This window comes from Electrona antarctica, assembly GCF_951216825.1.
Source record: "Electrona antarctica genome assembly, chromosome: 9".
Lineage (NCBI taxonomy): Eukaryota > Metazoa > Chordata > Actinopteri > Myctophiformes > Myctophidae > Electrona > Electrona antarctica.
The window spans coordinates 42,744,082-42,888,260 of NC_136790.1; the positions used below are offsets into that span (position 1 = coordinate 42,744,082).

Genomic DNA, 144,179 nt, shown 5'->3' on the forward strand with positions numbered 1-144,179 from the left:
ATAAACGAAAGATTTTTCGTATTGCTTGGCCCCCACCTTATCGCTGCTTGCAGCTATATTTATTTATTTGTTTTGTTTGTTTATTCCACGCATTTTTATAAGCTCTATTCATTAAATGTTCACATAAACATTTAATCAATTGTGAACTTCAAGCCTATGTAATATTTCTTCCTCCCAATTATTGTTAAATTAATTTATTTTGTATAATAAGATTATAATTACATTATAATCTTGGGGGTCCTTGACATGAAAATGTTTGAGAACGACTGACATAGAAACATAGGGTTTGGTAACCCTTCATTTTACGGTACGGTAATTACCAGGTAACTACCAGGTAATTACCTGGTAATAATAGGTAAGTACCTGGTATTACCTGGTAACAACCAGGTAGTAGTTATAAGTATTTGCCCATTAATTACCTGGTAATTACGTGGTAACTTCCAGATACATTACTCAGTAATTACTATGTAATTACCAAGTATTACCCAGTATGTATAACTATTTACTGTATAATCTCCTGGTAATTATATGGAACTTACCATGGTAAATGACACATTGGTTGCCAGGTAATTACCAAGTATGTTCCTGACAATTACCAGGTATTTATACGTTTTTAGTATGTAATTACCAGCTAACTACCCGGTATTTACTCTGCAACCAGGCACGATACCCTGGTTGCAGGTACTATAGGTATGTAGGTACTATAGGTATACCAAGTATTTTCAACAACTACCAGGTATTTACTCTGCTACCAGGCAAGTTACCCAGTAGGTACTAGGTCATTACCAAGTATTTTCCTGACAACTACCAGGTAATAACATGGTAACTGTATTCACTGTGTTTACATGGGTACTACCCATGAAACACGTGGGTAGTAGCCTACCAGGAAATTACCAGTTGTACTAGGTAATTTCCTGACAACTACCATGTAATTACCTGATAGGTACCCAGTAAGGAAGGCGGGAACTCTACTGTAAAAGGAAGCGTGCTCTATTTCCATGATATTACCATGTACCTACCTGGCAATTGTAGATTATAATCCTCCCCATTACCCATCAGGGTGTATTTTGAACTTTGAACTTTGAATTTTGAACTGGCAATAACTGTTAATTACCAGGTATTTACTGTGTAAATTAACAGGTAAAACCAAGCAAGTTACCGTGTAAGAAAGGTGTAATTGTACTGTGAAAGGAAGCGTGGTTTGTTACAGTGAAAGTACAGGGTAATATTATGGAAACAAACCACGCTTCCTTTCACAGTACAGTTCCACCTTTCTTACACGGTAACTTGCAAGGTTTTACCTGTTAATTTACACAGTAAATACCTGGTAATTAACAGTTATTGCCATGGGTAGTACCCATGTAAACGTATTTTTTGTATTTTGAACTTTGAACTTTGAATTTTGAACTGGCAATAACTGTTAATTACCAAGTATTTACTGTGTAAATGAACAGGTAAAACCAAGCAAGTTAACGTGTAAGAAAGGTGGAACTGTACTGTGAAAGGAAGCGTGGTTTGTTTCCATAATATTACCCTGTACTTTCACTGTAACAAACCACGCTTCCTTTCACAGTACAGTTCCACCTTTCTTACACGGTAACTTGCAAGGTTTTACCTGTTAATTTACACAGTAAATACCTGGTAATTAACAGTTATTGCCATGGGTAGTACCCATGTAAACGTATTTTTTGTATTTTGAACTTTGAACTTTGAACTTTGAATTTTGAACTGGCAATAACTGTTAATTACCAAGTATTTACTGTGTAAATGAACAGGTAAAACCAAGCAAGTTAACGTGTAAGAAAGGTGGAACTGTACTGTGAAAGGAAGCGTGGTTTGTTTCCATAATATTACCCTGTACTTTCACTGTAACAAACCACGCTTCCTTTCACAGTACAGTTCCACCTTTCTTACACTGTAACTTGCAAGGTTTTACCTGTTAATTTACACAGTAAATACCTGGTAATTAACAGTTATTGCCAGTTCAAAATTCAAAGTTCAAAGTTCAAAATTCAAAATACACCCTCATGGGTAATGGGGAGGATTATAATCTACAATTACCAGGTAGGTACATGGTAATATCATGGCAATAGAGCACACTTCCTTTCACAGTACAGTTCCTCCTTTCTTACTGGATACGTATCAGGTAATTACATGGTAGTTGTCAGGAAATTACCTAGTAACAACTGGTAATTTTCCTGACAACTACCAGGTAATTACATGGTAACTGTAATCACTGTGTTTACATGGGCGCGTGGGTAGCCTACCAGGAAATTACCAGTTGTTACTAGGTAATTTCCTGACAACTACCATGTAATTACCTGATAGGTATCCAGTAAGAAAGGAGGAACTGTACTGTGAAAGGAAGTGTGCTCTATTGCCATGATATTTACCATGTACCTACCTGGTAATTGTAGATTATAATCCTCCCCATTACCCATCAGGGTGTATTTTGAATTTTGAACTTTAAACTTTGAATTTTGAACTGGCAATAACTGTTAATTACCAGGTATTTACTGTGTAAATTAACAGGTAAAACCAAGCAAGTTACTGTGTAAGAAAGGTGTAATTGTACTGTGAAAGGAAGCGTGGTTTGTTACAGTGAAAGTACAGGGTAATATTATGGAAACAAACCACGCTTCCTTTCACAGTACAGTTCCACCTTTCTTATATGTTAACTTGCTTGGTTTTACCTGTTAATTTACACAGTAAATACTTGGTAATTAACAGTTATTGCCAGTTCAAAATTCAAAGTTCAAAGTTCAAAGTTCAAAATACAAAGAATACGTTTACATGGGTACTACCCATGGCAATAACTGTTAATTACCAGGTATTTACTGTGTAAATTAACAGGTAAAACCTTGCAAGTTACCGTGTAAGAAAGGTGGAACTGTACTGTGAAAGGAAGCATGGTTTGTTTCCATAATATTACCCTGTACTTTCACTGTAACAAACCACGCTTCCTTTCACAGTACAATTCCACCTTTCTTACACGGTAACTTGCTTGGTTTTACCTGTTAATTTTCACAGTAAATACCTGGTAATTAACAGTTATTGCCAGTTCAAAATTCAAAGTTCAAAGTTCAAAATACACCCTGATGGGTAATGGGGAGGATTATAATCTACAATTGCCAGGTAGGTACATGGTAATATCATGGAAATAGAGCACGCTTCCTTTTACAGTACAGTTCCTCCTTCCTTACTGGTTACCTATCAGGTAATTACATGGTAGTTGTCAGGAAATGACCTAGTAACAACTGGTCATTTCCTGGTAGGCTACTACCCACGTGTTTCATGGGTAGTACCCATGTAAACACAGTGAATACAGTTACCATGTTATTACCTGGTAGTTGTCAGGAAAATACTTGGTAATGACCTAGTACCTACTGGGTAACTTGCCTGGTAGCAGAGTAAATACCTGGTAGTTGTTGAAAATACTTGGTATACCTATAGTACCTACATACCTATAGTACCTGCAACCAGGGTATCGTGCCTGGTTGCAGAGTAAATACTTATAAATACCGGGTAGTTAGCTGGTAATTACATACTAAAAACGTATAAATACCTGGTAATTGTCAGGAACATACTTGGTAATTACCTGGCAACCAGTGTGTCATTTACCATGGTAAGTTCCATATAATTACCAGGAGATTATACAGTAAATAGTTATACATACTGGGTAATACTTGGTAATTACTGAGTAATTACTGAGTAATGTATCTGGAAGTTACCATGTAATTACCAGGTAATTAATGGGTAAATACTTATAACTACTACCTGGTTGTTACCAGGTAATACCAGGTACTTACCTATTATTACCAGGTAATTACCTGGTAGTTACCTGGTAATTACCGTACCGTAAAATGAAGGGTTACCTAGGGTTTTTCAGAAACCTGTCAGGATTTAGAAGACATTTTACATTTTTAGAAGACATTTGTAGAATCGTTCCCAGGTCTAAATGGGTTAAGGTAAGTGTGCCGCATCATTGACTACATCATGCACTATGTACTTTTAAATGTGAGATTATGGATTGGAAACCTTTAAACAATGATACCGTAGCCTTTTCTCTCCATTACCAACCCTGTGTTGTGAATATTTGTCCTTTAAATGACAGGTTAATTTCCACTGACATTATGAATTGTCAATGAAAAAGCTATTATAATGCAATATGACCCTTGACCTGCTTGACAACATTTCAGATGCATAATGACAAGGGTGCCCACTGTGTGTGTGTGTGTGTGTGTGTGTGTGTGTGTGTGTGTGTGTGTGTGTGTGTGTGTGTGTGTGTGTGTGTGTGCTATAACATTTATTGTATGAGAGGTCAGCTCATTACTTGAATAGAATGATCTAATCATTATGGATCGGACCATTCTAACATAATGTGAGGATGCGCACGCACGCACGCACGCACGCACGCACGCACGCACGCACGCACGCACGCACGCACGCACGCACGCACGCACGCACGCACGCACGCACGCACGCACGCACGCACGCACGCACGCACGCACGCACGCACGCACGCACGCACGCACGCACGCACGCACGCACGCACGCACGCACGCACGCACGCACGCACGCACGCACACACACGCACACACGCACACACACACAGTTATTATCAATGATACTATCATTGAGTTACATGTAAGTTAAGGTTAGAATAGAACAAGAAGAATGGCTACTGACTAGTCCTATAACCTACTGACTAGTCCTATAACCTACTGACTAGTCCTATAACCTAATGACTAGTCCTACAACATACTGACTAGTCCTATAACCTACTGACTAGTCCTATAACCTACCAACTAGTCCTATAACCTAATGACTAGTCCTATAACCAGGCTAATGACTATAGGCCTATAACTGAAGCGTGCGTGCGTGCGTGCGTGCGTACGTGCGTGCGTGCGTGCGTGCGTGCGTGCGTGCGTGCGTGCGTGCGTGCGTGCGTGCGTGCGTGCGTGCGTGCGTGCGTGCGTGCGTGCGTCCCATTGGGCTAGGCCTGTATTCTACGGTGGTACAGTAATAGGTTTTGGCAGCTGTGTAATCTGTGTTGATTTATCCCTGACCTTGGAAGACTCCTCCTCTGAAGAGCAGGTGTTACTGGATGCTTTACAACACACACACGCACGCACGCAAGCACACACGCACGCACGCACGCAAGCACACACGTTCATTTTGCTACCACATAACAAACACGCTTTTACTGTCACAAGACTGGGAGCCAGGCTCTCTGTTTACATTGTATCCATGATGAATACAATTTAAATCTTTATTCTTTTATTTTCATTATAATCTTTTACATTCTTATACGAAAATCACACCCGTGTGAAGTGAGGGGCGCTCTTATCATACATCATCACGTGCCGGCTAATCGCAATTCGCGTCCTCACTTTTCTGTCCGCACTTTGAGGGGCGCTAGCTCCTCCTATATTCTATACACAGTCTGAATTTTCATTTCGTTTCACTTCATTATTATTGCCAGGACATAATTATATGTTTTAACCCATTTAGACCTGAGGACGATTCTACGAATGCCTTCTAAATCCTGACAGTTTTCTGAAAATCCCTGTGTTTCAACCTTTTTCATGTCAAGGACAACCCAGAATTATCTGTATTTGGTTGTGGACCCCCATCTGAAAATATGTGTTCCAGGGACCCCCCCAAGAAGCAAAGATTTGAGTTAAAAACGTTCGCTGTGAAAGCATTATATTCATTATTCATCAAGATTTGCGCCACATTTTCACCATTTTTCAAAAGTAGCAGACCTACAAGCTCGTAGCTTGTGTTGTGTTGTGTTTTGCCAACGTCGGCCTCATGGTGGTGCTATAACAGGCCGTTGTGGATTTTTCTTTCTTTTCTTTAAATGTGTTTTGTGGCTTTCGCCTTTTTAAAATATTTTATAGAGGGACAGACAGTAGGCTGACCGGAAATGGGGAGAGAGATGGGGGGGAAGACATGCAGTAAAGGCCGTCGGGATCGGAAGTCAAACCAGCGGCACACTGCCAGACTGGATTACCAGCCAAGGTGCCTGGACCACTGAGCCATGGCCCAGGCCCGTTGCGTAACATTTGGGGCAGAGGTTCGTCTTTGGCATCCAGTTAGTGTGTGTGCACAGTTTGGCATCGTCCGGGCCATTGGTGGCGGCATGCACGCACGCACACGCACACACACACACACACACACACACACACACACACACACACACACACACACACACACACACACACAGAAGGACGGACGGACGGACAGAGTGCAAAACATACTCTCTCTCCATGCCTTCGGCCTGGTGGAGACAATAATATTCTGACTGGTTTTGTTTACACAATAATTCACGTCTGTCAATGTATATGGAGTGGCATTTAATCTGCATTGAATGAGCACCTGCAAAATCCACCTTCAATCCTATGGAGAAGCCATGGAGCCTTTGGTAGAAACAGCTCAGCATCAAGTATGTTTCTTGGCCTCCAACGCAGCATCTCCGGGCCGATTCCTCGCCATCTCCGACGGCGTCAGTGAGATCAAGGCAACGACACTTGCAATTTTCCCGGAATTTCACCTTTCTACTGTTGCATGTTGCTAGTCATGGCTGCCAGTTCCAACCTGATGTGGGAGTTCTGACTGTTCCAGACCGTACTGAATGATCGCTATAGCTTGCATAACGTCTTGAGGCTGGGACTCAAGTCTAAGACATACAGGTCATCAAGTGCATTGTCTGCTCCAAAGAGGATGACACGATCTCCCACCACAAAAACAGCACATGTCAGAGTAAGACATCCCTGAACACATGGGCGCTTCCCCTTGGGCTCAACCTTCTTCCAAGAGAAAGTCTCTGGATGGAATTTCCACATATTATTGACATCCTGGTACCATTTCCTGCCACCAAATATGTACAGCTCTCCATTGTAGGTAATGAAGAATATTTGATGAACCACACTGACCATGTTTTCTGCTATTTCACATTGATGGGACAGTCTAAATTAAGTGCAAGCTTCATGCTCTTTCTATAGTTAGTCAGTTGCAGATCATCTGCTTAAACATTATGTCATGACATGCACCTAGGCTAGCAGGGTCTCAGCAGGGTTTCCAGGCCAATGTTGATCTATCATAAAGATAGCATAGGGGCTATTTCCAACAAAAGCTGCAGATTAAGGTGTCAATCATGTGGGTGTCCCTTCAAGGAGGTTCCCTAAATAACTGCCTGTCCCTCAGCATTGTGCATGTACCTATATATTCTGACTCAATGTAAGGATGGTGTTCGTTCAGTTGGGCTGGCCACCACGGTGGTCAGCCATCCAGGCTCCTGCTTGTCGATCTTCTGCTGTATTCTGTACTCTGCAAAAAAAAAACGAACTCCGAAACATTTCTCTGCCTGCCTGTGCCTCTTCATCCATCTGTCTACACAAGAACTTCTCCGTTTTGCTTAAAGGGACACTTCACCCTTTTTGCAAAAAAATATATGTTAATGACGTTTAGAAGCTTTAGAACACTTTCCTGGGGGTCTTTATGTGTGTAATATGTGGTTTTAGATATTTTAGATTGTAGCAGTGAGCCCAGTGTCTCTGATGTCATGGACACTGGGCTCACTTCCTTCCTGGACTATAATTCCCATAATACTTTGGTGCACTGCTCCTCCTTGTGGATAGGGGGAGGGCTGTCTTACTGAGACAACATGTAGTCCAGGAAGTAAGTGAGCCCAGTGTCCATGACATCAGAGACACTGGGCTCACTGCTACAATCTAAAATATCTAAAACCACATATTACACACATAAAGACCCCCAGGAAAGTGTTCTAAAGCTCCTAAACATCATTAACATATATTGTTTTGCAAAAAGGGTGAAGTGTCCCTTTAAGTAATTTTGAGTCTGTATGCGGTGGAGAGAATGTACTCTCCTTAGATAATATACAACAGTAAAGGCTGGATGAGCCCTGCGTCCGTCTGGAAGAAGTTGTACAGTAGGTGTGTTCAGCCAAAAGCTGGCCTACAGTTGGGTGCCACCGATATTGTCCCTTATCATTTGACCCATTTAGGCCTGACTTCAAAATTTTAAAAAATCCTTCTAAATCCTCCAGTTTTCTGAAATAAATATTTTCACGATTTTTCAAAAATAGCAGACCTACAAGCTCGTAGCGCGCCACTCGGTGGCGCGCTATGAGCTTGTAGATCTGCTATTTTTCAATAGCTAAATTATAACATAATGTTTAAAACACCAAAAGGGGTTTTGCACAGATCACGCAAACCTCAGCAAAAACAAAAGGACAATATCGAAGGCCTCCAACTGTATGTGTCAAACACTCTGATGGTGTTGTAGTGGTGCCGTCCACGCCCACGCCATCCCCCGAATACAAACATCTTTGTCTCAATGATGGTGGCTGAATGATCTGATGAATTAGGGGGTGTAGTTCCTCTGGATTTAATTAAAGACCAGATCATTGTGGTGGTGTCCAACTTGTAAATGTCATGGTATGGCATAGTATTGTTCCATCCTCCAATAGTGTGTCTATAGTCTGGTTCCATCCTCCATGAATATACATGACCTGTGGCAAATCGAGTGGCAAAGTGACTTGGGCAAAGTGAGTTTAATGTCGTTTAACGTTGTTTAATGTAATCAGATAGGACTTTTCTGTTTGGATGTATGGGCTGTCAAGGCCAGAAAAGTATCGTTTTTTTCCACTCAGTAGGGCGTTCCCGCATAACTTCCGGGTATGATGATGATGATGATGATGTCACACGCATACCCTCTTTACAAGAGTGGTTAGGCTAGCCTGGCAGACCGAAGCAGCCACAGTGTTGTGTGATATTAGTCTGGCTTATTAGCCAGGCTATGGTTAGGCTGCCTTTGGCTAATACAATAGGCTCAGAAAACACAGTTTTGTTCTTTGACAAGAGAAGATATGTCCCGATTGGCAACATAAGACAAACTAGGAATTCAGCCAACCATGCATTGTCTCAGAGAAGCAGCAGTGCCTCAGGCCATCTGTAAACATGGCACACACAGCAGTCCAGGGATTGATCTGTGTGTCATTCAAGCACTGCCTTTGTGTCAGGTGGCCCCGTGGTGAAGGGAACCATGGGAGTCAGGGAGACCAGACTGACAAGGGGAGAGAGAGAGAGAGAGAGAGAGAGAGATTTTATCTGATCAAAAACACCTCTGGCTACTCTGAAAATGAAACTCCTCAGCGTGGCTTTGACCTTTTGCTCCCTTTGTAAAAAAAAAACTGGGTAATTGAGGTTAAAAACCTAATTTGACCTTTGGAGTTTCCACTGCTCCCCACTATGAAAATTACCACCAAAAAAAAAGGCTGTCCTTTCAATATTCTTATCTAGGACTCCAGCAAGGTTGTAAATGTGTATTAAATTCATGCCGTGCAACGTCAGAAGATGAATTTTTGAGTCACTATGTATGTGTGTGTGTGTGTGTGTGTGTGTGTGTGTGTGTGTGTGTGTGTGTGTGTGTGTGTGTGTGTGTGTGTGTGTGTGTGTGTGTGTGTGTGTGTGTGTGTGTGTGTGTGTGTGTGTGTGCACAGATGAGCACGAAAGTACCACACCGATACCACTGGATGGCACTGTTTGAGATTCTAGCAGGCGTCCTACAGGGTTACACTCTTGCCCCCTTCATGTTCGTTGTAGTGATGGATCATAAACTGAGACTTGCAATCAATGGCCGAGAGGAGGCACTGGGGTTCACTCTGGTCCCGAGGAATTCAAGGCGAGTAGACCCCATCATGGTCACTGACCTTGATATGGGAGAAGACCTTAAGAGGTGGCTGTTCATAGCTACTGTGGAGTCAGTACTGCTGTATAGGGCCGAGACATGGACCCTTACAACAGGAAAAAGCCCTGGATGGAGTCTACACAAGAATGCTACGAATGGCACTAGGTGTCACATGGACGGACCGCATCAGAAATGTGGACCTCTATGGGGACCTACCACGGGTCACGGACAAAGTCAGAGAGAGAAGGATGAGGCTGGCAGGGCACTGCGTCAGGCACCCAGAACTTGAGGCAAGTAAATTGACAATATGGGAGCAAACCCAAGGCAAAGCCAGGAGGGGAAAGAAGTGTATACCACCTATGTAGACGTGCTGCGGCACGACAGCTTGGCTGACAACACTGCAGAGCACAAGAACCTGATGTTGGACAGGAAATTGTGGAGGGCAGCAATCCAGGAATCCCGAGTTGGTGTTGGCTAGACCTCACTCTCGCAGCAACTAACTAACTAGCAACAAATGTGTTAAATACTAGAAAATACTGTTCCTGAAGAAACAGTGTGGGCTCGAGTAGCTTCCTACTCGACGATGATGTATTGAGTTGACCCACATGGCGTCACGGCCCCCTCCCTCTCTCTAATTATTTTTGCGCGCACGCACACACACCAGACTCGTTTTGAATACTGTATAGATATGGGGGAAAGGGAGCTTTGTAGCCTAGGTAACCGCAGCCTGAGACCTATAGGGCTAAATAAATGTTTCCAATTAAAACGACGGGGTACGTGCAACACTGCCCATAATGGCTGCCATATTCTGGAGGGTTCATAATGACCACTTGAACCTATAGTTAACCGGAGTCCCCCAAGGGTCTGTACTTGGTCCCAGTGTTGTTTTTGCATGGCAGCAACATTTTGAATTCAGTTTTAGTCATAGTCTCTTCAATAGTTTTCATTTAGTTTCAGTCACATTTTAGTCACCTGGCAGGTTTTAGTCGGCTAAATATCATAAGATTTTAGTCGACTAAATCTACAGTTGATTTAGTTGACTAAAATGTATTTTGGCGGGCCTTGATGCCGTCGTAATGACTGATTTTACACTTGCTGAAAATAGCCAATCTACAAGCTCACAACGCGTCGTAGCGTGACGTGTAGTGAGCTTGTAGATCTGCTATATTTTAAGCATGGAACCAAGTGTAAAATGACTTATACTGGATATCTTGTCCACTATAGTCCCTTCTTAACATTTTAGTCTATAGTTTTTATTTGTTGACAACATTATCAGTATATTTAGTCTTAGTTTTAATTTAGTTTCCATTTAGTCTTCATCAGTGAAAAAAGGTAGTCGACGAACATTTTTCGTCTTAGTTTTAGTCGAGGAAATCAACACTGCTTGGTCGGTCCACTGCTTTTTCTCCTCTATCTCTTCAATGTTCAACGACAACTATTAGGGTTCATGTGGTTAAATAAAAAAAACGGGTTTGTGCAAGTGATGAAAATAACACAACACACTAAATGTGTGCGTATACAACAGTTAACCCCGGACGCCCAGGGTTATTTAATCCATTAAATCATAGCGCCCAGCGATTTATAGCAGCGGAGCACTTTTACCGACGGGCCGGATGTTATCCCGGATGTGGCTGAAGCAGCTAAATGTAGCCAAAACACTCTAGAGGCGATCGACAACGACGGGAGGTATGATTTCTACCACGACTAGCGACGGGACCGCGGTGGACAGTCTAACACATAATCTTTGCTTAGAATTGGACGGAATGATTTAGATCAAAGAGTTATTAAGGTTTTAAGATTTCTGTCTCGTTGGCTAAAAAGGGGGGGGGACATTTTCGATGACATCCCACTGTTGCGCAACATCGAATCGAACAGGCGCTCCCAGGCTGTGGGGCGATGCGATCGGTTTTGATATCGGTAACGATAATAGTAATACGAAATAAAATAATGAAATAAAGGAATAAACATGGTGATATAATGGCATATTTACCGAAAGCAAGAACATACAACTTTGAAGTAAGAAGACAGTGCACTTTTGAAAACTGGGAATGTTTAGATGGATCTAATATTATTTGGTAAAGTATTCCAGTCTGTAGGGGATGACACATCCCTACTGCAGTGGTTCCCAAAGTAGGGTCCAGGGACCCCCAGGGGTCCTTGAGGGAGTTCCAGGGGGTCCCCAGCTAAATGATAGTTAGGAACCAAATGGACCCTTATGGGTCTGTTACTCAGAGAGTGTACAAATGGAACCATTTGTACACTCTCAGAGTTAAATTGACTTGATTTTACAATATACATTGGGGGTCCCAGAGATAGAAATGCTATTAAATTGGGGAAGTGTAGCCTAATTCAGGTCAAACCATGGAGTCCTTGAAATTAAACTGGTCAAGAATCACTGCTAGAGGCCCAGGCGGTGGCGTAACCGTCTGGGCACCCGACTGGTGATCCAGTCACAGTGTGCCGCGGGTTCGACTCCCGAGCCCGACACGGCCTTTACTGCATGTCTTCCCCCATCTCTCTCCTGTTTCCTGTCAGCCTACTGTCTGTCCCTTCAAAAACCAATAAAAGGCGTAAGCCGCAAAAAAAATATCTTTAAAAAAAAAAAGAATCACTGCTAGAGCCGTGAAACAAATCTTCTCTGATGGTCGTCCTTGGTGTATATTTTTCTAACGGGGGTCCGCAGGCTCAATTTGTCCTTGACATGAACAAGTTAGGGAACCACTGCCCTACAGTACTGTGGCTCCTCTCCTACATCAGCATATACGCGCAACACATTCTCACCCCCAAGGCGTCAGTACATGACACCCTGTCATGTCCTCCACTGCGTCCATTTCGGACGCCATGGCATTCCTAACGCGTCCGAAATGGACGCATTAAGTTCAACGCTTGCTCCCTCTATTTTCAGGTATAGAATTCACCCTTTGTCAGCCTTCTGATTGGTCCCTGACTGACCAACCAGCAGGCTCTTTCTGCCTTGTTCCGCCCTGGTTCCGACCTTGTTTATGTTGAATTTGCTAAAACATAATTATTTTGGAATAAACTAAAAACAAACATGATATGCCCAGTCTCCATGCTGCACCTGCGATGTTCCTTTTTACTGACACCAAGTTTAAAATAAGAATTGAACGCACAGAATATCAATATGAAGCAACTGAAAAACTTATTTCAATGGTAGTGGATGGAGAGAAAGGATTTTTGTCCAACCACGAGACGGTAACCAATGGGTGCGAAGAGGGGGCACAACCACGGGCGGGACTTGACGAAGGGTGAATTGCCAGATTATATCGTTACCTAAACTGTAGAACATTGGGTTTGTGTTTGCATTCAATTTAAAATACAGAGAATGTGTTGACACACGAGTCACCGAAGTAACAAACACCAAGACCAAGGGGAGGGGGGGGGGGGGGGGGGGGGGGGGGACGGACACAATCTGCACCTGGAAACAGTCAATTCCCCTGATTTATGGCATGCTTCAGGGTGGTGTTTTTTGTTCTCTTTATTAATCTGTATCTCTCTTGTCCATTTTCTCTCTCTCTCATTCCATGTCTCTCCTTTGCTCTCTCTCTCTCTCGCCAGTGGACTCGAGTGGAGCTCACAAACTCTGCATCCATTTTTAACATTCTCAGGGGAGTTTTGTTAACACGGGAGCCTGAAGCACTATACACAAACACGCACACACACACACACACACACACACACACACACACACACACACACACACACACACACACACACACACACACACACACACACACACACACACACACACACACACACACACAGAGAGAGAGAGAGAGCTCGGGGAGCTGAAAACATGCATGTTGATGAGATATATGCTGCAGGCGGCCAGGGACACCTGCAGCCCCCCCCCCCCCCCCCCCCCCCCCATATCACTGCCCCCCACACCTCCCTGAGAGACCCCACCACCCTCCTGACTATATATATGTCCGTCCCCCGCACTCCACCTGCAGCAAGAAAAGGTCACCATTAAAAGGCGAGTGCAAAGAATAAATAAATGGGGTTGTACCTTTGGGGTCCCGTTTGTCCGGTGGGTCTGAGACATGAGAGAGAGACTGTGTGTGTGTGTGTGTGTGTGTGTGTGTGTGTGTGTGTGTGTGTGTGTGTGTGTGTGTGTGTGTGCATGTGTGCGCGTGCGTGCGTGCGTGTGCTATCTTATAAGAGATATTATGAAGAAATGTAATTTCAAGGACATGCAGATTTACGTAATACTGTATATAATGTGGGAATGATTAACTCCCACACAATGTTGCCCTTTCCACATAGACTCTCCTCCTCCTCCTCCTCTCTTTTCTCCCCCGCCCCCCATCATTTGAGTCTTTGAATCTCTCTCTCTCTCTCTCTCTCTCTCTCTCTCTCTCTCTCTCTCTCTCGCGCATGCGTGAGGTGTTGGTGAGTGGTGAGTGTTTGGAGCGTGAATGTGCGTTCTCCTGAGGGTTCTGGCTTTTTGTTTCCTTTGCACTGGTGAGTTATATTGTTACCAACCGTTCACAAAACGTTTCCCTAAACACTGTTACATTCACGGGTGTTTTGATCGCCGCGCCGAACGGCAGCAGCCAGCGGGTGGCTGTTTGTCATGGCAGGCGACGGCAATGACGCCGAGGCGGCGAGTAATGTTCCACTCTCCCGCAGACATGGTATCAAAGTTCCCGTAGGCACAGAATACTCTGTAGAGGAGTGTTGTTTGGCCGTGGGAGAGGTGGTTGGATGTGGAAGTGTGAAGGCAGCGTCCAGAATGAACAAAGCTGTTGTAATTTTTCTGAACTTGATTGACAAAGTAAACGCTGTTGTTGAGAATGGACTCGTTCTGAGGAACACCCATGTGACAGTGTTTCCTTTGGCCAGTCCAGCCAAGAAAATAATTGTGTCTAACGTGCCGCCGTTCATTAGCAATCTTCTATTGGAGAGAGAATTGGCACGGCATGGAAAGATGGTTTCAGCAATGAAAGCGATCCCGTCGGGATGCAAATCAGCTGCGTTGAAACATGTCATGTCTTTTAGGAGGCAAATGTACATGATTCTACACGAAGGAAAGGAAGAACTGAATGTTGTAATGAAATTCAAAGTAGAGGGTTTTGATTATAATGTCTTTGCAACAACAGTAAACATGAAATGTTATGGGTGCGGGTCTGTGGGGCACCTGGTGCGCAGCTGCCCAGAAAGAGCGCAGCAAGAGGCAGAGCCTGAGCGCGCAGAGGAACAGACTGCAGAAACAGGCACAGAGGGAGAAGCGCAGCCTGACAGTGAAAGAGAGGAGGGGGAGGAGGGGCTTTCAGTCCCTATCCCCCCAGGCCAACCTGACACAAACGCACAGCAGGACACTGAGCGTGCCTCTACCTCTGGTGTGACAGAGGATGTGAGTCAGAGCAGTGTAGAGAGAGAGAAGCAAACAAATGAGCTGGACTCTGAGGTGGATAACAGTCAGAGTCAGAGCACAGTAGGGGAAGTGGAGACAATTTTCAAGGTGCCAGCTAGCACAAAAAGGAAAAAAACAAAAAGTCAGTCAAATGGAGGAAAGACTAAGAAAATGCTCACAAAAGAGGCAGAGCCAGAAAAAGTGCCCACGAATGAACCAGAACTAGAAAGCGAGCCACAGTGGTCTGAAACTGACAGTGAAAGAGAGTTTTCTGACTCATCATCACTGCCTGATGGTCAAATGGCAAATGGCTACACTCTGGAGAAAATACGCAGCTTTTTGGAAAGTACTAAAGGGCAAAGAGGTGTAAAGGTGGAAGATCATTTTCCAAACAGAGCTCTTTTTGTTTACTCTGTAAGGTGGCTAATGAGAAAAGGTGGAGAGGAAGGGTTTCTAGGTCCAGAGGTGTTTCGCCTCAGAAAAATGATAAAAAGGGTAAAAGACACAATGACATAATGGATAGGAAAAACAGTAATGAGTGGCTGAAGAAAGGTCTTTTTTTCTTAATTGTACTAAACATCTTTTGTATGGCCATGAGCAGTTTTAATATATCTTCTTTAAATCTTAATGGAGCAAGAGATGTCAAAAAAAGAACTATGTATTATGAACTTTTAAAAACAAAATGTATAGATATTGCTTTTGCACAAGAGACCCATAGCAACGCTGGTAATGAAGTGGATTGGAAGAAGGAGTGGGATGGGAACATTGTTATGAGTCACAAGAGCACGAGTAGTGCAGGAGTAGCGATTCTATTTTCAAAGAACTTTTTGCCAGTCTCATATGAGGTAGAGGAGATTGTACAAGGGAGGCTACTCAAAGTTATTGTCAAATATGAAAAGACTACTTTGACTTTGATAAATGTATATGCTCCTGTGAATCCAGGGGAACGCTGTATTTTCTTAGAAAAATTAGCAAGTGTATTATTAGGGTGTGCTTCAACAGAGCTGGTGTACATTGGGGGGGACTACAATTGTACAGCTGAGGACATGGACCGTAATCACTTAGAACCCAATGCACAGTCTAGGAAAATATTGAATCGCATTATTGAGACATTTGAACTGGCAGATGTGTGGCGCTCAAAACATGGAAACACTAGACAGTATTCATGGGCTCATACTAGAGAAAATTACATCTCACTAGCCAGGCTGGATAGATTTTATGTTTTTGAGCATCAGTTACAAAGTTTTAAATCTTGTTTGTTGTGTCCGGTAGGGTTTTCAGATCACTGTTTACTAATAGGGAATGTGTTTATAAGTGGGGTGAAACCCAAGAGCGCATATTGGCATTTCAACACTGTTTTGCTAGACGATGGTCACTTTAGGAATTGTATTGATTTTTTTTGGAAACAATGGAAGTTGAAGAAGTGTGAGTTCAGCTCTGTACAGCAGTGGTGGAATGTGGGAAAAATACAAATCCAACAATTTTGTAACCAATACAATTTCAATGTCACTAGAGAGGTCACGCAATCAATGAAAGATCTAGAGACTGATATAGTGGAACTTGAACTTCTAAGCAGTTCCACAGGAAATCAAGGCCATATTCAGGCACTTAAAGCTAAAAAAAAGGCGTTGGATGATCTGCTGGGGATTAGAGCACAGGGGGCGCTGGTTCGCTCACGCTTCCAAAACATCAAAGAGATGGATGCTCCATCCAAATTCTTTTTTAACCTAGAAAAAAAGAATGGTCAAAATCGGCTTATCCATTGCATTCGCTCAGCTGATGGAAACGAGCTCACAGAGTCAACTGATATAAGGAGAAGGGCGGTGGAGTTCTACTCAGAGCTATACACAAGCGAATATAGAGAGGATCCACAGACGTTAGAGCAGTTCTTAAGCAACTTGCCACAAGTTTCAGCACAAGACAACACAGAGCTAGAGCGCCCACTGACACTGCAGGAACTGCAGGAGGCGCTGATGAGCATGGAAAATGGAAAATCACCAGGAATAGATGGCCTCCCTGTGGACTTTTACAAATCCTTGTGGTCCACGATAGGGGAGGACCTACTTGAAGTCCTGAGTGACAGCTTGATGGGAGAGAAATTACCTCTCAGCTGCCGGAGAGCGGTTATCACTCTGCTGCCCAAAAAGGGAGATCTATGTGAGATCAAAAACTGGAGACCAGTGAGTCTGTTGTGTGCTGACTATAAAATCCTCTCAAAAGTATTGGCAAACAGGTTGAGAAAAGTGATGGAGCATGTCATACATGTTGATCAATCGTATTGTATCCCTGGCAGATCAATTGGCGATAACATTTCCCTTGTTCGGGACTATTTGGAAGTCTCTAGTTCATTAGACCTAAGATTTGGTCTGATTTCACTGGACCAACAAAAAGCCTTCGACCGCGTGGAACAACAATACCTATGGAAGACGTTTGAGGCTTTTGGTTTTTCCCCTGCGTTTGTAAGCATGATTAGAACTCTCTATGTTGAAATTGAAAGTGTATTGAAGGTTAATGGTGGTTTGAGTGCTCCTTTCAAAATCAAGAGGGGTATTCGGCAAGGTTGCGCGATGTCAGGGATGCTGTATTCGTTAGCCTGTGAACCTCTGCTATGTCAGATTAGGAAGGAATTAAGAGGGGTAAAAGGAAAGGAAAATATGGCACCTCTACATCTCTCTGCATACGCGGATGACATCATGGTAGCGGTTGCAGATGATAGTGATGTCCAGAAGCTAATGCATTTAACAGAGTGCTATGGAAAAATTTCGTCCTCAAAGATAAATTGGGAAAAGAGTACTGCCTTGCTAGTGGGAAAGTGGCATGGGAACGAACCTAAACTACCAGATAGACTGACATGGGGGAAGAAAGGAATTAAGTATTTAGGAATTCATTTGGGAGATCAATCTGAAGTAATGAAGAACTGGGTTGGGGTGGTGGAAAAGATGGAGGGAAGATTAAAGAAGTGGAAATGGCTCTTACCAAGGATGTCCTATAGGGGGCGTACACTGGTCATCAACAACTTAGTGGCCTCTGCGCTGTGGCACCGCCTGAATGTGCTAGAGCCTCCACCAGGACTACTAGCACGATTACAGTGTTTAATTGTTGATTTCTTCTGGGATAGACTACACTGGGTACCTCAGAGTGTTGTATTTTTGCCAAAAGAAGAAGGGGGACAAGGGTTGGTTCACTTAGAGAGTAGGAAGACAGCATTCAGATTACAATTTTTGCAGAAATACATGTATGGAGCACAAAACGTTCCATGGAGGAAAATGGCAGAGTGTTTTTTTTGTAAGGTTGGAAACTTAGGTTTTGGGAAAAACTTGTTCTTCTTTGACTACTCAGGCCTTAAGATAAATAATTTGACACCCTTCTATAATAGTGTGTTGAAAGTGTGGCTTTTGATGGAAAAACGCACCAGGAGTTCTAACCCATCCTTGTACTGGCTGCTGAGGGAGCCGGTAATCAAGGGGGCTCGGCTGGGCCCCACAGTGGAGGAAGTGCCGACGGGGACTCTAATAAACAAAGGCCTTACTACAGTCCAACACCTGCTAGAAACTGCTGGAGCACATATGGACAATGCAGTGGAGGTGGCGAGAAGACTGGAGGTCCGATCTGTTCGTGTAGCAGGGAGGATGCTGGAAAAGATCAGGATGGCCGTCACACACGAGGATAGAACATTGCTGGAGGAGTGGTCCAATGGACGAGAAGCACCGAATGAAACGGATGTTTTTCCCGGGCTGTTCATCAGGCCACAACTTGGCGACTGTCAAGGACAATTGCTGGGAATGGACAGTCGGTCATGGATGCAGATGGAATCGGTTAGCGGGAAAACGCTCTACCAGGGGTGTGTCAAAGTCTTAAACAAGGAAAAACTCAAAAATAGAGTAGACACACCCTGGAGGAAACATCTCAATGTACACTCTGATGTAAAACCTGCCTGGAGCACATTATACAAACCACCATTAACAAAAAATACGAGTGATCTGCAATGGCGTGTGTTGCATGGTATTATAGCAGTGAATGCCTTTGTGTCCGTTCTGAACCCTGAGACTTCAGATAACTGTATGTTTTGCACACAAAGAGAAACCATTTTTCACTGTTTTACATTATGTGCAAGATTGGAAGCCATGTTTAAGTCACTTAGTACTTTGTTGACGGCCTTTGGAGAGGTTTTTACGACACAAATGTATATTTTTGGTTATAGGTATGGAAAGAAAAACAAGAAGAAAGGCAGATTGCTAAATTACCTATTTGGACAGGCGAAATTGGCGACCTATTTAAGTAGGAAAGAAAGAATGGATGGAGGACAGAGGTGTGATTGTCTAGCAATTTTAAAAAATCTAGTTAAAGCAAGAGTTTTGTTTGAATACAAATTTTATGAAAAAATGGATGAATTGGAGGTTTTTAAGGGTGTTTGGGACTATGAAAGTGTGCTTTTTTCTGTAAATGATGAGGGAGTCACTTTTGTAAATGAATTGCTCTAAAAATCAAAAAAAAAGAAAAAAAGAAAAAGGGGTAATGTCCTATTGTAATTTGTAACTGTTTCTTAAAATGTAAACAATTTCAAGAATAAAGAGGTTGTTAAAAGTCAAAGTCTCTCTCTCTCTCTCTCTCTCTCTCTCTCTCTCTCTCTCTCTCTCTCTCTCTCTCTCTCTCTCTCTCTCTCTCTCTCTCTCTCTCTCTCTCTCTCTCTCTCTCTCTCTCTCTCTCTCTCTCTCTCTCTCTCTCTCTCTCTCTCTCTCTCTCTCTCTCTCTAAACCTAATCATGTTCTGATAATAAGTTCATGGGTTGAGAATTGCTGCCCTGCATTCCTAAACAAACTGTTATTTTGGAAAGATGTCGTATACGTGCTGCCATGGTCTATTATTATGAGTCGCTGAAAATGTCTTGCCCTTTTAACTCATTTCATCATGTGATAAAAAAATATAAAGATCACACTCGTGTGAAGTGAGGGGCGCCCACTGTATTTATATCGGCCTCATGACGTCTTATACGTCGTCAAACATTAAAGATGGAGGGCCGTGATTTTTGCACTTTTTCTCTTTTGCATGTGTCTATAGTTAACGTTACTCTAATAGACCCCCAGGTGTGGTTATAATATTCAAATATGTCTTCCCTGTGTATTGTTGGTTCCTTCCTGAAAGCTGAAAGCCTTTGGGTCAAAAGGCCCAATCGAAATAACACCATTTTAATGACATCATAACCCTAACCCCTCCCACATTATTCAACAACACATTACATATATTTATGGGGGTCCTTGACATGAAAATGTTTGAGAACGACTGACATAGAAACATAGGGTTTTTCAGAAAACTGTCAGGATTTAGAAGACATTTTGTAGAATCGTCCAAATGGGTTAATCATGCCTCGTGGGGGATGAAACAGAGTAAAGCGGATGAACCAGAAAGACACTCTTTCAGTCAACCCACAGTCTGTGCTTAATACGGTGAGTAGAGAGAGATGGATGGATCCTCTTACAGTCCATACAGTACAGTACAGTACTAGGTGTACAGGGTAGTGCATGCATCAGCATCCATCCATCTTCAACCGCTTATCCGTAGTCGGGTCGCGGGGGCAAGTGCTCCAGACTTCCCTCTCCACAGCAACATATGTGGCGCAAATCTTTGAATATATATTATTTTAGAGCGAATGTTTTTAACTCAAATCTTTGCTTCTGGGGAGGTCCCTAGGAACAACATATTTTCAGATGGGGGTCGGCGGCCAATTACAATAATTTCTGGGGTCCTTGACATGAAATATTGAGCACCACTGATAGGTATTTCCGAAAATTGTCAGGATTTAGAAGACATTTTCAGCTACTGCAAGTGCACACACTTCTGCAGTGGCTGCTGTTCCCCTCTTCACGTTGTTCTCATTGACCCATGTTTGTAGGAGAACAACTGCCGTTTAAGGACGTTCTTTCAGTCTGCCCTGAGGGACTGCTAAAAACTAGACCAGGGGTGGGCAACTTTGACCATGGAGAGGTCCACTATAGTTTCACCCTCACTCCAGAGGACCACTATAGTTCCACCCTCACTACAGAGGGCCACTATAGTTCCACCCTCACTCCAGAGGGCCAGTATATTTCCACCCTCACTCCAGAGGGCCACTATAGTTACACCCTCACTACATACTATCTGGGAACTCTCAGGCAGACTTGATGCCCGGCCACAAAAAGGCCTGGCCAATCAGCGGCAGCTAGAGGCGGAATCAAGGCAGCACTGTGTATGCCTTGATCCCGCCGTAAAGGTCAACGCTTCCTCATGGGGTCATTTTAGGGCCTATGACCTCCAGTAAAGGGTAAAATATTCTTCTTGGTTGTGGGAACAACATATCCAACGATGAGGACCCCAGGCCCAAAGATGTCCCCCTGGCAACTGTTTCAACTTTGGGTCAGCCTACATGTAAAAGTGCCCAAGCAGAGCTTCAACTTCAGCTACCCAGTACCCAAGGTTGAAGCCCTTCAACTTTGGGCAGATCTACAAGCTCGTAGTGCGGCACCGAGTGCCACGCTACAGGCTTGTAGATCTGCTATTTGTCAGTGGGGTACATTGAATCACTGGTCCTGGGTCAATCCAAGGGCCTACCACTCCACTCTCTTGATATGTTGTTCCCCAAATCTTGGAGAGTATTTAGGCCTTTTACTGGAGGTCCCAGCCCCTAAAATGACCCCAGGAGGAAGTGTTGACCTTTACTGAATTGCTTCAGTTTGATCCCAAGTGGTTGAAGTGGTCCTTTAACTCATTCTCTCTCTCTCCCTCTCCCTCTCCCTCTCCCTCTCCCTCTCCCTCTCCCTCTCCCTCTCTCTCTCTCTCTCTATCTATCTCTCTCTAAACTCCACATGTATACGTCTCATTGTATCAACCGGCCCTTTTCTTCAAGCCATATTATGTGATCCACAGATAAAGCCTCCATGTCTGGCTTCTGTGTGCATTATTACGATTATGATCATTGTTTTGTATTGTTTTGTATCGGTGTAGAGAGCCCATAATGGGACTCACCTATTGCCATCAAATCACAATAATGAAGAGAATTATTTTCTCCATCCCATTTCCCCACTGGCTTTATAACGGTTCGCCCCATAAAACACGATCAGGTCTATGACTCTGCAAAAAGGTTGCTACAGCACATTACCCAAATTCCCTATGCTTAATGGTGTGTCAGCATGGCTAGTCTATTAGCATATAATATAATGATGTGCTTTGCGATAACGAGTGGATTGTTTGGCTTACTACGGCATGAGTGGAAATGGCAAGAGAGGGAAGAGAGAAGAGGAGAACACGCACAATAATTTGGCCCTATAACACAGTTGCCCGAGGCAATTTTAAGCCCGATTTATATTTTGTTGGTCGATGGTGTCGTCATATGCTGAAAAAAGTTTAGCTGATCTACCAGATCACCGTATATGTCCTGCTGTGTCGCGCTATGAGCTTGTAGATTGGCTCTTTTGTGCACGCAACACAGTTGTAAGACGGAGTATACATCAAGCATTATCTGTTGTATTATTCTTGTTTGTATTAAAGTGCAGCTCTCCCACGGGCGCAGCATGGTAAAAAGTCCATTATAAAGGGAAAGGCCATTCAGTCATATCACATCTTCTATGTGCAAATCAGAATTAAGTAGCATAGGCTACTGTTTTTATTTCTCCGGCGTCCATCCACCCCCCCCCCCCCCCCCCTCCTTTGCACATATATTCTATAGTTCTATAGTCATAGAATCCTATAATGGACTCATACCATGTGAAGGCATTTCTCTGCCTTCAATGTAAACCATTATCAACCATGACCGAAACACTGAACTGTTATATTGGATTTTCAATCTACAACCATCTGAAACCATCTTAGGCCTCGATCCCCTTCTTGACCTCTCTTTTTGATCGATCCAACGACTGACCAAAGATATGCCTATATAGAGTCACAAACGAATGTTCTGTGACCATCCTCTGGCAAGGATGTGTTGACGATTGATTTGACCTCTATGGACCCTTTATAAAAGATTTAGCCCCCACGCAAAATTTGTTGCTAGAGGGCCAAATTCAAAATGGCGCACGGCGCCATAGCCAAAAATGAACTTTTGATCCAGATAACCTAGAATCATGTATGAAGACACTTTTCCATACAAGTCAACCATGAGGATTCCAAATCTGACACCATTTTAAACATAAGACCTAGTTTTGGCCTTGAAATTAAAGATGGCCACCATCTAGTAGAGTGAAAACATTACTTTTGAATAGGAAAGTAATCTATTTGGGGGTTTTATAAAGGGTCCATAGAGGTCCATAGAGGGTCCATAGAGGTCAAATCAATCATCAAAACAACAACATTGCCAGAGGATGGTCACAGAAACTTAAGTATGTGAGTCTACTAATATGCACATACTGTATCTCACTTGTTCTTGTGTCGTTGGTTTCTTAGATTTCAATGTTATAATTTCACAGATGCTATATAGGGTCAGTTTGCCGGCTATCCTATAGTTCCCAAACAGTGGGTCGCAGTGTTGATTTGATCGACTTAAAACTAAAACGAAAAATGTTCGTCGACTACCTTTTTTCACTGACGAAAACTAAATGGAAATGAAATTAAAACTAAGCTATGATGACTAAAACTAAGACTAAATATACTGACAATTTTGTCAACAAAGAAAAACTAGACTAAAATGTTAGGAAGGGACTAGTGGACAAGAGATCCAGTATAAGTCATTTTACACATGGTTGCTGAGAATAGCAGATCTACAAGCTCACAATGCGTTGCGTTGCGACGCGTTGTGAGCTTGTAGATCGGCTATTTTCAGCAAGTGTAAAATCAGTCATTACAACGGCATCAAGGCCCACCAAAATACATTTTAGTCGACTAAATCAACTGTAGATTTAGTCGACTAAAATCTTATGATATTTAGTCGACTAAGACACCACCAACATTCCAGGTGACTGAAATGAAAACTATTCAAGAGACTATGACTAAAACTAAAATAGAAATTTGCTGCCAAAAACAACACTGGTGGGTTGTTATGGGTCACCTTATTTTTTTCCGTTTCCTACATTTGTTTTTTAAATTATTATTATTTAAAAAAAAGTTTTCCTGAATTAAACCAAAATTCAATGATTATTTTCAGTATTAAACTTCATGAAGTAATACAAATTAAAGAAATTAAGAAATTCCATAAATTCGAAGAAAGGAAGTAGTGAAAATATCAGATCTACAAGCTCACAACGCGGCGCGAAGAGACACATTGTGAGCTTGTAGATTTGCTATTTTCACTACTTTGGGTCTCGGGAGAATGTCTAATTTCTGTTTTGGGTCACGAGCTAAAACGTTTGGAAAGCACTGATTTAGATAGCATGTTGTTTTTCTCTGCATTATGTGAGCATGACAGACAGAGGGGCAGGAGGAAAGTGTGCATGGGAAATATAGTGCAGGGGCCAACACTGATATTTATATACACATTACATATAGCCTACTTAATCATCATGCTAAAATATGTATATAGGTTGTGTATAGGTTAGAAATAATGTGCTGGCTTTTCCCCACGTCTCTCTGTCACTTTGTTTACAAATGACACTGCACGTGAGAGACTTACTCTCCCATAGCCTGGAGGGATGTGACGCTCTGATTGGTTCAGAAACTTCAGAGCCAGCGTTTCAAGCTGAAACTTAAAAATAAAATGCCCACCATTTCCGTTTCACTATACACCTCTAACTCCATTATTGCTCGCTAGGTGGTAGCATAAGTGCACCTAACCTGTGCCACCCGTCCGCTCTCAGTGTACAATCCTTGTTTCATTTCCGGGTTATCAGTGAGGTGGGGGCCCCTATTGTGAGCACAGTGATCGTTAGCCGTACCCCTTAGCTCTCGTCATAAGCAGTTACATGACCGCAGCGTTGCGAGACAAAGTCAGAAATGATTTACGATTGTCGGGATGTGTGACGGCTCGCCATGGACAGCGCTCGAAGCTTTAGAGATACAAGTCTTTGAAAATCCTGTTATAATTGAGGCTCAATGGAGCTGGATTTAAAAATCCCATAGCTGGTGAGGACGGAGGCTCTCCATAGCAACCGGAGCAATACTAAAAGGTAAATTGACGGTCGCTGCTTTTATATATGGAGTAGGCTATAGGCCTACGGTTGTCTAAGAACATGTACGTAGATGGCAGATGCCGTACCCTAGCCTAGGGGGTACGATTATAATCGTAGAAAGCAGATAAAAAGTTAAGGTGACCGTAACATTTTTATATTTTTGTATTCCTACATGTCTCTAGTTTATATTTTGGTATGATAATTCTTCCAATTCAGTAGCTTAATTATTTCTGTGCGATCTACAATTACACTCGTACCCTCTAGGCTAGCAGCCATCTACGGACATGTTCTTACACCCCCCCCCCATGTTCTTGCCCTAAGACTAATCTTCACAGTGACACCATTATACGGCGAAATATAAAATATAAGGTTTAAGTCGTTAAACTCACACCGGTGCCGCCCCATTCCAAACAGTGTCAAATGGAGCCTTCCCATATGGTTCTGTGTGGCGAGCCATATGGCTGTGTCAGAATAATGGAGGGGAAGAGGATCAACAAAAGCTGTGCCTCTTGTAAAGAGTGCCCACTGCTGCTATCAAACTCTCCAGGGATATAATGCTCACAGATGCATATCGCCACATGGCACATGCTTGGACTTTCATGCAAGTTCTTGCGGACACTTTCAACAATGCAGGTGGCCTGTCAGTGTCAACTGTCATTTTCAACGCTAAACTCAAAGCAGAATGAGGAGAAGCCTTTATAGATAAATGACCACTGAAAAGGACATCCTTGTGGCTTTGAGTTGCAGGGTCATGTGTGCCCAGTTAAGACTCATAGGTGGCCAGTTAAGACTCATGCGTGGCCAGTTAAGACTCATGCGTGGCCAGTGAAGACTCATGCGTGGCCGGTTAAGACTCATGTGTGGCCGGTGAAGACTCATGCGTGGTCGGTTAAGACTCATGCGTGGCCAGTGAAGACTCATGCGTGGCCGGTTAAGACTCATGCGTGGCCAGTGAAGACTCATGCATGGTCGGTTAAGACTCATGCGTGGCTGGTTAAGACTCATGCCTGGCCGGTTAAGACTCATGTGTGGCCAGTGAAGACTCATGTGTGGTCGGTTAAGACTCATGCGTGGCCGGTTAAGACTCATGCGTGGCCAGTGAAGACTGGGGTTAGGTATTAGGGTTTGGGATAGTGTTACTAATGGTCTGACTAACGGGAGGTCGGACCAATGACATGCTACCGTGCATTTCCCGGCACTGGCGTCAGCCGCGGCGTCGCCGCCAACTGCCGACAGCGGCCGCGGCTGTGTTTCCACATTAGTCCGACAAGAAACCTATAACCTCACAAGGAGGGAAGCCACGGGTTATTTGATTTTTAACCGGCAACGCATGTCGGCTTTTGCCGTGTCAGGACCGGTGGCCGCCACACGGACCGACACTGCCAGGCACGGAGCAGCAGTGTCCTGGCAGTCTGCGCCGCGTCTGATCGCCGCTGCCGGAGAATGCACTCGCTCCTTCTGGGGGTCAACAATCTGGGAAACCCATCGTCAACAACCAAAAACCAAAATCCTGGTTATTATTGGCATTAATAAGTATAAACATACCAAATAGATACATTATAGATAAAACATTTTCGCAATAATAATGTATTTAAACATGCAGCCAAGCCAAAAAGTATATCTTTGTACTTTAATCTGAAGAAAAAAATCCAATGGGGTTCATTTCATGAAGACATGCTGGCTACAGGGAGGAATTCCTTTAACATTAACCTAAGATAGATAGATTCAGTGTTCTATTTTTCACTATTCTGTTTCAAATATTACAGCACATAGATCACATGTCATATGCAGGCATATCAATTGATTTGTGATTATTCTATAATGAAAGTTTATTGACAATGACAGAGAGAAATATCGACTCCCAATATCAGTCTCCAGCAGAAATGCAATTGTCAGTCACTTAGCGGAAATTAACGATGAGAAATTGATTTGATGAGGGAATGTGAATTGATCATGGTATTGTATGGTGTTGCACAAAACCAGGATTTAAATAAGTAATTAAAGGTAACAGTAGTTTTCATGTCTCTCCAGCTTTTTAGTAAACAGAAAATGCATTTCCAGGTCGGGATAACACTTTTATCCAATCAGGATAGAGAACGCATGGGTGCGGCCACCGCATGCCGACGGGGGCCAAGGAAAATCATCCGGACCCCCGCAAGTGTGTCCAGGGGACGTCTGATTCTGTGGCCAGGAGTGGTGGTCCATAGGCCGGGTAGATTCTTTGGAGGGACCCCCTGGAGGTCTGGTGGGCAGAGTACAGAGTAATTTCACCCAGGGCCAATGCCTCATTTGTGGTGTCAGTGATTGTAGTGAGCTTGGAGCTATACTAGCCAAATATTACCCAGTTATTGTTCTGGGGTGAGTGAGTAACACAAGCAAACACATTTGCGGTTCAACTTTTTCTTTATTAATTGAATTAATTGTATTAATTTTATTATCACTTGCACAAGCAGAGCACGCAAGTACTGCGATCGGCTGGGTATGTATGTGTGTATGTATGCCGGTGTCCTCTCTTGTTTAAAAACCCCAGGGTGGTCCAGGAGGGAAAATATTGGAGTTGGAACCTAAGACCTTGACCAGCCCCATTTACCCGCTGAGAGCTGTTCATGAGGTGGGCAGCCTCTGCCCCCGCCGGCGGGGGATTGGGGCTCAAGAGGCTGTGGTTCAACAGCCAATAAGGGACCACCATTCTTGGTGACGTAACTAAGGTACGTTTCAAGGTCAATAATAGGTCTAAAGGATTTAGAACAGCAGTGGTATTAGACATTAGTTAGTACTTAGCACACAAAGTAGAGAGGATTTAGACCAGCACTTTTACCAGGCAGTGGACTGTGGACACTATACCGGACACTGTACTTCAAAGTAGCTTATATAGGGACTCAGAGCAGCAGTCGTACCCAGACAGCAGAGAGATCTATAGGACTCAGAGCAGCAGTCGTACCCAGACAGCAGAGAGATCTATAGGACTCATGCCCGGACAGAGAGCTCTATATATTAGGGACTCAGAGCATTATATCATAATATATCAGGGGTTTTTTTGGAAGCGGTGATGCCAGTCAGTGGTGAGCACACCTCATGGCGTGCTCTGCTTGTGCACAAGTAGGCCATACATGGCCTACTTGTGTGCAAGACGCAAGTTGGCATCTCAAGAGTTTATTTCTAGTTAATTTCATTAATTTATTTTATGCCGGGTTGGGAAGCCTCAGGCTTCGGAGGACCCCCCCTGGATGATGTCTGGGTCTTTGGCCAGGGTTGGGGTACCTTAGGCTGGGTAGGTCATTAGGAGGGACCCCCTGGTTATGTTGAGTTGGCAGCATCTGTAGCGCGTATAGAGAAGAAAGAGTTAGAAAGAAAATGAGCAAAGTGAAATTAATTTGAACACGGAGCCCGCCAGAAACGAGGAACACGGAGGGTTAAAATTAGTACCCTAGCCCGCCAAACACGAGACTCTCGTTTTCCAGGGCTTGTATTCTTTAATCCATGTTTTAATCCGATCAATGGCCGCGGCCATTTTGAAGATGCGCGCGCATCCACTTCCATTCTAAGCCCTGCATTCAAAGCCCTGTATCTCAGAAACGACATTGAGGGGGCCGTTTCTGGTGAAAACAAGGGTTTTCAACGGGCTGTAGCAGGCGCAGTGATACTCGCGGTCGGGTTTTTCCACCACCGACCGAGACAACAACAATCGGTCAAGACACCACACACAGCAGTTTGTCACTGTAACATGCGATTACAGATATTTGACTCTTCAAAGTAAGTGTTACGCGCGATAAAACCCTGGCAGTACGCTATTAATTAATGGCGGCGGTTGTGTCGTTGGGGGGGAAATGGCTTACCTGGTAGGCGCTCCAGTGTCACTCGAAGCCTGTCTGCTCTGGCTTCCAGTTCCATCGTGCTGTACCTCCTCGGGGCAGCATCTGTAGCGGCGTAGAGAAAAGTTAGTACTCAAGTAGAATGTTGAGGTATTTGTACTTTACTTGAGTATTTCCAATTTCCAGTACTTTTACTTCTACTCCACTACATCTCAGAGCCAACATTTGTACTTTTACTTCACTGCAATTATTTGAAAACTTTAGTTACTAGTTACTTTGGCGATTTTAATTTTGATTAGAAAACATACATTAACCACTTCAACCCTATACATTTTGGCCATTTGAAAAGGTCGGCTATTTTCGATAGACTTTGTACACATTTTGAACTTGTGAAGTGGGACATTCTGCAATATGAGTACTTTTAGTACTTTAAGTACATTTTGATGCCGATACTTTTACTCAAGTACATTTTCAATTCCGTACTTTTACTTGTAACGAAGTAGTTCTAAATTGCACCAGTAGTTCTAATTGCATCGGTACTTTTACTTAAGTAAAACAATTGAGTTATTTTTCCACCACTGGTTATTATAGCACTGATTTCTTTGATCACTTCTAATCCCTGGGTTGCATTCTGACTGAGGCACCAATTGGAAAATGGCTTACCTGGTAGATGCTCCAGTGTCACTCGTAGCATGTCTGCTCTGGCTTCCAGTTCCATTGTGCGGTAACTCCTCTGGGTCGCGTTCGCCCTGAGCAAAGGTGGGGTCCCGTGGCTCCCCTGGACAGGGGCCCGCCGCCTTATGGATCTGCTGTCTTCTCCCATTATAAAATACTAGGCTTAGTAGGGCTGGTTGTCTGGGTTATAGGACCCGCCGCAGTGGTGTCCGATTAGAACTTAACTTAGAACCGGGATGCCGAAACGAGGAAGTTGCGTGGAAGCGTGGAAGTTGCTGCTAACCTCTCTCCTCCTCTCAAGGGCCACAACCACTCTTCATATAGGGTTGCTGAATGCTTGTCAGGATGACGATGCCAACCACCTGGACGCGTGTCACAGTGATGATGCCACCCATCCGTATACCCACATATGGGGTGTCTACAGCGACCTGATGTCAGCACTAGAAATCTCTGTTGTCTCCATAAATGGAGCTCTAGGTGAAAGCCTTCGTTACAGCCAAGCCCCCAGTAAAGCTATTCAACGTAGAAGCTGCCACTACCTACTAGGGCATTGAGCAACTAGCAACCTTTTACTTCTATTGAACTTCTATTGAAATTAATAGCAGGGGGGGGCGGGGCTAACGCTCCGGTTCGGTCTCTATCCTTTTATTACTCTATGGTTACAGCCACCCCCAGATTTTCCTGTGGAAATATGTACCAAGAAGGCTTGAACAGTATACACCGGCCCTTCGAGCAACTCCATTAGAAGCGTACCCAAAGGGCTTGACAGCCGAAAGGGCAGCCGAAAGGAAGTGGCGCAAGACAAAGCTACCTGATGACCTATCCCACTTTCACTCACTCCTCTCTGCCTTCTCCCTCTCACTAACCACTGCTAAAACCTCTTTCTACCACACCAAAATCCAATCCTGTACTTCTAACCCAAGGAAGCTCTTCTCCACTTTCTCCTCCCTCCTTAAGCCCCCTCCCCCCACTCAACCTTCATCCCTCACTGCTGATGTTTTTGTCAACTACTTCGAGAAGAAGGTTGACGACATCAGCAGCTCCTTCCCCCCCCTCCCCCATAAAGTGGCATCTGACTCAACCAACACTAACCCCAACATACTATGCATGTCCTCCTTCTCTCCTCTTTCCCCAGACGAGGTCCTACAACTAGTGACTTCCACTAGACCTACCACCTGTCCTCTCGACCCTGTCCCGTCTCCAATCTTCCAGACCATCGCACCTGATCTGCTCCCCTTCATCACCTCCATCATCAACACCTCAGTAACCTCAGGCTGCGTCCCATCTGCCCTCAAGTCAGCCAGAGTAACACCACTCCTCAAGAAACCAACCCTTGACCCCTCAGATGTCAAGAACTACAGACCGGTATCACTCCTTTCATTTCTATCAAAAAGCATTGAACGTGTTGTCTCCAACCAGCTCTCTCTCCATCTCTCACATAACAACCTGCTGGATCCCAACCAGTCCGGATTCAAAAAGGCCCACTCCACAGAAACTGCCCTGCTGGCAGTCACAGAAGCACTACATGCTGCCCAGGCTGCTTCCCACTCTGCAGTCCTGATTCTCCTAGACCTATCAGCAGCATTTGACACAGTGAACCACCAGCTGCTCCTAGACACCCTAGCGGATCTAGGCATCGGCGGGACGGCACTAAAGTGGTTCTCCTCTTACCTCACCGACCGGACCTACCAGGTCTCCTGGAAAGGTCTGTTATCATCCCCCCGAACCCTCCAAACTGGGGTCCCACAGGGATCTGTACTTGGTCCCCTCCTTTTCTCACTGTACACTAAATCCCTTGGCACTATCATCTCTGCTCACAATATATCCTATCACTGTTATGCCGATGACACACAACTGTTTCTATCCTTCCCCCCCTCTGCCACCCAGGTGGAAGAGCGCATCACTGCCTGCCTGGCTGACATCTCACAGTGGATGTCCTCCAACCACCTCAAGCTGAACCCAGACAAGACTGAGCTTCTCTTCTTCCCAGCTAAGTCCTGCCCGATGCGGGAGCTAACTATTTCCGTAGACAACGCCCTGGTAACGTCTGTCCCAACAGCCAGGAACCTTGGTGTTGTCCTGGACAGTCAGCTCTCGTTCAAAACTCACATCACAGCTGTCACTCGATCCTGTAGGTTCACACTCTATAACATACGACGAATTAGACCGTTCCTCACCCAGGAATCATCCCAGCTCCTAATCCAGACAACAGTCCTGTCAAAACTTGACTATTGTAACTCTCTCCTTACTGGCCTACCGGCATGTGCACTGAAGCCTCTCCAACTGATCCAAAATGCCGCAGCTCTTCAACCAGCCAAAATTCTCACATGTCTCCCCCCTGCTCCGCTCCCTGCACTGGCTCCCGGTCGCTGCCCGCACAGAATACAAAACTCTGATGTTGGCATTTAAAGCAACCAAAGGTATGGCTCCCCCATATCTTGCCAGCATGATTGAACCCTACAAACCCTCCCGCGCACTCAGATCAGCCAACGCAGGGAAGCTGGAAGTACCCTCACTAAAAACGCCGGGACAACGCTCCACACGTCCCAAACTCTTCTCCCTTCTGGCCCCAAAACTGTGGAATGCACTTCCCGTTGCAATCAGAACTGCAGCATCACTCCCGATCTTCCGCCGTAGTCTGAAAACCCACCTTTTCAGACTCCATCATGGCCCATAGCACTTACCCTACCCCCCTTAGACAGCACTTCTTAGACTTATATAGCATTTGAAACAGACTTATAGCATGTCATGTAGACAGCACAATAAGTATGTATGTAGTCATAGCACTTCATAGTATATATGTACAGCATAGTATAGCATATATGTATAGTTTATATGTATAGTGTCATTATATAGATATGTTCTAGTTATAGTTTATATGTATAGTGTCATTATATAGATATGTTCTAGTCACGTTCTTAGCTTACGCATGTTTCGCGATAAATGCATTTTACATATGTGATGTATTCCCATGCTTTTTGTTCTTGCTTAATGTAAAACGCTCTGGATTAAGAGCGTCTGCTAAATGCCTAAATTGTAAATTGTAAATTGTATACATCAGCCCTTCCGGCCACCCCATTGAATCGGGGCCACCTCATTGAAAGCGTACCGCCACCCCCATGGAAATCTGTGTACAATATGAGAAATACCGCTTTCTTCCTTCGATGTTCTGATCATGTTCTGGTCATAAAGAACTGAAGATCAAATCCCATGCCACCCCGTTGAGGTGGGTATCTATGGTTCTCCTGCACCTGTACCTGACAGATTTTAATCTGACAGCCTGGAACCGCAGAGACCATCAGGCCCTGGTAGAGATCGTTGTCCTTGTACCTTGGGAAGGGGCTGTACTAACACCCGATAGCCGGAACCGCCAAGGGAGATCATTTTCCGGTCGGCCAGCATCACAACAGCACTCCGAATAGCGGTCATTGTAACCATAGACATATATAAAGGCTAGATGGCTCAAGGCGGGTCTCTGACGTAGTTCACCCGGCGGCCATCTTGCTGAGGGGCTACAGTACAGTATGTTCAATGGTAGCTCAAACAAAAATAGTCATAACTCCCTCAAATCTTGACAGATTTACAAACGGGTTGGTTTATTACAATTCAGGATGATTCAGGAGGCTTATCTGCTTAATTTAGTTTTTTTATATGAACGTCGTATAAAAGCATATAAGTATGCGGATGTCTCTGATGTTTATAACAAACCAAACCGTTTGAAAATCGATTGAAAATTGAGCAAGTTATGGTTAATTAAAAAGTACATGCCCATAGACACAATGTTATGCTGCCCCACGGTAAAATGGCCGCCACGTAGCAACGTCGCTCTCCATTGGCCAGAGTGCGGGTGAGCCATCTAGCTTTCTTATATATATATCTATGATTGTAAGGTCGCTGCGGTTCATCAGATGGAGATATGCTGGTTTGACATGGGACCCCACACATACATCGGTTTTTCTACCGGATGTGAAGGCTTTCACCTAAGAGCGAAATTTGGTATATAGGACCATATCCAGGAAGCAATTTACGCTTTAGAGAAAGCCAACAATATTGTGTGACATTATTGTCTGGCTTTCTAAGCAGGCCTCCAATTGTGTTGGTCTTTATCTCAACGAGACGAAAACTGAATACGTAAATATATGCAAATCCAACAATAACCACATTATAAAAACACTTAACAACACTCCTCTGAAACAGGTTGATGACTACAAGTATTTGTGTTCATATATATCTTCTTCCCAAAAGGACTTTCAAACTAGGAAGGGTATGGCCTGGTCAGCCTGCAATGACATGCATAAGATCTGCATCATCCCAGCTTAGTAAGTACAAATAGTAAAGTAAGTAAAAATATTTAGGACGGCCGTTGAGCCGATTCTACTCTATGGCTCCGAGACATGGACACTTCCAAAGATACTGAGCAGACCAGAGGTAGAAAACTGTCGTTCCCTGATGTCATCGCTAGGGACACAGGCATCAGTAAGCAGGGGACTGGGGATGGCAATGAAGGACCGGGAAGTCTGGCGTAATATTGTGAAATCCACGATCTCGACCGCGGTCGAAAAATGATGAATAAACACCTTTCCAATATTGTCCGCCATTTTGTTTCAGGAAAACTGACCCTTGTGTTATTCTGTGGCTTGTTTATTTACTTTCAAAGGGAAAAACTACCCAACATCACTTAAACCATTCAGGGCGGGAACCCCTTTTGGTGTTTTAAGCATTATGTTGTACTTTAGCTATTGAAAAATAGCAGATCTACAAGCTCATAGCGCTGCACTAGATCTGCTATTTTTTTTTAATCGTTAAAATGTGGCGCAAATCTTTGAAAGGGACCGGTTCTGACGACGTTGGTCTGACCTCATCAGACCCTGTACACTCAAGACACGCTCCATATATGGTCAGTAGGCCGAGAACCATTAAAAACGAATTTCTTCCATGCCAATGAATGACCTGATTTTAACATACCATGATGAGAGCTGGGTTTCCCAAATGCCAATTGACATCAACACTATAATAAAGACACTGCCTGACGGGTATCCAACATCCAACAGAACATGCCTAGGACCGCGCATCGAAAAATCTCCCTCTGTTTTTTAGATATTATAATGGCCGGTGGATGACGTCAATATGACAATTAGCCGTTCACTAAGTCCCTCCCCAACCCACCAACCGTTGCTAAACCATTTGGATTGGCATTGGACAATCGCTTTTTGGGGTGGGATTTAGTGAAGGGCTAATTGAGCAGTTGAGACGAATAACCAATTTATTCAGACACCTCCCCAAAAAGGCTTTTTTGTCCTAACCACTTATCCATGATTTATACATTATGGATCATATGGACTTGTGGTATGGTTGGACTACTCAATTCTTGCCACTGTCTCTGATTGTCTTTAATGCTTTGAAAAGTTCAAAGCAATCACTTCAATATAGAAAGTGAAGAAGTTGAAGTAGAAAGTAGACAAAAGTACAGAGATGGCCATGCAAATAGTAACAATAATACGCTTGACTATTAAAGTAATTCTGTGGGTTACAAATTACGCCTTCCCTCTCAGCTTTGTACAAAGGGTTGAGGAAACCACGACATGCTTCTTTCAAAACCACTTCACAAGTTCACGTTGCTTGAAAAAAAGTGTGGCGGTCAAACCATTATTTTCGTCTACTGGACTAGTATGCGTGTAGTATTTATGGAAATATTATTGACAACTCATTTTGTATGTCTGTGGCAAACATTTTTTGAGGAAAATGTCACAAGCCTGCATGTTGATGACCCCTAGTCCGGATAAGTGACTTTTGTTTGTGAATGGGAAATGTACTTGTCCGAAGGACAAGTGCCTCAAAAAGTTAATGTCAAGCCCTGAAGATTTAAGTGTGACACAAAGAAATATATAGACACGAGCAGAAATGAGGGATTAGAAGTGAAATCAGTGCTATAATACCAGTGGTGGAAAAATAACTCAATTGTTTTACTTAAAGTACCAATACTGCAATTTAGAACTACTTCGTTACAAGTAAAAGTACGGAATTGAAAATGTACTTGAGTAAAAGTACAAGTATCGGCATCACAATGTACTTAAAGTACTAAAAGTAAAAGTATTCATTGTGCAGAATGTGCCATTTCACAAGTTCAAAATGTGTACAAAATCCATTGAAAATAGCAGATCGACAAGCTCACAATGCATTGCGTTGTGACGCATTGTGAGCTTGTAGATCGGCTATTTTCAAATTGCCAAAATGTATAGCGTTGAAGTGGTATGTTATATATATTGTATGTTTTCTAATCAAAATTAAAATCTCCAAAGTAACTAGTAACTAAAATTTTCAAATAATTGTAGTGAAGTAAATGTACAAATTTTGGCTCTGAGATGTAGTGGAGTAGAAGTAAAAGTACTGGAAATTGGAAATACTCAAGTAAAGTACAAATACCTCAAAATTGTACTTAAGTACTGTACTTAAGTAAAAGTACTTAGTTACTTTCCACCACTGGAAATCAGTGCTATAAGGCTGAGCTCACACCTTTCATGCAATTCTCGTGCTCGTTGGATGCTTGTTGTGTTGTGTCATGGCCGCCCAATGTATTTCCAATGGAGGTCACATGGTTTGACACAACATTGTGTTGTGTGAGGGGGAGGGGTGTGAGCTCAGCCTACGGCTGAGCTCACACCTTTCATGCAATTCTCTGTGCTTGTTGGGTGTTGTGTCATGGCCGCCCAGCGGCCCAATGCATTTCCAATGGAGGTCACATGGTTTGACCCAACATTGTGTTGTGTGAGGGGGAGGGGCGGACGACTGCGCCCCTCCCCCTCACACAACACAATGTTGGGTCAAACCATGTGACCTCCATTGGAAATACATTGGGCGGCCATGACACAACACAACATGCATCCAACGAGCACAGAGCATTGCATTAACCGTGTGAGTGCACCCTACGGCTGAGCTCACACCTTTCATGCAATTCTCTGTGCTCGTTGGGTGTTGTGTCATGGCCGCCCAGCGGCCCAATGCATTTCCAATGGAGGTCACATGGTTTGACCCAACATTGTGTTGTGTGAGGGGGAGGGGCGCAGTCGTGCGCACCTTTAATGCAATTCTCGTGCGATGCTTGTTGTGTTGTGTCATGGCCGCCCAATGTATTTCCAATGGGAGTCACATGGTTTGACACAACATTTGTGTTGTATGAGGGGGAGGGGCGCAGTCGAAACACAGCCGAAAGCCATACAACAGCTTGTACTGTAGACCCAAAATGTTGTATCAAACCATGTGACTTCCATTGGAAATGCATTGGGGCGGCCATGGCACTCACAACATTCACATTCTGACACCAGATTACTATGCCAAACAAATTCTTTCAAAATGTCAGATTTAGTTGTCAATTTTGTTTTCAGATTTTTAAGTAAGAAAAATATAGATTCATTTCACATTTAAAACAGCTAGTGTTATTGTCAATTTTGTATATGTGAAAATTGCATAGCAACCTCCTTGCTTGTGCAGGCAGTTAGGGGATATACTTTCTTGTATAAATTATTATTTTATCTGCATCCTGGAGCCATTATCAAAAGTCCCAGTTGAGGAGACGTTTGTAGGTGAGAAATTGGAAGCCCCCATAGAGACACAGGGGGAGTACAAATGTCACGCCCCCAAATGAGACAGCGTCCCCACTTCTGGTCCGTTGGCACGGTGTACTGCAGGCCAGCCCATAGAAGTCCATTGAAATTCAACTGTAGTTAGCCTACTTTTAAAATAATATGAAATTAACTGAAGACTATATTGATTTGAATAAAACATGTTTCCAAATGTATGAAGTGTCTTTGTCAACATATATTGTTGTTTTCTCAATAGAGGATGTATTTCACATTTAATTTACCACTTGAATGAGTTACCCATAATGTTAACGGAGCAGAGAGGAGCCGGCAGACAGAGAACCTGTCGCTTTTAAGGGATGGCACTGCCTTTACGAGGCTACGAGCGCCGACTTTGAAGAGTAGAATTCTCCCGATCCCGACTGACTTTGTTATTCATGTCTATATTTTGAACATGTCACAGGCTTACTATATATGTTCTACCTACCGCGGAGCTCCGACGGTGTGTTTTACCGCTGTCAACTTGTTGTATAATTAACTTTGCTGAATAGTTGCATGGGAAAATAACCCAGCTAAATGGAGGAGTGACATCCTGACATTTTCAACTAGTGAATTCTCCAGATGAGTATTAATAATAGTCTTGCAAGATGCTGTTTAGATCATTTTCAACAAATACAAGCATATAAAACGAAATACAACAAATATATCTGAGTAATGGGTATTGAAAACCTCAAGGAATGCAACCGTGACGTATATACCGTGCAACCTGCACTTTGACTTGAGATTTACAAGGCTAGCACTTTTCACAAACTGATGGAGTATATTATAGTACATTGTAGGATGTATATTGAGATGGCAGGTATGTGACATTGAAAAGGACAAATTATGTCCATCTGTGTTAAAAGGTGAAGTAAAATAATTTGCAAACTTTTGTCATTATAACAAAATGTGTGACACGAGTTTTAAATCTGCATTATAAGCGACACAATACAGTCATACGTTACAATATCCACAATCCCTCAGCACTCTGCTCAGCTGTTCAGATTTCTCATGTGTTAATGGGGGCTGCTGATTTCAGCTGTTACAATTCCAAACATGCAAACATAACCCGCTTTAATTACTTCAGTCTAAATTAGTAGTATTAAGATGTTATTGCCTTTTTTTGTTCAATGAATTTGTATTTAGTTCATAAAGTTAACTAAAGGCATTTGAAAGGGAATTGAAAAAAATATAATATATTTTCAGGATTCCAATTCCAAAATAGCATAGCTGATACAAGCTCAAAACGCGTCGCAGTGAGCTATTTTTGCTACGACAGTAATATGCAACGTGGTCCTCTGGAGTGAGTTTGAAAATATAGTGGCCCTCTCCATCATCAAAGTTGCCCAGCCCTGCTGTAAACCACAGTGTGTGTTGGAGTGTATTGGTTTTATGTAATGTGCAGTTCATTTGAAGAAACGGTCAAACGATTAGCTGCCAACTACTGTCCCCTGTCTTCTTTAACCGTCTCAGTCAGTACTTCTCAATCACTTCCAATGCTAACATGCTATAATAACAATCACTTTCAGTGTTTTTATGGTTAGAGGTGTCAGTCCTGGCCCACAATAGTCTGTAAATGTCAAAGTATGCCCTTTAGAAAACAAAAACCTATGTGTAATACAGTGTTGTTGTGGTCTAGTCGTGTGTGAGGGCTGTTCCTCTAGGACTAATGATTCAGCAGCATGCGAGCATCTCCGCTCATTCATTTCTAGGGTCGCGCGGCTAATGACTCTCCTCTTATAACCCTAATAATCGACCTCTACTCATTTGCCTCGTACTCCCCTCGCTCCTCCCCGCTGGTCAGTGTCCCTCTTTCCCTGCATGTGTCCATCCACCTCTCCTCTCCTCTCCTCTCGCCTTGCATGTCCTCCATCTTGCATTCCTAACCTGTCTGTCTCCCTCTGCGCTTTCCATTCCTTTCCCTCGTCTCCTTTCTTTCACCTCCAATTCTTCTTCATCCTCCTTTTATTCTCCTCTCCCCTGTGCCGTGTGAGTAAAGCATGCCAGTCAGAGGCTAATAGGCAGAGCTGTCAGTATCGGTCATTGGTAACCTTTCAGTGACGGTTTTGACATGCAACATTTTGAGCTAGTAGTGGCGCCTGGCTGCCGTCAACTGGCCATTCCCCCTCTCTCCCTCTGCCTTCATTTCTGTCTGTCTGTCTGTCTGTCTGTCTGTCTGTCTGTCTGTCTGTCTTTCTGTCTGTCTGTCACGTGATCGGAAATCGGGGGCCGTTCACGTAATTTTCAAATGATCTGAATTGGATCGGGAGCAATAAAACGTGTCGGGACATTGCTATTATTATTATTATTATTATTATTATTATTTCCATATCATGATTATATTATATTATATCATTAGACTGGATATTGTCTGTGATTTTTGGATATTGTACTATTGTGATATGGCATGTGTTCTATAAAAATATAAATATCGGATCGGGAAAAATCGGTATTGGCAGATACTCAAAATCAAATGATCACGCAAGAAAACGTGATCGGGACATCGATAATCCAGAGTGTTCATTCTAAGAGAAATACTCAGATTTTGCTGAGTATTCCTGTCCATTTTTACCTCCCTATTGATCCTTCTCCAGAACCTCTGGAGTTATCACCTGCCACTCCAACACCGTATCCACCTGATCCTCCTACAGTATGCATCCTAAAATCTAAAATGACACAAATGCTTTCCCAGATTGAATGGGTTAAAATAGCATCAAAATTTGTTTGACACAAATGTTCAGTCAGGAACACTCGCGTCAAAGTAGATTCAACCATTTATTTCAGCAAATGGAACGCAGTTAAACTTGTTGTTAATGCCTCCGCTCTTGGGGATGTTCCCTACATTTTGCCCAAGCAGCATGCTAAGCAAAAATCAGGGAACGTTAAGCATACCCCCCCACACACACCCCATAGGGATGCAGTAGCGGGGCCGAGGCAATACATATTAGCTTGAATCAGCAGACACAAGATCACAAAGTATTTGAGCCTATATGCCAGACTCTGATGGAGTCAGAGGAGGAGGAGGAGGCAGCTAAGCAGCAGCGGATGTGCAGCAGGCAGCAAGAAGACAAGCAGAGATATCTAGTGAATGCAAAGCCGTATTTAAAGGAGCCACTCTCTCCCTCTCTCTGGGGGCACGGTGGCACGACACTGTCGATCGCTTCACAGCTAGAAGTTCCTGCATTGGGTTCGATTCCCACTGGGGACGCTGTGGGTGCCGGGGGTGCATATTCTCTCCTCCGCGTCATCAGTGTTCATACCATGGGTTGGGTTAATGTTTGTGTTAGGACAACATTTGGGTTACACACAAGCCAAAAGCTGGACATAAAAATTTGAAAAATGTGCAATATTTTGTGAAACATTTTAACAACACAAATCGTGTGGGGTCCCTGGCAAAAATAAATATATTCAGATGGAGGCCAGCGGGGCAAAATACATGTATATTAACTTGGACGGTCCTTAATTGATATGAAAAGATACACTGCCTTAAACAAAGCAGGAGGAGACGTCTAAAGGAAATGGAATGGAAAGAGCTGCGAGAAAACGTTGCCGAGCGGCTGCAGGGTCATTAAAGGCCCATTACTGACGAGGATCAGAGTAGATAGCGTAGCGCAGCTAGCGTGTCATGTGTGTGTGATGTCGCTAATGAAGCGACGCGCAGGAACAGGACCTATGCTAATCGTGTGTAGCTCCGTCACATACACTTAATACTGTGTGACTTATAGCTCCGTCACATACACTTATTGCGAACTCCAGTGAGCCATTACTATGTAACCTGGGCAGAACTGTCTGTCTGTCTGTCTGTCTGTCTGACACCACCCACCCACCACCAGAGGGCGCAGCTGTATCACACACAAAAAAATACACACAAGCACGCACACACACGCACAAACACACACACACACACATGCAGTAGAAAACTTAAAAACTTAAAAGAAAACAATTAAAAAAAAAAAAAACTTTAAAATGTTTTTTACCTGTGATGATATTGATTTTTGTTAATTATTCTGTTAATTATTTTGTTATTCTTCATGGCCATGTCTATGAATTGATTGCACATATAATAGGGCCTAAATGGAAACAACACCGCAAGGACTTTTTGTTGGTGCTATACCTTTTGGACTGATTGTTTGACTGTACCCTGTTGCTGTTTTTACATTTACTATTCTATTCTATTCAATCAATGTCTCCCTGAGCAACAGTCATGATTACAACCAATGCATTTGAAAACATCTTAATGTTTGCAGTCGCGCTGGGTTGGGGGAACAAAGTTTGAACTATAGCCTATACAGTATGTCCCCATAATTAATTCCACTCAATTTATATATATATATATATATATATATATATATATATATATATATATATATATATATATATAGCTTCAGGTATCAGGTATTTATTGTGTGATCAATATGCATGCACGTATCTCCAAATCCTGTGTGTGTGCGTGCGTGCGTGTGTGCGTGCGTGATTCTTATTCTGATTCTACTCCAAAGCTCAGCCGGTGAAGAAAGCCATCTTTACGAGTCGAGGAGGTATATGCACCACTTACTGTGTGTGTGTGTGTGTGTGTGTGTGTGTGTGTGTGTGTGTGTGTGAGAGTTGAGGAGGTATATGCACACCACTTACAGTGTGTGTCAGATAAAGAGCTTATAGGAACAAACCCCACTATTGGCATGCATGCCAATAGTGGGGAGGTGATGATGACCACGGGAGAATATCTTGTAAAGGAGGGGAGGGGAGGCCACTCAACTCGTAGTCAGTCACGATGCAAATGCTTATTATACGTTTCGGCAGATTCATATTTCATACCCTGAAGAAAGCAGTGTTGTTTTTGGGCAGCACATTTTGATTTTAGTTTTAGTCATAGTCTCTTCAATAGTTTTCATTTAGTATCAGTCACATTTTAGTCACCTGGAATGTTTTAGTCAACTAAATATCATAAGATTTTAGTCGACTAAATCTATACAGTTGATTTAGTCGACTAAAATGTATTTTGCCAGGCCTTGATGCCGTCGTAATGACTGTTTTTACACTTATAATAGAAATGAATTGCATTCTCCAGCTAAATAATGTTCAGATGTATCTGTACGTGTTGTCAAAGTGTTCTTGATGCTGAAAAATAACCGATCTAAAAAGCCCACAACGCGTCACACTGCGACGCGTTGCAACGCGTTGTGAGCTTTTAGATCAGTTATTTTCAGCATGCAAATAATTGTAAAATGACTTATACTGGATCTCTTGTCCACTAGTCCCTTCCTAACATTTTAGTCTAATTTGTATTTGCTGACGAAATTGTCAGTATATTTAGTCTCAGTTTTAGTCATCATAGCTTAGTTTTCATTTAGTTTGTCAGTGAAAAAAGGTAGTCGACGAACATTTTTCGTCTTGGTTTTAGTCGACGAAAACAACACTGGAAGAAAGCATCCTCTGCCGAAATGTTGGTAATTTTAAAATTAAGCATTTTGCATCGCGACTATACAAGTTGTGCGACCTCTATTTTTATTCTAAAGAAAGAGCTTATAACATGCATGATTGGACATTCTGAACAGCGTAGAATGTCCAATCTATCTACTCACAAGGGAATTCACCATCTGTCAAGTCCCGCCCGTGGTTGTGCCCCTCTTCGCACCCATTGGTTGCCGTTTCGTGGTTGGACAAAAATCCTCTCTCTCCATCCACTACCATTTTCAGTTGCTTCATATTGATATTCTGTGCACTCAATTCTTATTTTAAACTTGGTGTCAGTAAAAAGGAACATCACAGGTGCAGCATGGTGAGTGGGCATATGTTTGTTTTTAGTTTTTTACAAAAATGATGTTTTAGCAAATTCAACATAAACTAGGCGGAACCAGGGCGGAACAAGGCAGAAGAGCCTGCTGGTTAGTCAGTCATGCAGGGACCAATCAGAAGGCTAACAAAGGGTGAATTGTCCTTGGCCACTCAGCGTCGTCTCAACCGCCCTTCCCGTCTGCCCCGTCAATTTGATGAGTATTCCTGCCCACCTTCACCTCCCCAAATTGTTTTCTATACCTCCTTATTGATCCTTTCCAGAACCTCTGGAATCATCACATGCCACTCCTATATGGGCCCCCTCCCCAACACTGTATCCACTTTATCCTCTGGAATCATCACATGCCACTCCTAGTGGGCCCCCTCCTCAACACTGTATCCACTTTATCCTCTGTTCTCACAACCCAATTTATTCTGCCGTTTCTCTCCCACAGCTCTCCAATCGTTTCAATCAACCTCAGTAAGAAAGGGCCAGCAGGGCGGGTGATACGCCCTGGGTTCCCCACACAGAGTGGGGGACATTTAATTAACTACTAGAGCCATAGTTCACTGTTTTAGATCAAACAGTTAGAAACATTTTAACACATTTTGCCAAACTTTGAAAAGGTGCCCAAAATAGGGCAGAGTTAAAGTTAATGTTGGTTAACATACTTTTTTTCTTCATCAGACAGTCCACACAGCACATTTTCCAAAAAGGAAATCATGCATTGAATTAATTCTGACCAGAAGCAGATATAAACATTAAAATACTTTCAGCGCCATTGCCGACTATTAAAGTCAATTGAAGCCTAATTTTGATACTGACGCTTAACGCCATTGCCGACGGCCTTCGGCAATTGCGCTTTTATGGCGCGTTCGATTGCTCGAGCCATAATGCTACTCACGTTAGCCGGTTAGCTAGCTGTGTTGTTAGCACAGCACTGGATCGCCCATCTTAGATCGTCGTCGCCATAATAATCCATTCTATCCATTTCTTTCAATCGCCTGTATCTCCTATTCCTTGTCCCAGATGGCATTTTGGTCAAAACAGCGTTTCTTTGACGGCACAGATATGACGATCTGGAGCTCTGCAGAGCTCCGGTCTGGCTTCAGATGGTAAACAAGGCCTGTCCGCTCCGTGTAGTTTCCTAGGTTAAGACTACTGCTCATGGACCGGAAATGGCGGCTTTTCAAAATAAGAGCTCAAATTAAAAAAATGCTGGCGTGAATTAGATCCTAATTTTTCAATAAATGATAGCGGCCTAAGTGTTAATGACCATGCAGTGAGGGAATATCAAAAGCAGATGTATGGAACACAAGCAAATCGAACCTGGGACGATCAAGTGCAGCATGACGGGCTAACTATACAGCAACAATATGTATGATGTACATTTCACCTAAAACGGTTGTTAACCCATTTTGGGCGGGAACTTCTTTTGGTGTTTGTTTTTTAACCCATTTTTCACCCCTGTGTCAATTATCTAATGTGATCCTGGGTTCTACACACCCTCCGCCAACCTGGGGAGAGCAATGGACTTGAACTCATGCTTCCTTCATGCATGAGTGTCCAAGTCGCTCCTTTACACCTGACAGGGGGGAGTTTCCCTTTTTTTGGTGTTTTAAGCATTATGTTATACTTTAGCTATTGAAAAATAGCAGATCTACAAGCTCGTAGCGCGGCACTCGGTGCCACGCTACGAGCTTGTAGATCTGCTATTTTTTTAAATCGTGAAAATGTGGCGCAAATCTTTGAATATATATTATTTCGGAGCGAACGATTTGAACTCAAATATTAGCTTCTGGGGAGGTCCCTGGAACAACATATTTTCAGATGGGGGTCGGCGGCTGATTACATATGATTTTTGGAGTCCTTGACATGAAATATTGATTACCACCGATATATAGAAACATGACATTTTTCAGAAAATTGTCATGATTTAGAAGAACATTTTTTAATTCCGACGTCAGGCCAGTAACAAGATAAAGATTATTCACTGGAAATACATTATTTTCACCGGAAATAATCTTTTCTCTTTCTCGCGTTTCTGGTGTCTCTGCACGACATTAAATCATTTAATTTTCAATTGCCTTTCTTTTCCATTTCAGAGTGTGTCCCTCCCTGGCACCTTTTTCCGATTTTCTTTCCCATAATTCATTCCACTCAATTTGACTCTTCACAAAAGGCAAAATAATGACTCTCTATATTCAACTCCAAAGCTCAGTGGAGGAGAAAGACATCTTTCCGAGGAGGTATGCACACCTACAGGTATGTGTCATGGAAAGATGGGTATTTAACACGCACCATTAGACATACTGTACAGTGTAGCTCTTACGTTCAACTTTAGAAGAGCCATTCAGCTGACATACCACAGTCTCAGTTTGATTGCTCCATTGATGGGATATTTCTCTCCTGCTCCCATAACTGATTCCTAGGGGTGTAACGATATATTAACTGCATAAAGCGATTTTAATTTCAATAATCGAGGTATATCGAAATGAAAACAGCAACATTGACTATGTATCGAATCGTATCATTTTGCAATGCAAATAATCGATTGTATAAATACTACATTTTGGTATTTAACAATTTTTTTGAAGAAAAAAGAAAAAGAGGGGTTTAATTACTTAGCTTAAAATAATGTCAATGCATTTTAAATAGTTACTGTATCGATTTCAAATCATTGAATCGTATCGTATCGCCATAATGAACCAATATGGTCCATGTATCGTATCGTCAACCATGTATCGTGATACGTATCGTATCGCTGTTACAATGTATCGTTACACCCCTACTGATTTCATATTGCCACCTGCAGTGTCCTGCTTTGTTTTCAAATAAATCACTTTGTCCCTTACTGTATCTCAGCCCGATACTGTACCACTGGATCCCATTTATTTATTTATTTTTTATTTGATTTTTCTTATCCCACGTTTTTGTAACCCCATTTTTTCGCCAACCTGGGGAGAGCAACAGACTGGCCTCATACTTCCTTCACTGCATGAGGAGTCCAAGCCGCTTCTATTAACTAACCTGACATCCCATTTAAAGGCCCACAACATTCATGCAAAACACATTGCATTCATGCAAAGTAAAGGTATAGGCCTACATTATAGACACATTTTCATAATCTGAGTTGCATTTAATTTATGTAACATTTAAACTTACTTAATCATGTAAACTCCATTTCAACAACCTTTTATATGAATACTCTTTTTTTTAATAACACTATCAACACAAATCACCAACCAAGTCCACTAACAGCAGCTGCTTCCATCAGCCTTGTGATTAACTGACTATCCAACATAGTATACAACATAATGATACAATAGAAAAACAACATAACACCTTAAAGGGCCTTTCAAACGGGAAGCGAGGAACGCAGGCGTTGTTGCCTGGATCAACACAGGTCTCCTCCAGGTCTGCTCAAGAGGGACGCAACAACGCAAGCGTAAAATAAAAATAGCTAAACAGTATCCAGGTCTGGTGAGTCGCAGGGGGCGTGTGCACGAAACGGAGCACGGGCACAACAAATTCACGGAGCCGCGCTCACGTAAATACGCTTGCGTTGTCGCACCGCGACTGCTCCCCAGTGCTCCGCGCAAAAACAAGCTGACCATGACAGCGCCGAAGGTCATCGGTTGCAGTCTGCCATCCACCAGTGGAACAGAGGTCACCAGCATTATCTCATTTGACAATGCACTGTGCTGTGTGTTTTTAGATGATGTGCTGGGAATAGGTACAAAACACATTTATTCGCATATTTGGTCCGTCTTCCAAATGGTATTTTCCAACTAGCTTTAGTCACATTTACTGGCAATAATACTGTACGTCAAAATTTGTATGACTTTTCTTTTTCTTTTCTTTTTTTGGTATTCAGATAGCCAGCAATGGGTAGAATGCTCCCAAAAATAATGTAGTCTCTGTGACACATCTAGGGGTCGCAAATCGACCAATGACAAAGCTTCTAGGAAGAGCTTTGAATGTAGAGTGCGGCCCCTAGATGTGTCACAGAGACTACATCTTTTTTGGGAGCGTTCTACCCATTGCTGGCTGTCTGAATACCAAAAAATAAATAAAATAAAAGGTCATTAAAATCTTGATATATTATTGCTTATAGCAGCTTTAACATGCTGAAGGTTTTCCTCTGGCATTAATACATCTGTGGCCATGTTCTGTGGGGTTATGTTTATTATATTGAACACAGAGCAGGTCAGGCTCTGCATGTAGAAATGTGCATGTGTATCTCGGATAACAAAATCATGTGAGATTAGAGATTATGTTCAAAAGAACAAGTTGTCATGCCAATTACACCGTTATCTACAATGGGATCTCACTCCGCCATCAGGCTCATGTGCTGAACATCTTTGATCAAAGACTGAGCTGATGAATCACTGATAAGATTAAGTAAACTTCTCAGTCCAGTTTCAGTTGACAATGTGTTAGTTATTTTGGCTACATTTAGCTACAACTTGAATTAACACCAATTTCAACAGTGGTATTCTTTTGTATACTAAGAGTGAAGTGAGGTTCCATCATGCATTGTTTATGTCGAGGATTTTGACATCTTTATAATAAATACATCATCTATAATACATACATAGGCCCCACCATAATGAAAAGGATAAAAATCGGGGGGGGGGGGGGGGGGGGGGGGGGGGGAAGCTAACAGCTTATTTCCACTGCAGTCCTTAAAGCTGCTACAGTATTTTGCTGTAGGCTATGAGCAATAATATGTCAAAATTGTAATGACTTTGTTTTTTATTTATTTTTTGGTATTCAGACAGCCAGCAATGAGTAAAACGCTCTAAAAAAATTGAGTCTCTGTGACACATCTAGAGGCCTGGTCGAAATGACTAACCAATCAGGAAGTAGACAGGCAAATCGAACAATGACAAAGCTTCTAGGAAAATCTTTGAACGCAGATTGTGGCCCCTAGATGTGTCACAGAGACTACAGTTTTTTGGGAGCCATTGCGGGCTGTCTGAATACCAAAAAATAAATAAAAAATAGAAATGTCATTAAAATTTGGACATATTATTGCTTATAGCAGCTTTAAAAAGATGTATGTGTGTGGTGTACTGTATGTACCGACGATGGAATGCATGAGTATCCATGAGTATGCACAAAATGTGTGTGCGCCTATCACGCAAAGGGGAAGGAGGAGACATGGGAAGTAAAAAATACAGTGACAAAAGATAATATATGAACTTATCCCCACAGTTCTTAGAAAACTAATTTGGAACTTGATGAAGCCCTTTTGCATGGGCAAAACGTTGTTCTTATTGGTTGGATAAAATATGGGAGAGCAGTAGATCCTGTGCAGACATTCCCTTAATTTTTTTCAAAAAGTGTGAGACAATGAATGACCTAAACATGGTGTACGTATTGCAGTTAACGTATATACATAGAACAGTACACAGTGCTTTCGTGCTTTATGGTATTTTTATATGAAGGCTTCACTTCTTGTCAAAGTGCTATAATTTCCTTAAGTGGGAATCCATTATGAAGCCACAGACTGGTGGAACGGCACCAATCAGCCACTGTACCAATCCATCGTCTCGTTACCATAGAGACGGCCTGGGTGAATATGTGATAAGCAGGGGAGCATATAGCGACTGCCGACACCTGCTCTCCTCCACTCTCCATCCCTATACGTGCACACTAAACTGCACAGCCACATGCACGATGTGTGCACTGCACACATTATCCACAGACAAACACACATATATTTCTGCTAACCACAAACACCGGTTCCAGGTTTGATTCTCTGGTTACTCCCGGCATTGCTGAATGGGGATGGATGGACGGACGGACGGACGGACGGACGGACGGATATATTACACATCTGGAGAAGATTTTCTGTAGTTCTTTGGCATAGGAAATGACATAGAGCAATGTGATTTATTACCATAGGTTAGTCGGCCCTTTCCTATTGGTGGACTATGCATACTGTGCATACTGATTGGATCGCTACACAGTGAATGATCGTCATCATTCGAGTGCCCTCAAGATCTGCGACACAATCTGCCTCCCCTGGTCTCTGTTGCTCATTGCCACACCAAGTTCATTCACAGTCAGTCCTGTTAGGCTGCACTTAACCTCTCGCGTCACCATGACTTTCCACGTACCTCGGAGGAAAGCCTGTTATGCGCTCCAAACTGGCCCGTGTGATCCGGTCAAGGCCACGGATATGAAGAAAGATAGACACCTGGTCAGGTTAGGCTAATGAGGCACAGATGGATATGAGCTAAGAGACACAGCGATTCACCAATACAGAAGAGATTATAGAACATTATTCAACACATAATTGTACCATTTTGGTGTTCATTTCCGTCTAGAGTGACGGAAGATGGTAGAGCATACATATCGGGCTCCAATGGGATTTGGACTATTGCAAGAGGCATTATAGTAATGTGCTGCTTTCCACTTAAAGCAACTAAGCTATGAAAGAAAAACATTTTAGAAGTGAAATTTAAACACATGAAAATGCACAGAAGTGGAAATTTGGGCTGTGCTTTTAAGAGCTTGTCCTTGAAATAACAGATACAAATGGTAGTGGGAGAAGAGATGAGGATAAGTATATGATTACAAGTTAGAGAGGCATCTATAGAACTCAATCTTTGGCACAGAATGGTTTGGACATTTTGAGTTTTGTTCTTTCTTCAGTCCTCAGTGGGTGGACAACGTAATGGCCTGGCAATTATCTAAATGTGATGCAGTTGATGCTGCAACAAAGTGTATGGAGAGAGACTTAATTGTAAGAACAGACATCTTATACACGTGGAGAACATGCAAACTCCACACAGAACATTTGAAGTTTAAATGCATTCTGGGATATTTGACTGTAGGCCTACCGATTTCACACGTCAAGTCAACCTCAATAATTATGCATCCTTGATGAAGAGGGCAGTTCACATACAGGCAGAGACGTGCACACAGACATCAAAGGGGGCATCAGCCCCTGCCCTTTTACCCGTCTGTAAAACAACTGCCCTCTCCAGACCACGAATGCAGCGCTATTAAGTCAGGTGTCTTAGAGATTGACAGGTGTAATGTCAGGCTGCTACAAGACACTTCACCCCTTCACATTCCCAAATGTAAAAAATCACAGACATCCAAAGCTGGCCATGCATCCATTGTCAATGGCATTCAATGTTTTAACACTCCGAAATGCCCAGGACGAAGTTCTTTGTCCTTTCTATTAGTAACGCCCGTCGCCCAGGACGAAGTATTGTCCAAAAGACGAAGTTTATTGATACGAGAACAGATCGCATGGCTGTAAAGCCCAGGCGCGCCTCCTGGGCTCTCCTCGGTGACGCGCAAGAGTGAGATGTCATCGGAAAACTCCCTCCTCTGTTTAGCTGATGAAAATGGAAATCTTAAAACGTTCATAAATCGCGATTTAAATCATCCCGTCTTTTTCTGAAAAAAGATCCTGTGTTAGACGGCGCTCCGCGGTCCAGTCGCTAGTCTCGATAGATTTATTCTTGTCTCCCGTTGTTGTCGATCGACTCTAGAGTTCTGTGGCTATTGTTAGCTGCTACACAACATCATGAACTTCCGGCCGGTCCGTCCGGAAAAGGCGTCCGTGTTTATAAATCGACGGCGCATGAATGTAATGGATTAAATAGTTCCGTGCAATTAAAGTGTTAACACACAACGTTTGTGTTTACACAAGTAAGACGCGTGAACGCGGGAAGCGAACGCTTCTTAGTTTTCTTAGTTTAAGGGCAGGTGGGATGCCCTTAGTTTTTCTTAGTTTTCTACTCTCTCTCTGTGTGTGTGTGTGTGTGTGTGTGTGTGTGTGTGTGTGTGTGTGTGTGTGTGTGTGTGTGTGTGTGTGTGTGTGAGAGACAGACAGACAGACAGACAGACAAGTCAGACAGGCTTCCATAGTAATCGTAAGTGCATTCGCAACACACCCTCAGCTGGACATAGGAGCACTCCTCAACAACCATAACACAACAACATGCACACTCTCCCAGACAGCTAGTATTGAACAAACAACAACATGCACACTCTCCCAGACAGCTAGTATTGAACAAACAACAACATGCACACTCTCCCAGACAGCTAGTATTGAACAAACAACAACATGCACACTCTCCCAGACAGCTAGTATTGAACAAACAACAACATGCACACTCTCCCAGACAGCTAGTATTGAACAAACAACAACATGCACACTCTCCCAGACAGCTAGTATTGAACAAACAACAACATGCACACTCTCCCAGACAGCTAGTATTGAACAAACAACAACATGCACACTCTCCCAGACAGCTAGTATTGAACAAACAACAACATGCACACTCTCCCAGACAGCTAGTATTGAACAAACAACAACATGCACACTCTCCCAGACAGCTAGTATTGAACAAACAACAACATGCACACTCTCCCAGACAGCTAGTATTGAACAAACAACAACATGCACACTCTCCCAGACAGCTAGTATTGAACAAACAACAACATGCACACTCTCCCAGACAGCTAGTATTGAACAAACAACAACATGCACACTCTCCCAGACAGCTATAGTATTGAACAAACAACAACATGCACACTCTCCCAGACAGCTAGTATTGAACAAACAACAACATGCACACTCTCCCAGACAGCTAGTATTGAAGTATATTTAAGTAATAGTGTTCTGTTGAGTAGGCTATTGAAGACTGCAGTGTGTTGTGTAACAACAGCTAGTTTCTTTCAACTCACTTCCAAATTACACATTTAGCAAGACAGCACCCCATAGCATAGTAGCAGACAACATGGGCACAATCAATGAAAATCCATTCAGCAAAAAATATGACAATTATGACCTTTGATGTCTTCAATCACGTAGTAATCCATAATCAAGGGCGGACGCTGTTGTGGAGTTGTCCAGTAAAGCTGAAGTCCTCAGGATACAACTGTTGTACAGTAGGCTAGCTCCTCTAGGGACTGCTGACTTCCATTTCTTTCCCAAAAACTTTGCAATAGACATTTGACATTGTGAGGCTAACATTTAGGATACTCTCAGAGAGGCTTCTCATTAATATTTAATCATAAACAAGGACGCAGGTGTGTTCTGGTGTGAAGAAAAACAAATCTGCCACATTCTAGAAACAAGCACGATGACAGGCCTCAGGCAGGCATGACCAATCAATCTATGCAGGTACAGATGGACAAACTAGGCAGTGCCAGTGGCTACGGATACAAAAAGGAAAAGATTAATAATAATAATGCATCTACTGCCATATTTTGCTTAATTGAATACAGTGATTGCATCCATATATTTTTTTTATTTTATTTTTGGCTGTGTACCAAAGCCTACACGGGTTGTGCAGTCGACGCGCTGTGATTGGCCAGTCGCTGTGACAGCCTGAACCTAACCCTAACCCTAACCTTAACCTTTACCTAAATCAGCAAACAGTTCAGACATAGACATATAGGCTAGGACCACCCATTGATATCTGCCCCTGAAGATGACTGACGTCACCAAATCTGACATCAACATTGAAGCTCCTCGACTCAAGTGATTTGATTTCTGTATATTGACTGAAAAATATTATGCTATCTCTTGTTTGTAAATTATTTTCCTTATGAACCACTTTTGAAGTAATACTTGTGTTTTAGAAGCCAGTACGTGTTCCGGGAAGCCAGGTGGGAGGGTGATATACGGGCAGGGGCGTACCTGTCAGCAGGGAGTATTGGGGCTCTATACATCCTCCTGGTGGGGGCTCCTCACTGGCAGATATGAGAGCCTTCAGGCTTTAAGTAGCAACATAATATAAAGGATTTGACAGGGCAAACCAAATTCAAATTAACCCCAGAACCCCCATCTAGGCCCCATAAATGGATATTCTATAAAACTTAATGAGGCCTATTTCAGCAGCTGCTGTAGCAGCAGCCCACGGGAGCTGGAGCAGCCCACCACCTCTGAGACCTATCGCCTCCCTCAGCTAGCTGCTGGGCTGGGAACCAGTCCGACTCCTCCACCATGTCCCATAACCCCTTATGTAGGCTACCTGTACACAAGATGAAACCAGTGGTGGAAAGTAACTAAGTACTTTTAGTTAAGTACTGTACTTAAGTACAATGTTGAGGTATTTGTACTTTACTTGAGTATTTCCAATTTCCAGTACTTTTACTTCTACTCCACTACATCTCGGAGCATTTCCATCTCGGCCATTTGAAAATAGCCGATCTAATAGCCGATCTACTCAAGTACATTTTCAATTCCGTACTTTTAGTTGTAACGAAGTTGTTCTAAATTGCAGTATTGGTACTTTTACTTTATAAGTAAAACAATTGAGTACTTTTTCCACCACTGGATGAAACAATAAAGTACAACCTTGAACCTTGAACCTGGCTTGCCTGCTGCATGTGTCTTGGGTATGTCATTAGGTGAAAATAAATTTTATTTTATTTTTGTATTACACACAATGAATTAACAAATTAACAACATTACTTTTTAGAACAGTTACAAAGCGCCTCACACAGCGTTAACTTATAAAAGCAACAACACAGGCATTGTGGGAGAAACAATAAAAGAGCATAAGAGGATAAAAGTGTGCTATAAACGTAAAAGATGCATAAAAAGTAAAGAACACAAAAACGAACTAATCAGGAAGTAAAAGTAAGTCTATAAAAGTGTGATTAAAGGAGTAATTTAAAAGAGACCACTGATTTGATCGCCTATTCATCTTGACAACTTTGATAAAGGTTTGGGTTCTGTAGCCTATAAGTTACCTTACCATGATGTAACTCCAAATGTGGACAAGAAATACAAATATAATTGCTTCAGTGATTAGAATTTGATAATTCAAAATATGCTCTTCAGTGAATTACATTGTACGCTGAAACAACTCTCAAAGTCACTCTTAGTACGTACACAAACACAAGTTAACATTTTTATTTAAAAGAAAACAGCACAAGGTTTGGTGATGCTCCATATTGTCTGAATCAACTTTGTTTGTGTTTGTTTACGTAAAAAGAGTGATCGACTTTGAGAGCTGTTTCAGCGTACAATGTAAGTCAATGAGGAGCATATTTTTTAATTATCAATTTCTAATCACTGGAGCAATTATTTGGGATTTCTTGTCCACATTTGGAGTTACATCATGGCAAGTTGACTACACAACCCAAACCTCTACAAAAGTGGAGCCCTGGGGGATCCCAATCAACAAAAAGTAGCCTAATGTAAATAGGGTTTAAGTGGTATATAAGTCACAATCAACATAACACAGTAAGCTTCAGAACCTTGCCTTCTTTCTGAGACTCTAGTCAGCACTTCTTTCTCTCCCCTATAGTCCTAGCTCCCCATGGTCAACCCGCCCCCCTTTCAGCACTTCTTTCTCTCCCCTATAGTCCTAGCTCCCCATGGTCAACCCGCCCCCCTTTCCCCTGCATGGCACTTGTATGGTTCATTAAATGATAGCTCATATTTCAAAGGTGTTAGCAGGGCAGAAGCTCAGTCCATAATCTCCAAGGAAAGCCTACTGTACAGCCTCAATGCCCCTATAGCTTCTTCCACTCTACAGTACAGCCTTTATTACGCCAGGTGCAGCTCCACCGCCTGGTGGTGGTGCTTCATGCAGACCCCGACCTGAACCTTTAGCCTCAGTCCGGCACGTGTAAGGCTGAGCTCACACCTTTAATGCATTTCTCGTGCTCGTTGGATGCATGTTGTGTAGTGTCATGGCCGCCCAATGTATTTCCAATGGAGGTCACATGGTTTGACACAACATTGTGTTGTATGAGGGGGAGGGGCGCAGTCGAAACACAGCTGAAAGCCATACAACAGACCCCTCCCCCTATGTTGTGTCAAACCATGTGACCTCCATTGGAAATGCATTGGGCGGCCATGACACAACACAACATGCATCCGACGAGCACAGAACATTGCATTAACCGTGTGAGTGCACCCTAAGGCTGAGCTCAGACCTTTACTGCATTGCTGTATGCTTGTTGGATGAATGTTGTGTAGTGTCATGGCCGCCCCAATGCATTTCCAATGGAGGTCACATGGTTTGACACAACATTTGTGTTGTGTGAGGGGGAGGGGGCAGTCGAAACACAGCTGAAAGCCATACAACAGACCATGTGATCTCCATTGGAAATGCGTTGGGGCGGCCATGACACTCACAACGCTGTAAAGGTCTGAGTGAGGCCTAAGTGTTCCCCAAACAATGTGCCAGGACCCATTTTGAGGTCGCGGACCCATTGCTATAGGCCTATGGGTCACGAGTAAATGGCTTGTTTTGTATTATTTCAAAAATATATATTTGTTTCAGCGTGAAAAAGCAATGAGCAAGACCGATCATCTACAAGCTCAGAACATTATGTCCAAATGCGGCGTATTGTGAGCTTGTACAGTAGATCCACTACTTTCACAAAATGTAATGTTGATATACGGCTTAATCGGTTAATGCATACTGTTTTGTTTGCACGTTTGGGTCTCGGACACCAAATGTGCAGACATTTACTTAATTCTGTCGCGAAGCGATGCATTGTGAGCTTGTAGAACTAGGATCTGCTATTTTCAGAAGACTTTTATACATTTGAAAATGTGAAATGGGACATTCTGCCCAATGAGTTCAAGTACCAAAGTACTTCCAATAGCCTACTGTTGTACTTTTACTCAAGTAATTTTGAATTCCAGACTTTTACTTGTAACGGAGTATTTCTGCATTGCAGCATTGATACTTTTACCTAAGTAAACATTTGAGTACTTTTTCCACCACTGTACGAGCGGGAAAAAGTGTGGGAACCACCGGTCCATGCAGAAGCGTCGAGACCAAATAACTCCACCAGCCAGCTGCGACCGTTACCTAGCAACATAACGTGAATGTTACAACTACCGGTACAATTGCAGAAATTTGCATATAAATGGCCATGTTGCAATTGCACTGTTTTCGTTTCTCTCTCTTTTCCCAAATTGTTTCGTTTTGTTGATTGTCTGTAGAATGGGCCAGTGCGCGAGGCAACAAAAAGCATTTAACGGGCAACGGCTGCCGTGTAAACGGAACGACCTAATTTATTTTAATGGCCCATTGATGTACAATGCATTAAAGTGGATGTCTCTGAAGTCAATTATCACTTAATTGAAATCAGAAATCCAGAAAGAAACAGGAAAAAAATGCCACAGGAGAGAAAGACGAGGGAAATGGTGCAACAGAAATCATGTCCATGGGGAGAATGTCTTTCCCTTTCCTCTCTCTCTCTCTCTCTCTCTCTCTCTCTCTCTCTCTCTCTCTCTCTCTCTTGCAGCAGCAGCAGCAGCAGCAGGCTCATCCAGCCATGTGTTGAGGGTGCAGGTGGCTGGCGGATGCAGATTCTCATCCAGCCATTAAGTCTGGATATTGGCCCTCGACCGCTGTCCCCCTCCATTACTGTGACCGCTAGAATCCTACCGCCATTACTGTGACTGCTAGAATCCTATACCCTCATACCCTCACAAACGCCCCCCTCTGGACGTAGAGCTCAGGGACGTGCAGATAGTGTCAGAGAGGCATGGGCTGAAATCCCGTAAGAGGGCACTTTTGGACAAAAAATTGCGAAAATAGCAGATCTATTTTCGGGGCGCAACCCAGCACTCTTTAGCTAGTGGAGATGCGGTGTACAACATGGATTTCTAAACAAATTTGTTCAACGCAAAATACTGTGTTCAAGTTCAGGAGACTTCGGGAAAAAAAGCAATTCTCCTGAATGCTACCTTCCGGCATGGCATGGAAAGGAGTGTGGCATTTGCATCTCTTTCACCTTGTAGTAAATGTTGCATTAGTGGTCTGGAAAGGGCAGTTGTTTTACAGACGGGTAAAAGGGCAGGGGCTGAAGCCCCCTTTGATGTCTATGTGTGCACGTCCTGTGAGCAAGTGTACCACAATATAGAATAGAAATACAAGTAAAAGTTCTATATTTTCATTTATTTTTCTTGAGTAGGTTACGTATGTACGTAAGTGCAAACGTATTATTGACATCAAAGAAGTACCATAGTAAAATCTTCAAAATAAAAGTTAAATTAAATAATATTAAATAAAACAAATATATAAATCCAAATAGAAAATAGCTGATCTAAAATCTTTTTAAATTGGATATTTTTAAATAACCAGAGTATAAAATAGCACTAATGTATGGTTTATATTTATAATCTAAATCTGCAAAGTAACTATAACTAAAAATATAAAAAGTGTTTTGGAATAAGTAAGTAGCCTTGCTGAGCCATGAGGCCCATAGGGGCAGGAGCCTATCTCCTGTTTCTGTAGCGTGAGGCAGCTAGCTTGATGTACAAGTACACCCCCTGGACATGACACTAGTATGTCGCAGGGACTTACCCCAAATTCAACCCTTGATGCTGAGTGCCAAGCAGAGAGGCACTGGGTCCCATTTTTTTGAGATGTTGGTATGACCCGGCTGGGGATTGAACCCCGACCTCCCAGTCCCAGGGCGGACACTCAACCACAAGGCCACCGATCTGATTTTGGAGTAGAAAAACAATATACTAACTAACTCAAGAATTGTACTTAAGTACACTTGAGTTATTTGTACTTTCCAATTCCATCCTTGGGGATCTCAGACAGCGTGGATTGCGATAATGGCCTCAAGATCAATCCATGTATATCTTTTCTGTGTGCAAGGAACGGATTTGGTGTAGAGGGGGAAATGATCGAGGGCCCTCTCAACTAGGTAGTTAACAGGTGGAATAAGTCAGATGCGGGCTGAATGTAGCCTGGCTATAAGCCAGACTCAAATCACACTGTCGTGTGGTATTTGAGTCTGGAGATGCTGTGTATGGATCTTGTTTCCCGGGGGGCAGGTTCAAACATTTTCTCTTTGACGCAATTGGTTAGAGCTACTGTCAGTCAAAGGTCTCAAGCATTGAACGTCACTGTACCAAAGCCCGCCCATATTGCATACCGTGTCCCGATTGGCCACACCAGTTCTCTGGTGTAGGAAATGGGCGTACAATTGAGCCTCTCCAGACCGTAATCCGCCGGCAGGCAATTTGTTTTTTGCCAACGGCTGATTCGGTCTGGCTTATTAGCCAGGCTAGGCTGAATGTTCAATATCTAGCTGAAAATTCCAAAATATGCATGACGGTTGTTTGTGCGTCACATACAGCCATCATCCACTGACCCCAGTGAGCGTGTTCATTCTATGAATCGTATTTCTGTGGCTCCAGTATAACTACAGGCCAATCAAACTCATCCAACCGGTAGCCAAAGCCCTGTGTTCTTCTGACATGGTATGAAAACAGCAGATTGATGGGAAACATTAATACAGGTGTACCAGTTAAGGCTTTTCGTCTGCTGTGAGTTACCGTTTAAGCAGGGGCCAAAACATGTTTTGACGTGGCCATAGCACAACCCAATACCCGTACATACTGTACATAAGGACTTTGTTCCGATGTTTAATGGTGGTAGGGTGTCAAATCACTCACTCACCTGATGCTTTCAAGTGAAATTGGTTGTATTCTATTTAGGTATTTGTTGATTTGGAAAGCCCACGCCTACAAGCAAAGAGGAAGGAGCGCACACCAACATTGGGGAGGTGCTGACGACTTGTTTTTATAATCCCTAAGGTGTCTAGTAAATGAATGTTGATGTTACCCGAGCTAATTATTGTCCCATATGTGTTTTTTTAACCATTATGTTGTGTACGCCCTGGATTTTCAGCTGTTAAAAAGAAAAGCTTTAAATCAACATACTGTAGCTTCTGAACTATACATCCGACAGAAGCCATTCACCCCATTTTATGTTTGTCTTTGCATGATGAATTGATTGATATGAAGATTTGCCATGGTTCCATCATGTGTAGTGCATAAAAACCCAAATAAACACAAAAGTTTTTAAAATGTGCCTAACCTGCATCACAACAACCCCCATGCACCCTATTGATATAATTTTTCTAACATTTGCGTTTTTACAATCTTCAAGATGTATAGTAAACAAATGTTGATGTTACCCGAGCTAATTATTGTCCCATATATGTTTTTTTTAACCATATATGTTGTGTCCGTCCTGGATTTTCGGCTGTGAAAAATAAAGGCTTTAAATCAACATAGCTTTAATCTGAACTATACATCTGACAGAAACCATTCACCCCATTTTATGTTTGTCTTTGCATGATGAATTGATTGATATGAAGATTTGCCATGGTTCCATCATGTGTAGTGCATAAAAACCCAAATAAACAAACATATTTACACATGTATGTATATTCTGGCATATTAAGCTATAGTGAATTTCTGCAAATGCAAAACACAATGTAAAATCTACACACGGTCTTTACATTATTCTGAGACAAATGTCCCATTTTCTATTTCATTTTGGCATGAGGCATTGAGGGAGATGTCTAGTGACATAACAGGAATTCTTTTTGAAACATTAACACTCAAATAAATGCTAAATGTAGGCAACTCAATAGGCGGAATTGGGCCAGAAGACCTTTACCAATGCACATGAAGGAGTTGGCTAGGGGGCAATAGTTGATTCTATGGGCAAGATATTTCACAGCCAAGGGCAGAGGCTCTGGAACAGCTTGCCCCCAGCCAAGGGCAGAGGCTCTTGGTCTACAGATGCACTACAGACAAGAGCGCCCCTCATTTCACACGGGTGCCATGCCCAAATATGGAGTCTATGCAGATGTCAGAATGATGTCAGAACAGGCCAGCTCCATATATGGAGCGTGCGTGCGTGCGTGCGTCAGGGCCGGATCTACCATATGGGCACTTTGGGCACGTGCCCAGGGGCCCTTGGCCACCAGGGGCCCCTAAAAAAAAAAAAAAAATGTCCCTGCTGATCCGAATGAATTAAATGGTGTCTAAAAACATTAGTGTTTTATTGTTGGTGAGAAGGGCAGCTAAAAAGTGCAATTGTGTGTAAAGCAGCAACAATGCGCTAGATTGGCTGTCACTCTGGGGAGGGTAGGCGACCGGAAATAGGCCAATATAACGGCATAAAACTGCCCCAAAACGGCTCCAAAACCGCAAAAATGTTGCGCGCGCGTGAAGGGGTGGGCCCTTCGACCTTCAGTGCCCAGGGGCCCTCAGAGGTGTTAATCCGGCCCTGGCGTGCGTGCACAGATCCATGCATACCTGTCACTTTCTATGCATGATGTTGTCAGATGTAATAACATATACATCATACTGTACAAGATGACACACATGCATGGGTGTTTGCTTTCACGATATACTACACACAACGCAGTAAGCTGTCAAAACTATACACACACAAGACCCAACGCTGCATCAGCAGTTCCAGAAGTCCTTTTTCAAGAATGCGATGCATGCATGAAGAAGACAGACAGCCATTGACATACAAATAGATACTGTACTGTATGTATACTGTATGCAAAGACACAGAACATGAACACAATAACACATACAGCACATGCAGAGCAAACTGTCATAACCACCAATAACCATTCAACCGTAATGAATGGACAAGCAACTGCAATGCAATCTGAAGTGAATGTTCAGCCCCCAGTGTAACCATTTAAAAACTAACTGTGAAATAATGGAGAGATTGAATCAACTGTCCTATCTTTTGTTTCCAGGCATGAGCACAAATATGCATATAATTGACTTTTCTCGTAACCAACGCGCTCTGACTTATCTGGTGCGCTATCCTCTTAGATCAACATATAGTATATACTGTAATATCGGGGTTGGCTGACGAAGGCTGGACAGCCGAAATGTTATGTAATCTTGTAAAGAAAATAAAAGGAGACTCACTCTTGCCTCTGTGTGCGCCCCAATACCGGTTATAAACGATATAATATATAATTACCATTTGAATGCCTGAAAATTCCAAAATATGCATGCATTTCATGAGCTTTCCCGTTACCATATAAAAGAAAAGCGTTTGAGACCTGCTTATATTAAGCCTTCCATATGTGTATATTGTGTATACCCGCCTGTCTGTGTGTCCTGCCTGTGTCCTTTTGTGCCCGTATGGAGATCTCTGTATCTGTCTGTCTTCCCTGTTGATCCCTGTGGGGAAGCACAGGTGGAAACAATCTGCAGTAAGCCAATATGGCATATCTGTCGTCAAACGTTATTATATTGTGTAGTAGTGCCTTTCAGACAACAACACAAATAGACAGCTTGTTTACTGTGTGATCTGCAGTAGACGTACTGTCACGGTAGGAGTCAAGGCAGTGTCGGACCCAGAGGCAGCTCAGTTCGAATTAATGTATTTATTTTCACCAACCGAGAGGAGTAGAGGCAGCAATCCATCAGTCCGGGTACAGGAAACAGTCAAAGCACTGGTATAGGCGGTCCGAACACGAACACGGTCCAGGAAAACAAGGAGGACAAAAGGGAAAATAGCATGGGAAAACTAGGGGATCTAAATACAAGGCACAGCAACTAGTTTATATACAACGAACCAACAACAACTGAAAATACAAAGGCATATAAATAGCTTGCGGAGTTAGTTCAGTCAGGTATACTCAAGGCCTTAACACCATAGAGCAGCAGTCCCCAAACCTTTTTGGCCGTGCACCCCCTGTTACCTCTTGACCTATAGCTATAGCACCCCCCAACGCCCAGTCTCGTTGTAATTGACCAAAAATGATACGTTTTTTAATATGATTATGGCAAATAATCACAGAATTTCACTGCACTGAGAGACATGCAGCTAGCTGCTGCATACTCCCGCAGCTGCTCTATACATCTCCTTACAACAGTGTTTTACCGGATTTTACCATTAAATAACACCATAAAACCGACATTACCCTTTTCATGCCACGCACCCCTTAGGGTGTTCGCGCACCACAAGGGGTGCACGCACCACAGTTTGGGAACCCCGCACCGAACCGGAGCATCTATCTATCTATCTATCTATCTATCTATCTATCTATCTATCTATCTATCTATCTATCTATCTATCTATCTATCTATCTATCTATCTATCTATCTATCTATCTATCTCCCTGCTCTAAATGCTTAATGATGGTTGTCTAATTGTGCCAAGAAAAGGGAGAAAAATGGAGCAGAGCAGAACGCCAAGATAAAATATTATATGCACACTTGTATTCTCATTCTATAATAAATATTTGTTCGATCTATTCGCGAGTTATCTGACAATCAGCACTATAGGCTGGGGGACTGAAAGGACACAGGTGGAAACACTGGCACAATCACAGGACTGGTTAGACAGGACGGGGTAACCGTAGCAACAGAGGAAATGAAACCAAGACACCCTATAGATTACTACAAAATAAAAGGTACACAAACGTAAAGTAAAACCCATAAGAAACAGGGGGAAAAAATGAAAACACAACAGGGTGACTGGTTCGTGACAACAAACAAGCCTCAATAGGAGTATATCTTACTGTCAAACTGCTACAGTTTGTATACCTATCAAATGAGGTTCAACTGATCTCATGAGTCATGTGATGGCTTTCAAAATGGATGTCAAAAAGGGTTTATACACACTGCTTGCCTGTAAATGCATATTTTTATGGAACGTACATGAATGCAACATCCAATCAACCCCATGTTGAGGGGCCTCTCTAGACTGCATCTTCAGTAGGGCTTTCTCTTCTGCCCAAATAAGGGCATGCTGCATGGAACAAATGCAGGAAGTTCAACCATATGTCATAGAAACACACACACACAAAATAATTGCCATTCGTGTTGGCACACAAAACAGTTTCAAGTCTTTTTTCAATACAGCATGATGTTAATTTTTGTAAATTATGCTCCCATTTAGAACAAAATAGACAATAAAGCAGAGTGTGATTTAGGATGTGGCATATTGTTGTGATTGACTGTTATGTGGTAACCATGACGACACCATGACGATCAGGATAGAGGCGTAGCCATGCATATTGCCAGCTCCACCCAGTGTTGTTTTTGTCGACTAAAACTAACACTAAAGCGTTAGGAAGGGACTAGTGGACAAGAGATCCAGTATAAGTCATTTTACACTTGGTTGCATGTTGTAAAATGAGCCATTATGGCTGCATCAAGGCCCGCCAAAACACATTTTAGTCGACTAAATGAACTGCAGATTTAGTCGACTAAAATCTTTTGACCTTTAGTCGACTAAAACTAGACAAGAACTAAAACATTCCAGGTGACTAAAATGTGACTAAAACTAAATGAAGTTTCATTCCAAAGACTATGACTAAACTAAAAATAGAAATTTACTGCCAAAAACAACACTGGCTCCACCCAATCCAATTATGTTGCAGTTCTGGCTCAGGCTGCACAAAATCCATGATGGCAAAATGGTCAACTTTCTGAGCTGTCAAGGCTGCCTTCAAAGCAGGACTCCACAATGACGTCACGGTTACTATGTCCATTATTTTGTACAATATAATGGGATATCCTACCCTGACAGGAAACTGATGCTGCCACCAAATGAAGGCACCAAGGTAGCGGCAGTGGCTCTGGGGTAGAGTGGCTGGATGGTAACCGCAAGGTTGCCATTTCATACCCGGGCTCCCCCAGAGTTAGTGTCGGAGTGTCCTTGAGCAAGACTCTGAACCCCTAATTGCTCCTGATGTGCTGGTTGGTGCCTTGCATGGTTTCCTGCTGCCATCGGTGTATGAATGGGTGAATGTAAAGCACCTTGGATAAAGGCGCTATATAAATGCACCATTTACCATTCATGAAAAAGAGGGTAAATACGCCGACGTCGTTTTCGCTATGATGCGATTCCAGACGGCAGATCCGTCGCACCATGGGAGACAAACTACACAACAAAGTGCGGTGGAATGCATTGGAGTCAGTGAGAGCCCAGTGACCAGCTCATGATCATGAACAAACACTATTTCTGAATGACTGAGATCTTTTGTAAAGTAATCGCTTCTGGAAAATAGCAGAAGACATATAACACATTATTGTCAGCTGTGTTGCTTTTCAATGTGTACACTGCATAATTTTATAGTGACAAAGTTATACTATAGCTATATACGAGCATACACTGCCAACAGCCATACAAGCTCAGAGTTGATTGAAGGCCTACGCTACGGGCATGCAGACAACACATCATTACAAAGGACGTTTCTCAATGTACCAAGTATTGCGAGACTGTCCACCGTTTCCTGTTTGGCAGCCAAATCTCGCGATACCTCAGAGACAGAAACGATACCTGCCGCTGTTTAGATGCCTCAATAAAATGATGTACTGTGCACATCGAAAAGCAATGGATTTAGAAACCAACCTGTGATATGTCTTCTTTTATATTCCTGAACCGATTATATGACAAAGGTCGCAATTTTGTTCTCTTCCTTCTGTAGCCTAAATACATTCCATGGAAGGCACCGGAAGTATTAGTTGACTTCTGAAAGGGACATACCTTGATGTCTCAAGGTGTGCTTTTTATTTTAATTATTTCCATTTACAAAACCAGCCACCATCTCCAAGAGGTTATATTGTTTTACAGACTTCCCTGTATCCAACCAAGTGATGTAAAAACTACTTTCACTGAAGAGAACTGTTCACTGTGGCTCAGGAGGTAGAGCAGGTCGTCCAATGATCCATGGGTTGGCGGTTCGAATCCCGGCTCCTCCTGTCTACATGTCCAAGTGTCCTTGAGCAAGACACTGAACCCCAAATTGCTCCCGATGTGCTGGTTGGAGCCTTGCATGGCTTCCGCCGCAATCGGTGTGTGAATGTAAAGCGCGGATAAAGGCGCTATATACATTTACCATTTCACTATTCTGTTACAGAAAAGCACACCCACTAAGTTTAGAAAACCTTGCAATTGTGCTTCGCTGAACTATACTACCTCGAGAATGATGCGGACGTCACGTATTCATCTGTTGCACCGGCAATCTTCTGCAACCTGTGTTGCCATGTGTCCTAATAAATCATGACAGGGGTCAAAATAATGTCACGGCATATTTACCCACCATAAATCACTAAGCAGTCAGCACTGTGCCATTTGTAGCATGACCGTTACATAATGATAATTGATTGAGGGGAGAGAAAAACTCAATGAATTTGGAGCAGTTAAGAAAGACAAAAAAGATATATCAACTGACAACGGCCTCTTGGTCTCTAGAGTGTCGGTCATTTTGGCACTTTGCCAAATGAGTACCACAGACGAAAAACAGTCTAAGTCCAAATTTAATTCTGACCCCTCCACGAAAAGGCCTCGTTGTCCTGAACCCTTATCTATCATTTATACAGTATGGATCAATAGGCTAGTGTGGACTTAGACTGTTTTTCGTCTGTGGCATTCAATGTTGAAATTTGAAAGGTAAAAATAAAAATCAGCTTGTAAATTTCTTTTGAATATTCACCTGTGTTTGATATGGAGAGCTAATGTTGCTGTAATATATTGATCGGTCAAACCAGAAGGGCCAATCTCTGCGAATCTCCAAAGAAATCAAACCCGAGAGTGGTGGTGTTTTAAGTCACGCTTTAGCGTATTTTGTCCCACATTCTTCATCTTCCTCATACATTCCGTTCTGGCTGTGTGAGAATTGAGTGAGAGGGGCGTGGCAGGAGGCCAGTGTTTGTTTTGCCTTTGCTCCTGTGTTTTCCCCCCATGCAGCTCTCTTTCCATTTAGAAGTAGCACCCCGAGTTGTTCTTTATGTGGATCGCCCGGCAACAGATACGCCACTGTTGTCTCAGAGTCTTTCACAGCGAGCGGAAGCGCAGCGCCGAGCCTCTTCTGGAGGGGGCCTATACCAACGTCCTACCTGACTGTTATACCAATGAAGAGGCGGACACGTTCTATGGGCTCTGCGCTGTTACGCATAACTGGCTCTGACACCGATCCCTCCCTCGCTACGCCAACCAGAAAGGAGCTAGGGTCTTTTGGGGATTGAGAGATTTGGGAAAGCTTGGGTTTTCTTTTCTTTCTATCCAAATTTCTTATACCTTTTCTCTCTCACAAACACACATTTTCATAATCTCTTTTTTTTTTTGCATTTTTGCATAAAGGGGTAACACCATGCGCTAAAAGTGAAATGAAACTTGCAAAAATAATGCAGTCCCTTTTGCATTACTATAAAGTTTCAGATTGTTTTGATTTGCATTGGCAGCGAGTGTTGATTCTGTCGACTATAAGACTAAGACGAAAAATGTTTCGTCGCCTACCTTTTTCCACTGACGAAAACTAAACGGAAACTAAATTAAAACTAAGCTATGATGACTAAAACTGAGACTAAATATACTGACAATTTCGTCAACAAATAAAAACTAGACTAAAATGTTAGGAAGGGACTAGTGGACAAGAGATCCAGTATAAGTCATTTTACACTTGGTTGCATGCTGAAAATAGCATGCAACGCGTCGCAGCGCGACACGTTGTGAGCTTGTAGATCTGCTATTCAGCAGCTATTCACTGCTATCAGCAAGTGTCATCACGACGGCATCAAGGCCCTCCAAAATACATTTTGGTCGACTAAATCAACTGTAGATTTAGTCGACTAAAATCATATGACATTTAGTCGACTAAAACTAAACATTCCGGGTGACTAAAATGTGACTAAAACTAAGTGAAAACTATTCAAGAGACCATGACTAAAACTAAAATCTAAATTTCCTGCCAAAAACAACACTGATTTGCATGGCAGCTATATAGGCATTGAAATCCGCTTGTGAAAATGATTGGGGAGAGTTAGATGTTAAAATGGAAATTTGCGTTGGCCAAAGGCCAGCAGGAAGTAATCCTTGGATGCAACTAACACAAAACTGTGCTGGCTAGCTAGAATTTCAATGTGGGTTTTTATGGAGGTGGTTTAAGCGGAGATTCCTTTGAAATAGCCCCATGGGACACTGCTTGGCTTTGTTTTGTCTTCCTACATCAGTGATTAATTCTAATTCCAGATCAGATCACCCTGTTGCTGACACATACCGTATGCTCCAATAACCTGTAGGCTATAGGGGCACAGGCGAATGATTGTTCGATTTCGATCTTTGTGAATTATCATCATTTTGTATTAGCATTAGCAGCCATTCGATTCCAGTAAATGTATACTACTTGGAATAGGTCCAAATATTTTGCAACTGTAAGGGCAAGTCGTGTATGAAATACTGTTTTTGCATATTATTATAATTTCCGGGACTTTCTGCTCGCTTGCTATGTGGAATTCTCTATTAAATCATGTACAAATCAGGTGCTGCATGTTATCATCACGGTTAAACGACCACTTCACCACTTTTTCAACCTATCTTCATATAATTGGTCCTCACTAATGAAAGTGAGGACCAAGTTCATGATGAAATACCACACTTGTTTTCTACTCGGTCTGTGTCTCATAGGAGGGATATAGTTCAGAAACCCGTCCACCTGCAGTGACATCATCGTTAGGCAGATTTATATATATATATATATATATATATATATATATATATGTTTGTATTGTGAGAACGATGATTTCCATTATAACACTGCAACTTTTCAGGAATAGAAAACCTGCAGATTCTATGAGCTTGGATTCCCCATCGATGATGTCATGGTGGACGGGTTTCTGAACTGCCCACAGCCCTCCTATATGAGACACAGACCGAGTAGAAGAAAAATAATGGTGGTATTCTATCATGATCATTAGTGAGGACCAATCATAATAGAGATAGGTTGAAAAGTGGTGAACTGGTCATTACGATGATGCAAATGTAAATCAACACTTTGGATTAATATACAGTATAGCCTACAGACCATAGTTTTTGCCGTCGATCTCATCATCATCATCATCACCACCTTACCGCGGCCATTTTGTCCATCTGACATCAGCAACAATCTGATCTGGTGTCGGGAGCATTTGGATTTGTCCCTTTATGTCTGAGCGGTGAAACCGTGGGGGTCCAGCTGTCTTGCCTGCTATACTGTACTCTCAATTAACCCCACCTTCCTCTTGCAATTACAAGCTCCAATGCACACAGCTAGGCCCTGCCACCAGGTGGGGGGGGGGGGGGGGGCACAAGCATGCCTCCACCAGCCCTCGCAGCCAGTGTGTGCCACTCTTCAGCTCTCCCAGTATTTATGGAAACAGGCCGGAGAAGCGTTTTGCCTCGCTTATGCGCCCCCCAAAATATCCGATCTGCAAGCGCACAATGTGTCGCGTCAGCAATTGCGCCGTGAGCTTGTGGGTCTGCTCTTTCCGGCGGCATGGCATGGGACACGCCGCCTTTTACGACTAAGTATACGTGTCAGGGCTTTTTGGCACATCTGAGGTGCCGTATTATACATGCCTGCGGGCCAATCAGCCAGCTGGGCTTAGAATTTGCACAAAAAAAAAGGAAAAAATGGAAATTGTTTAGTACCATTAGAAGGTTAGCTCACCCCTCATTGGCTCGCCATCTGGGCGTACTTCTAGATCCTCTCTGTGGCGTCCGCTTTTCAGTAAACACTGTATCAGCAGTGAGCAGCCTCTACTGCGCGGAGGAGATGAGGGAAGGAGGGAAGGAGGGAAGGAGGGAGGGAGGGGGCAGAGAGATAGAGAGAGGAAGGGGAGAAGAAGAAACAGAAAGAAAGGGAGTGGGGGATGAAAGCAAGGAGGAGGAGGAGGAGGAGGAAGATGAGAAGAGAGCAGAGGGTAATAAAGCACTGGAAAAAATGAAAGCAATAAGCCAAAAAGACAGACGAATCAGCGCATGCACTATATTCTTCTCAAATGAGCATTTAGCAGCGGCTACTATACTGCTGGTCTTGATCTTTCTGGGTTTCACATTATCGCCCCATTAACCTATTTGGCTCCCAATTAATTGACTGCCCTTCAGTTCAGTACAGCAAAGGCCTAGGCCTATTTGCAAAGCTGTGTAGCATCAAAGACAACCAGTTACGCCATGACAGAAAACTGACAAAGTTATACTAGCTATATACGAGCATACACTGCCAACATAGCCATACAAGCTCAGAGTTGATTGAAGGCCTACAGGCATGCAGACAACACGTCGCATGGCAATGTGTTGTGTGTTTGTATTGGCTATTTTTGGCATAGCTATTATAGGACACTTTGCTGAATATGTGATACATGGTTAAACTATACATAGGCTATACAAGCAGTGGTAAATTACCTTTATAACACCCATCCTTATTTCGGTATTATGTCAGGATGGGGGTGTAGCCTAGTTCCTCTGCGGTTCAAGGATTAACAGAATATGAGCGTGAATTCACAACAAGCTTCTCTGTTGACATCTTGACATCCATGCCTGGGAGAGGAGGACGAGGAGAAGGAGGAGGAGGAGGGGCCATGGGTTCCTCATCATCGTTTTGGTTTGATTGTGTCATGTCTAAATCCTGTCCCAGAAGGCAGCGGTTTTTTTTTTTAAACCTGTGAATTTAAGATCTAAAGCTGATTTATTTATATGTCTTCTAAAGCAGTTTTCTGAAAAACCTATGTTTCCTATGTATGTGGTTCTCAGACCATTTAATGTCAAGGACCCCCAAGATTATATGGATTTGGCCGCATCTCAAAATATTGTTCCAGGTGCCCCCAGAAGCAAAGATTTTACTTCAAAATGTATTGTCTCCACCAGGCCGAAGGCATGGGGAGAGAGTATGTTTTGCACTCCGTCCATCCGTGCGTGCGTGCGTGCGTGCGTGCGTGCGTGCGTGCGTGCGTGCATCCGTCCATCCGTCCGTCCGTCTGTGTACAGCTAATCTCCGGCACCGCCGGCCCGGTCGATGCCAAACTGTGCACACACACTCCCTGGATGCCAACGATGAACCTCTGCCCCAAATGTTCCACAATGGCCTGTTATAGCGCCACCATGAGGCCGATTTTAGCAAAACACATTTCTTTATATTACTCATACAGATTTTATCCATAAACCACGCAAATCGCTATACCTCTACAGTCATGGGATCAACACAGACCTGTCCGCTTCCCCATATTCCATCCCCAATCGCTAAGATTGCCTTCCAAAGTTTGCAGGATTTGTCCATTTCCAATGTATGTATGTATGTATGTATGTATGTATGTATGTATGTATGTATGTATGTATGTATGTATGTATGTATGTATGTATGTATGTATGTATGTATGTATGTATGTATTTATTTGTTTCCTTGACTCCAACTTTAACTGTATATATGCCTATTTATGCACATTGTTAGCCTGAGTTCAGCTATTCCATGCAGCATGCTATAATGTGTACAACAAATTATAGTCTATATAAAATGGGCGTTAAACCCCAAAAGGCCATAATCTCCAGATGAGACCTTAATAAATTAATCTCCATGTGGGAGCTAAATTCTGCATTAACTCGGCTCATTTGGGCCCATCCTACAAGGATATTTCATTTCAGGAGACAGCAGGCTAAGACGATTATATGAGCACAGTTTTCAATTTGTCTCACACACCCCAACTCCCTGTTTTTGTTTTTACTGAGACCCCTTATCATGTTTTGGCAGGAGTCACAGCAGCCTTTGACGTCCTCGTCACGTGATTTGTCATTTGGAATTACCAAAATGTAATGCTATAGAGTCGTTTACATTATTCCCCTGCGCTGTGTATCTATTTTGGGCGATCTGTGTTTAATTCTCCAAACATGACAAGCATTGGTGCAGAAATTATGTTAAATAATGACCATTGCCCCCTAGCCTCAATGACCTTGCAGGCTTATAATGCAAAGGCTAAAATAGACAGATTCCAGGCCATTATTGATCTGGCATGCATAGTGTTATAAACACTATATAGAATGCTATAGAATGCTTCTGTAGTGCTTCAATGTATAGATATTCTTGTTAGAGATGTTACGTTCTTAGTTTACGTATGATCCTATAGATGACTATTTATATGCGTTTGATGTGCATGTTCTTGCTTATTGTAAATTTGCATGGATTATAAGAGTGTCTGCTAAATGCCTATATTGTAAATGAATGGGAAGATATATGCAATGCATTAGGCCTATGAAAAGAGAATGGTCAGTAAGGGCATGAGGTGACCAAGCATGTGAAGGCCCAAACAACAAACAATGTGGCCATGATGAGGCTGATGACTATATTAGTTGCAAAATGTTAAGTCAGAGCAGTTTACACACATTATGCATCGGCATGTGTGTGTGTGTGTGTGTGTGTGTGTGTGTGTGTGTGTGTGTGTGTGTGTGTGTGTGTGTGTGTGTGTGTGTGTGTGTGTGCGTGTGCGTGTGCGTGTGCGTGTGTGCGTGCGACAAAGACAGACAGAGGGAGAGAGAGAGAGAGAGAGAGAGAGAGAGAAGAGAGAGAGAGAGAGAGAGAGAGAGAGAGAGAGAGAGTTGAAGTTGCTGATGTGAAAAGCAACCTGCTATAAGGATATAAAACCTTGATACAAGAGGATGCTCCTCTCTCAAACCCGCTGCGATCTCAGTGGTGGAAATGTCTGAGTTGGGGAGGGTCGACTTTGAGGTGACATTGACGCTACTATGTAGATGAGAGCGAGGAGAAAACACTCTCCTCTCCTCTCCTCGCCGCCGCAGCTCTCCTTTCCCCGTCTTCTCTCTCTCCCCATGCACCTCTCTCTCTTTCAGCACCACTCTTTTTTTGGACAGCACCACTTGATCAGCTACAGACGCATTTTGTCCGTGCATGCGGTTCCATGGCTGTTGGATAATATATAGTTTTGTTCTCAAATCTCGGATGGAAAGCTGTTAATTCAGTCCTAACCAGTAAAATCGCAAGGAAATAACTTTTTTTTTTCTCTTTTCTTTTCAAAACGGATATTGCCATCGGGGGGGAAAAGGAAATCTAAAGAGGGAAACTAAACGTATTTCTTGTAAGTATATATATTTTTTGTGCTTTTATATATAGTGGCCAGACAAAACACTTTTGGGTAAGTGAATGCGCGTAGTTACGCATTGGGAATGCACACATGATGCGCGCGCCCAGCTTAATTTATGAGAATGACGCACAAAGTATATCAACAGTTTAGCCATTTAAATCATAGGCCTAATTATATTTGATCTTCTGCACTTCCATTTGTTCTCAGGGTTTTATGTAAAATTGCATTAGAACATAAAAAGCGAGCAGCCTTTTGGAAAAGCTTTCTTGTGTCTTTAGAATTCGTAATAAAAACCTGTCCCAGAAGACAAGCACCCTATATATGTGTAAAATGCAGCCTACATAGCCTATGTATGGGTGTCTGTCCGTGTAGATATACAGGCTATAATGATTACGCACGGCTGCCACGGAAGGTGTGCGGCCGGAGCGCGCGATGTTTCATTGACTGAATTGCAGGTATAGCCTTAATTTTTCTTCTTTTTTTTTTTCATCAAACATAAAGATGATGGTAAATGATATTTTTGAAAATACTTAGTCTGACACAATAAAGAAGGTCAAATAACCATTTTCTTGGTTACTGCATTTTTATTTATTGAATAAGCTTCCGAGTCTTTGAATTAAACGTGTTATTAAACAGACGTTTTTTATTAAATTATTAACCTCTCCTGGTGATTCACTGCATGCACATCTTTAATTGCTCGTACACGCGGACAGTGGGGAATGGGCTATTAATTTCAGGGGACAATGGATCGACCGCAGGCCCGAATTCCTGGTAACGTGCCTCTCGTTGCAATTAAGGATTATTCTGATTGCGTGAGAAGTCTTGATCCCGTGGGGTTCAAGGCGCCCGTGGTCTTAAGCTATTATGGTGTATATATTTTTCTATCTATCTATCTATCTATCTATCTATCTATCTATCTATCTATCTATCTATCTATCTATCTATCTATCTATCTATCTATCTATCTATCTATCTATCTATCTTTTTTTTTTTAAAGAAGTCAGACTAATAAAATAGATGCGTAAATAATAGCTATAATAGCTTTTGCATAATGAACACTTATTAATTATTTTGTTTGTTTAATTTCAGTGACCTTTCGCCCCCTGGCAAGGTGCTACACAATTATCCAGGAGCTGTGGGCAACGGACGGGAGCCTCTGCTGTCTGTCTGTCTGCGTGGACTGGTGCTGAACCCCCCCCCCGCGTCCATTTGGTCAGGACTAACGAACACCTGGAGGAACAATAATGGCGACGAACGGGACCAAAACCACGGACTTTGTCTTAACGGAGGCGGTGGTGAACGCCGAGGCGCCCACCACGAACGACAAACCTAAAACCTTGGTGGTAAAAGTCCAGAAGACGAAAACGGACCTACCCGAGCGAGAAACGTGGGGCGGAAGATTTGACTTTCTCCTCTCTTGTGTTGGATACGCAATTGGACTCGGAAATGTCTGGAGATTTCCTTATTTATGTGGGAAAAACGGAGGAGGTAAATCAAGAAATATTGGCATTTTTATCGTGTAACAAACCAGACCAAAAGGAGGTTAAAAAAAAAAGAGAAAATCCACACTTAATCCCAACCAGCCAGTTTGCTCTGGGGGTGTTCATTGAATTAATCTCAAGTGCCTCTTCCCCTGTATAGATGTGCGTAATTGCGCGCAAACGAGGTCTGTGGCACGTGTAGCCTCGGAATCCGCAGGCAGTGTGAAACAGCATATTTATTTTACTAAAAAAAAAAATCAACCTGGATTATTTTTTATGTCATTTATTAATGCTTCAACCTTACTCATTACGCTTTACCTCTCACCTCTCATCCAGGAGCCTTCTTGATTCCCTACTTTTTGACCCTTATATTTGCTGGTATGCCCCTGTTCCTTCTCGAGACGGCTCTCGGGCAATACACTTCAGTCGGCGGGCTCGGTGTGTGGAAACTGGCCCCCATCTTCAAAGGTAAAAACACGCCGATGTGATGTACACAACACCCTGGTGAGATGATAAACGCAAAGACCTTGGATATTTAGTTGTTCACACACACACACACACACACACACACACACACACACACACACGCACACACAGACAATCATAGCGTTAAACACCTTGCTGCTATGTTCCCACTCAGGGGTAGGGCTGGCTGCTGCTGTGCTGTCCTTCTGGCTGAACATCTATTACATCGTAATCATATCCTGGGCTATTTACTATCTGTGGAACTCCTTCACCAGTGTGAGTATACCGATATTATCACTACACCTATAGCCTACATCTAAATGGGACAGATGCATGCATGATGAGTATTATAGAAGACATTATTAACAGAGTGCTGCAAATATATAAATGTTTATACAATATACACACTCAACTATTTGAAGAATGTCTTTGACTATACATAATAATTTGGTATACATCCCACACATTGAGTCACATGATGGCATACATATATACTTGGCATGTTACATAAGAGTATACAACCCTTGTAGAAGTATGACATGCATTAGTTCCTTTCCCACATAATTAGAGGCTCACACACAAGGTTCTGATAAATGCATTTGGTGACGGAGGGTATTCAGTCCTTTGAGATTAGCATGAAATCCCAATGTCCCCGAATGAGTATCTTGGACTTGGCTGTGTGACAGCCTGAGAGAATAGGATCTGGCAGCAAGAGAATGGCTTTAAGTCTAGAGAGCTGTCTGTGATTTTTTCTTCTTTTTTTTTACTCCCCCCCCCCCCCCCATCCCCCATCCCCCCTCCCTCCCTTTTTGTCCATTTTCTTTCCAGGAGCTACCATGGCAGACTTGTGGCAATGTGTGGAACACGGAGCGCTGCTACAACAACTACAGCATCCCAGACACCAGCAATCTCACCAGCGCTGTGCAAGAGTTCTGGGAGTAAGGAAAACTAAAATACAAATTCAGTCTAGTCTGTGATTAAAGCTGCTATAAGCAATAATATGTCAGATTTTGAATGACCTTTTTTGGTATTCAGACAGCCAGCAATGTGTGACACATCTAGGGGGCGCAATCTGCATTCAAAGATGTTCCTAGAAGCTTTGTCATTGGTCGAAAAAAAAGAAAACCCGATGGCAATGACTAACCAATCAGGAAGCAGACAGGCAAATCGACCAATGACAAAGCTTCTTGGAAAATCTTTGAATGCAGATTGTGGACCCTAGATGTGTCACTTCTTTTTTGGGGGCGTTCTACCCATTGCTGGCTGTCTGAATACCAAAAAAAAGAAGAAAAACACAGTGATTCTCTGGCAAATAGATGGACATGGTATTGAACATTATGGAGAAAAAAACACCTTGACATGAACACAGAGAACACACACATTTCTTCGATAGACCAATTGTAGCTATATGGAATGGAAAAGTAATTAAACCCGCATCTTTTTCTTTTTTATTCTTAAAATTGCTAAATACAAGTACTTAGTATTGATTAAATTGATTATTTACATTGCAAAACGATTTGATACCGATTATTTCCATTGACAATACGATGCGATACAAAGTCAAACGATATTTCGATACAGTTACTATATCGTTACACCCCTAGTATGTATGTATGCATGTGCGTGCGTGCGTGCGTGCGTGCGTGCGTGCGTGCGTGCGTGCGTGCGTGCGTGCGTGCGTGCGTGCGTGCGTGCGTCCGTGCGTGCATGTGAGCGTGTGTGCGTGCGCGGGAGTGAATTTGTTTGTGTGTGTGTGCGTGCTTGTGTGTGTGTGTGTGTGTGTGTGTGTGTGTGTGTGTGTGTGTGTGTGTGTGTGTGTGTGTGTGTGTGTGTGTGTGTGTGTGTGTGTGTGTGTGTGTGTGTGTGTGCATGTGTGCGTGCGTGTGCGTCACGGTGCGTGTACATATACATTTCCATGCAGTCGTGCACAAATGGTACATGCAGTATATAATATGCACATTGTATGTGCGTGTGCTCTGCAGGCGAGTATTACATCAGATCAAGTATATATGCACGTGGTCTGGTCGTGTACTAGTAACACATTTCCATTCCCACCCTGCAGACGGAACATGCACCAGATGACGGATGGCTTGGAGAAGCCAGGGGAGATCAGGCTGCCTCTGGCCATAACGCTGGCCATCGCATGGGTGCTCGTCTACTTCTGCATCTGGAAGGGGGTCAGCTGGACTGGCAAAGTAAGAATACCCTATAACGTGTATAATGAAGAAAGGCAAAAGGCTCGCAACTCACTTTTGTAATGCTCCAAGTATTTATTCACAATCACAGCAGGCAGGACATACAACGTTTCGACCAGGTATCGTGTCTTTTTCAAGTATATTAAATATGAAATACATGACATTACAAAAGTGAGTTGCGAGCCTTGGCCTTTCTTCATGATATCTGTTAGTTTAACAGTTTGGCTCAGCACCAAGATCGGAGGATGTGCGCTGGTCTATTTTTCTGAAAGTATAAAGTGTATAATACCATGAAGATCTGCATGGGAGTTAACATTATTATAGGTACTAATGTGGAATTCCACAATGTATAGGCCATAAACGTTATTGTCCATTCAATTTGACATAAAATGGAAATTTGTCTTTGGCACCTGCACCAGCAGTCAGTTTACAACAATGAAAACATTAGCTACATAAAATACACAGATGCATTAAAACACTATACTGTATTAGCTGGGTCTGAATTCAGACCCAGCTATATACCCTATTTGCTTGAATATAAGACCAAGTTTTTTTTTCAATGGAAATATCCTAAAAAAAACAGGGTCATATTATAATCGGGGACTAGACTGTTTGACATTCAATGTTCTTTTTCCACAAATGAGCCTCGGAAAATGGGGGGTCGTCTTATAATCAGAGTCGTCTTATATTCGGCACAATACGGTAAAATGCATTCACGTAACGCAGCAACAGTGATTATGGGCTGTGGGGATTATAGGTGGTGGAACTATTTAAATATTTTCTTATTTAAAATGTCCACAGCAGTTGGCACAAACGTCTTGTAACAATTATTTTCTGCTAATGGCACTCTAAGCCACTCTAAGCCTCTGAGCCTGATGGTAACAACAGTGACCAGATTTGACTGAGAGACTGCCATCACGCAAATTCCAGCTTTTCACCAGAGGAGAAAAACTTTGTTTTCTTTTTTTCTTTTTTTTAATGAGTCTGCACAGGCAGACTCTTCACATAGTAGAGCATGTCTGAAATAAGTGTCAGAGCTGAAATCGAAACATGTAGCTAGGTGTAATGTTAGAGACCACAGCAGTGAACCTTTCAAGCCTGTTTTGTCAACTCGCTGTTTCTCTGCAAGACATTACTCTATAAGCCATATCCCCAAAACTGGTGGGTCAAACTGAACAAGCAATATGTCAATTTGAAGCTATGATTCCCTGCTTTCTTATGACATGAAAAAACGAAAATTCAAAAAAATCCAATGGCAGTCCCTCAGTCAAATTTGGTCACCTTACTGTCAGAGGTCAAATCCAGGACGAAGATGATTCATAGAATCATTGTAAATCTGAATTGCCTTTTTGGTTAAATGGAGCAGTTGTATACAGTATGTCCTAAAGTTGCAATTGTTTGTCTCCAATGATCTTACTAGCCTGGTTAACTACCTGGGTAAGCTTGTTTTTTATCTCTATCTTTATTGTCTTGTGGTTTTAAAGACGAACGGTCAAGGTTTCCTATAATTTTTAGATGACGTGGCACAGTAACAAAAACAGAGTCACAATAAGCTCTTATTGTCACATCACACGTTTACATGCGTAAAACAGCGGGTGAAATTAGTTTTTGTGCTAACTCCACTGTTAAAAAAATAGAGGTATACACTTTATACACATATAATCTAAATTTGCTGCCAAAAACAACACTAGTTGCATGGCGACCCTCTGGTGTGGTTAGGGCTTTAGTGAGGACCCAATTATATGAAGATAGGTTTGAAAAGTGGTGAAGTCGTCCTTTAACCCATTCTGGGCGGGAACCCCTTTTGGTGTTTTAAGCATTATGTTACATTATGCTTTAGCTATTGAATTATTTTTTACATACGTAATTTTTCAAAAATAGCAGATCTACAAGCTCATAGCGTGGCACCGAGTGCCGCGCTATGAGCTTGTATATCTGCTATTTTTGAAAAATCGGCACAAATCTTTGAATATATAGCCTATTCTTTCAGATTTTAACTCAAATCTTTGCTTCTGAGGGGTTCCTGGAACAACACATTTTCAGATGCGTTGTCGGACCACCACCACTGATACAGAAACATAGGTATTTCAGAAAACTGTCAGGATTTAGAAGAGATTTTTTTTAAATGTTGACGACGTCAGGCCGAAAATGGGTTAATAATGGCCGGAACGTCCACACCATCTCACAACTCCTTGTAACTGCCATTGGGGATAAATGGCTGCTGCTGAAAAAGGAGTTGCATTGGTGTGGAGAGACTGGCCTTTGGGTGCAGAGTATCAGTGAAAGGTGTCTTTCACTGGTGTCAGCAGAAATAATTCCTTATAGGGGTTATAGTAGGTACGGTCAGCTGCTAAGGCCTCATAAACATGACTAACTAGCTTCAAAAAGACCTTATGTAATGATGCGAAATCAGGGGCGGAACAACTTTGTACCGGGCCGGGGGGAAGACCGCACAACCGGGCCTCGCCGAAGCCGAAGACTCCCAACAACACCCAGGCGTGCATGCACGAGAGAGGAGTTATGTGTGTGAGGAGCTGATCACAGTCACAGATAGGGGGAAAGTGTTATATTTGGCCTATTATTTATGCTTTTTAAAACGGTTAGTCCCAATACTTGATTCTGATTGGCTGATTACCGTCACGTGACTGTTGTAAATTTCACCGATAACCCACACCTTCAATCACTTTATATCATTTGCAGCTGATTCCGCATCTCTGTAGCTGTACTGGAGAAGGGGAGCGCTAGATTGCCTTACGAACCCATGCCGTGCGGGCGTCTAAGCACCGCCCGGCTCATATGACTGTGAATGTGTGGCTCCAGGCAGCCCCGTAAAGACATCAAGCGCTATAGAGCGTCGCAGTCCCGCCTCCTACCCTGGACCAGGAAATGAAACCCAATGCATTATTCTCATAGACATTTCTTAAAGTATTTATTTAAAGACGGTTACGCCGCGGACAAAGCCAACTCGAGTCGTGACAACTCATGACAACACAAACAATATTTTGGACCAAACAAATAATTAGAAAGAAGAAAAAAACGGCAGGTTACAACACTTTTTTTGTTGTTTTTCTTCTTTGTAATTATTTGTTTGGTCCAAAATATTGTTTGTGTTGTCATGAGTTGTCACGACTCGAGTTGGCTTTGTCCGCGGCGTAACCGTCTTTAAATAAATACTTTAAGAAATGTCTATGAGAATAATGCATTGGGTTTCATTTCCTGGTCCAGGGTAGGAGGCGGGACTGCGACGCTCTATTCTCCCGTCACATAGTCTACTTGCCGAGCAAAACAAGGAAGTGATGTGGCTCGCTCTACAATGGCTGGGAGGTAGAAGACCCTCCGCTGCGTGTCGGGTCTGCCTACACCTCCCAGCCATTGTAAAATACCTGATAACCTGAGACCTCTCGTGGCTTATTGCTTAAATATATTATTGACCGCGTCACAGTCTCACAGTCACAGACATTGCGCAGCAGCGCGCACACATGCTAGAGAGAGAGAGAGAGGTGCTGCGTGTTAAAAAATAAATAGGCTACTCATCTTTGTGTTCTGTTTCACCTTATTGCTGAGTGACGCACATAGGGAAAAGCAACAAGGGGTTTAGAAGCGAAAAAGTCTGTTGTGGAGAAAACGAAATCCACACATGCACTCCTCACAGAGTGATTCACTGATTAGCCTACTGATGATTGACAGGTGCTGCCACTTTGTGAGCGTGGCTGAGGATGTCCGTGTTGGAGAGTGTGAGACAGACTCCACGGTGTCGTTGCTTGTCCAGCGCAGTACATTCTCATCAGACATGATATTTTGCTAAAGTGTAGGCTATTATAGGCTATAGCTGTATCTGTATCTGGTTAATTGCGGGAGCCGGGAGGATGCGGGATTCGCGGGTTTTATCTGTCGTGTGTAAAAAATCGTCCATCGATCATCTGACAGCCCGGGCCCCCAGGAGGTCTGGGCCGGGGGGAGATCACACCCCCATCCCCCCCGCACGCACGCACGCACGCGCGCACGCACGCACGCACACATGCACACACGCACGCGCACGTGTGTGTTTGTTTATGGCAGACAGCACGATTTCCCCTTTTACACCAAAGTTCAATAGTTCCTTCATGCTTCCTTCCTTGCAGTAATTATTTACATAATCATGGCCAAAATGCCAATATGTGTGGTACGTGTGACCCTTTGCAGGTTTTGAATCATTTCAGAATGTTCATACTATAGAAAGATATTCAAAATGAATCTGCAGAATTATAGTTAACAGTGTGAAATCAGCATAGAAGATGGTGTCAAATGGTTGTATTGTGTTGAACCCTGGAAATCTGGGTAATGGAGGCTCTAGAGACTGGCATACTAGGTCACTGCAATGTGCTCCGGGCATAGTGACACAATGCAACGCAATACAATATACAAACCTACTGTATTCATAAAGGGTTGAATAGCCTCTCCGTCTTTATTTGGCTTTTACACTCCCACCCTTGTAGGAAGCGTCTGAATCACATAGCCTACAGACCGAATCATTTCCATAACGTTATTACGCATGTGGCTATGAATTAGCATAATAGCATTGTGGATTTTAGTTAAATGAGACTAGAGGGACATTACACATAATCATGGTAAACACAAAATCATCTGTGGTGACATACGGTAGCCATGGTGTATTTTATTTAAAAGCCTAATGTTAGCCTTTTTTTTCTTTTTTACTTCCGGCAATTGCATTTAAGCCCAGAATTTGTAGCATGAACTTTGATTTGTCACAGAGATAAGTTATTTTGCCTACAAAAATGTGTCATCCATAGACAGCTAAAATTCTATTTTATGTCATGATGTTCATTTGTCCCTTACAATGACTTTGTTTACCACAGGTGGTGTATTTCTCTGCCACATATCCTTACTTCATGCTGTTCATCCTGTTCTGTCGTGGCATCACTCTACCTGGGGCCATGGATGGAATCCTCTTCTATATTACTCCAGACTTCAACAAACTCAAGGAGTCTGAGGTACAGAAAAGCAGTAATTCTCAACCTTTTTTTAACATTTATTTCAAGGACCCCCAGTTTGATATGCATTAGTCCCACAGACACCCGTTTGATAGCAAGTTGTATCTCTGGGACCCAAATCTGTCCAGTGTTAATTCGTGTACAAATGGAACCAAGTCAGGGTCCGCTCCCTTTGGTCCATTTGTACACTCTCAGAGTTACAGACCTGGCCTTGATGTAGCCTATTTTGCCAAACTCCCAGTTGACGAAACATTATTGTCCTGGCGTTATCTTGATTCAGTTAGTGTATCTTTGTAGTTTTTATACTCCTGTATGGGGGTTGTCTTTTGTCTATAGTTCACAGTGCATTTCACAATATGTCTGTGTGGGCCAAATTCACCATTTGTCAGCCTTCTGATTGGTCCCTGACTGACTAACCAGCAGGCTCTTTCTGCCTAGTTCCGCACTGGTTCCGTCTTGTTTATGTTGAATTTGCTAAAACATAATTTTTGGAAAAAACTAAAAACAAACTATGATATGCCCTGCAGTCACCATGCTGCACCTGTGATGTTCTTTTTTACTGACACCAAGTTTAAAATAAACATTGAATTCACATAATATCAATACGAAGCAACTGAAAAACAAGTTATTTCAATGGTAGTGGATGGATTGACAAAGGGTGAATTGTCAGCTACATTGATTCAGGCCAGCAAGATGCTACCTAGGTGCTACTTCCCATACACAGCCCATTCATCCAAACAGAAAAGTCCTATCTAATTATATTAAACGTCAAACTCACCAACATTGCAGCTGTACGAAGAGCTTGAATTATCCTCTTTCTATCTGCAAAGTGTTTGTTTCATAGAAATTCCTTGCATGTGATTTGTTTCTAAGTGTTGGAGTTTGGAAGCGCTCGTTGAATATCACTCAACGGTCCATGTGTACCACCTGTTTTGAATTTGCACATAATGCAGCAGCTGGCTGCAGGAGGTTGCTTTACTGATCGCATCCATACTCTGATACTGAAAATAATCATCTGCAAGGAATTTATTGACAGGAAGTAGCTCATAACATGTCTACGGTGGACTTTTATGAAACAAACACTTTGCAGATAGTAAGACGATAATTCAAGCTTTTCGTACAGCTGCAATGTTGGTGAGTTTGACGTTATTTAATACAATTAAATAGGACTTTTCAGTTTGGATGAACGGGCTGTCTATGGGAAGTTGCACCTACAGTAGGTAGCACCTTGCTGGCAAGATGGCCACAGTCTGAATAAAGACCATTGTCTCTTCAGGTGGAACTGCAGGACAAAATCTAAATCTGTAGCTTATTGGGTACTATATTAAAGCAAACTCATACATTTCTCGTGAACCAATACTGTATGATGTCTCACACACGTTGGTTGGGGTTGGGTTATGGACATATTTTTCCCATTTGGTTGGTTATTGTATTTCCTCAGTGGCTAGGCTAGTAGGCTACACCATCTTACAGCACAATCGTAATACTTAAATGCTTAATGCTTCTCAGCTTCTAAAATGAGATTTGTCAGCCTGTAAAATATGCCTTAAAAATGACTTAACCATGTACATGTAATTGAAAAACAACAACAAAACATAAAGGCGAAAAAATGCTTTTTGTGTAATTTAATCAACCATAATTATTATGGTGTAGTGTTTACTTACTGTAAACGTGTCTATTGAGGAAGCAGTCAACTCAACAGACTGATGCTCAGAACATTCTTTTCCACTCTTGACCTCATAATCAACTCAAGTATGTACTTGATTGCTTCAGTTTGATCCATCTGTTGTCAGTATCCTCCTCCTGACTTATACCTCTGATTTGGGTTTGTTGTTCATCAGGTGTGGCTCGATGCTGCCACTCAAATCTTCTTTTCGTATGGCCTGGGACTGGGCTCTCTGATTGCTTTGGGCAGTTATAACCCCTTCAATAACAATGTCTACAGGTAAGCTATACATTTCAAGAACATTTCCTATTATGCATAGGCCTTAACTAGTTTATAATTAATATTGATTATCAAAGGTGACTGAGGTCTAATATCAAGACTCATAGAATGACTTACCGCCACCCTGCACACTCCATTGTATAGTATGTCAAATGGCAAACAGGCAAACATCAAACATCATGCATATACCATTGTGACATCATTTTGTATATTTTGCTGAATATTCACCACCAAACATCAATTTTATTTACCAAATATTCATAAACGTTCCTAATGTTCGGCAATGAGGACATGCCCATAATAGAAATACTAGGGTTCATGTGGTTGAATACCAATTTTCAAGCAGAAATGCACATTATGTTGTATTAATTATCAAAGTATCCCTTGCGTTTCTGAGCTGGCATCGCCGCAATAATTATGTGGGGTGTGTGGACTATAGTGAAATTAATTTACATGTGAAGCTTTCAGATATTTATTTCACATCAAAGGTGTTATTTCCACTCCAGGAAGTGCAGCTATTGGTTCTCCAGGTAAATTAAGACGTTCCGTTATGGAATTACATGAGCAGACAGACAACAACAGAGACATTTAGTTGTCTTTGTTTGTGTCACAACGGTGCTCGGCACTTATCACTTATCGCCTCGTTACTACAAACGATAGCATGTGCTCGTGCTACCGACCATTTTCAATCTGCCACGGTTCAGTCCGGAATTTAAATGAATCTGTCAATGTAGAGGTATTAGGCTGCCGCGCTGATGCAAGGATGCAGAATAGCTTCTTTCCTCCCCAGCCCCATTTGCTCTTGCCCAGCTCCAAAAATGTGGGACGGGTTGATAAGGAATTGACACACTGGCATAACAATGGTTCGCCTTGCACATTGTCTCCCCCCCTGCAGAGACTCCATCATTGTCTGCTGCATCAACTCCTTCACAAGCATGTTTGCCGGCCTTGTCATCTTCTCAATCGTGGGCTTCATGGCCGGCGTGACAAAGAGACCCATCGCTGAAGTGGCTGCCTCAGGTAATTGCAATCAATGTTGAATCTCAACGGTGACAATAAGCACTCGCCAGGCAGATGCTCGTGACACAAAAATAACCTGTTGTCAATCCAGGCAGAGAAAGAGACGTGTTAGATTGTCAGCCTCCTATTATGTCTATAATGGAAGAAGAGTAAAAGATAGAAGCCATTTTCTGTAGTTACTGGCCTTTTGAAAATAACCTCATGAAGGTCGGCATATTTTTAGTATTACAAAGATACCAGTAGACGGAGATGGTATGTTTCTGTTTTTTGTTCAGGTATGTTAGATATTTTATTTAATATCTATCTTTGATAACTAAAATCCAAAAATTAAAAAAAAGTAGATAATCTTTCACTCGATGATGTTATATGCCCATGTGTGGTCTAGCCCTATGGAGCCCTATGGAATGCATATGCTAATAAAAAAATAAAAAACATAAGCAAATAAGCAATATTTTAAATACTTTATATTAGCACATGTACTCCATATATTCCATAGGGCTGGACCACACATGGACAAATATGACATCATCAACTTGCGACAGGAGTTGTTCCTATTGAGTGAAAGATAACCTATTTCTAAAATAAATAAAATAGTTAGGCCTATGACGTTTTAGATTTTAAATATAGAGGGCAATTATAATGTATTAAGGCATATTTGTCTTTTTAGCCAGTGATCAGTTTAATGCTTCATCTTACTTTCAATCAGTTCTTACTGTATTCTGTGGTCATTTGTTTCCAATCATTTTGGCAAGGATTGATCAGGGAATGTTAAATAACTGATCACATCATCTGCATAATGCTGCTCTTACTAAAGACTTCTCCTTAATATGCAAATTTCACACTGTAATGTCTGGGAGCTGGCCTCACGTAACATGATAATATTTTAGATAGCGTGCCATTTACCTTCATAACACTCAGCGAGAGGCATTCTCTGCCTCTAATGTTAAGGGTTAAAGAGTTGTGTAATATGTCACAAAGTTCAAGAATGCTTTATTTGTAACTCACTCATGCAGGTATAGGCTACAATGCAAGCAGCAAAATGTTGATATGGCAGGACGTTCTGGGAGAAAAATAGCATAATACTGGGCTGCACTCTTCCTACTTCCGGGCCTTTTCCCTATTTCCTTCAGGTGTTACCGATTATACTAATTAAGGCTCTGTTCCATTTAGTGTGCAGTGGTTCTCAAACCTTTTTTTGAAGGGGCGCCAGCCCCTACTATAAACAGCTTTTGTCCCCACACGTCTCAAGATTTGCCTTTGACCACGGTATTGAGAATTCCGGTCAAATGTCGGCTACATTTTGTCCCCGTCCGTCTCAAGTTTTTCCATTGACAATGAACGGAGAAATGACGCTAAATTATGACGCTAAATATGACGCTAAATATGACGTGAATTAAACATCAAAATATTAAACGCCATTGACGAGCAAATCAGCTAATCAATCACAGGCAACAGGCATTCTGATTGGTCAGTATGAAATCATGCATGATGATGTATGATGATAAGAGCTGATAATTCCGCTAAATATGACGTAAATTAAACATCAAAACATTAAACGCCATTGACATTGAAGGGAAAATTGACATCATATGTAAACGAGCAAATAGGCTAACCAATTATAATAAGGGACCACCTTATGTAGCAATGTCAGATGACAAGAGCGTCCCTCATTTCACAGGGGTGTGATTTTTTTATTTTCAAGGACCAGCACCCCCATAACTCTGAGAGTGTAGAAATGGAACCAAATGGACCCATAAGGGTCCATTTGGTTCCATTTCTACACTCTCAGAGTTACACACCCATACAGGGCCATTTGGAACCCACTCAAGGACACTTTGAGACCCACTGGTGTAGCAGAGTGTTTCCAACCTGCACAATAGCAGCACCCTGGCTCTGTTTGACCCGAATGGAACAGTAGCCTTCATTAGTATCATCGCCGGTAACACCTGTGAAGGAAGTAGGGAAGGGGACCAAGTTCTTTCCAAAATGGCGTGTGCGCATAGAGCCCATTCTACCTACAGTACAATAGAGGACAAATCATGATGTTTGTACTGGTCTTCCCTTCTCTATAGGACCTGGCCTGGCGTTTCTGGCCTATCCCGAGGCTGTGACTCAGCTCCCTATCTCCCCTCTGTGGGCCATCCTCTTCTTCTCCATGCTGCTGATGTTGGGGATTGACAGCCAGGTATACATACGGCAGTGCACACACAGTATAGCGTTGCTCAAAGTCCCGTGGCCCGCCAGCACGGAGGAGGGTTTTGGCCAAACGAGGCATGAGTTATGCCTGTTCAAAGGTTTCATTTAAAAAATATATGCTATATATAGCGCCATGAGCATGAGGAGACACATATGTGTATATCAACGTTTCATTGCCAACGGTCAAACGGTTCATGAGCTATGCGCGTTCAAAGTTTGCATTTTCAATTGAGTGCTATAGCGCCACCCTTTGGCCAATGGCCATGGGCTTCGCATAGTCACTGTTTGGCATGGCCCTCTACCAGATTCCCGCGTTTCGCGAAAACCGACTGCACGGTTCAGCCAGAACTGCTATTTTTGGCGGAAGAATGAGAAGGAGAAAAAAATATATATATATAGCTGCCAGCAGCGATAAGGCGGAACCAAGAAAGAAGGCAATTAGCAATAAGAACAATATGCACAATTTGCCTTATAAACATGAAAGACTGTACTTGAGAAAAAGAAGACCATGTTATTGTGCGATGGGGGGGCAAGACTCATACACTGAGTTGTTGGTACCCCGATTTGAACCCATGACCTTGTGTTCTAAAGTCTGAAGCTCTACCTACTGAGCTATCAGGACACAATCAGTTGTTCCATTCAGTGTTTTTGATGACAAAGCATGGCATTCATTACTACAGTGTGTGCGCTGTTCATGTTTTCACGTACAAGATTCTTTTCAACTGGGATTTCAGATAATGGTCCATAGATTGTGTGTAGAACGTTTCACACAAATCTCTCAAACCCTATCCAGGCAGAAAATCAGGTATAAGCATTTTTCAAACTGCTCAAAATGGTGGAATGATGGCGACAATATGAAATAATGTAGTTACAAGGTTTCTGCCTGGCAGCATCATTATTATGACATCATTATGACATCAGTTCTCACTACACAGTGTGTACTGTGTAGTGAGAGAGGTTGTCGCTGGTTGTGTGTAGTAACATAATTCCACTGTGGCAGCTCTAGTGTGTAGTGAGAGAGGTTGTCATCAGCTCTAGTGTGTATAGTGAGAGAGGTTGTCATCAGCTCTAGTGTGTAGTGACTAGTGAGAGAGGTTGTCATCAGCTCTAGTGTGTATAGTGAGAGAGGTTGTCGCTCGTTGTGTGTAGTAACATAATTCCACTGTGGCAGCTCTAGTGTGTAGTGAGAGAGGTTGTCATCAGCTCTAGTGTGTAGTGAGAGAGGTTGTCATCAGCTCTAGTGTGTATAGTGAGAGAGGTTGTCGCTCGTTGTGTGTAGTAACATAATTCCACTGTGGTTGTATAGTTCTGTACTGTGGAAGGCTTCATCACCGCGCTGGTCGACGAGTTCCCTCGGCATCTGAGGAAAAGGCGGGAGCTCTTCATCGCGGCTGTCTGCGTGGTGTCTTACATCATTGGCCTGTCCAACATTACACAGGTAAATTGAATGTATCATGTTTTATTATTATTATTATTATTATTATTATTATACATTTATTTATTTTGTTTGTTTGTTTGTTTGTTTTTATTATTATTATTTTTTAATCAAACATTCTGACTGAGTAGTCCAACAGCCGTGGTTCTTACATTCTCAGAGGCATTGTCAGAGTATCCTGATCTTATTGCTGTCCCACTTTAATGAGTTCATCCACAACATTGACCTGTCGTCTTCTATAGGAACTAATTCATCCATATTTCAATTAGAACATTCCTCCTCACTAATTGAACCTATTCAAACAGACAGACATTTTCTCACGTAAGCCATACGTGCGCGTGTGTGTGTGTGTGTGTGTGTGTGTGTGTGTGTGTGTGTGTGTGTGTGCGTGTGTGTGTGTGCGTGCGTGCGTGCGTGCGTGCGTGCGTGCGTGCGTGCGTGCGTGCGTGCGTGCGTGCGTGCGTGCGTGCGTGCCGTGCGTGCAAATTTGAAAGTTTCGCCTACAATGACATGCCCAAGATAAGCACGCCAGGTCAAAAGTGGGTGGCTCTAAATAAGACACGAAGCAAGTCAATAAGAAATAGGTCAAGGCCCTTCTTTGTCTGTCCAGTGGGGAGTCCGTCCGAAGAACAAGGACCACCGCGAGGCCGTCATGGTGGCCTGTGCTTCTCAAAAGAGCCCTGTACTATCCCCCTCTTTGTCTGACACTCTGGATTGAGATCATAACGCCGTAGGAACGAAGGCAATTGCGCTAATCACCGCTCCGGGCAGTCATCAAGCTTCACAGAATAGGAGCGCTGCATGGTCTGGCATCACTTAGCAGGTCCATTTGAGCTGGTGCCCATGATGACCTGCTAAAAGGCCAGAGAGATCCAGGACAAGTAGTCCTCTTTTTTGTCAGATGCTTGATGTGTATGTGTGTGTGTGTGCGTTGCGTGCTGCTGACCATCTATCCTATATATAACACGATGTCTGCACAAGGACTCTTCAAGCCACCACCACCACCACCCAGTGCTATATCCTCGCCAACGGGAGCTGGGTCAACAACCCTCACCAGTCAGTCACTGGTGGTACAGTATATATACGCTCAATCCAGGATGTTATTCCACACCACCGCTTCTCAATGAACTGTACCGTCCTCGTGCGCTTATATAGTTCTTTCCTCTGAACTCTTCTTCCCAGGGTTTGACTATTATTAATAATAATAATAGTAATATCACAATTCATCAATTTTATTTAAAAAAAACGTGTGTTAACAACATTGACCATGATGTCCCTATTTGGTCAAATTAATGTGCCCAAATAGTTCAAGATTCCAAATAATAATTAATATAATTAATTAATTAAATGAATTAAATCGCACGCATGCACGCACGCACGCACGCACGCACACACACACACACACACACACCAACAAAAAAAAAAGCCAGTCTCCAAGCTCCCAATGAATTCCTCTCCTCACCTCTGCTATTGCCTCTTCTCTTCCTCAGGGTGGACTGTATGTGTTCAAGCTGTTCGACTACTACTCAGCCAGTGGAATGTGTCTGCTGTTCCTGGTCTTCTTTGAGTGCATCTCCATCTCCTGGTTCTATGGTAAGACTCACACTCGAGCAGTGGTGGAAAGTAACTAAGTACTTTTACTTAAGTACTGTACTTAAGTACAATTTTGAGGTATTTGTACTTTACTTGAGTATTTCCAATTTCCAGTACTTGTACTTCTACTCCACTACATCTCGGAGCCAACATTTGTACTTTTACTCCACTACAATTATTTTAACATTTTAGTTACTAATAGTTACTTTGGCGATTTTAATTTTGATTAGAAAACATACATTAACCACTTCAACACTATACATTTTGGCAATTTGAAAATAGCCGATCTACAAGCTCACAATGCGTCGCAACGCGACGCATTGTGAGCTTGTAGATCGGCTATTTTCAATAGATTTTGTACACATTTTGAACTTGTGAAATGGGACATTCTGCAATATGAGTACTTTTACTTTTAGTACATTTTGATGCCGATACTTTTGTACTTTTACTCAAGTACATTTTCAATTCCGTACTTTTACTTGTAACGAAGTACTTCTAAATTGCAGTATTGGTACTTTTACTTAAGTAAAACAATTGAGTACTTTTTCCACCACTGCACTTTTGTCTGATTTATATTCCGGTTATGCACACTGAAAATAGCTACAAGCATTTTTACACAATTATTTTAAGCCTAGAATCAAGCCATCTAGGATCCTGGTGAATCATGCCCATAAAACCTTTGATCCTTTGAGAAAAAAAATAATATTTAAGTATATGATACATTTAATAAATACCTTTGTTTAGCGGTTTTCATATTATCTTTTTCACATCAAATGTATAATATCTGCACACTGACTGTGTCTTTGTACTTGGCTCCAGGTGTGAATAAGTTCTACGACAACATTGAAGAGATGATTGGTTATAGGCCCTGCTTCTGGTGGAAGGCCTGTTGGGTGGTCTTCACTCCGCTCATCGTGGGTGTAAGTACACAGTACCTTTTAAAATTCTATATTATTCTGTCTACAAGTAAACAAACTTCATTAAAATACCATTTGGTTGGTATAGGACAACTGGTTGTAACATGTCCACGTGCTAGCTGCCACGGTCCTGGCATAGTCTACACTCATAGACTGCAGACTGCTTGCATGATTGTGCTAGCGTTCGGTGCAAACAATATGTGTCCCAAAATCCAACTGTATAACACAGAACCCTTAGGCCTTTTGACAACAGAATGTGCATCAACAAATCTGTTCCAGCATGTGGTCTAGTACTCCGCGAGCTATTGGCTGTAGAATAAATTACGAATTGTGTGAATATGTGTGGAGACGTGTTGTTGTTGTTTTTGTCTCGTCTCCTGCAGGGAGTGTTCCTGTTCAGTGCGATTCAGATGGTTCCCCTCACCATGGGGGACTACGTGTTCCCGGCCTGGGGCCAGGGGGTGGGCTGGTGCATGGCCCTCTCCTCCATGCTCCTCATCCCTGGCTACATGGGCTACATGTTCCTCACACTCAAAGGCACATACAAAGAGGTACGAACGATGTCTCCCTCGATCTAGTTCATGTTATGCGGTGGTGGTGATGTATATTTGAAATTGCACTTGATTTGCCACATTGATTTTGTTGGAAAACAACCAAGACATTAATCAAATCTCGTTCTCTCGGGCATGGCTACCTGTGCAAAGGTAAGTTTATATTGTTTCTCGGGTGTCAAGGAGTTAAGCTGAACAAAAACACTGCTAAAAGCATCTATAAGTGGAAGTACGCAAAGTACTGCCCAAGTAACTTTGATGCTGTGCACATCTGTTTACATGGAAAACATTGCGATTACTCAAACAAGAAAATCTTACGGAAGTACCACCCTATAGACACATTTTGGTTGCAGTTGTGTTCCAATTAAGCTTTTCCATCTCGTAAGACAAGAAGAGGATGGGAACGAGGTTCATTCTGAAACAACATATAAAGGTGAATTATTCACGACAGCAATTGAGGGCTTCAGTACCTACAATTTAGCAATACAATCATGGCCGCGGGAAGATATTTACAATAGGAGGTGCTGAACGTTCAGTAGTGGGTGCGCACGCGTACAATGCACATGCATTTTCGCACTTTTCCACATTTTCACGTGGAAAAGTGGCTTTTACTTTCCCTCTCCACACGCATGAGCAAACTGACACAGGCAATTAATCAAGATAAGGCACCGATACTGTGATACAGCATATTTATTAGTCCATTAACAGAAATCGGTTTTGATTGAAATTATTATTATTTTTCTCCTCCTGTCCGAGGGGGGTCTGTGCCTGGGGGGAGGGGGTGCTCCAGTCCCCCCAGCACCCCTACTTCCCTCAGCCATGAATACAATTTAGCAGCAGCAACAATTTCACGGTGAAAACACAATTGACCCAACTGCCTTTCTTCCCATGTCCAGTAAACAATTGCTGTGATGTGTGTATAAGGCCTCATTCACACGTATCAAACACCAATCAAGCAAATGTTTGGTCGTTTTTCTTGTTTTTTTAGGCCACCACAATGCTTTTCCAATGGGAGTCACATGGTTTGACCAAACATTTTTGTTTGATGGGGGCAAATCAGCAATCAAACACAAATGTTTGGTCAAACCTCCCATTGGACTCCCATTGGAAAAGCATTGTGGTGGCCTAAAAAAAACGACCAAACATTTGCTTGATTGGTGTTTGATACGTGTGAATGAGGCCTCAGGCTTTGTACACACATAAAGAACGAATGTCCTGTGCTCTGCCTGTGTTTCATGGCCGCCCGATGCTTTTCCAATGAAACACAGGCAGAACACAGAACATTTGTTCTTTATGTGTGTACGAAGTTTGCAGGATAAAGAAACAGCAATTGGGTCTGCATGCTGACTAGACATGATTAGTGGTTTTCTTAAATCATGTATAATTTATAGCCTACATGGTTTTAGTTGCCTTGTGGGTATATCCAGACACTGAGCGCTCAATAAATCACACACATTTTTTATGCTTTGGCATAATAGCGCGTTAGATTATTATTGATTTGACACTCTCAATCAATAACAGATAATGGCTTTTCCGGGATGCCTTTCATATTGAGGGCTTTTCAATCTGTACTCATTTACAATGGAATTGAATAATAGCCGCGCATCTATTTGAGCCCTTTGTGACCCATATAGCCGCATAGCTAACACGTCTAAAAAGCTGTTCAGAGGAGAATAAATGGTCCATAATTACTGGCAGCGCCACAGAGGGGCTGTCAGAGGCGACGTGCAGGTGTCAACCCCTTCAGTAAACAGCTGATGGCTGATTGTCTAATAGCAGCAATCAGCCAGCTGATTGGTTTTCCCAGTGCGGGCGGATGCTCGCTCTCACAAACACTTAGCATGGATGCATATAAACTCCATCATGCCAGACTCTCATCTCTGGGTCCAACCAAGATCGGTGTTTCAGATGACGTGGATGATTCAATGTCCTCCACATGGTTCCTCCACAATGTGTTCTTGATTTAGTTTGGCAAAGTGGTTGACATCCTGCTGAATGACGTCTGGATTATTTATTTTCTTTTTTTGAAAAATATATTCAATTCTCCCTGCAAATCTTTTGTCCTTTATAGATTAAGCTGACGAAGCTTAAGAAAGCTATGTCGTCTGATCATTGTATAGAAGTTTCTAAACTTTCAAAGTACAGTTTGTCATGTTTTTAATGCCACCCGTGGGTTGGCAGTTCAAATCCTAGCTCTTCCTGTCTACATGTCGAAGTGTCCTTGGGCAAGACACTGACTGAACCCTACATTGCCTCCAATGAGTCGGTCGGTGGGTGCTCGCACCCATTGGTGTGTGAATGTGGGAAGTGAGGACACTGGCGTCGACTGTTCGCCACTTCACCTCCCAATGTATGAATGAATGAACCGTTGTAAAGCGCTTTGAGCACTTGGAAAAAGCGCTAAAAAATAACGCCATTCATAAATGTTTCGTTGGGCTTGTCCCACTTCTTCCTCTTCAGCGTCTGAGGATGATGGTCAAGCCTGTGACGCTGGTGAAGGGCCAGGTATTAGAAACGGAAGCACAAGGCGAGAGCCAGAACCCGGCCACCGAGGAGGCCTACATCTAGATGGACATCTTTGTCCCGTCTCTCCGTCCATGGGGATGGATGGTCAGTGCACCGCACGCAGGAAGAAACAACAACAACAACGACAAACATAATCAAGGTTGGGAACGACCATCAGACTATAGCACGTCTGCTTTTATTCACCTACCTCCAGAGAGACACGCGAGACCAACCTGATCACAACCGTTCTTTTTTGTTTGTTTGTTTGTTTGTTTATTTGTAAAATAAAGAGTTAAAAAGCATTATGTGGATGAAGAAAGACAAACTACTCAACATACTGTTGCAGTGATAGTTTGTGTTTCATTATGCAAAAAAAAAAAGAGAGAGAGAGAGGGTAAAAAGATACGTGGTTATAGGAAATGTGACCTAGGAAATTTACTGTATTTTGAGTTTATAATTTAAAATTCGGCCCAATGTGATTCAACAACATTCTTCTAATTTAAAGTTATTTACAAGAAATTAATCTATTAAGATACTATTATTGTACAAAGATAAATATAGATTAAAATGAGTTTGCTTGTATATGAAATAAATACATTAAATTGAATGCAATGTCGTGGGTGAATAAATGCAATATGATAATTGCAGTAGGAAATGAATATTGACCAATCTGAGGTAAAGACCATATGGGAATGTGCAACAGGCAAGGCCAAATCTCCTTGTATGTGTAAATTATTCTATTATAACCAGAACATCACTCCCTCCCTGCAGTTAGCTGTTTACCACCCACTTCTGGGACTATACCTTTGAAAAGCACAAGGCCAGTACAGACTACAAACTATTCAACTCTTTTTTGGCATGATTGAATACCTATGTGGCGAAAGCAAAAATAACCTATATAGTATATATAGCAAGAGACTGTTAAAAAATTGTTTCTTTGTTTTCTAAAGAACAATAACTTTGTATGTTGTCTGACTTTTTTTTAGAATCATTTTTAGAACGTTTTCTATATATACGTATAAGTCTGACAAGGACCAAAATCCTAAAGAGGTTGGTGAAGACACATGGCCCAATGACTAGAACAAATCAAACATCTCCATGTATCTCTAAAACAACAAAGGAAGTGTGAAATAGCAGCAGCAGCAGCACCACCATTTTCGAACCACTTATATGCACACTGTATACAGTATGCACAATATGTAGTCCCACTACTGGTCCAAGATAAATTGTTTGGAAAAGGTAATGTGTCACTTATGTGCCCTATATATCTCCTGAACTGGTGCCAGTTGACTAACAACGTTCTGTGTTAAAACATACGTGTTAAGTTCTTCTTTTTTTTAACGTTTGGGAAATAATGTACTGTACTGCAAAGGCTGGCGCAGTGTTAATGGAGGAAGCAGCATTGAGGCATTTTGGAGGACAGATATCACTATACTCTATGATACAGTTTACTCACACACACACACACACACACACATATATATATATATACAGTATTTAATGACCCACTCCTCAGGAACAAAGGTGGAAATGACCAAATCTCTGAGACTACCACAATATGCTGAAGACAAATTAAGGCTAGCAAAAAAATATAGCACATTTGCATAAACGTTTATTTTATTTTTTTCTTCGCTACAGGTCTTAACACAAGGAGGGGGGAAAAAAATAATTCAATTGCATACATAATAATAATATATAAAAGCAGTTTTTTTAGGGTATTTTGCTAGCGTAATTTCTTCCGGTGTACAAGAACTATGAAGGCCTATACAGTCCGTTTAATAGAAGCCATAGTGTGTTTCTGTCCCATTTGGAGGTGCAGGTTTCCAATATCAGACTATATGAGAGAGAAACCTTGACTAGACCAGAATACATCATCATCCATGTACTGTACAGCAACATTGTCAGTGTACTGCTGCTACAATAGGTGTTTTGCCAGGAAATACCATTGTCAGTGTACTGCGAGGTGTTGTACCACAAAGACAACACTTTCAGTTTACTTGTTGTAAACAGAAGACACCACTGTCAGTTTGCTGCTAGTTGTTTTTACCAGTCGACAACGGCTGTCAATGTACTGCGAGGTGTTTAGAATAGACAAGAGGACATACTGTAGTCAGAGATAATGCTATACTTATAGGCCAATACCACTAAAAACTACTCCTTATCGTTTGGTAAAGGAAAAAACCTATGATTACATATCATGTTGTTTGGCAATATGAACGAAATAGATATATAAGTAGATGCTGAATTTGTGATGTAGGCCTAGTTTGCTTCTGTGGCAGCTATGCGACAGGGATCATTTTTGAATTAGTCCCTTTTATTATTTTTTTGCAAAGATCTATACATGAAAACGTGCAATGACAAAAAGGGGGGTCCATGGATTTTTTTGTATAAAGTTACTATTCTGCAGATTTCTCTCTTGAATGATGTTGTAAAACTGGACTGTGTAATACATGTAATCTGTGAATGTCCGTACAGAGGAGTTTTTTTGTCTAAATGTTGAAGAAAAAAAGAAACCGATATTATTTGCTGTTTTCTGCAATAAACGTTTATCTCAGACACTAAAGCACATATCTTTCAGAAATGTAAAAATCATAATTACAATAACAGTAATAGAGTAATAACAATAATGATGATGAAGATGAGGATGATGATAATGTCATAGAAATGCTGTCTAGTCAAAGAATATTGTTTTGTATATTTCTAACTGTTTCCTGGGCCTAATGTAAAATATTATATGTAAAAAAAATATATAATAAATGTCTTTAGATGGTGTTATATGAAAAAAGCATGATTGCCATATATGTTATCTGCAAAAATAAATAAAGTCCTATAGATTATAATGTCTGCTATGGTGTCTTATATCCAGTGGATTTCCAGAAATTGGTGTCCATTTCATTTTAAATAATGTTTTTGGAATTTCTTACAGGCCCCATTATTGAACCAACACACTATGGGCTACCATATCAAGTACCATTATTGTTTTAATGTATCTATTTTTGTATTATAATTTATTTAGCTGGCTTTACTGAGTGGGTGTATAGTTCTATTCTATTGCATTTGCACATCATCTACCACAGGGGTTCTCAACCGTTTTGGTTGGGGACCCCCGGAAATGCTTTGGCCATGTCTCGTGACCCCCATCCCCCATTCCCCCTCCCCCCTCCCCAACCCTAACCCTAACCCCAATACAAACTGACTGGAAAAATAACATTATTAGAGAAAATATATCATAAATGAATACTGAAACTGGATATAATCATTAAGGAAAGTTTATGCATGCAGCATGTACTATGTGTTCTATGTAAACTCTTCATTTCCATTTATTTTTTTATTTTTTTAATAACTTGGGGACCCCCCAAAATAATTTGGCAACCCCCCCCTAGGGGTCGCGACCCACGGGTTGAGAACCCCTGATCTACCAGGCCAGTATAAATCCTGGCCAAATCCAAGTATTGTGAGCTTACTGGGTTGTGCCCTGCTGAATTCTATGCTAATACGTGAAGTGAATAGTACAGTGCATGACGCATATGCAATCGAGCATCATCCCCATAGAAGACCTGCATAGATCGGCTGTCTGATGTGAATCTGTGGCAGATGTTTATTATTCATTTATGTACTTACTTATATTCATTTATCCTTTGGACAAAATGGCTCTTCTTTACGCCACAAGATGACCACCCACATGCATACACAGTGGCAGGCGGCTGCAGTGGCAAAGCTCATACACACACGTATTATAATCATTTTGTACAGTATTGGCCATTTTGTACAGTCACATTTGTGCTCTCTCAGACAGGGACGTGCAGAGAGTGCACGGGCTGAAATCCCGTTAAGAGGGCACTTTTGGACAAAACTAGCGAAAATAGCAGATCTACATACAAGCTCACAACGAGAGCTTGTAGATCAGCTATTTTCGGGGCGCAACCCAGCACTCTTTAGCTAGTGGAGATGCGGTGACGTACGACATGGATTTCTAAACAAATTAGTTCAACGCAAAATACTGTGTTCACGTTCAGGAGACTTCGGAGGGAAAAAAAGCTATATTCTCCTGAATGCTGCCTTCCGGCATGGCATGGAAAGGAGAGGAGTGGCATTTTGCATTTCTTTCACCATAGTAAATGCTGCATTCGTGGTCTGGAGAGGGCAGTTATTTTAATTTGTTTTACAGACGGGGTAAAAGGGCCGGGGCTGAAGCCCCCTTTGATGTCTATGTGTGCACGTCCCTGCTCTCAGAGTTTAATTAGTCGACCTACTTTCGGCGTCGTTTCAGAGAACCGCAGATTCTAGGAAATCTACGTTCGCATAATGAATCTTTTTTTTTTTGTCAATTTATTTTTTTAAAAAGGCCACAGGGAAAGATAAGCAAAAGAAAATGTCTGCAATGCAACATAAAAGAAAAGGGTAAATGGAATAGAAATGTGCTGATTTCTGGACGCCTCGTGCAGCTGGCGGAGAGAAGTCATTTCCAAATGCCAATTATGCTGTCGATGGTTATTAATCCATTGAGACCTGGAACGCATCCATGTCACGTTAGCGTTTAACCACATTAACCATTAACCCATTTTGGGGCGGGAACCCCTTTTGGTGTTTTAAACATTGTTATAATTTAGCTATTGAAAAATAGCAGATCTACAAGCTCATAGCGCGCCACCGAGTGGCGCGCTATGAACTTGTAGGTCTGCTATTTTTGAAAAATCGTTAAAATGTGCCTCAAATCTTTCCGAAAATTGTCATGATTTAGAAAACTTTTTTTTTTAAATTTCGACGTCAGGCCTGAATGGGTTAATGCGCTATGTGGCCCTCGACAATCAGTGTGACGGATAGGATGGAGGGAGGAACCACGCGGTGAAATCCTGAGCGCCTGTATTTGACTCTGTGAGTGACACTTCAAGTCCATTCAAGGTATTCACACTCTTGAATTAACACCCACGAATTTGCTGACAGTAGCTAAAGGTCCTCTCACACGCACGCACGCACGCACGCACGCACGCACGCACGCACGCACGCACGCACGCACGCACGCACGCACGCACGCACGCACACAAGTCACAATCTCTGATTGCTACAGAGACTGTGATTGTATGAAGCCTGATTCAGTCATTGGTAATTCAGTCAAATTACAAAATAAAAACCACTGGATATCCACACGTTTGTCCGTCTGTGATGTGGTTGGTGGTGATGATGACAGTCACAACGAGGTCTGTGATGTGGTTGGTGGTGATGATGACAGTCACAACGAGGTCTGTGATGTGGTTGGTGGTGGTGATGATGACAGTCACAACGAGTCATGTGATGTGGTTGGTGGTGGTGATGATGACAGTCACAACGAGGTCTGTGATGTGGTTGGTGGTTGTGATGATGACAGTCACAACGAGGTCTGTGATGTGGTTGGTGGTGGTGATGATGACAGTCACAACAAGGTCTGTGATGTGGTTGGTGGTGGTGATGATGACAGTCATAACGAGGTCTGTGATGTGGTTGGTGGTGGTGATGATGACAGTCACAACGAGGTCTGTGACGTGGTTGGTGGTGGTGATGATGACAGTTACAACGAGGTCTGTGATGTGGTTGGTGGTGGTGATGATGACAGTCACAACGAGGTCTGTGATGTGGTTGGTGGTTGTGATGATGACAGTCACAACGAGGTATGTGATGTGGTTGGTGGTGGTGATGATGACAGTTACAACGAGGTCTGTGATGTGGTTGGTGGTTGTGATGATGACAGTCACAACGAGGTCTGTGATGTGGTTGGTGGTTGTGATGATGACAGTTACAACGAGGTCTGTGATGTGGTTGGTGGTTGTGATGATGACAGTCACAACGAGGTCTGTGATGTGGTTGGTGGTTGTGATGATGACAGTTACAACGAGGTCTGTGATGTGGTTTGTGGTTGTGATGATGACAGTCACAACGAGGTCTGTGATGTGGTTGGTGGTTGTGATGATGACAGTCACAACGAGGTCTGTGATGTGGTTGGTGGTTGTGATGATGACAGTTACAACGAGGTCTGTGATGTGGTTGGTGGTTGTGATGATGACAGTCACAACGAGGTCTGTGATGTGGTTGGTGGTGGTGATGATGACAGTCACAACGAGGTATGTGATGTGGTTGGTGGTGGTGATGATGACAGTCACAACGAGGTCTGTGATGTGGTTGGTGGTTGTGATGATGACAGTCACAACGAGGTCTGTGATGTGGTTGGTGGTTGTGATGATGACAGTCACAACGAGGTATGTGATGTGGTTGGTGGTTGTGATGATGACAGTCACAACGAGGTCTGTGATGTGGTTGGTGGTTGTGATGATGACAGTCACAACGAGGTCTGTGATGTGGTTGGTGGTTGTGATGATGACAGTCACAACGAGGTCTGTGATGTGGTTGGTGGTTGTGATGATGACAGTCACAACGAGGTCTGTGATGTGGTTGGTGGTTGTGATGATGACAGTCACAACGAGGTCTGTGATGTGGTTGGTGGTGGTGATGATGACAGTCACAACGAGGTATTTGATGTGTTTGGTGGTGGTGATGATGACAGTCATAACGAGGTCTGTGACGTGGTTGGTGGTGGTGATGATGACAGTCACAACGAGGTCTGTGATGTGGTTGGTGGTGGTGATGATGACAGTCACAACGAGGTCTGTGATGTGGTTGGTGGTGGTGATGATGACAGTCACAACGAGGTCTGTGATGTGGTTGGTGGTGGTGATGATGACAGTCACAACGAGGTCTGTGATGTGGTTGGTGGTGGTGATGATGACAGTCACAACGAGGTCTGTGATGTGGTTGGTGGTGGTGATGATGACAGTCACAACGAGGTCTGTGATGTGGTTGGTGGTGGTGATGATGACAGTCACAACGAGGTCTGTGATGTGGTTGGTGGTTGTGATGATGACAGTCACAACGAGGTCTGTGATGTGGTTGGTGGTGGTGATGATGACAGTCACAACAAGGTCTGTGATGTGGTTGGTGGTGGTGATGATGACAGTCACAACGAATATGGAACTCTGACAGCTCCGGTCAGAGGTAGAAGCAGATAAGGGCCCGACTGCTCCAGGGCCCCAAAAGACACAAAATAGAATTCATATCCTTTCTCCCCTTTAAAACTCACAGTAATGTTCCATAGCATTTAGTGTACAAATATGTATACAATACAAATGTAACCAAATTGACCCTTAGGGTTGTTCATTATACATACAGTTAGTCAGGTGTTTGATACGTTTAACGTCTTCCTTGCGTATTATTTTAGGTGAGAACCTTGCAGCCCTATATATGGGTTTCCTTTAAATAATTTTACCTTTTAGTTAGTTTTTTATTGTGTGAATAAATAAACATGATTTTACGTCACCACAATCCCTGACATGCTGACAGGAGAGGGAAAGGAGACACTTCCAATTCTCTCTCACTCACTGCTCCACACATGGATTTATTGTGAGTTGCTGCATGCTGTGCATTGATATGAACAGCGTTTGGTGAGGTTATGCTAGGGCTGTCACAATTACTAATTTACGATTAATTGTCACACAAATAATTGAGATTAACGTTTTTGGCATTTTACATTGGAACGATGCCAAATATCTGAAATATACAAAGAAATGACTGAGATTCATTATTATTATTATTATTATTATTATTATTATTATTATTATTATTATTATTATTATTATTATATCGTCATACATCATCATATATCACATTCCGTGCTCAGCCAATCAAATCATCACCAATGATGTCATTCCGGCCAATCAATTTTGGTGTCTTCACTTGTCTGCCCTCACTTTTATCTTCAATATGTACTTTGCTCAGCCAATCAAATCATCGCTATGAGGTGATCAGCCAATCATCAGGGCAACGACATGTGTTCACACAGACCCACAAAGCTGGGCATAGGAGGGGCTATAACGCCTCACAAAAATGACGCATTTGACAAAAATTTTGATTGACATAAGCAGTTATAGTTGAGTATTATGAATACAGATGAGTACAGACGTACAGCAGATACAGTAGAGTAGGCTACCGCCATAACCTTTACGTAATTAAATCGCACTTAAACGCAAATCACAAAACACATGCCTTATCGGATAATAATGCTCCCACATACTGATGTATCGCGTATATACCTTAAAGATTCAATCAGCATTTAATAGAACTGGGGTTTTGTGTTTGTCACATCAATCCTATACGTTCCCCTAGCTGTTCTCCATCAGTGCCCAGGCTGAATCCTAATATTAGTGAGTGAGCCTTCATGGCTCTTCCCATGCAGGCTCACCTTTCTTTACAGCAGGCCACTGATAACGTATCTATTCCCTGCAGAGCCACAGGCAGAGAGTGAAGCAAATGCCCTTATCTCTGCCCACCATATGATGGGGGATTAGCTGCTGTGTGTTGTCTGACAAAGCATTGTAATGAACAATTTTAATTGCCTGCATCCCAGACCATGCCAAGCCCTTCCTGAACTGCACACACAGGCACGCACACGCACACGCACACGCACACGCACACGCACACACACACACACACACACACACACGCACGCACGTGCGCGTATGCACGTGCACGTGCATGCAGACATATCGGGGCATGTTGACACCATCTAAAATGAAGAGGTTGAGCAAAACTGTTACTGATTTACAAACGGCTAGCATTATTATTCAAGGCGATGAGTGTCATGGTGACAGATAATTCTAAACCACGCTCACAAGTCTTTCACGAGCCTTCTGTTCAGAGGAATATATACTTGAGATCAATAGATGACTCTGATAACATCTCATATATTACAGTTAGCGTTGCTAACCCGCACAGATGGGGAGGTCAGCACCACCGTGACCTGACCGACACGCCATCTGATTGAGTCAGATAACCACTTAATGTCGGTGGTAAACCAATACAACGAGACGAGAGAGCAGCAGCTCCTTGCATTTATTTAACCGATGCATTATCACGGGAAATATCAATAGTATAACTGGGTGGGGTATGAATACTGAATACAGTCGTCATCATCTCTATAGTGTAAAGACAGGAGGAAGACCTATCAGGTTTGTTTAGTCTTTATTCTTTATTCTTTATTGGGATCCCCATTAGCTTCCACAACGTGGTCGCTATAGAGCGTCGCAGTCCCGCCCCCTACCATGGCCCAGGAAATGATTCTCCGTTCATTTTACGCCGCGGACAAAGCCAACTCGAGTCGTGACAAATCATGACAACAAACACAATTTTTTGGGCCGAACAAATAATTAGAAAGAAGAAAAAAACGGAAGGTTACAACACTTTTTTTGTTGTTTTTCTTCTTTGTAATTATTTGTTTGGTCCAAAATATTGTTTGTGTTGTCATGAGTTGTCACGACTCGAGTTGGCTTTGTCCGTGGCGTAACCGTCTTTAAATAAATACTTTTTGAAATGTCTATGGGAAAAATGCATTGGGATTAATTTCCTGGGCCATGGTAGGGGGCGGGACTGCGACGCTCTATAGTCTTCCTGGGGTCCACACAAACATGTATACAATAAAAATCACACCCGTGTGAACTGAGTGGTGTAAGGTATTATATAGCCTGATCAGCTGTGGTCTGACGTAATGTCTGACGTAATGAAATCACACCCGTGTGAACTGAGAGACCATAGCAACCATGCTCATTTTTGAGTGGTGCAAACCACTCCTACGACTGGCTTTGTTAGTTTACGTGTCTGTCTGTCTGTCTGTCTGTTCGCTCAAAAATGAGCATGGTTGCTATGGTCACCCAGTTCACACGGGTGTGATTTCATTACATCAGACATTACGTCAGACCACAGCTGATCAGTCTATATAAGACCTTACACCACTCAGTTCATACGGGTGTGATTTTTTTGGTACGAACAAACACGTGGACACGTGGACACGTAAACTAACAAAGCCAGTTGTTGGAGTGGTTTACACCACTCAAAAACAGATCATTAAAATTTAAAACAGACAAGATCATCAGCTAAAACAGTGAAGTCATCTCTGCATTCAACAGAGACAACAACGACCAATAGTAACAAATTCAGTGTTTACACCAAAAATAAAGAAATACAATTTCACTGCATGTTACAGTGAAAGCAAAATTATATAGTGACTTTGGCAGACTATGTCCAGAAGGCCATCTGACTTGAAGGCATGTCAACATTCAGAAACTCCAAATGAGACATTTACTTTATAACAGTGTTGATTTCGTCGACTAAAACTAAGACGAAAACGAAATGAAAACTAAGCTACGATGACTAAAACTAAGACTAAATATGCTGACAATTTTGTCAACAAATAAAAACTAGACTAAAATGTTAGGAAGGGACTATAGTGGACAAGAGATCCAGTATAAGTCATTTTACAATTAGTTGCATGCTGAAAATAGCCGACAATAGCCGAAAATAGCCGATTAGCCGATTACAATTATAGTTGCATGCTGAAAATAGCTCACATTGTGAGCTTGTAGATCACGTGTAGTCAAGTGTAAAAACCGCCAAAATACATTTTGTTCGACTAAATTAACTGTAGATTTAGTCGACTAAAATCTTATGATATTTAGTCGACTAAAACTAGACTAAAATGTGACTACAATGAAAACTTCAAGAGACTATAAAACTAAAATCAAAATATGCTGCCAAAAACAACACTGCTTTATAATTATATATCACCCATTGTGTGTTCTCGTCTCATCTACCCCAGCATTAATTAGAACTTAACAATATGGGATAGAAGGATTGCAGGTTATTCTAAAGTGTAGCACTATAGCAGGCATCCACAATGGCTACATGTCTGTGTGGTTTGAACCATAGGCTGTTTCTGTCTGTGTTTCCGTGATGAATGGAGACAGAGGGGGTCTGTGTGACAGAACACAGAAGCACTTCCAGCTGGAAGCAGCTCCTCTCTTCTGGCATACGATACAGAGCCCCGAGCAGGGCTCTATTCTCACTCTATTTCCTTTGCTCTTCTCTCCTCTCCTCTCCTCTCCTCTCCTCTCCTCTCCTCTCCTCTCCTCTCCTCTCCTCTCCTCTCCTCTCCTCTCCTCTCCTCTCCTCTCCTCTTCTCTTCTCTACGCTTGAGTGAGTGATGCCAGAGTCTCAACCATTCAACCTTTCTCTTTCAGACTCTGGGGTCTTTTGCCACGCCACATTTATCACCAAATGTACCAGGAGTGCCGGCGGTGCATCTCAGCGCTCCATCTCAATGCACCCCCCCCCCCCCCCCCCCCCCCCCACACACACACACACACACACACACACACACACACCCCCACACCCCTCCATATCCATAGCCATATAGAATAGGATGTTTAAGGAAAGTGATACCACAAACTCTTCTCTTCTCTTGTGGATAGGTCAGGGTCCACATGCAGGGACACCTATCCATGGGCCTATGCATGGGGACAGATGACATGTAAAGGCTACTTGTCGCCACAATACATATTGTCTGATGTCCCAGCAATATTAATGTCACATACAGTACAGTGTCCTCATGATACAGTTTGATGTCATACTGCATCATGTCCCTATGAAAGATGTTGCTGCCATGTTGTCTCAGGTTAATGTCAAGGTTACAGTTTTTCACGATTGTTAACACACGTTTTTCACAACCTAACGGCATTCTCAAAACTGCACACACAAAACTGAAAACCTCACACACAAAATGCTAAACCCTGACTCTCCTTTTCCATGATGACTCTTTGCCATCAAATCTCTTAACTGTTCCCAAAATGGAACTCGTGCTTTCATTTGGTACACACAGCCATATTTTCAAATGACACACACATACCATTCATTGAGTACACATAACTAAGCATTTGCTGCACACTACCAAGCATTCACAGCACAATGAAGTGCAACATTGAAAACACAATCATAGAAATGGAACACACATGAATGACAATGACTATGGAGAATGAGCCATTTCTCCTTTTTTTAAATGACAGTGTCTAGGCTTACTTTTTCATAGTCAAACATAAAACAGCACACAAATATACAGCCAAAAAAAAGTTGTATTTATTTATTTTTTACATTACTGTAAACCGACCTGCTCAAACCTGCTCAAACTGCTCAAAAGGGCCCCCTTCCCCCCTTCCCAAACAATACTGTAATTTACAGTATAGCCTATAGGCATCATGCCCCGGGTTCCTGTCTGGCCAGAGGGCCTCATCCACATCACAGGCAAATTAGGCAATGTTCTCCCTATCCTAGCAGTGTTGGAAGAAACGCCTTGAGTTGCGTATACTGTAAAGCCCCGACAGGTGACTCACATCATCCACAAGCCTCCTCCATGGCCTGGAGCAGTGTGACCCGGCTCTGGGGGTTCCGTTCATATATATATTTTTTGGTATCTGCCACTTGAATTAAGGCGACTTGATTGACATCAAAAGGGCCTGTCAGCTCAAACCTACAATGCAATGTTTTGTTTTCAAGAGTACCTGTTGCTGTGCACAAAAACGTCGGTAGCATTAAATACAAAAAACTCTACCTCTCCCCCCTCTATTTCCCATTCGAAGTGCATATTTGTCTTTACTGTATAATATGTAACGCCAGCTCCATTATTCCAAAGCCCCCTCAGGTACAACTATTTTCAGGAATGGTACGTACGTATGATCATTCTTTCGGTGGTCATTTTTTAAAGTAGCTCTCAAGTAAAAAAAATGTGGCCACCCCTGCTATAAATCATGTTGTGTGAAGTGTAGACGGAGGAGAGATGGATTGACAAACAGAGAGAAACGAGCGTCAATCTGAAGGGCAATTCATATCAAAACCGACTCATCGCCTTATGGAGCCCCGGAAAGATATGACATGATGAGTGACTCACAAGTGTTCTCACTCATCAAAGGTTACGGCACTGCCTCGCGGCGAGACGCAGTTCTATCTCCAGCACATTGTATGCTGGAGTGCATTATTGTGACTTACTGTATGTGAGATAATACTGTATGTGTACCTGCAACGTGGCAACAACAGACCATTCATTCATACGGTGGCCATTTTGCTCTTACTTCAGGGAGGTGGAAAACCTCACCCTGTCATCATTTAGATTTATAACCATAAGTCAGTATCACTGAGGCATTAAAAGCCCATAGAGAGACGGAAAAATCGGAGACACAAACTTCTCACAGACACAGCATCCGATATCACATTTGCCTCCACAAAGCCACTTCTCCACTTGTCCACTTGGCCTCAAATTCTGGCTAATTAGGGTGTCCACTGTTCAAATGTCCAGGTGGCACAGGGACAAAGGTCCTTGCCCTAATTAGGGTGTCCACTGTCCAAGTGTCCAGGTGGCACAGGGACAAAGGTCCTTGCCCAGCACCGTGATGTCCAGGTGGCACAGGGACAAAGGTCCTTGCCCTAATTAGGGTGTCCACTGTCCAAGTGTCCAGGTGGCACAGGGACAAAGGTCCTTGCCCAGCACCGCGGTGACAGCGGTTCACATCCTCCACAGTGCATCTGGTTTGGCCGGGCATTCCAACCAACATCCATGTGGGCCAGTACGCTGGCAGGTGGGAAGCCAAGTGTGGGATGGTGCACGATCCTTATTCTGTCTGCATTATAGCGTCTCATACGGGGCTTTGTTCCGCACAATGTGCTCCTCGAGTGACTTAGCTATACGTGTCACACATACGTGTGACTAGTTAGCTATACGTGTCACATAGAAAAAACTGGAAAAATGTGCATGCAGTCACTCAATGTTAATAGATAACCGTATAGCACCATTTGAAATTTGCACCCTATGGCCAGAAAGATTATGAACTCTGCGTGTTTGACTATAGGGTTTGACTGGATTGCTGAATAGTATACCTACAAATGAATGACCATTATGCGTTGTTGCACTGCCCCTCCTTGTGGAGAGGGGGGAGGCTGTATGTGGAGGTGTGACTTGAAGTCCAGGAAGGAAGTGAGACCACATTTTCACAACAAATTTTGGTCATGAACATGACGTCATGACAAACTTATCTAAAACACATCAATTACTCACATCAAAACCACAGGGAAGTGTTTCTTGTGTCCTAAACATCATTAAAATAAAATCTGGTTAATTGCAAAAGGGGTGAAGTGGCCCTTAAACACATTTCAACTTTTGTCTTGAGTGAATGTGCACGCGAGACAAAGCACGAATGCGACAGTTTCGCACCCACTCCACCTGTCAGATTACCTATACCTACGTATGCCCACTCGCCTCTTTGAAAACAAATACAAGGCACGTCAATCGCACCTTTCAACATGGAGAGTGGAACTGAGAAGAATAGCGTTTCCCTCTGCATAATGCTATATGCCCTCGTGCTGAAACTCCTCACTATGGGGTCAGAAGAAGCTGCTGGCAACGTCACTTATTGTTAGAGGAGACACGTGGTTGTCTGCAGTCCTCCCACAGACCAACAATTCGTGGTTCAGAAGTGACGTGGACTATGGAGGCATTAGGAATTACAATAACAATAATAAGTGGGCGAAAATGACAAAACAAGGGATAAAGGAAAATGGGGAGTTAAGCCATGTAGACCTGAGTAGCCTACGATTCTACAAATGTCTTCTATTTTTCAATAGCTAAAGTATGCAGGGACATAGCTGACCATTTGGTTGCCCTACTCGTAGGATATTTGTGCTGCCCCCCCCTCCCGACGAGAGCGCTGCTATTCCTCATCCAGTTTGGCTATTTCCGCTGTTTGTGAGGACGCACACAAGGCACACACTCGTTATTACGCGGCGGATCCGCAGAGAAATTTGTTATTTTGAGGGTGTTGCCCTACTCGCAGTGCGTATTGCGCGTATAGCGACGGCACTGAAAGTATAACATAATGCTTAAAACACCAAAAGGGGTTCCCGTTCTGAATGGGATAAATAAAGAAATCCTGGCTAATTGAGGTTAATCTGGCTGACCCTCACCTGGATTCACAAGTACAGTAGTAGCTGTTGGGCTTTGATAAGCTCGTGAAGTCCACAGATGCTTGTTGGCACAAGGAAGGAAGCATGTTGTAAATGACTAATTGCCTCTGATCTCCCTTCTCTGTGTTTCTCTGTAGTTTCCTCTCCGCGCCTTGCCCAATAACCTGAGCTAGCAGAGCAGAAACAACATGCAATTGTCTCTTTCATGCTTCAATCTGAGTGCTGCCGAAGGGCGAGTTGAGATTAATCTAATGTAATTAGTTGGTTGCCGTGAGAGGAAGTTGAATATCGTGGGTTTTCTCCACTCAACATTGTGTTGAATGCCATGGCGCACGTCTCCTGCCGTTACTTTGTGTATGAGGACAGATGCTTTTCACGGCTACATTTCACCCCCATTTACATTGCAAATGAATAGAATGCAAAGTAAAAATGTATAGGAATAATGCCGCGACATTAAACCACCCACCATTTTGCTTCTCTTGATGGGGGACACTTCCTATTCACACATTTCAGTAACAGAGCGGGAAACCCAAAATGCATATTGTGAGATGTGTATAGGTCAAATTAAATGAAAAGCATTGAAATGCCTTTTGCTGTTAAATGTTGCCGTTTGGTCAGATGTTGTCCCATGCTGTCACGATAGTATGGCTTTGAGAGTGAGAATATGTTGTCATTGGTAACTGTCAGCCAGTCAGAAGAGAAGAGAAGAGAAGAGAAGAGAAGAGAAGAGAAGAGAAGAGAAGAGAAGAGAAGAGAAGAGAAGAGAAGAGAAGAGAAGAGAAGAGAAGAGAAGAGAAATGAACTACTGAAGCCTACTGCATTGACCGGGGACAGGGTCCCCCGGTCAAAACACATTTCTGTAGATTACTCGTACACATTTTATCCATATATCACACAATTCGGTATACACTATCTCCATAGCCATGTGATCAACACGGATCTGCACCATTTCCCATCTGCCATCCTGATTGGCTAAGATTGGCTTCCAAACTCACACGATTGGTCCGTTTCAAACAAAATGCCACAAATCAACAGTGTGCATTTTTCCTGCATCCCTCCACATCTGCCGGTTATAGCGCCACCATAAGGCCGATTTCTGCAAAACACATTGTTTATGTTAGTTGCACAGATTCCATCCAAATATCACGCAAATCGGTACACATGATCTCTGTAGTCATGTGATCTAGATTCTACACTGATTGGCTAAGATTGCCTTCTAAAGTTTCCAGGAGTGGCCCGTTTTGTACAAAATGCTGCTCATCCAGAATTATATCCTCAGAGATGCTATGAGTGATCTGGCTCTGCATTTCCTCAACAAAATGAAGAAAATTGTTGTAAAAAAACAAACAAACAAAAAAACATGTTTATATTACTCCTAAACATTTTTCCAAACATCACACACACACTCCTATATCCTCCTGGTGGAGACCTGTGCCCAGAAGGGCACTTTTTCTAGTTCCCTCTACACCTCACCTCAAGTTCACAACGCGCTGTGTTGAGATGTGCTTGCTTGTATAGATCTTCCATTTTCACAGAATGTTCACTGATAATAAGATATGCCCAGAATTGGGATGCAATTGGGTTCATGTGGTTAAATGAATACACCAAGAAGAACTAGAGGAAGACAGATTACAGATTAAGCGTGCCACATCCACCCCTCTGTCTCTTTTGTCATGGTAAATGCTGTCCCTTTCTCTGTTTGGGGGAAAATAGTGGGAAACAGTGAGTCAGTCTAGAGTGCAGGAGGGAACTAGACCAGACTGTTAATGCTAGTTGCTGAATTCAGAGCTGGGTCTCAGTGAGTTTACCATCTGAATGACTGGAAGGCTTTGGGAGGTGGTGAGCTTCTGGGCACAAAGAGACACTTCACCACCAGATTACACTTCGGTTCACGTTCATGTCTAAATATTTGCTCCCAGGAACACAGTGCTTGTGTGTAGTGCAGGAAAAAGCCACATGCTGTACTGAATGTATGGCAACTTAATGATTAAACGTTATCATTAGGGATGTCCCGATCACATTTCTTTAACTTAATGATTAAACGTTATCATTAGGGATGTCCCGATCACATTTATTTAACTTAATGATTAAACGTTATCATCAGGGATGTCCCGATCACATTTCTTTAACTTAATGATTAAACGTTATCATCAGGGATGTCCCGATCACATTTATTTAACTTAATGATTAAATGTTATCAATAGCGATGTCCCGATCACATTTCTTTAACTTAATGCTATTGCATAGTATAGCATACTATATTATATGTGTATAGTTTATATGTGTATAGTATAATGTGTATATGTGTATAGTTTATATGTATAGTTTCATTATATATCTATTATATAGATATATAGATATTCCACAATTGTACATTTAATTGTAAACGTTATCATTAGGGATGTCCCGATCACATTTCTTTGCTCGACAATTCCGATTCCGATAGTTTGATTTTGAGTAACTGCCGATCTGATATTTATATTTTTATAGAACACTTATGTCATAGTATCCAAAATCACAGACAATATCTTTGCTCCCGATCCGATTCCGATCATTGAACATTTGAGTGTTAATTCAACATTTTGAACTAAAGTTCATGGTTCCAAAAATGGGACTCACTGTGGGAGATGTGTTTTGTTGCTGGCCGAGGCGATATATGTACACACAGCGTTCGGAAGAGAGAGATTACATTAATTTGGTGTCGGATTTGGGCTTTATGCTTTAGAACGGGCCAGATTGGTGTTTTTCCGCTATACACATAAGACCTGTTACGGTGTGTTTTAGCTGGGTTTTCGCCTGGAATGGTGTGCGTGCGTGCGTGCGTGCGTGCGTGCGTGCGTGCGTGCGTGCGTGCGATTTTGCAGCTAACAATAGCCACAGCACTCTACAGTCGATCGACAACAACGGGAGACAAGAATAAATCTATCGAGACTAGCGACTGGACTGCGGAGCGCCGTCTAACACAGGATCTTTTTTCAGAAAAAGACGGGATGATTAAGATAGTGTTTTTCCGCTATACACATAAGACCTGTTACGGTGTGTTTTAGCTGGGTTTTCGCCTGGAATGGTGCGTGTGCGTGTGCGTGTGCGTGCGTGTGTGCGTGCGTGCGTGCGTGCGTGCATGTGAATGCGTGCGTGCGTGCGTGCGTGCGTGCGTGCGTGCGTGCGTGCGTGCGTGCGTGCGTGCGTGCGTGCGTGCGTGCGTGTCTGTGTGTGAATGGGTGAATGTAATGTAATGTAATGCACAATTTATGTAATGCGCTTTGGACAAAAAAAACAATTTCCAATCCACAAGCTCAAAAAATGTATCACTAAAATGTTTTATATTTTGTTTTGGAATGACTTTCTATTCAGCCTGTCTGTATAAGTGTGATCGATGGCTTTTAAGGGGGAGGCTGGCTGTGTGACTGAAGGGTGAGCAGCTCATAGCAGGTGGGCACTTTACTCCCTGCTAGGGGCTTATATGCAGACATGCCTAACTTACCATCAGGAGACCATGCAGGGCCGTCGCTCGCTGCCTGTTACAGGGACATTTCGCCACTGGAAGAAACTGCAGTCACTCAATGTTAATAGTAATTTCACGATCAAGAACCACACCACCAAATAAAGAACTTTAACAGCATTTTATTTAACGAAAAGAAGAATGCATGAAACGATTAACGAAACGAATAATGAACAGAAACTAAAATGACCCAAGACGGGTCATCTGGCCATCCGGCTGGTCATCGGGTAATTTAAGCCGAGGTGGGGAGGCTTGCATGGAGGTGTGACTTTGGAAGGAAGTGAGACCACAGTTTCATGACAGATTGTTGGTCATGAACATGGCATCATGACTAAAATATCTAAAAAATAAACATATTACACACATAAAAGTGTGTCCTAAACATCATTAAAATAAGCTAAAAGGGGTAAAGTGGCCCTTTAAGAGCTTTAAGTACAGAGCCATAATACCCTCACATCCCTATTCTGGCTATGGCATAATAGGTGAACATATAGTTGTGATGTGTTGTGAGGAGATTTGGTGTAGAGGGGGGGAAAAGATGTGGACCAACAAGAGTAGACCCCTAGGGGACCCCCTTCCTATACTGAAGTGCACCTATTAGTTCTGATGTGAATAACTATATAGTCTACTTGCCAGCCCATATAGCCCCATTGTGAACCCAGACATGTTGAGTAGGCTGCACCAAAGTTTTATGTTAGAGATGTTGAGTATGGGTCCCCAGCATGTAGAAACTGCCGGATGCTAACTTGCATATGTTGAGCAATTTTCATAATTGGCATAATATGTGACCATACCATTAACAACCTATAGAAGGCAAAAAGGGCAAAAATGTCATCATGCTTTATGTAACATGTGACATGTCAAACTAGGGGGTTGTCATGATGCTGAATCCATTCAGCATGAATCCATTCCAACCTCATTGGGCTAAAAACGGCCATTGATGTCAGCACATTTGGTGTGCAAGTGGGCATGGCTGTTTTAAGCCCAATGAGTGTTTTCCTTCTTTTTTTTTTGCAAAACTAATGCTTGGAATGGATTCAGCATCATGAAAACCGCCTAGTTTGACATATCACATGCTACATAAAGCATGATGAAATGTTGCCTTATATAGGTTGTTAATGGTATGGTCACATATTATGCAATTATGAAAATTGCAAAACATATGCAAGTTAGCACCTGGTAGTTTCTACATGCTGGGGACCCAAACTCAACATCTCTAACATAGAAATCTTGGTGTCCGGGTTCACATTCTGGCAAGTGGACTAGTACGCAGAGAAGAAAAACACCTTTTCAAAGTCCAATCCATGCATTAATTTAGTCTAAAAAGTGTTTTATTTATGATGTGAATAACGTGTATACGTGTGTTCAAATTATGCACGCGGGGCCTTAATCCAAATTGTGTGGGACCAACTGTGTCTGCTAATGGCACTAATCAATCACACTGCAGAGGCATATGTGTCACATTCCACAACAACACATTTCTTTCATTTTCAAAAAAAGAAGAGAAAAAAAGACCTCTTGCCACCAACAACCCTTCCTTTTTCTCCGCCGTGACTATCTCCAGGCGGCCTCGCTATAGACAATGGAGCACAATTATCCTGAGCAGAAAGCACGGTGGCAATGACAAATGTAGCTTTTTACTGAGCGGGAGACATTATGTTCTCACATCAGGAGTTAAATACCTCCTATTTATCTCAGCCAAGCCGGGACACATGGGGGGGGGGGGGGGGGGGGGGGGTGGAGAGAGAGAGGGAGAGAGAGAGAGAGAGAGAGAGAAGAAGGAGAGCAAAAGAGGGAAATACAGTTAGGCTGTGGGCTATAGACATTGGTAGATTCTACAGTATATGACAACCAAGCTATAGCTGGCAGACTTTTAACAGTTTTGTCGCTCATTCCTATTAATCATTTTAGTCGCCAAGAGAGGTATTTCACCTTGAAAAAGCTGCAGCTGCACAATGACCTATGGCTTACATATCAAGCGGAGATATATGGCATATAGGATATATTATGCTGTGTGTTCCCATTTGACATGCTACTGCATGGGGCTATGGTGGCGAGTGCAATGCAATGCATTTGATGCATCTCACTCGTGACAAGCATGATTGCTTAAGAAATACGGAGAACCGGTCCTTTGACATTGCATTGGAAACTGCACTTTGCACTGGAAAGATTGCTATGGCTTTTTACGGCATGACACTGAAGGGGTCAGCCATCTAGAACAGCGTTTGATATAATGTACTGTACTGTGTGTATGTATGTATGTATGTATGTATGTATGTATGTATGTATGTATGTATGTATGTATGTATGTATGTATGTATGTATGTATGTATGTATGTATGTATGTATGTATGTCCCCCAAATGTCCATGTCACAGCTAATCTCGCAAACTACTACAACCAGTTAGTACCAGGGCCCAATTAAAGCATGCCCCACTATAGGTCAAGGTGGATAAGAAGAATATATGGGGGGTGGGGGCGTCCCTGCACCCGCTGCGAGGCAGCACAGGCATTTTTTTTTAATGTTTTGAATTTGTTTGTTTTGGTTTTGTTGTTGTTGTTGTGGGGGGGGATAGGCATAGATAACATTGTATACAGACTTATAGCATGATATAGTATAGTGTATAGTTTATATGTATAGTTTCATAGATAATCCAATGTTACGTTCTTAGTTTACGCATGTTTCATGATAACTACTTTTTATGTTTGTGATGTATTGCCATGCTTTTTGTTCTTGCTTAATGTAAGACGCTCTGGATTAAGAGCGTCTGCTAAATGCCTAAATTGTAAATTGTATATTAGTTTATCTATCCATCTATCTATCTTCTCCTTCTTTGACCAACAGCAACCCAATTTCCATCAGCATCCTGTCGGTTAACACAACAGCACTGATGGCAGGATCATTGAGGCAAATGGGGAACTCAGCCTTGCTCAATAGCACCTCATCAGGAGTTGTTGTTGTTGAAAATGGCATGTATTCATTCCCCCCCCCCCCCCCCCCCCCCTGTCCAGTTTTCACCAAACCCCCCTCGGGGGGATTCAAAACAATGACCCTCTGGTCGCAAGCCTGCTTCTCTGACCTAGAGCGCCTGCGGAGAGAAATAGGAGATATGGTGGCTGTTGTGGACATAATGCACACAGTGGGGTCATAAATAAAGGTGTTTTGTGTTGATGCCTGGTCATCAGTATCATCACAGGTCATGACATGGGGTCACGGGGCTGCTATTCTCCTGTGGTCATCTGTCACCATATAGCCCTGCCTGGGAGCGTTGGTGACTTACCGCCTCCCACATGGATGTCACATACATACATTATCATGGGAAGACATGCACGTGTTATAGTTATACGCATGCACGCACGCACACGCACGCACGCACACGCACGCACACGCACGCACGCACGCACGCACGCACGCATACAAAAAGAAACAGAGACATGTACTGGGGGCAATAAAAAACGGCCTGATTACAATCATAAATCAATAAGTCAACTAGATAGCTATATAGATGAGAGCTCATGATGGAACGCTTAGACTCAGCTGGTGGCCGTTGATAGGCTACCCAGTCCTTTGGGTGCCGTAAACACTCCAGCCAATCAAAACGTCAAACTGCATGCACATGTGTTGTGATTGCATGCTATACCTCTGCACATGGACGGCCTGTCAGCTGCATGTCACTTTCATGTTTCAAATGGCATTTGACGGAAAAGAGATAAGTAATAAATTAACATGTCACACCACGATATACTGTATGTTGTGAGCTTGTAGATATGCTATTTTGGTTTTTTATATATATGTATATATATTGTATATATATACATTGTATTATATGTTTTCTGACAGACATTACTCTATAAGCCATATCTCCAAAACTGGTGGGTCAAACTGAACAACCAATATGTCAATTTGAAGCTATGATTCCCTGCTTTCATATGACATGAAAACGAAGATAAAAAATCCAATGGCAGTCCCTCAGTCAAAATTTGTCACATTATGGAGGGCAGGGTTAATGTGGTTAATTGTGCATGTTTTCTTATTAAATTGTTAAATTGTTACATTGTCAAACACAAACATATCAGACCTTACACAAACAGAAAGGCATGTAGTATTTACATTCTAAGGGATAGAACAAAAATCACCACTGGAGATTAAAAAAAAAATGACCAGAGAGGATATTACAATAGCAGAGGCTTTATCCACCACCCCCAAACCCTCCCCCCCTCGTGCACGCGCGCACACAAACACACACACACACACACACACACACACACACACACACACACACACACACACACACACACACACACACACACACACACACACACACACACACACACCCCTAGCAAATCCAACCTTGCACACAGAGATCAATATGACACATATATCATAATGTATTATATTCATACACACTGTCTCTGCCCACCAGGATGGCCCATCATCACTTTGATATTTCAAATGGCACATTCGCTAAATAAATCAAATACGCTGCTTGTTTTGTCTCCAAGCAGAGGCACACAAAAGAAAAATCCTATCGAATGGAAGGTCTTGTCACATGTTCTGTTCTGTTCGGGAGGATGATCAGATTTAGTTGAGCAACCAATTTCACAGCTGACTCTCCATGACATTCCTCTGTATCTATATGGGCTTTCAACATGGTGAAGGTTACCCAAATAAGACAGAGATGCCTCACTGGTTTGCTGCCATGTTTGCCCCGGTTCTGTATTCATATTTGTTCTCTCTCTCCAACGCAGACAGACATTGCGGTTGCCTTTGTTGTTTTCCTTGATGTGTGACATGGGGAGCCATTCCGTGGTCTCGCAGCGTTGGCCCCTGGAAATTGTAGCTATTAAGTGAAGGGTCAAGGTCGAGCACTGGGCGTGACAATCAGCCCCCCACCACAACCCCCTGCAGGAACAGTCCCTGTGCCTGCAGATAATTACCTGTGTGTGTGTGTGTGTGTGTGTGTGTGTGTGTGTGTGTGTGTGTGTGTGTGTGTGTGTGTGTGTGTGTGTGTGTGTGTGTGTGTGTGTGTGTGTGTGTGCGCGCATGCGTGCGCGCCTGCGTGCGTGCGCGCCTGCGTGTGTGGTAGTACTTTTTTTTCCTCCTTATTTTCATCGTTTAAATGTCGTCTGCGTTAATATGACATGGAGGAACATTAACCACCGAAATAATGTATTCTCACTAATGATTCACTAGAGGCGTGATTTGGGAAGGTATATACGGGAGCGGTTGGCACACCCTGCATGCCTCCGGGGAATCCGTACCCGGTGCATAAGTGATGTATGTCATGATGCTACGCAGTAATGAAATGAAATGAAATGAAATGATTACTATATTTACCCAGGGTATCTGGGCTAAGCTCAAGAACTTGTTTCCAGCCAGGCCCTGCTCATAGAACATTTCATCGTAGTGGTTCAATGCCTTGTTCAAGGGCACTTCAGCGGTGGTAATTTTAACGTGTCGGACCGCTGATTCGAACTGGCGACCTTCCGGTATCAAGACCGCTCCGCAATCCGTTCGGCCACCGCTGCCACAGTCAGGATCATTTAGCCCTGCCCAGAGTAATATAGTAAGACTCAAGAGAGTAGCGACACTAGTGTTGACTCCCATTGAAACAATGGATTACGTTTATTTTTATTTCATTGATATTTAATGTTTCGTGGTTAGTACGAGTCGAGTCACCACCAGCTGAGCTTACGTCAACGAGGAATCTCAGGAACGCAAGCAGTGTTGACAGCTGGGCGTGACGTATATTAGCAGCAACATTGCCTTCATATGTAGTTTCAAGGCTTTTGCGGCCACATTAATTCCATTTTCTCCAGAAACTGGCTGTATCAAATATGAATGGACATCATTAACGACGCACAGCCACTCCCCTGACAGAAAGGCCGGGGTGGTCGGTTTATTTTTCAAACACAGTTCTTATATGAAGCGACCTAAAATCGCCCTATGGAGATTTCAATGCAAATAAAAAAATACATTAACCTGTGTGTTGGTGCCCTCTACTGAAAGTGACGTCAGACTTCGGTGCTCTATGGTGGAAAAAACAAAAACAATAAATGGTCCCAATTTCAACTCCATCATTCAACAGCCTATATATTTCAAAATCGTTTCGCGTGAGTTCAGGCATTACGTTTTAACCCATTTTGGGCGGGAACCCCTTTTGGTGTTTTAAGCATATAGTTATACTTTAGCTATTGGAAAAATAGCAGATCTACAAGCTCATAGTGCCGCGCTACGAGCTTGTAGGTCTGCTATTTTTGAAAGATCGTGATCGTGCAAAACATTATTAAAAAAATTATAAGTTAATATCATACAATTTTATGCTCCATCACACGATTGTGTCGCGTGCCGAAAATAGCCAACCTATACGCGTTGCGACCTTAATTTTAGGTATTTTATTTTTATTGTATGGTGCCGTTGTAGGTCAAAGTAGATGAATATGAATGAATTAATTAATCCTCTGAATGGCTGGGCTGTAACAGAATTCGTGGTTGATTCGTAGTTGTTCAAAGGCCTAGATCACACCTAAAAAAAACAATTGTCTTGTGTCTTCTTTTTCTATTTTTGGCTTTCGCCTTTTTTAAATTTTATGGAGGGACAGACAGTAGGCTGACAGGAAATGGGGAGAGAGATGGGGGGGAAGACATGCAGTAAGGGCTGTCGGGATCGGGAGTCGAACCCGTGGCACACTGCCAGACTGGATTACCAGCCAAGGTGCCTGGACCACTGAGCCATGGTCCAGGCCTATTTGTCTTGTGTCTTGTCCGTGTTTAATGGCCGTCCCAATGCATTTCCAATTGAAGTCACATGGTTTGACCAAACATTTTTGTTTGATGGCTGTGTTCTGCCCCCCATCAAACAAAAGTGTTTGGTCAAACCATGTGACTTTCAGAGGGGCAGGAAATGCATTGGGGCGGCCATTAAACACGGACAAGACACAAGACACGGACAAGACAGCCGTCTCAATAGTGTGATTGAGGCCTTAAATGGCCCAAACCACACCAGCTGCAACTCCTTGCATACTCGCAACTCTTTGCAACAAAACAAACCTTGCAACTGCCATTGGGAATAATGGTTGCATGTAGTTGCATGTTGCAAGTAGTTGCATGGCGACCCTCTGGTGTGGTTGTTAGGGCTTAATGAGGTCCAGGATTGGTTCATGATTGTCCTAAAGCACAGTCTGTGGTTGGCTAATTCATCACACATTTTTCTTTTTTTGTCTTCTTAGGTCTCAAGGGATACTATAGCGTCATATGTGTACTTGTACATCATGTCCAGGGGGTGTAGCTGCTTCACTCTCAGTGGCGTGCACAGATATTTAGAGGGGCAGGTGCTCAAGTGAAAAAAGGGCACCTTGTGCAGCACGTGGAACCGGACGGTTGGCTTAATAGTGTGAGATTTATAGATTTTGGGGCCTAAATAATATATTAGAAGCTTTTTTATCAAGAATTGATCAATGTCACCATGGTCCACATACTGTACAGTGTACACTGTACCAAAAAAAGATTATTATTATGTATTTATTTTCAAAAGGGCAGTGGGTGCTCTAGCACCCCCTAGTGTCTAGTGTGAGATAGGCTCCTGCCCCTATGGAACTCATGGCTTGGCAAGGCTCACTTACTATACTTACTTACTTAAGGGGTGGTCTTTTCAATAGTTGTGCTTCAGATGTTAGATATCTACCTGATCAGGTGACAGTCAACTGAAAACTGATGCCATATGACGAAATGACAGCCACTGATAGGAACGAACCGACTTCAAATAGGCCTTAAATAGATATAGACATACCAGCCTTGTGGTTTGAGTGTCCACCCTGAAAGTGGGAGGTCGGGGGTTCGATCCCCGGCCGGGTTATACGGTACCAAAGACTCTGGAAATGGGACCCAGTGCCTCCCTGCTTGGGCACTCAGCATCGATGGGTTGGATTGGGGGGTCAAATCAACTAATCAAAATGATTCCTGTGCGGCTCACCACTCCAAGAGATGGGTCAATAAATGCTGAGAACAAATTTCACTGCGGAAAACGTGTGTGACAAATTGTACGACTTTGATTAAGATCGTTCCTAAAAATTGCAGCCGTGCATGCGGACACTGTCTGTCAGGCTGGTTACACAACCGTATATTCCTCCACACAGTAAACCCATCTTATATAATCTCTCTCCCCCATATATGCTACAGTTTGTATCATATAGTGAGTGAGCTCTGAGGGTTCTCTGTGAGAGATGAGGCATAGTGCAAGAGAATTGCTGCATGCCGGGGGTGGGATATGTTTGAAAAGGGAGCCCAGTGTATAGCATTCAGTCTTTAGTCTGTAGGCCTACTGCATTTCATAGTACAGTGGGCACTGTACTGGATGGTGCATGGGGGGTTGAGGAAATGAATCCACGGCCCCTTTATAAAGTTAGTGAATGCCCTGAGTAGTGCTAGGAGAAAAGGACATGGCCCGCCGGCACTGGAAACTGGTGATCCATGATGGCTTTTATACTGTGCCGATCTACATCTACTCTTTCTTTCGGACTTATGCTCCGTTGTACGATGGTGTTGCGTACACGCCATGAAGTAGATCGTCTTCTTACTACAAGGTACACACAGCCTAACCCGTTTAGACCTGAGGACCATTCTACAAAATGTCTTCTAAATTCTGACAGTTTTCTGGAAAAACCCTGTGTTTCTATGTCAGTGGTTCTCGAACTATTTTCATGTCAAAGACCCCCGGAATTATATGAAATTGGCCTCCGACCCGTCTCAAAATGTGTTGTTCCAGGGAGGGACGCCCCAGAAGCAAAGATTTGAGCTAAAAGCGTTCGCTCTGAAAGAATATAAGATTTGATTGATTATACTAGGAGAAAGATTATTATTTTATTACATATAATTTTTTCCAAAAAGTGTACAGAAAGTGTTAAAATGTTGTTTTTATGTGGACATGACCTCCAGTTCATTAAGTATGCCTGGTGGTTGGTGATGGGTGGGGATCCACCTGAACTGAAGCCGCACCCACAGCTGTTGTTGTATATGATAAAGGGGGAGGGGTTAGTGCATGGGATGATATTGTGATGTCACTATATCACTGTCATTTCGATTGGGCCTTTTGACCTGGGCCTCGATTAGACAATGCCCTTTGATTTAGAATGAGTCTTGATTTTCCCGGTATAGAAACACTTCATTAGCTGGATCAGCTGGAAATGGGGTTTCCAGCTGATTTTGTGGTCTACCAAGATGTTATTTCATATAGTCTTTCTATATATACATCTTCTCAGTTGTGTGTTTCAATTTTACGATTTTACAAAAAAACATGATCTTTTTTTACTCAAATCTACTTTGTTTTTGTCCATCCCACCGTTTAAATGTGTTAATTTCTGATGTGATCACCTCCAAAAGCAGCTGCATATTATCCCCCGAACTGAAGATATTAGTGTCGTCAGCAAATAAATCAAACTTTATATGTGATACTTTGCAGATGTTGCATATGTAGGGCAGCGGTGGCCTAAGGGTTAGAGGAGCGCCCTTGTTGCTGAAAGGCTGCCAGTTCGATTCCCCGTACGGGCAGGAAAAATCTGGATCGGGAAGTGATTGTCATCTCTCACCCAACACCGCTGAAGTGCCCTTGAGCAAGGCACTGGACCCCCAACTGATCCAGTTGAGCTGCTTAGTGGCCAACAGTATAAGACTGTGTCAGCTCCCAGGTTTTAATTTGTGTGTTTCTATGTGCAGGGCGTTGCTGAAAATGCTACTACCCTGGGTAAATAAAAGAAAAACAATGTAATTTCATACTGCTGAAGCTATTTCACGCATCTTTAATAGCATGCATTTGCTGGAAGAATAATGCGAATTGTGTAATATGCTGGTTTGGTGTGCTATATGGTTGATGTCGGGCAAACACCTTGCATCTCCATATTTCTTCTTTTAGTTGTTGTTTTTTATATAAATTAATGCCCTATTTATACTTCGTTATAAGACCGTATTGTCGCTGTTTTTGTTGGTTAAGTCTATATGTGAGTTTTAACCCACTTAAAACCTCTACACCTGGCTCCCCCAGGGGTCTATCATTGGCCCTCTCTCCTTTTTTCCCCTCTCCACAAAATATTTTAAAAAATAGCCGATCTACAAGCTCACGACACGCTGTGTTTGATAATAATAATCTTCATTGTCCCGAAGGATATTTGTCTTCACAGTCTGTGTTCAACACCCACATCAAAAACAACACATAGCACATAACACCAAGACAATACAAAAACATGAGGTCCCCACTGTATACAGAACCATCCCATCATACATGTATACGATGTATACAGAACCATCCTATCATACATGTATACGATGTATACAGAACCATCCTATCATACATGTATACGATGTATACAGAACCATCCTATCATACATGTATACGATGTATACAGAACCATCCTATCGGCGGGGCAGTGATTGTGAGCTTTTGGATCCTCTGTTCTTATTGAACGTTCGCTCCAGAATAGTGATGCTATATGGTTCATGTGGTTGACATGAGCTTGTGAGTTGTGACTATAAATAAAAAAGTACAGTGCACCCATTCCAACTGCCCCCCCCCCCCCCCCCCCCCCCCAATTTCCTGAAAAGTAATGATGTTGGACATATATGTTTCCGCCCGACATCTTCCGATTGTTAGTATGGCCTATAGCCCGCGATGGATGTCATCTTCCACGTCTTTGATTTCCTGTTTGCTGGGTCACTTGTAATGAGCTGAGGCCCCTAATGCCTTGTGTATCCTTCTACCCCCACTCACTCACACGCACACGCACACGCACGCACGCACGCACGCACGCACGCACGCACGCACGCACGCACGCACGCACGCACGCACGCACGCACGCACGCACGCACGCACGCACGCACACACACACACACACACACACACACACACACACACACACACACACACACACTCACACACACAGACCACACGCTGTGAACAGAAATTAGCTAAGAAGATATTGGTATTTCGCTATAAGCTCTGTAGCTTTATACCGACCCCTCCTCCACGTTCCCGCTCGTCCCCCTCTCTCTCTCAGCCCCTCTAAATCCACTGCCTTTGCTTTAGGCTTGCCACAATAATATCTGGTCGCTCATCCTACTGTAGCTCTTTCTATTACGCCTGCTTTCTTTCACCACCACCACCACCACCACCTCTCTCTCTCTCTCTCTCTCTCTCTCTCTCTCTCTCTCTCTCTCTCTCTCCAAATCTCAGCCTATTTATACTGTAGCCTATACATCACACACAGACCTCAAAGGAACACAGAGGCTTCGCTGTGAATTGAATGTGTGTCTGATGGCCTGTGTGTGTGTGTGTGTGTGTGTGTGTGTGTGTGTGTGTGTGTGTGTGTGTGTGTGTGTGTGTGTGTGTGTGTGTGTGTGTGTGTGTGTGTGTGTGTGTGTGTGTGTGTGTGTGTGTGTGTGTGTGTGTGTGCGTGTGTGTGTGTGTGTGCTACACCCTAAAGGTTCACACTTTTTAAGCCTACTGCAAAGAGGAGACAGTAAACAGACTAACTCTGTTAGTTATTTCAACACAGTTGTGCAACGAAGCATATAGTGAAGAGCAGCAACCATTCAGGCTACGAGACGTTGCTTGAGGAAAGCACTTGCAGAAAAACGAAAGCACACCAGCAATTATACAGGCTGCGCTGCAGTAGCCTCGATCACAATCAGACAGGAACAAAAGAGTTCCTTTCCCTGCCACCATTGCCTATGTAGCTACGGATTTAAGATTATAGTTTTGATAAGATGGTGTTTGGTTCCCTTCATGGATGCAAAATATATACAGTACCATACATCAAGGCTTCTTAAAAAGATGCACTTTTCCCAACCTAATCCACGGAAAAGAGCAGAGCTTTGGCGTTGGATGGAATTCGGAGCTATAACAGCAACCCTCCCCTATACTCCTTCATCTCAAGGGCTTTTTCTGAAGACATGCAGCTAAAGCCCCTGATTTTCAAATGACCCAAATGTGGAAACGAGGGAATGCAGCCCTTGTCATGGTGTTAGCTTATTCGTATGAAAATGTCCTCTATCTTGGGGGTGGGAGGGGGGGGGGGGGTTGTTACAGTACGCCTTTGATGATAATACTGATGATGCTTCCATTAGGAAGTTGATCAGGGATTTGTAGACTTACTGTAACAAGATATTAATGTTAAATGATGCGAATTAAAAAAGATAAATGATACCACTTTTTTTTAATTGCCGTCTTCCTGAATCTTTCCAGAACATGAATTGATTGAAGGTGAAATCCAATTGAATCATGTGCATCAGCGAACAACAATCTGTTTAACTAAGGATTTTTTGGTTCCCATGAGGTAAAGGCACTGGATGGGACAAAAATCACATGTTTTTAATTATTCCCAACACATTTTAGCACATTTATGAAATATCCACTTGATTAAATCCTATCTGCTGATGCCAGAGGCATAACAAGGGAGCAGTGTTGTAAATTAAACAAAATTATCTTATTACTTATTACTTAAACTTACTTAACACACACACACACACACACACACACACACACACACACACACACAAAGCGTACATTTCGTTTCCATCCACCAGCTGTCTAAAAACCCGGAAATTACGCAAAAGACAGCTTCTTCTGTCCGCGCATGGAATCTTAGGTGTGCCCATACCCAGTGAACGGCACTTCCGCATACTCCACATACGGTACGTCACAGACCCGTTTATAACTGCACCTGAACCTGCATGCGCACAAAGTTGTGTGCTCCATAATAGGCAATTTGCATTGTGGCCGTGGAATAAGGGCCTTTGTCGGCCCCACCTCTCTCCCTGTGTTTTAGGATCCAAGATGGCCACAGCACCAGGAGGGGGTGGGGCGGAGGTGAGCGGGCGGGGTCTAGATTCAAGACACTTGACTTGTGTCTGACACCTGACTTGTGTCTGAACACAGCTTTGATGGATGTGTTCTGCCCCCCTCCCCCCATCAAACAAAATGTTTGGTCAAACCATATGGGCTTCCATTGGAAATGCATTGGAGCGGCCATTAAACACAGACACAAGACAAACACAAGATGTCTTGAATGACTGAATGCAGCCCAGTAAGGCCACCCCCTCCTGGTGCTGCGGCCATCTTTGATCCTAAACACATGGGAGAAGGGTGGGGCCGAGAAAGGCCCTTGCAATAATAGATGTGAATTATCGTACGCGGAAGGGGCGTGCATTACACCAACACACTCTGTAGTGTGACACTTTTGGGGACAAAAGATGCAATTTCTGGTGACACATTTTAGTTTTAGTCATAGTCTCTTGAATAGGTTTCATTTAGTTTTAGTCACATTTTAGTCACCTGGAATGTTTTATTGTTAGTCTAGTTTTAGTAGACTAAATATCATGAGATTTTAGTCTACTAAATTAGTCAACTAAAATGTATTTTGGCAGGCCTTGATGCCGTCGTAATGGCTGTTTTTATACTTTCTGAAAATAGCCGATCTACAGCTAACGCGTTGCGCTGCGACGTGTTGTGAGCTTGTAGATCAGCTATTTTCAGCATGCAACCAAGTGTAAAATAACTTATACTGGATCTCTTGTCCACTAGTCCACTAGTCCCTTCCTAACATTTTTTTTGGCAGGGAGTAATTATGTAGTTTTTTTAAGTAGCCAATGTTGAGTAACTTTTCTACACCAATGTTATGTTAAAGTTCTAGATTTCAGTTGAAAAATGAATTCATTTCCCAGCACAGGATGATTAATTGTATCTCAAATATCTAAACCTGATTTCTGTTACTTACTTACTTCAAATGTAACCACATTTCTGTAATGTTTTGTTGCACACAATCACCAAGGCAAGTTAGCGGGAACTTGTATGAAAAACGATTAAATACCTTGTCAACCTTGACCACGCCCCTCAGTGGACATCATTGGATACAATTAGAAGGCTCAAATGGCTCTTACACATCAGGTATCAAAGAAAGATGACCAAAAAGAAAAAAAGCTTTGGGCAGAGAAATCAAGTGTGTGTGTGGTCTGCAGGGGAACGATGACATCTGGTACAGGAGTCTGTTGTATCAGGGGACATTCTGCTCAGCTTGGCCCTAGAAGTGTAGTGAATCCTGTGGACTATACTTTGAATTGAATTAAACACATACTGTACGCGCACATGCACATGAGGAATTAATTCTGTCTAGTGCCTCGCTCCACAAATCCTCCCCAGCTCAATCCCAAGTTCTCTTTCTCATGTATACTTGTTTGTTTGGGAAGAAACAACAGAACTATAAATTGAAGAAATGTTGCGTAAAATAAATGGTAAAAAAATAGGGCTGGTATAACCTTCTTTAAATAGAACTTGGAAAGTTCATATGAGAAAGGGCACGACAGTCAGAGATTAGCCTGCCCCATGCAGCCAGTGTGATTTCGGCATGGTCTAGAGTTGGGGCGGATTCAAATTTACCTGCGCAAACATAGCCGGTGGATCCTATTGGTTCACGGATCTGTCCAATCCAAGGGAGCTTTATTATTGGCATGAGAAAACAAGCGTTTACATTGCCTCTGATTCCGCATCATGCTTTCCGCTATGCTTCGCAAGGAATCTCGGGGAAGCTTGCCTACTCTCAAGATGCACACGCCCCAGAGCCGAAGGAGGCGTCTAGCTTTTTATGTCTATATGACACTAGCCTCGGAAACCCAGACGTTTTTATTTCCAGGGAGAGAAAAGAAAGTCGGGGACCAAGTCCACTTCAATTCGGCATACAGTAGCACAAACGTCGATCACTCTCTGCTGATTTCTGATCGTCTGCACCTTCGTTAAATTGATGCACACACGCACACCCGTACACACACACACACTCCTCTCTCTCTCTGTCGCTCTATTTAATTAGTCTCATGTCGTGCAGCTGCGTCTAGATTCTCCTGGCGGATCCTGCCGGGAGCTGCTTATGCCATAGAAAGCATAGGTGGACCCCTATGCACTATATATTGGTTAGCGAAATGCCAGGTTCACTCCCACAGTCCCACTGTGCTTGAAAAGCGCCTGCATGGCCTTATTGACACTTCTCTACCAGCGACTATATACTGACGACCTTAGTGGACACTTTCTCATGATTGGCTGGCTCTATGCTGCCTCTAAGCCAATGGGAGACTTACCAACAAAACCCACAGTCTGAACGGCATAAAAACCCATATACTCTGCACTGACTGCACCTGGCAGTTATGACAGTTATGAGTCATTCTTGTTTTCTTTATGAAAACCATGAAGCGCCTGCGGTCCCCAAGGCTAGTCAGAGAGAAGGTCCAGACCGCCAGTCCAGCCTCCCTCCATCCCTCTGTCCCTCCATCCCTCTGTCCCTCCATCCCTCTGTCCCTCCATCCCTCCATCCCTCTGTCCCTCCATCCCTTCATCCCTCCATCCCTCTGTCCCTCCATCCATCCATCCCTCTGTCCCTCTGTCCCTCCGTCCCTCCATCCCTCTGTCCCTCAATCCCTCTGTCCCTCCATCCCTCCATCCCTCCATCCCTCCGTCCCTCCATCCCTTCATCCCTCTGTCCCTCCATCCCTTCATCCCTCTGTCCCTCCATCCCTTCATCCCTCCATCCCTCCGTCCCTCCATCCCTTCATCCCTCCATCCCTTCATCCCTCTGTCCCTCCATCCCTCTGTCCCTCCATCCCTCTGTCCCTCCATCCCTCCATCCCTCCATCCCTCTGTCCCTCCATCCCTCCATCCCTTCATCCCTCCATCCCTCTGTCCCTCCATCCCTTCATCCCTCTGTCCCTCCATCCCTCTGTCCCTCCATCCCTCTGTCCCTTCATCCCTCTGTCCCGCCATCCCTTCATCCCTCTGTCCCTCCATCCCTCCATCCCTCTGTCCCGCCATCCCTTCATCCCTCTGTCCCTCCATCCCTCTGTCCCTCCATCCCTCCATCCCTTCATCCCTCTGTCCCTCCATCCCTCTGTCCCTCCATCCCTCCATCCCTCCATTCCTCTGTCCCTCCATCCCTCCGTCCCTCCATCCCTTCGTCCCTCCATCCCTTCATCCCTCCGTCCCTCCATCCCTCTGTCCCTCCATCCCTCCATCCCTCTGTCCCTCTATCCATCCATTCTTAATGGGCTTCTTCTTTAACCTGGCTGTTTAACATGCATTAACATCAGTGCTCCCCTCAGCTGGAACACAGATTTGGGAGGCTTATATTATAGCTACTGTATGTTTGGAAGAAAAGGAATAGCTAGTATATACACCACTGTTTCCCAGACAGTGGCTATACACCACTGTTTCCCAAACAGTGGGTCGGGACACGTAACGATAATAATTAAAAAAAAACACATCATCAATTAAAAAATAGGATTCCACATTTGCGCGCGCTGAAAAGCCTGGTGTAGCTCGGCTGTTACAAGCTATACGCTTTCGAATAGCTGACCCAACATGCTTACGAGTTGTATTTATATCGACCATAAGACGTCTCACATTGTCATTTAGTGCACTAAAACAAACATGAAACTCCATAGACTTGGCTGTAAAACGTTTTTGAGGGGGCCAATAAGGGACCTGCAACATTCTTGATGATGATGTACGATGATGTACATCATGAGAGCACCCCTCACTTCACATGGGTGTGATTCTTAAAAAAAAAAAAAAGAATGCTCTATAAAACAAACATTAAAAGTCCATAGACTTGGCTGCAACATGACGTGATTTCGCTAAGCTATATGCAAATTGGCGGGTCTATATAGCGCCCCTCCAAAATGCAGTCAAGACAAAACCTAGCCAGCTGTTGTAGACGTGAGAAGAATGTCTGTAATGGATCGTACAAAGTCCATGGCAATAACCATATAAACTCAAATCCAGAAAAGCACTTGCGCTTTGAGAGGTTCTCATGTTTTTTAGTTTTTTTTTTCCTGTTGATAATTAATATCTTTCAACTGAAGGGCAAAATGAAATGAAGCGCTGGGCTGGCAGTGAGTTCATTAATGCGTAAGGAGAACCAGTGGGAGAGCGGTTATTGGGAACAGAGTTCCCCGCTGGTAAGGCTGTTCTGCTTGGCAGGCACAATGATGTTAGTTTTACATTAGTTTGATAATATGCCCTCCCAGAGGCAGCATTCATGTGCTTCAGTCAGTCAAAATGCAAATGAGATTGGTTGCTAATGTTGATTGTCGGTCTAAGTTCATTGTTCTCCGGGTTTGTTTTGTTCTTCGCATCTTGTTTATATCACTTCACGATTACGACATACTGCAGTTTTTTCCCCTCAATATATATTTTTTTACAATCTTTTTCATTTCCTTCTTCCTTCCATTCTTATTAGTCATTTTGTCATTAAAGTCCCTGACGCTTCTCTTCATGTGACAGTAAGTGAGACTGAGTGTTGTTTTTGGCAGCAAATTTTGATTTTAGTTTTAGTCATAGTCTCTTGAATAGTTTTCATTTAGTTTTAGTCACATTTTAGTCACCTGTAATGTTTTAGTGATAGTCTAGTTTTAGTCGACTAAATATCATAAGATTTTAGTCGACTAAATCTGCAGTTGATTAGTCAACTAAAATGTATTTTGGCAGTTCTTGATGCCGTCATGATGACTTGTAGATCAGCATGCAACCAAGTGTAAAATGACTTATTCTGGATCTCTTATCCACTAGTCCCTTCCCTTGTTGATGAAATTGTCAATATATATATACTCTTAGTTTTAGTCATCATAGCTTAGTTTTCATTTAGTTTCCATTTCGTTTTCGTCAGTGAAAAAAGGTAGCCGACGAACATTTGTGGTTACGAGGCCATAGTGTGGTTACGAGGCCGTAGTGTGTGTTGAGGAACACGTTATCCCTCAAGGGACGTGCAGAGAATGTTAGAGAAACAGGGGCTGAAATTCCCTAATAGGAGAGAGCGAGCTGCAAGTGCATTTTACGACAATCGGTATAGTGTTTGTCGGCGGCATCAGTCCGACACTCTACCCCAAACCCTAGCCCATTTCGGGACCCTTGGCTACCTTTTCTGAATTTCGGACGGCAGTACCCTAGGGTCCCTTGTAGGTTATTCCACTCTCCATAGGACGCAGCTTTACCTGCTGTCTGTTCACGGAGACCCGCGGGGTTGCTTGAGCGTTGATGAGATGTTTCAAAGATGCATACCGGTACAACAGCAATAGGAGACAGCGGGAACGTGTGCGAAAAGGCGCTAATACTTTGCCGTTAAGTATTTTTAATCATTTTTTTAAAGTTTTGGCTTCTCTGAAATTCTCTCTTCCTCACTTCCCAATTTCCCATGTCCCGCCTCCCGCACTGCGACTGGCTAGCTGTCCTAGTTACTGCCTCTGATTGGCCGACCGCGTACATGCAGAATGTTTTTAATTCTGTTATGTCGTGGGAGGCGGGACATGAGGAAGTGAGGAAGAGAGAATTTCAGAGAAGCCAAAACTTCAAAAAAATACTTAACGGCAACTCCGATTAGCACAACGCATGTCGGACCAAACGCACTGCCACGGAAGCGAGCGGCAGTCGAGTGTCATAATCCCCCTGCAGCTGCCGCCCTTTCTCCCGGCAGCGCTGTTAACCAGCAGTTACGGCGGCTGCCGCCCTTTCTCCCGGCAGTGCTGTTAACCGGCAGTTACGGCGGCTGCCGTCCCTTTCTCCTGGCAGCGCCGCGGCTGTTAACCGGCAGAGCGACAGTCCAGCAGAACGGAGCTGTCATAAATCCATCCACCTACTCCGCCAGCTGCCGCCCCTCCCCCCGGCAGTCTGATTTCCGCTACCTGGAGAATGCACTCGCTGCTTCTGCCTAAAAGGGCACTTTTGGCAATCGAAAATAGCAGATATACAAGCTGTGTCGCAGATCCCCTATTTTCCAGGCGCGACCCGCGTACGACATGGATTTCTACACAGAGAACAAATTATTTTCAATGTAAAATGTTGCGTTCAAGTTCAAGAGAGTTCGTAAAAACGCAACTCTCCCGGTCATGGCATGGGAAGGAGGGGCATTTGCATTTCTTTCACCATAGTAAATTCTGCATTCATGGACTGGAGAGGGCAGTTTTTTTACAGAAAGGGAAAAGGCAGGGGCTCAAGCACCCTTTGATGTCTATATGTGCACGTGGACATGGTGCCTGGTTCCGATCCCTGGTGAACAGGTTTCCCCGACCACCCTGTAGCTGCTATTGCAACAAAGAACAGCCTCCCCTGCCGTCTTCCCACCCTGCATGAACACGGCCAATTGTGTTATAGTTGGAAGCTTATGGCAGCTTTCCTGTACACAGCATGCACCTTTGACAATGAGGTAACACACGTCATATGAAACACTTCCTTATTACAAGACAGTGATTTGTGATGTAACAGGTCGTATTTGCTTTCATCCATGTCATTTTCTGTTCATATTCATATCACATGGACACATTCATTTTGGGATATATACCCCGGGCAAACATTAAAATGTGCCAGTTCTTAAGATTCCATTACTTATGTTTACAGCCTGTTTAGGATCGTGATAATGATTTCAAGATTTTCAAGAAAAATCTAAGAACCACTGACACGATGCGACTTATAGGACCCAAAATGCAGAACAGACTGTAAAGGCAAGATAGGTCTTAATGCAGAACAGACTGGTAAAGGCAGGAGAGGTCAAATGCAGAGGGATTTATTCACACAAAACTCAGGAATACATACAGGACACTAGGAAACACTACATAACACCATAACAACAACTATACTCTAGCAGGGAACAAAGGGAACTGAGGGTTTAAGTAGGCAGGGTTAACCAGACACAGGTGGTAATCAACATAGGGATTGGCTGGGAGACGAACAGGACACAGGTGGAGAAAACTAGTAATCACAGGTAGGGTGAGACAACAGAGGTAACAAGGGTACAAAGACAACAGGAAACACTTACAAAATAAAGGTACACAATAACACATCACCACAGTTCATGACACTGACCCTGCAAACTGGTCCTGCCTTCCTAAGCAGTCAATTTTCAGAAGATAATTTAAAATTAAATGATACATAGATATAGATGTAGCAAACTCCAGCACCACTATATAGTGGTATATTATCTGAACAGTACAGTAGTGTACTACCAGGAGAGCATGGCATGGCATGTGTATATAGTAGTATAATCAGGAGATAATGGCATGGCTAGGGGTTCTTGACATGAAATAGTTTGAGAACCACTGACATATAAACATAGGGTTTTTCAGAAAACGAACATGATTTAGAAGACATTTTGTAGAATCTGGTCTCAGGTCGAAATGGGTTAATGTTGATTTGGGATTTGTTTCAGTGTAATCAGAGGAACATTAAGAAGAATGCAGAAGCAAACCAAACCGTGGTGTGTCGTTCCAAAAATGCAATCCTCATATAATGTGTGTTTATCAGCTGTGGGCTGTAGCTGTCCTCTTTAGACTCCAGTATAGAGGCATGAACACAATGGCCACTATGAAATAAATTAATAGGCTGGGTCTCAGAAGGCTATAGAGAACATATTGATGTTACTGCTACTGAAGATAATGCTGTGATCTAATAGGGGTCGTCACCTCTAAACCCAAGCTTATCCCTAAACTACTTTGCCTTTTTTTACTATTTTGAAAAACACTAGCCAATCTACATTGACACGTTGTGTCTTGTAGACTGGCATTTTAACTATTCAAAAATGTTTAGCAAAATAGTAAAAAAAAAAAAGGCAAAGAAGTTTAGGGGGTTTAGCGGTGACGAAAATGGAGCACTAAATCTAGATAATGAATATGTTGGACACTATGCTGGTCCAAATGGATTTGAAACTATTGTGATTTGTATAAATTGCAGATGCACTTTATAGATATGTTAGTTTTCAGCGTCCTTTTTGTTTCACTGTTTAATCTTCAATTCATTAAAGATTAAATCATTCAGTACAGAATTATTAGTAGGCCTACGGTGTCAATGTCTAGAATGTGTACTTTTCCAGATTCATCATCAATCTTGATGTCAAGTGGAGGGTACTTTAGTGTGTTTAGTCCACAGATCAATATGTTTGTGGACGGCAGTGGTGGAAAGTAACTAAGTACTTTTACTTAAATAAGTACTGTACACTTTAATTGCCCAGGGTTAAGTTCCAGCATGTGTCTCCACAGTAAGCTGAATTATAAAATGTGTGAATGGAGGTGAAAGTGATTTTTTGACGTGCCAATATCTGCCATTGAGCCCCATTGTGAATTTCTCAAATTTGAAAGCACTATATTTCTAAAACTATGAAACATATCAAAGATTTATTTTCAGGCAAACATGTCCACCGTAAGATGAACCTAAATAGGTTTGAATGGGGTTTCTAGGTGTAAGTATGTAGGACTAGTAGCATGCCAAAGTTTGTGCTATTGCCATTGAGAATGCATTGGGCGTTTAAGTTAAATACTGGGGGGGACATATTTTGACAGCAGAAAATGCCTGTCATAATTTCTCCCCCCTCCCTATTCCAAAGCCCCCCCCCCCCCCCCCCCCCCCAGGTACATTATATATTTAAACTATTTTCAGCAATGGTACAATTATTTTTTCAGTGGGTAGATCTTGTTGAGCTTGTCATTTTGAAAGTAGATCTCACGTCATAAATGTGTGGGCACCCCTGATGTAGAACTAGTAGCATGCCAAAGTTTGTGCTATTGCCATTGAGAATGCATTGGGCGTTTAAGTTAAATAACGCAGAAACTACAAATCATTTCAAAGTAAAAAGTTCCAACATGTGTCTCCACAGTAAGCTGAATTATAAAATGTGTGAATGGAGTTTCTAGGTGAAAGTGATTTTTTTATGTGCCAATATCTGCCATTGAGCCCCATTATACATTTCTCACTATATTTCTAAAACTATGAAACATTTCAAAGATTCCTTTTCAGGCAAACATGTCCACCGTGAGATGAACCTAAATAGGTTTGAATGGGGTTTCTAGGTGTAAGTATGTAGTACTAGTAGCATTCCAAAGTTTGTGCTATTGCCATTGAGAATGCATTGGGCGTTTAAGTTAAATAACTCAGAAACTACAAATCATTTCAAAGTAAAAAGTTCCAGCATGTGTCTCCACAGTACGCTGAATTATAAAATGTGTGAATGGAGTTTCTAGGTTTCTAGGTTTTTTTCAGTGGGTAGATCTTGTTGAGCTCGTCATTTTGAATCTTAGATCTCACGTCATAAATGTGTGGGCACCCCTGGCCTACATTGTACCCTCCTTGTTTACCATAGTGTTCCAGTTCCAATTTTGTCCTCACTTCCTGTACCTTTCAATGTGGGAAGTCCAGATATGACCGGGGGGAATGATTTACATACCAATACACTTCTTCTAATAACATAATACACAGTGTCACTTAGCTGTGACGAGAGTAGCAGTATACAACAGTAACATAATTGTTCTGCTACCTATTTGGCATCTTAACAGGAAGGAAGGAAGCACAAGTTAACATTTATTCCTTGCCAGAGAGATTCCCTGCTATTTTTCATAAATAGTAATTTATTCATCTTAACGTTATAACAAGGCTGTCATAGGCCACCTATATGAATCATTAATCATTAGGGCCTGAGTGGAGAGAGGCTGTGGGCAATAAACCACGGGGGCCCATTCAGTCAGCTGGGAGGTCTTGTTACCAAACGCTGAGGTTGAATAAGGTAACCTCACAGAACTAGCAAGAAGGGGGCGTGTGTGTGTGTGTGTGTGTGTGTGTGTGTGTGTGTGTGTGTGTGTGTGTGTGTGTGTGTGTGTGTGTGTGTGTGTGTGTGTGTGTGTGTGTGTGTGTGTGTGTGTGTGTGTGTGTGTGTGTGTGTGTGTGTGTGTGTGTGTGTGTGCGTGCGTGCGTGTGCTATGCTAACCTACTGGCCCCCGGTTGGTACACAAAGGACTTGTTTGTGAGTGATAGATAGAACAGTTAGTTACTGCCCCAACCAAGAATAGGTGCCGAATGCATTAGGGTATTGCATTGGTGCTCAGAGGAGGTACGGGGTCAAAAGCCCCCATTTATCACGTATATGAATAGGGAATGGAGATGCTGTCAAAACCCCAAAGGCTATAGAAGCTCTACTATACAGTACATATCACATAATATAAAATGGTAAATGGTGCATTTATATAGCGTCCTTTATTCAAGGCGCTTTACATAGAAAAATGCTGCCTGGGACACATATTGCCTTGCACTGGGAGGAGACCCCGGGGCAGACCAAGGCGCAGGTCGACCCACTGGCCTTGGAACGTCTCGGAATCCCCCAGGAGGAAGTCACTAATGTTGCTCTGGAGAGGGAAGTCTGGAGCACTCTGGTGGAGCTGTTGCCCCCGCACCTAGGTGCTACCTAGGTGCAACTTCCCATAGACATCCCATTCATCCAAACAGAACAGTCATATCTAATTGTATTAAATAACGTCAAACTCACCAGCTGTACTTGCAGCTGTACGAAAAGTATTACTATCTGCAAAGTGTTTGTTTCATAAAAATCCATCGTAGACATGTTATGAGCTACTTCCTGTCAAGAAGTTCCTTGCAGATGATTAATTTTCTAAGTATCAGAGTTTGGAAGCACTTGTTATCAGTAAAGCAACCTCCTGCTGCCTCCTGCATTATGTGCAAATTCTAAACAGGTGGTACACATGGGCTGTTGAGTGATAGTCAACAAGCACTTCCAAACTCATTGCAGATAGAAAGAGGATAATTCAAGCTTTCCGTACAGCTGCAATGTTGGTGAGAAAACCTCCAAGCATATATAGCTTGTTGCTTAGCAGAAAAGAAAAGAAATACGCTCTAAAGATATTTTAAAAGATATTTTAAAATATATTTCCGTGAACGGAAATGGCGTTACTCAGCTCATGGGGGCTATAGGTCCAGACTCTATATAGCATTCGGAGATTGTGGAATAGTTGTCTGGCTACGCGAGACTACATAAGCCTTTGCCTTTGTGTGTGCATAACTTCCTCTTGCTGTTGCTGCTGTGACCAGTGTTGCCAGATTTGGAAACAAGCACAAATGAAAATAGCAGATCTACAACACGTTGTGAGGTTGTACATCTGGGGGACATGGGGAGAGCAACGGACTTGAACTCATGCTTCCTTCATGCCTGAGTGTCCAAGTGGCTCCTTACACCTGACAGGGGGGAGTTTCCCTGGTTGGACGTAGCGCATGGAAGGAACACGTTATTCCAACCAGCAGTTTAGAGACCAGGATTCCTGCATGTGTTCTGTGAGGGTACCTACCCTAGGGGACACGGGGAGAACATGCAAACTCCACACAGAAAGGCCCCTTCGCCAACCCCGCCTCGGGTATGGGCACTGACGCCGCCATCACCCACAGCTTCCCTAGCGGGAATCGAACCCAGGACCTTCTAGCTGTGAGGCGACAGCACTACCAACTGTGCCACCGTGCCCCCTGATTTTTTTTGTTTTTTCAAACTGTTCTTATTTGAGGCGATCTAAAATCCCCCTATAGGGGATTAGAATGCAAATAAATGCATGAACCTGTGGATTTGCGCCCTCTACCGATATTGACGTCAGACTTCGGTGCTCTATTGCGTTCACAAGTTCCCTCCTCCTGCCTGCATCTGGTCTCTCTCAAGCAGAAACGATGAACCGGATGCAGCGGGACAACAATCTGATATCTCCATAATCATTTCGAGTTGTAGTCCTGTTAGGTTGTGTTTAGATTTGCGCTGTGGCAGCGCTTCAATATGTCATCAGTCTCACGTTGATCCCGCCTCTAGCGGCCGCATATGGCTGCATATCGCTCTGATTTGGTCCGGAGTACATCGTCTCTGCCCGAGAGACACCAGACTCTCCCTTCTGGCAGAATGCAAATGTTGTCCAGCAGGGGGAGTGGTTTTACCACGCTAGCTGTCACCAGAGTAATCTAGTAAGAGAGTAATGACACTCCCGTTGACTCGCATTGTAACAATGGAATGCGGAAGTGCTCATTCTCAATGGGATAGTTCCAGCCACAGCCCCATATAGGCACCCGCTTTGCGGCGAGATCAAAGCGTGTCGCCACTCTCTTACTTAGATTACTCTGGCTGTCACTCCCTCTCAATCCCTAATCACACCTGCCCTCACTCACTCCTCAATCAGTGGCCTGCTATGCCTGTCCCTTCAGTTATTGTTTGTCAGCAGCAGCTCCACCTGAGAGCCATCTGTACCTCAAATAGGCACATCTTTTCCTGAGGTTAACCAAAAATACCCCCCCCCCCCCTTCCAAATGACCTCTGGCGGGCTTGGTTGTCAAAGACATCAACTTGTAGTTTCATAACAACAGGGCATAAGTTCACGGCAGCATTTCCCCCTCTGCTCTCAAAGTTGTATAGACATGTTGTCTCACAACACATTTTGACGAGAGGGGAAGATGAACTATGAGTCCCAGTCCAGAAACTCCCCGGGACCATATCTGACCTTCCTTTCCCCAATTGCTTAAAAACAGTGACGCGCCCTCAACAAACGTCCAGCATGGACGGTTGGTGCCATTGGGGCATTGATTCATCCTGGATGTCACGTCACTGCCATGGCATCACGCATTGTGGAATACTGTTGTTGGACTTTAACAGGGAATAGACAAACATGTGTTCCACAGGAAGGAGTCTGCAAGAGGAAGTGCTTAATTTCCACCGTGAACAATTATTAAGAGAGCACATTTTGTTTTGTTTATTAGAAGTTTTTTTGGTATAAAACAATAAAGTCAAAGACTTATTTCCGCTGGGGAAATACATCCATTGTGTTATTCACTGTGGTCACAATTGGGACAAAATGGTGTACCCTCCCCCCACCCCCCAATCTGGTTTCAGTTTTCGAGTGACATTGTGACAATCCATCGAACTGCCAATATCTGGTACAAAGGTGAATTTCAACGCACTGATGATCATTGACTCGATGTGGGAGGAATTGTGTGTGTGCGTGCGTGCGTGACGTGTGTGCGTGCGTAATGCAGGATTCAACAGGGACGGAAAACAGGGAGGGGAGACATTTTCTTAACCACTCAACCAATATTTATGGAAATAGTCGAAAGAAAATGTCTATATATAGATAAACTATGAAACTTGACTAACAGCTATACCTTTAAAGAGTAACACATGTTTTTGAAAGATTTAGAAAAACAAAAAACAAACCCAAAATAAGAATAAGAATAAGAATAAGAATAAGAATAAGAATAAGAATAAGAATAAGAATAAGAATAAGAATAATAGTAGCACCTTTCATACATAAATGCAACTCAAAGTGCTTCACAGGGCAGAACATAAAAATAGCAATAAAACACAGGCAAGCAGTTAGAAACAGTTATAAAACAAACAACAGCATACAGAATTAAAACATAGATGGACGAAAAACAAAGCACACAGCAAATCAGTCAGAACAGAGATGCTAAAAAGTCAACTAAAAGCAAGAGTAAACAGGTGAGTCTTGAGTTGAGCTTTAAAAATGTCTACATGGGTGCGTGTCTGAGTTGAAATGGAAGTCTATTCCAGGCTGTAGGCCCATAGAAGCAGAAGGCTGCCTTTCTTTTGTAGACATTTTTAGGCACTTCAAGCAGGCCAGCAGGAACTCCAGGCCTGCAAGTTAACCCGGGTTAATGTGGTTAAAATGTATATTTCTTCAATTGTGATATCAGACTGTCTAGATTTGAAATGCATATTCATTCAGTCTGTCTGTCTGTCTGTCTGTCCAGAAGAAGCTGGGCTAAAACATAATCCAAAATAGCAAGTAATATGCAGGAAATGTAGGCTACAACAATATAAACGCATGCAATAACAGAACATGCGCAATGTCACACATACTGTCTTCAAACACTACAACAATTTGCCATGATCATCATTATGTCTCTTAATTTCAACATTTCAAATGTGTCACCGTGCTCCACCAAAACAGCATTAGTGTCCTTATAGTGCATAACGTACACCATACAGAACAGAACCCCCCCCACCCCTCCCTCCCTCGTCTCCATTAGCAGAGCCTCTGTTTCTAGAGAGAGTCACCAGAGAGAAAGAGAGTATGGCACAATGCAATGCTGCTGGTGGTGGTGGGGGGGGGGGGGGGGGGGGGGGGGCGTTGGAAGGGTTGGCTGCAAGCTTCCAAGCTGCACACAGAGATAAAGACCAGACACAGCTCTGTGTGTGTGTAGTGTGTAGTGTGTAGTGTGTGTATGTGTGTGGTGTGTGTGTGTGTATGTGTGTGGTGTGTGTGTGTGAGAGAGAGAGAGAGAGAGAGAGAGAGAGAGATTAGGCTGGCTTTGAATGGCAGTGCTCAGTAGCAGTAGCTCCGTGCGAGGCTGCACAGTGCCACATGAAGGACAGAACTTGGAATTGCACAGATATGTAGCGCCTGCGTGCACACCCCCACCCCCCTACTACACCCATTCTTGCTCTTTCATTCTCCGTCTCTCTCTCTAGACCTCTCGTATACCGTCTGTGCCACTGATGTGTCTTCTGCCCCCAGGGTAGGCCTACTTGCATGAGGGTTTACAAATTAGTGTCTGGAAAAATTTCAAAGGAAAAAAAATAATACTAAACATGCAGTAGTAGCCCTAATGAAGGGCATCCACTCCGGAAGATGTGTGTATGCATGTACAGTATATTATGTATTTCATTCAATGCCTCTTTTTTGTTTGTAACCGTGTGCATGCAGGGGAAAATAATAGCATGGAAGTGCAGGGATAGGGATGTCATGTGTGCAGTGCAGTACGTGCGTCGATCCAGCCGTCCATGACAGTGGACAAATGTAATGGTTGTCTCGACTGACGGGGGAAAGGATTGCTTCTCATTGAAGAAGAAATGCCAGAGGACAGGTCCAAACAAGACGCAGTGTATAACAGATTAGACTTTGTTCTCTGTGCACTGTGTGGGGAAAGACAGTTAGACAAAGAGAGGAAGTATAGAAGATATATATACATATATACATATATGTATATATATATATATATATATATATATATATATATATATATATATATATAGCAGGTATGATTTAATTCTTATGTCACAAAAGAAAGACCATCATCCAGTGATTTCAACCTTTTTCATTGCAAGGCCCCCCCCAGGTTAATATGCATTAGGCCCCCCCATCCCCCATTTGATACTATTTGTATCCCTGGGACCTGAATCTACTGTATAGGCTGTAAAATCCTCAGTCTAAATGTAGTGTAGCTACATGTACGCAAGGTCAAGCATTTAACATGGGGGCCCCCCCTGGATCCCTGCGGGTCCCTAGCTGGACCACATGTTGACAATCAGCGAATAATCAAACCCCTCTCTTCCACTTCCATTCTTTTAGATGATAATTTAAAATGTCTATAATCTTGCCTCGAGGATTTTGCGCCATGCGATGTAGTCAGTGTAATTCAGAATGGCATAAGGTAGACGTTTTTTTTTCTTCTTCTTGACGAATAAACCCTCAGGTATAAGTCCTGACATGCATGCCCTTTCTTATTAACTTTCCCTCTTAATGAAATCAATACTCGTTAATAACTCTCTCCTACATGGTACTGCCTGCGGGAATTACCGTATGAGAAGGATATGGCAACGCATCTTGTCTTCCAAACGGCTTTCTCATGAATAAAGTAATTGATTTCTTTTATTTCATTATTTTTGGGGCAAAGTAAGCGGTAAATGAAAAGTGTGGCCCATACCCAAAAACCACCGTAAAATCACAGTAAATGGGAGTTAATTAATTTGTAACTGCAAAAGGGTTGAAAATAGATACAGTAAGGACCGGGGTCAATTCGGTTCCATTCGTACACTCATTAAATTAACACTTTTTACTGTGTATAAAGGTCAGTGGAGGTGCAGAAAGAGTAAATGCAGCATCAAGTGTAACTCTGATATTTATACATTGTAGGCTATACTTCAACCTTTGTCCAATAAGGGCCTTTCTCAGCCCCACCCTTCTCCCTTTGTTTATATTGTGTTTGGGGCGGAGGTGAGCGTGATTCATTTAGTTTCCATTTAGTTTTCGTCAGTGAAAAAAGGTAGTCGACGAACATTTTCCGTCTTGGTTTTAATCGACAAAAACAACACTACTTCACAAATTAACTATGTAGAATAAGGCAGCCACAGTTGAAGCCAGGTTTTTAGATATCTGTTAGAAATAATCTAAATGAGAACCACACAAGTTAACAATCATGGATGTATCAACAATGGCCCCAAAAGGGTGATAACTTAGCCATGGACATACAGGGGAAGGCATATTTGTTGTACCCTTAATGCTACTGTCATGTTTGTTGTGCCACGCGTTGTGATCTTGTGATGAGCTTGTATAGATTGGCTGTTCTTGGACCGCGACAGCCACGCTCAACCAAGCATAAAATGTGAATTGTTGTTGTTCCCCCATAATGCAAATCAATTAGTTTAGTCGTGCTAGTCGCGCCACGAGTTAGTACAGAAGATGGGCATGGCAAAGCTGTTGAAAAATAGAAGATCTACAAGCTCATAAAAAAATCGTGAAAATGGCCCAAATGTTTGAATATATTCAAACATTTTAACTCAAATCTTTGCTTCTGGGGGGGTCCCTGGAACAACATATTTTCAGATAGGGGTCGGCGGCCAAATACATATATTTTTTGGGGGTCCTTGACATGAAAATGTTTGAGAACGAATGACATAGAAACATTGTTTTTTCAGAAAACGGTCAGGATTTAGAAGACATTTGTAGAATCGTTCTCAGGTCGAAATGTGTTAAACTAGGGGAATCATTTTGGAGGTGCACGGCCGCCTAGATTACGTTATTTCCACTCCGACCGGATCAGAAACCCCAAAATGGTTTTGATCCCAAAGTGCACATGAAACGCAGCCAAATGATGAATGATGACAGGCCGTGGCGTGTCGTGTCATTGTGATGTCACCATCCGCCTTCAAATGCAACCTTTGAAGTGCATGTCTCTTGAATTGGCACACGGGCTAGTCATAATAGCGGCGTCTTTGGAATTAACTAGATAAGAGATAAAAGCAATAGTATGCCACGGTTTAAATTCCAATATAAGAAAACCATTTTCAAGAAGTACAGAAATGTGGAGGGAAATGGAAATTGTTGAAGCTGACGTACATGTTTGTGATGTTAGCCTATACTGCATTACCGTAATGTACAGTATGCATCATTTTGACTCTTCTATGTTTGTCTCATAAGATTTGTGTTCATATGAAACTGTTAAAGAAGAGGTAGAAAAGAAAAACCCTCTCCAAAGAGAACCTGTCTGCAGTTTTCTATATTTAAGGACCCACGAAGCGCTTCTACTTCTTTCTTTTTATTATTATATATTTGTGTACCTTTTATTGTGACTTTTTGTCTTGTATGTATGATGTACGAAACAAATAAAAAGAAAGGAAGAAAGGTATAGCTGCTTCTATTTCACTGCTTGGCTTGTGAAAACATCCGAGTTTCTCCTTTTCCTGGTCATATTTTACAGTAGGCTATAGGCTACATCTATATATAATATGCCTGCAAGAAATACCCAATAAGTCCAAACAAAGCTGCATAGATAAGCAAGTGTCAACTAAAAAAATAAAAAAATAATATATCAAATTTTTTTAATCCTACAAATCATACTTTTTTGGAAATCAAAGACGTTGATCTGATCACAAACTTGACAACGGCGCCGCCAAACTCATTAGCTCCACATAATCATCTTCCATGCAGATCGAGGCATGTCATCTGTGACTTTATCATATGATGCTTGACATGCACTGTACTGTACCGTATACTGTACTGCACATCCAGACGCTTTGCATGATAACACATATCAGCCCCGCCGGCGTTTGTGTGACGAATCAGAGGAGATAGAGGGAACGGAGATCATAGTGGGGGAAGGAGAAGTATACTCTGATTTGTTTTACTTAAAACAAGTAGCAATACCTTAAAAAGTAGCAATACCTTAATATAAAAATAGTTAAAAAAAAGAGTAAAAGTACAAAAGTTATGGCATCAAAATGTACTTAATTGTCTTGTAGATTGGCTATATTCGAATAGCCAGATTTTGTTTTTGCATTAATAATCTAAATCTGAAAAGTGACTTGTAACTGAAGTCAAATAATTGTAGTGGAGTAAAACGTCTTGCCTCAGAGATGTAGAAGTAAGTAGTCGATGGAGAGGCTTATTGTCGGTAACAGTCATTAGGATGTGGCTAGACCCCTGGGAGATGGATTGCTGAGGTGGAGCGCCACACCACTGTCACTAGCCTTCTAGAGGTGTGCATCGGCCACACCTACCATCAGCTCCAGTACTTACCGCACAACTTTACGCACCCAAGCCATGCTGAGTTGGCTGCGTTTGAACCCATGATGTTGTTTGAACCCATTGTTGTTCAAGGGGCGAGTGCTCTGCCGACTGAGTTACCCGGACACGACCATTAATGTATAAAGTAGCCTATTGTAAAATAGAAATGCTCAAGTAAAGTAAAAGTACCTCAAAAGTTGTACTTGAGTTATTGTGCTTAGTTAACTGTATACCACTGACGGAGATGAGTGGCTGGAGAGTCGAGACATCCTGTTACAGAACAACCCTCAACTTGACTTAAAGGTATATTCAGGGATTTCACTTAATTCAAACATCACTTTTTTGTGTTGTTGTTGTGATAATCCTCCCTACTATAGAGTGTGCTGACCATATGGAGTTCCTCCCTGTCCCCAGTTAACCCCTTTGGTCAAAAAACCTTAGGTTTCGTTTTTGGCTATAGGTGGCCCAGCCTTCATCCAATCAGGATAGAGAGGGGCCTTCCGCCAATCATGATCGAGTGGGGGCGGGCCTTGGTGTGTGTGCTGTTGGACTGCCCCCCCCCACTGTAGTGCGTGCATGTGCACATCTTGTTACCGGGGCGGACCGGGGGGTTTTCCAAATCACCCAAAGCACTGAATGCTCCTTTAATGAAACATAGTAAATGCTACTGCTGTGAGGGTACTGACATAGCCAATTCAATTCAATTCAATTCAATTCAATTCAATTCAATTCAATTCAATTCATTTCATTTCATTTCATTTCATTTCAATTCAATTCAATTCAATTCAATTCAATTCAATTCAATTCAATTCAATTCAATTCAATTCAATTCAATTGGCATGAGAAAACATACCTTTATACATTGCCAAAGCAGAAAGCACAATACAACAATACAATCAAAACAAAAAATGATGTACATTTGAGAGTCAGAATCTTCAATAGATCAATTTCTATGTACCAAGATCACTCGATGCAGGTACAGTGCAGGAATATACACAATGATTAGTCTTTAGGGTGGTTGTGTTCCATTTGATATCCTTCTCCTATCACAGCAACTCACGGATCTTGCTGCTGTGTTTGCACATTGTCGTACTTACCGTATGGGAGTTTTTCGTCATGTTTTCAAAATCTCCGTGTGTGGTTGTAATCTGTGGGAAGTATGTGTCTCTGCCTATTAGCCTACACAGTACATCAGTAAGCAAGCATAACCGGATGTCCATGAACAGCATACTGTACATTACAAGCACTCCTATTTGCGTTCCGTGTCAGTGGACAATGTCTCAGCTCTGAATTTGAGCTGACATCCTAAACGACAGTGCAGAACACATTCTCTGTTATCCTCCTGTATCACGATACAATGTGAGAATACAATGTGAGGGAATTCGTGAGGGATTTGTGAGAATCCGGTAAAAATCAGTCAGTCAACCTCTGAATGTATACAAACAAAGCTAAATATAATTCAGGACTTTTTATATTTGTAAGAATGAAAGTAAAGGAGTTACATCCTATGATGGTATGTCCTGTCTAACCAGCTACTTACGTCTTCATCCGACTTTGATTGATTGATTGAAATATGTATTAACAGTTTGCAGAATTACAGTAGCCTACATTTCAAGCACAACTCAATACAAAGACTGTTAACTGTGAGTGGACGACCCAATAAAGCATTATACACTTGTTCACGAGAGGGTCCACCTTGTTCAATT

The 144,179-nt window shown here is 42.7% G+C and overlaps 1 protein-coding gene across 1 annotated transcript; it reads left to right on the forward strand.

Moving 5' to 3' along the window:
- Positions 1 to 72,938: 72,938 nt before the first annotated feature.
- On the forward strand, positions 72,939 to 93,067 carry slc6a1b (solute carrier family 6 member 1b; the record flags this gene model as incomplete). The annotated part of the gene is made up of 14 exons (XM_079510391.1): positions 72,939 to 73,182; positions 73,512 to 73,643; positions 73,816 to 73,916; positions 74,469 to 74,578; positions 75,703 to 75,835; positions 80,692 to 80,826; positions 82,668 to 82,771; positions 83,667 to 83,791; positions 85,864 to 85,976; positions 87,294 to 87,425; positions 88,913 to 89,015; positions 89,835 to 89,935; positions 90,316 to 90,483; positions 92,944 to 93,067. 14 exons carry the CDS (start codon positions 72,939 to 72,941, stop codon positions 93,049 to 93,051), a joined length of 1,809 nt encoding a protein of 602 aa, XP_079366517.1. The 3' UTR covers positions 93,052 to 93,067.
- Between the last annotated feature and the right edge of the window lie 51,112 nt (positions 93,068 to 144,179).